Raw genomic sequence first — 144179 nt, forward strand, 5'->3', positions numbered from 1 at the left:
TACCTCCAACAAACCCACACTGCACATGACTGAAAGGTATTTAAGTGATGGTTAGTTGTAAGGTGGGTTTGTGCAGGCCTGCAGCCAACCACCCTTAAATGAGGTTGAAGGCCATGCACAACTGGTAGAAATCTGCATTATCATAGAGGCATTATCATTCACCAACACGACCGCACACCCAACACATGTACCTCACGAACACCAGTAAAATATGGGATATGACTCATGAAAATTGTTCTTTTTAAGAGAAATATATCTCAAATTCAAAGAGAAAGCACATTTAAACATAAGCTACGGTTCTTGAAGGGCAAACACTTTTACTTTTCCATCAGAAATGCAATGCAACAAAAACACAAATTAAAGTGACGTTATGGTTGCATTGCAAAGCCTAGTAAAAACCATTGGCTACACAAACCACAAATCACTCCCCGTCACCCACTTCTCCTGATTTCATATGGCATCAGTCACAGCTCTTTAAATTACATCACTCATGACATCTCAAATGACAATTTAGGACATCACTAACATCACACATCACATTACCAATGAAACGGCTGTTAATGTCACTGTCCTGCTCATTGCTGGGTGAAAACTGACATCTTTAATTAAGGCATACAATTTGCAACAACACAATGCTGTAGCTTAGCTGTCAACTTTAACTTTTATCTGATTTGGAAGTATGAAATCGGATTCATTCTTCAATATTGGGTCGCATAAAAGTGTAAAACCGTATATACTTGCATTAATGTGTTACCGTAACATGCGCCAGCCATGGTTTTTTTTTATGCTCCAGTGTCTGACACTCAGGCTATATTTACAAGAAGCTTGTGCCGCTGGTGCCTCCCTTTTTTTGATGCACCAACAATGCAGGCTGCAGGTCCATATCTACAAGGCCACTCAAAGCCACTTTGTGTGCGTCAAAAGCCTACATCTTCCCAGGAGAAGCGTAAGGGAGGCGCAACAAGGAGAAATACCTTTATTTCTCCTTGTTTTTTCCCTTTTTTATGTGTGCTGCCTTTTGCATCCCACATAAAAAGAGGAAGAGCCTCTCCTGATTGTTTTTGTGTAGAAAAGTGTCCCTTCCTGCACAAAAGCAATCATCCATGCTGCAAGGGAGCCTGCATTGGCGCAAGTCAGTGGGCACCAACGCAGGGGAAAATGACCTTGTAGATAGGGGTCATTCCTGCCCTTTTCTTTTTCAACAGGGTAGCACAGCAAGAAGGCTTGCAGCGCTGCCCTGCATCAAAAGATTGTAAATATGCCCCTAAGTTGTTCCTATCTCTTGAGACTGAGGCATGAAAACGATGATTAACTTGCTTAATTGAAAATATTAAGATATTTGTTACTATTCAAAGGAAATTTCACCTGCACTCGTGAGCTCAGTGTAGACCCCTACATTTTTTTAAAGAATCAATCATGTGTCCCTGTTCAAAACTTACGTTTCTTAGTGTATATATCTGCATGCTGTCATTGCTTAGGGAGCTTACTCCAGTTAACCAGTGCTGAGGAAAAGCTTGCCTGTTAATAGTGCGTTTCTTTATTGCTAGTGGGAGGAAACTTAGAGGGCGGGAAGTCCAGAGACAAGGACGCAGGTGGGGGAGGAATTTTAAAAAGTGTTACTATGCAGCCAGTGCTGGCTGTGTCGTAGGGCTTTTTGAGAGTCAAACCTGTGAGTGCATGGTGCTTGCAAGACTCTGTTGTTTACAGTAAAGGGCTTGGAGTACGCCGGTTGCTTACCATTTGTTGGTTTGCGTGGCACTCTTCCTTACAGCCTTGTAATTTGTTACTGCAGACCTGGCATAATTTCCATTCCTCTCTGTGGAGCATGGACCAAGCACTGATTGACTCAGCTTAATCAATGCCCGTCTGCTTCTCCCAACGTGATTGAGGTACTATTTTTTCTTTTTTACTTCTAATGCCCTACAAACAGACGGTGTGTGACTGGCAAACATGTACCCAGAAGGACAAACAAAATTGCAAAGCTTTATTTTTTATACCTAACTTTCTTTTATTTCGCCAAGTTGTCTTTTCTCAATTTGCACTCTTTTTTTTTTTTTTTTTTTTTTTGCTTGTGGGAGCTCCTCTCAAAAGATGATGATTGTCTTGTGTAGGAAGCTGGCTCTGTATATACTATATCAAAATGAGATATAGTGTGCACAGAGTCCAGGGGTTCCCTGGAAGCTCAACAGAGGCTAAAGTAGATAAGACTAATGCTCTCTTTTATGGTAGTGTGGTCGAGAAGTTAGGCTTATCAGAGGGTAGTGCAAAGCATTTTTATGTACACACACAGGCAATAAGGAAGCACAAACTCAATGACTATCTTCAGGCCAAATGTTTTTATAAAGCAAAAATTTACTTTGTTACTTTATTTCAAGAACCACAAGATTCAGTTTCCAGGTAAGTACATGTGTATGTAAGTATCGTACACATGTATCAACACCACTTTGTTTCAATATGGCAAGTTAACGGTTTCCAAGATAATAGCAAATATCTGTTTTAAAAGTTCTGGAGTCCTTTGCTGGAGTTTCTTTCTGGATAGTGCCGCTGCCCACAGGAGAGCTTGGTCCTTTTGAGGCTTTTAAGAGGTCTCTGGTCCTGCAGGATGTGTCACCTTTTTGTAGCAGGACTTCATAAGCTGGAGACAGCCTGTAGGGCTGGGGGCCAAATCCGTTGGTGGTCTTCAATCATCTCTGCTGGAGGTCACCTTAGCAGTCCTTCTTTCTTTCTTCTTGTCAACTTCTTGAGGTCACTAGGAATCTGGTGAGCTAGGTTCAGGAGTGCCTCTAAATACTAGATTTAGGGGTGTTACAGGGGTCAGAGGGCAGTATACAATGGCTACTGTCCCTGAGGGTGGCTACACCCTTCCTGTGGCCACTTCCTTTGGGTAGTGGGGGCAAATTCCTAACCCTATTGGTCCCTGTCCACCAAACCAAGATGGATGATTCTGCAGGGAGAGGGTCACTTCAGCTCTGGACACCGTAGTGGCGGTGCTGGCTGGAGTCATCACTCCTCCCTGTTTTACCTAATTTTCCCACCAGACTTGCTGCCAAAAGTGACGCTATGTCAGGGGCTGGCATGCCCACTAGCTGGAGTGCCCTGGGGCACTGTAACAGGAGGCCTGAGCCTTTGAGGCTCACCACCAAGTGTTACAGATCCTGCAGTGAGGAGGTATGAAGCACCTCCACCCAGAGCATGCTTTGTTTCTGACCACAGAGAGCACACAGGCCCTCACCCTATGGGGTCCGAAACTTATCTGATAGTGGCAGGCAGGCACAGACCAGTCAGCCCTACACTAGAGGGTTGGGTAAAATACAGGGGGTATCTCTATCACCTTCTCTGTGTGCATTTTGCAATAAATCCAGCACTGGCATCGGTGTGGGTTTATTGTGCTGAGACGTTTGATACCAAGCTTCCCAGACCTAAGTGTAGCCATCATGGAGCTGTGGAGTTCGTGATGAAAAACTCTCACCCCATGTATTTAATGTGGCCACCCTGTACTTACAATGTCTAAGAATAGACTTAGACACTGTAGGGTCATACTGCTCATGAAGCTATGCCCTCACCTGTTGGATAGTGCACCTTGCCTTAAGGCTGTAAGGCCTGCTAGGGGGGTGACTTACCTATACCACAGGCAGTGGTTTGTGGGTATGGCACCCTGAGGGGGATGCCTTGTCAACTTTACCTTTTTCTCGCCACTAGCACATAAAAGCTGCATTGGCAGTGTGCATGTGTTTGGTGGAGGGTCCCTTAGGGTGGCACAATATATGCTGCAGCCCTTAGGGACCCTCCCTGGTCACAGGCCCTGGGTTCCACTGGTACCATTTGCCAGGGGACTTACCTGTGAACCAGTGGTGTACCAATGGCGGAACAATGGTAAAGTGTTAGGGAAAGAACACAGGTACTGGCCCCTGGTTAGCAGGATCCCAGCACAAACTCAGTCAAGTTAGCATCAGATATCAGGCAAAATGTGGTGGTTACTGCAAACAAGGGGCCAGTTTTCTACATCTTGTTCTAAATATTGCAAAGCAACATTGTTTCTTTATTATGTGTAATTTCTGAAATGGTGCTTTAACACATAGGGGGTCATTCTGACTCCCGCCGGCTGCGGTAACTGGGGTGCCGGCGGGAGCCGGCAGAATACCGCTGCGCGGTCAGAAGACCGCCGCGGTTATTCTGTGTTTCCCGCTGGGCGGGCGGGCGACTGCCAGAAGGCCGCCCTCCCGCCCAGCGGGAAACCCCTTTCCACGAGGATGCCGGCTCCGAATGGAGCCGGCGGAGTGGAAAGGGTGCTACGGGTGCAGTTGCACCCGTCGCAAATTTCAGTGTCTGCTATGCAGACACTGAAATTCTCAGTGGGGCCCTGTTACGGGGGCCCCACGACACCCCATACCGCCATCCTGTTCCTGGCGGTCAAAACCGCCAGGAACAGGATGGCGGTATGGGGGTCGGAATCCCCATGGCGGCGCAGCAAGCTGCGCCGCCATGGAGGATTCCCCTGGGCAGCTGAAAACCGGCGGTCAGAATGCCCAAGGGAGCACCGCCAGCCTGTTGGCGGTGCTCCCGCGGACCCCGGCCCGGGCGGTCAAGGACCGCCAGGGTCGGAATCACCCCCATAATCATGAAGTGCATCCCAATCCTAGAATTCCAGAATCTGCGGAAAAGCCCTGGAATGGATCCACCCCTTCCTCGCCGGGAAGACACAGAGGGTCAGACTCCCACCCTACACCTCCAGACCCACAGGAGTCAACTGCAGAGTCCCCCAAGGATCCTCACAGAGTCCCACACTGTTCAACCTAAACATGGCCCCTCTTGCTGCCATCGTCAGAAGCCACAATATGAACATTGTTTCATATGCCGATGACACACAACTCATCATTTCCCTCACCGAAGACCCGGACACGGCCAAAAGGAACTTTCATGCTGGAATGGAAGCCGTCGCCACCTGGATGAGAGAAAGCTGCCTCAAGCTCAACTCCCACAAGACAGACCTTATCATCTTTGGAAACGCCACCTCAGCTTGGGACGATTCATGGTGGCCCACATCCCTCAGCGCCCCCCTCTGTGCCGACTGAGCATGCCCGCATCTTAGGAATAATCCTCGACTCCTCCTTATCCATGACCTGCCAGGTAAACTCTGTCACCTCCTCCTGCTGGCACAGACTCTGCAAACTCCGGAAGATCTTCAGATGGATCCCAGCAGACTGTCGCAGGACAGTCACCCACGCCTTGGTCACGAGCAAGCTCCACTACGGCAATGCTCTCCACAACGACACCTTAGCTAGGAACATCAAAAAACTTCAACTCATCCAGAATGCCGCCACCAGACTCTGAGGACCCTCCACTGGCTATCGGTCGAGAAGCGAATCACCTTCAAACTTCTCATCCACACGTACAAGGCCATACACAACTCAGAACCAGCCTACCTGAACCATTGCGTCTCCTTCCACACCCCGCCAGATCCTTCCGTTCTGCCCAGATGGCCCTGCCGCCGTCCCTCGCATCCACAAAACCACAGCCGAAGAACAGTCTTTTACCTACACTGCAGCGAAGAGCTGGAACAACCTCCCTCTGCACCTCAGACAAAGCCCATTGCTCACCATCTTCACATCAATCTGCCCCACTACAATTCACCTCACCTCTGCCCACACCAATCCACCACACCTCAATCCAATCCACTCTAACCCACCCCACTCCAATCCTCCCAAACCACCACAATCTAATCTGCCCTATTCCACTTTGCCCCACTCCAAACCAAAACAATCTGCCCCACTCCCGTCCAAAACAGTCTAAAACAATCTTCCCACTCCAATCCAAAACAATATGTCCCACTCCCATCTATCCCATTCCATTCTGCATCACTCCAGACCAAAACAATCTGGCCCACCCCAGTCCAGATCAATCTATCCCACTCCACTATGGCTGCATTGTAGCACTTTTTTATTTTTCCACCGAGACAACACAGAGGGAGGGAGGAAACAGGAATGGAGGGAGCAAGGAGGGCTTGAAGTAGGCAAAATGGATGAAGGGAGGCAAGGACACGGGTGGGGAGCACACACAAAATGGATGGAGTGTGTGAGGAGCTTGGGCTTGGCAGACAATGGATGGTGGTCAGCCAAAGCTGAGGGCTAGCACACATACAACAGAGGGTAGTCGGGAGGGGCTATGTACAAACAGACAGATAAGGGTGGGTGGGAGGGGCAGGTGAATAGCAGGCAGAAAATGTAGGTTCGACAGGTGGGAAGGACTGAGGAGGAACACAGAGAGGACAGATGTAAACCAGGGAGACAGCTGAAAACCATGCACTTGCAGAGTGCTTAAACAAGCATTAAAAAGTAGTGCCTGAGTGTAAGGAAATGCCTCCTTGGCATGGTTACCCCCTGACTTTTTGCCTTTGCTGATGCCAAGTTATGATTTGAAAGTGTGCTGAGGCCTGCTAATCAGGCCCCAGCACCAGTGTTCATTCCCTAACCTGAACTTTTGTTTCCACAATTGGCACACCCTGGCATCCAGGCAAGTCCCTTGTAACTGGTAACCTCTGGTACCAAGGGCCCTCATGCCAGGGAAGGTCTCTAAGGGCTGCAGTATGTCTTATGCTACCCTGGGGACCCCACACTGAGCACAGACACACTGCTTGCCAGCTTGTGTGTGCTAGTGGGGATAAAAAGACTAAGTCGACATGGCACTCCCCTCAGGGTGCCATGCCAACCTCATACTGCCTATAGGTATAGGTAAGTCACCCCTCTAGCAGGCCTTACAGACCTAAGGCAGGGTGCATTGTACCATAGTTGAGGGCATAAGTGCATGAGCACTATGCCCCTACAGTGTCTAAGCAAAACCTTAGACATTGTAAGTGCAGGGTAGCCATAAGAGTATATGGTCTGGGAGTCAGTCATGCACGAACTCCACAGCACCATAATGGCTACACTGAAAACTGTAAAGTTTGGTATCAAACTTCTCAGCACAATAAATGCACACTGATGCCAGTGTACATTTTATTGTAACATACACCCCATAGGGCACCTTAGAGGTGCCCCCTGAAACCTTAACCGACTACCCGTGTAGGCTGACTGGTTTTAGCAGCCTGCCACACACCAGACATGTTGCTGGCCACATGGGGAGAGTGCCTTTGTCACTCTGTGGCTAGTAACAAAGCCTGTACTGGGTGGAGGTGCCTCTCACCTCTCCCTGCAGGAACTGTAACACCTGGCGGTGAGCCTCAAAGGATCACCCCCTTTGTTACAGCACCCCAGGGCACTCCAGCTAGTGGAGTTCCCTGCCACCTCGGGCCCCCTCATTGTTTAATGAGAAAAACAAGGAGGAGTCACTGGCCAGTCAGGACAGCCCATAAGGTGTCCTGAGCTGAGGTGACTCTGACTTTTAGAAATCCTCCATCTTGCAGATGGAGGATTCCCCCAATAGGGATAGGAATGTGCCCCCCTCCCCTCAGGGAGGAGGCACAAAGAGGGTGTAGCCACCCTCAGGGCTAGTAGCCATTGGCTACTAACCACCAGACCTAAACACCCCCCTAAATTCAGTATTTAGCGGCTCCCCAGAATCAAGGAACTCAGATGCCTGCAACCTAAGAAGAAGAGGACTGCTGAACTGAAAAACCTGCAGAGAAGACGGAGACACCAACTGCTTTGGCCCCAGCTCTACCGGCCTGTCTCCCCACTTCTAAAGACACTGCTCCAGTGACGCGTTCCCAGGGTCCAGCAACCTCTGAAGCCTCAGAGGGCTACCCTGCATCTAGAAGGACCAAGAACTCCCGAGGACAGCGGCTCTGTTCCCCAAAGACTGCAACTTTGCAACAAAGAAGCAACTTTGAAACAACACACGTTTCCCGCCAGAAGCGTGAGACTTTGCACTCTGTACCCGACGCCCCCGGCTTGACTTGTGGAGAACAAACACCACAGGGAGGACTCCCCGGCGACTACGAGACCGTGAGTAGCCAGAGTTGACCCCCCTGAGCCCTCACAGCGACGCCTGCAGAGGGAATCCCGAGGCTCCACCTGGCCGCGACTGCCTGCTTCAAAGACCCGACGCCTGGTAAAGACTCTGCACCCGCAGCCCCCAGGACCTGAAGGATCCAACCTCCAGTGCAGGAGCGACCCCCAGGTGGCCCTCTCCCTTGCCCAGGCGGTAGCTACCCCGAGGAGCCCCCTCCTTGCCTGCCTGCATCGCTGAAGAGACCCCTTGGTCTCCCATTGATTCCTATTGCGAACCCGACGCTTGTTTTCACACTGCACCCGGCCGCCCCGTGCCGCTGAGGATGTACTTTCTGTGCTGACTTGTGTTTCCCCCGGTGACCTACAAAACCCCCCTGGTCTGCCCTCCGAAGACGCGGGTACTTACCTGCTGGCAGACTGGAACCGGGGTACCCCCTCCTCCATTGAAGCCTATGTGTTTTGGGCACCACTTTGACCTCTGCACCTGACCGGCCCTGAGCTGCTGGTGTGGTAACTTTGGGGTTGCTCTGAACCCCCAACGGTGGGCTACCTTGGACCCAAACTTGAACCCCGTAGGTGGTTTACTTACCCTCAAAAACTAACAAACACTTACCTCCCCCAGGAACTGTTGAAAATTGCAGTGTCTAGTTTTAAAATAGCTATATGTCATTTATGTGAAAACTGTATATGCTATTTTGCTAATTCATAGTTCCTAAAGTTCCTACATGAAATACCTTTCATTTGAAGTATTACTTGTAAATCTTGAACCTGTGTTTCTTAAAATAAACTAAGAAAATATATTTTTCTATACAAAAACCTATTGGCCTGGAATTGTTTCTGAGTGTGTGTTCCTCATTTATTGCCTGTGTGTGTACAACAAATGCTTAACACTACTCCTCTGATAAGTCTACTGCTCGACCACACTACCACAAAATAGAGCATTAGAATTATCTCTTTTTGCCACTATCTTACCTCTAAGGGGAACCCTTGGACTCTGTGCATACTATTCCTTACCTTGAAATAGTGCATACAGAGCCAACTTCCTACATTGGTGGAGGTGGATCAGCGGTGGGATAAAATACTTTGCATTTGCTGGACTACTCAGCCAATACCTGATCACACGACTAAATTCCCAAAATTGTCATTAGAAACAGATTTTTGAAATTGTAGCTATTTTTCTAAATTTTTACAATTCCTGCTAGGGCCTTGTGTTAGTCCCTGTTAGCATTCTTTTGGAGTTTAAAAGTTTTGTAAAAGTTTGAATTAAGTTCTAGAGATAGTTTTAGATTCTTAAAAAGTTTTGGAAACATAGGGGGTCATTACAACCCTGGCGGACGGTGTTGAAGGTGCGGTAATACCGCAAACAGGCCGGCGGACAAAAAAAGGGAATCATGACCCTGGCGGAAGCCGCCAACAAAGACAGCCACTTTAACACACTGCCCGCCATGGCGGTACAGACAAGCAGTGCGGCGGTCACCGCCAACAGACAGGCGGAAGACAATGTACCACCCATAGTATCACAACCTACCAATCCGCCACCTTTTCAGGGGCGGATTCACCGTGGATAAAAACACAGCGGAAACAGTTTCTGCAATGGGAAAACGCTCACCTGAACAAATCCCACGAGGAAGGAGGACTCCATGGAGACGGAATTACAAATCCTACCGGCCCTTGTATTCCTACTCATCTACGAAGAGCAACGCCGGTGCCGGCGAAGACAACGGTGAGTACTGCACCTATGACATAGGGGAGGGGGGAGGCAAAAGTTAGGGGGACACACACGAAACACCCCACCCCCACCCTGGCATATTACAACACACACACCAATGCATTCACAAAAATCACAGTAACAACCCACAACCCCCCGGAAGAATGCAAAGACAAAACGAAATCAGTTCAAACATTGTAATGTATCAATATACATGTCTCAAAAATATACAGATATATCATAAAATAATTCAAAAGTATATACATTACGACAAGCGCACCACTAGTCCAAAAATGCATGGGCGAGGCCCACAAAAGATACCTGTCCACAAACGGAGAGAACACTGCCGGGGCATCAGATCGAAATACTACAGGCACCTCAGGGGTAAGGGGGGTAACCTCAGCCGGATGAGTGCAAAGCCAGATCCACGACGGGGCTCCATGCCCATTGATGTATCCTGGGGAGTGCAAAGCCACAGTCTCTCAAGTCTCTACAGTGAGTGGGTTGTCCACTGTACCATCCTGGGGAGTGCAAAGCCACAGTCTCTCAAGTCTCTACAGTGGGTGGGTTGCCCACTGTACCATCCTAGGGAGTGCAAAGCCACAGTCTCTCAAGTCTCTACAGTGGGTGGTTTGCCCACTGTACCATCCTGGGGAGTGCAAAGCCACAGTCTCTCAAGTCTCTACTGTGGGTGGGTTGCCCACTGTACCATCCTGGGGAGTGCAAAGCCACAGTTTCGCAAGTAGATAACAGCCTCCACTGGTTCTGGAGGGGGACTGGTGCCCAGACTGGATTAGTTTCCCCGTGAAAGTTCCTGTCCCGTCACTGTCCCAGCTGCACATGGGATAACGATGCTTGATGTGGAGGTCTTTTCATTCTTCCCTTGTGCATTCCCTGTTCAGCGGTGCTTTGCCATGGCGGGCTCTGGACTGTTCAGCTGTGCTTTGCCATGGCGGTTCTGGACTGTTCAGCAGTGCTTTGCCATGGCGGTCTTGGACTGTTCTTTGCCATGGCGGTCTTGGACTGTTCAGAGGTTCTTTGCCATGGCGGTTCTGGACTGTTCAGCGGTGCTTTGCCATGGCGGTTCTGGACTGGGCATTGGTGTGTGGCATGATGTTCTCTGGACTGGGCATTGGTGTGTGGCATGACGTTCTCTGGACTGGGCACTGGTGTGTGGCATGACATTCCCTCATTGCCCAGTGGGGATGTGGCAGCCGGGGCCCTCCTGGGCACTGACTCCGGCGGTGGTCTCCTGACCAGTGACGATACTTGGGCCCTCCTGGGCACTGACCCCGGCGGGGGTCTCCTGACCAGTGACGATACTTGGGCCCTCCTGGGCACTGACTCCGGCGGTGGTCTCCTGACCAGTGACGATACTTGGGCCCTCCTGGGCAAAGACTCCGGTGGTGGTCTCCTGACCAGTGACAATACTTGGGCCCTCTTGGGCACTGACTCCGGCGGTGGTCTCCTGACCAGTGACGATACTTGGGCCCTTCTGGGCACTGACTCTGGCGGTGGTCTCCTGACCAGTGACGATACTTGGGCCCTCCTGGGCAATGACTCTGGTGGTGGTCTCCTGACCAGTGACAATACTTGGGCCCTCCTGGGCACTGACTCCAGCGGTGGTCTCCTGACCAGTGACGATACTTGGGCCCTCCTGGGCACTGACTCCGGCGGTGGCGGTGGTCTCCTGACAAGTGACGATACTTGGGCCCTCCTGGGCAATGACTCTGGCGGTGGTCTCCGGACCAGTGACGACGTTGCTGGCAGTGGCGTCCCGACCGCCAGGAAGGATGCTGCCCTTCTCCACCGTGATGCTTACACCAGGCTGTGCAGACTTCCTCTGGCCCTTCCCCACCTATGGAGGAGTCACAGCTGACTCTGCAGTCCCCCTGGGACCCCTGTGAGTTGTTTTGCCTCCAGGAGTCTTCACAGGGTCCCGTCGGCCACTTTCCAATTTCAGAGCCTTTACAGGGGGTGGGCTGCCAGTGCCTTGGCTCCGGGTCACACTGCCTGCCCTGGTGGCCGGTGCACTCCCCACACCTTGAACAGGCACCACTGGTATTGGAGGCTTTGTGGCTGAGGCGCTACGACGGGACTGATGAATTGGAGGGGGGGTGGGGGCAAAAAGGTCAACTTTACAGAGGGACAGTTTCTGACGAACACTGGGATGGGTAGTTGGAGGGGGTCTGGGAGTGGAGGAAGAGGAGGTGGTCGTAGGAGGTGTCACTTTAGGTGTTTTGGGTGCAGGTGCAGGTACTGGAGGCTGTCGTGAGGTGGATGGATGTTGGGTGTGTGGGTGCCCGCGTTTGTGTACTTTGGGAGGGGGCGTCACAGACACACTGGGAGAGGACACAGGGGATGTGTAAATGGGAGTGGAGGTGTTGATTGCAGGTGAGCGGGGTGTGGTGCTGGGTGTTCTGGTGCGACTCCTGGTGCCTGTAGATGTAGTGCATGCAGGTGAGAGTGTAGACGAGACTGGGAGGGAGGAGGGAGACGACGAGGAGGGGGACACAGTGGAGGCAGTGGATGTTGCTGTGTCTGCATGTGGGTGATGCTTGTGTGTGTGCCTGTGGGTTGTGTGGTGCCTATGTTTGCCTGAGCTTCCCTTGTGTGTTGACGTGTGTGCATGCTGGTCTGTAGGTGTGCTTGGGATGGGCTGGAGTACAGGGGATTGGGTCTGGGTGGAGGAGGTTGGAGGGGGGAGGCTAGACACAGGGACAATGGCTGCCATCAGTGCTGAGGCCAGAGATTGCAGGGTTCGCTGAAGGACAGCCTGACCAGAATGAATGCCCTCCAGGAGTGCATTACCGTGTTGCAACTCCCTTTCTACACCGTGGATGGCATTCACAATGGTAGACTGCCCAACAGTGAGTGACCTGAGGAGGTCAATGGCCTCCTCACTGAGGGCAACAGGGGTGACTGGGGCAGGTCCTGAGGTGCCTGGGGCGAAGGTGATGCCCACCCTCCTGGGTGAGCGGGCACGCGGCGAACGCTGAGGGGCTGCTGGGAGGGCGGTGCTGGTAGGGGAGGTGGCGGCTGTACCTGTAGAAGTGGGGCGCACAGATGGTGCCGCCACCACAAGGGAGCTCCCATCGGCAGACGAGTCTGTGTTGCTGCTTGGTGATCCGGTGGCCGACGTGAAGCTCCCCTCGCCCTCCGTCCCACTGGTGCATTCTCAGTCCGTGGTGTGGCCCTCCATGGCCACGTGGGATGCAGCTCCCTCGTGCTCCGGTGCCACTGTACCTCCGCCTGATGATGCTGATGCACAAAAGAACAGGGAGAGCACAAAAAGGGGGGGGGAGACAGAAGAAAGACAGGTTGAGTGCATGGCATACCGCTACCGTTGGCGGACAATACAGACACAGCAGCCCCCTGCACTATGCCGTGGTCCTGGCCTCTGCAGATGCAATTTCTGGGATCTGGCCTACATGGCTATGGTGGACATCTGCACACATGGATGCCACAGGGGCATCGATACCTGTACTTGGCACTCTACCGCGGTGGGGTAGAGTGCCACATGGCCTGCATTACGGAGGGGCCTAGTCTACGTATTTCTGCCTGGCCTAGGTACACCCACAGGCCTCCTCCCCCACCCACACCCCTCCACTGCGCGCAAAGTCCGCAGAATGAGAGAGTACTCACCCCCTTGTGTCTGCTGTGATGCCCTGAAGCGCCCATCCAACTCAGGGTAGGCCACCGCCAGGATCCTGATCATCAGGGGGGTCATGGGGCGACGGGCACCCCTCCCACGTTGGGAGGCCATCCCCAGCTGAGCCTCCGCCGTCTTCTTGCTCCAGCGGCGAATGTCCTCCCATCTTTTCCGGCAGTGGGTGCCCCGCCTCTGGTGGACCCCAAGGGTCCGGACGTCCTTGGCGATGGCACGCCAAATGTCCTTCTTCTGGTGGGCGCTGACCTACATGACATGCACAAGGGAAGAAGCGAAGTCATTAACAACTGCACCGTTGATGTGAGTGGCCCCTCTCCCTACCCTAGCCATGTGGCACATTCATTCACATGCATTCATGTTCCCTGAACTCTGCCCCATTCCCTCTTACAACCAGCCCTCTCCACCCAGGCCTAGCCCATACAACGTGCTACCTGTGTACTAACCTGTTGGTCTGGAGGACCATGGAGTAGCGTGTACTGGGGGAGGACGCCGTCTACCAGTTTCTCCAACTCCTGAGCAGTGAAGGCAGGGGCCCTTTCCCCAGACGCAGCAGCCATCGTCGCTTCCAGACCGAGGTCACAGCAGCACTTGCAGTGTAGGTCCTCTCCTGTCAAAGATCAGGTATCTAGTGATTGAACAGATAGAAAATGGAGGTGACGTCCGCGGCGGTGCGTATCATCACCGCCAGCACACTTGTTCATTGGCTCCTGGGAACCAATGCAGCATTGAGCCACGGTCTACGACCGCGTACCGCGACGGTGATCAACGGCAACGCAGTTACCCCACAATCCCATTGTCCCAGGTTAGAGGTCAGGCAGACGCCATTTCAGGGGCCCACATGGCTTCATGTACTTCTGTGTCACACATAGCTAGGCCTACACTCAACACACATACAGGAAGGATTTTGTGTTTGGTGTCGTCTTCTGTGTAACTGTGGGTACATACCTGGAAAAAAATTGACTCGATCGTCGCTGTTGTCCTTCCTAGGCGCCGTCAGCTGGGACATTTGAGAAGATGGCGGAATCCGCCGGTGTACCGACCGCTGGTGGACCTGTTGACAATGGAGGAGCGACATTTAATCGTCACCTACAGGTTTGACCGTGCCACAATCCAGGAACTATGTACCCAGTTGGAGCCAGACCTGATGTCACCAATCCGCCATCCAACTGGAATCCCCCCTGACGTGCAGGTGCTGTCAGTGCTCCATTTCCTTGCAAGTGGGTCTTTTCAGACAACAGTGGCCATGGCATCAGGGATGTCCCAGCCTATGTTTTCCAACGTCCTGTCCAGAGTGTTGTCTGCCCTGCTGAAACACGTAAGAAGATACATCATTTTCCCTGAGGTGGAAGATTTGGCTACAGTGAAAGGTGACTTCTATGCCCTTGGACATATCCCCAACATCATAGGTGCTATTGATGGGACCCATGTAGCTCTGGTCACCCCCCACAGGAGTGAACAGGTGTACAGGAACAGGAAGAGTTATCATTCGATTAATGTACAGATGGTATGTTTGGCAGACCAGTACATCTCCCAGGTTAATGCTATGTTCCCTGGCTCAGTGCATGACGCCTACATCCTGCGAAATAGCAGCATCCCTGATATGATGGGTCAACTCCAGAGGCACCGTGTGTGGCTATTAGGGGACTCTGTTTACCCCAACCTGTCCTGGCTATTGACCCCAGTGAGGAATCCCAGGACCAGGGCAGAGGAATGGTACTATGAGGCCCATGGGCGGACTAGGAGGGTGATCGAATGCACCTTCGGCCTCCTTAAGGCCAGGTTCAGGTGCCTCCATATGACAGGTGGTTCACTATTCTACTCACCGAAGAAGGTGTGCCAGATCATCATCGCCTGCTCCATGCTTCACAATCTTGCTTTGCGACGGCAGGTGCCTTTTCTGCAGGAGGATGGTCCAGATGACGGTGTTGTGGCAGCTGTGGAGCCTGTGGAGCCTGTGGACAGTGATGAGGAGGAAGCTGAGAAAGAAGACAACAACAGGGTGTCAGTCATACATCAATATTTCCAGTGACACACAGGTGAGAACATCTTCATTTTTACCATTAAATTCACTGTCACACGTCTTCCTCTATCCTGTGTGTAATTTCATGGGATTATTTGTTAACTGAGTTGTTTCTTTCCATTACGGTTTCACAGGTGTGGTTACCAACGTGTGTCATCTGCATGCATCCTTCAAGGACTTGTGATGTGTGACATTGGTATGTTGCCTTTACAACTAAAAACGCATTTTGACACTGTCATTGATAATACATTTTACCAAATCATAGACTGACTCCAGATTGTTTTGTGGTTCAAGGGTGTTTATTTAAGTGCTCAGAAATGGAGGGGGGTTGTAAAATGATGATGGGTGATGGTGGAGGAAATTCCATGGCAGAGTCCAGTCTATTAGTCTCACAGGTGCACTGCCCATATGGGCATAGGAAGTGGAGCTGGGGCAGTTTAAGTATGGACAGGGTAACAAAGTGGGACAGTGGGGGGACAATCAGGGTGGTCTCATTTCCTGGCGGGGGTCTTGCCATCTTGCTCTGTCCTGTTCCTGGATCTCAGGGACTGCTTGCATTGTGGTTGTCCGTCTGCAGGGGGTGGGGTGCTGGTGTGGTGGTCCTGTGGCGGGGCGTCCTGTCCACTAGTGCCGGCGGAGGTGGTGGGCAGTTCATTGTCCATGCTAGTGTCAGGGGCCCCTTGGAGTGCCACGGTGTCCCTCATGGTCTGCTGTATGTCCTTCAGCACCCCTACGATGGTGCCCAAGGCGGAGCTGATGGTCCGGAGCTCCTCCCTGAACCGCAAATACGTTCCTCCTGCAGGTGCTGGCTCTCCTGAAACTTGACCAGGACCGTCACCATCGTCTCCTGGGAGTGGTGGTATGCTCCCATGATGGAGGAGAGGGCCTCGTGGAGAGTGGGTTCCCTTGGCCTGTCCGCCCACTGTCGCACAGCAGCCCTCCCAGTTCCCCTGTGTTCCTGTGCCTCCGTCCCCTGGACCGTGTGCCCACTACCGCTGCCCCCAGGTCCCTGTTGTTGTTGGGGTGGTGGGTTATCCTGGGTTCCCTGTAGTGGTGGACACACAGCTGATTGACCTGTCCTGGGTACGGAGGTTTGGGCCCGCTGGGTGAGTGCTGTACTGGTGTTACCAGAGGGTGGAAGGTCAGTGTTGGGCTGTGCCTGTGCAAGGGGAACCGACTGGCCCGAGGCCCACGATGGTCCGGGCTGGTCATCAGGCTCCAGTAGGACAGAGCTGCTATTGTCACTGTGGGCCTCTTCTGTGGGTGGAGTGGAGATGTCTGGACCCTCCGGTATGGTGACGGTCCTTTGTGATCCTGCAGGGGCATAAGAGCATGATTATTGCATGTGTGTGTGTGATGGTGTGCAATGGGTGGGTGTGCGTGTACCCCAGTGCAAGCATTCCTGTGTGGGGGCTTGTGTGATGATGGTTAGGGGGTTGTTATGGGTATGTGCAGTGGGCATGCTTTCGTCATGGGTGTCCATGCTTAGTTGTGTCATGCAGGGCTTGGTGTTGGGATGTGTGGTTTGTGTTATTAGTACATTAGTGAGGTGTTGGAGTGATAGGTGAGGGTGGGGGTGTGTGATAACATGCAGGTAGGGTGGAGGATATGATAGTTAAGATTTGACTTACCAGTGTCCATTCCTCCACCGACTCCTCCGAGGCCCTCAGGATGCATGATGGTCAAGACTTGCTCCTCCCATGTTGTTAGTTGTGGGGGAGGAGGTGGGGGTCCGCCGCCAGTCCGCTGAACCGCGATGTTGTGCCTGGAGACCGTTGAACGCACCTTCCCCCGTAGGTCGTTCCACCTCTTCCTGATGTCCTCCCGATTTCTTGGGTGCTGTCCCACAGCGTTGACCCTGTCCACTATTCTGCGCCATAGCTCCATCTTCCTGGCTATGGATGTGTGCTGCACCTGTGAGCCAAATAGCTGTGGCTCTACCCGGACGATTTTTCCACCATGACCCTGAGCTCCTCCTCGGAAAAGCGGGAGTGTCTTTGGCGTGCCATGTGGTGGTGTGTGTGGGGCGGGGTGGTGTTTTGTGCGTGGATGTTGTGTGGGTGATGATGTTGTGTGCCTCTGTGTGGTGGGATTGTCTAATCAGTAATGTCTCTCTGGCCTTCGTGACTAATTTTTGGTCGTAGGGGTTTGTGGGTGATGTGGGTGCGTGTTTTATATTGTAACGGGTGTGTGGGAGTGTTGTTTGTATGTGTATTTGGAATTGTCCAATGTGGTGGTGTTTTGGAGATGTGTGTGTATTTTGAGTGCAGCGGTGTGCACCGCCAATGGAATACCGCGGTTGAAAGACCGCCACGTGGATTCGTGGGTCGTAATAGCATGGGCGTGTTTCTGTTGGCGTGGAGGTGGAGGATTTGTTTTCGCCAGTTTAACACTGACCTTTGGTGTGGCGGGGTTGTGTGGGTGTCTGAATTTCTGCGGATTCCGAAATGTGTGTCATAATAGCTGTGGCGAAATTCCGCGGCCGCGGCGGTGTATTGGCGGTCTTCTGCACGGCGGTAAGCGGCTTTTACCACCAATGTTGTAATGACCCCCATAATGTCTAATGCAGAAGAGAATGTGATGGAACTCGACATCACCCCTTACCTGAATCTTAGGATGAAAGAGTTAAGGTCTCTCTGCAAAACAAAAAAGATTAGAACTGGTTCAAACCCTACCAAAATACAGCTCCAGGAGCTTTTGGCAGAGTTTGCCAAGAACAACCCCTCTGAGGATGACCTCACAGAGGTGGAAGCTAGTGATGTGGAGGAAGTCCCACCTCCAGTCCTAGTTAGGGAAGTCAGGGCTCCTCAAACCCTGACTCCAACTGTGATAGTCAGAGATGCTGCTTCTCTCACAGGAGAGTCCAGCACCTGTGGAATCACTGAGGACAGCCTCAGTGAATATGACCTACTGTTAGCCAGGATGGTCAAAAGATTGGCTTTAGAAAGACAGCTCCTAGCCATAGAAAGTGAAAGACAAGAGATGGGTTTTGGTCCCATCCATGGTGGCAGCAACATAAATAGGGTCAGAGATTCTCCTGACATGGTGAAAATCCCTAAAGGGATTGTAACTAAATATGAAGATGGTGATGACATCACCAAATGGTTCACAGCTTTTGAGAGGGCTTGTGCAACCAGAAAAGTAAACAGATCTCACTGGGGTGCTCTCCTTTGGGAAATGTTCACTGGAAAGTGTAGGGATAGACTCCTCACACTCTCTGGAAAAGATGCAGAATCCTATGACCTCATGAAGGCTACCCTGATTGAGGGTTTTGGATTCTCCACTGAGGAGTATAGACTTAGGTTCAGGGGGGCTCAAAAGTCCTCGAGCCAGACCTGGGTTGATTTTGTTGACTACTCAGTGAAAATACTGGATGGTTGGATTCAAGGCAGTGGTGTAAATGAATATGATGGGCTGTACAAATTTATTTGCGAAAGAACACCTGTTAAGTAATTGTTTCAATGATAAACTGCATCAGCATCTGGTAGACCTAGGACCAATTTCTCCCCAAGAATTGGGAAAGAAGGCGGACCGTTGGGTCAAGACTAGGGTGACCAAGACTTCCACAGGGGGTGACCAAAAGAAAGGGGTCACAAAGCCTCCCCAGGGGAAGAGTGTTGAGACATCCAAAGGGAAAAATAGTAAAGAGTCTTCTATAGGGCCCAAAAAACCTGCTCGGGGGGAGGGCCCAGAGCCTCTTCACAATCCAATTTTGGGTACAAGGGTAAAATCTTTGATCCTAAAAAGGCCCGGTGTCGTAGCTGTAATCAGCCAGGACACCAAACTGGAGCCAAGGCCTGTCCCAAGAAAGGTTCCACTTCTAACTCTACTCCAGCTAACACTGGAATGGCCAGTCTCCAAGTGGGATCAACAGTGTGCCCAGAGCAAATCAGGGTTCACACTGAAGCTACATTAGTCTCGGAGGGTGGGGTGGGTTTAGCCACACTGGCTGCCTGGCCCCCTAACATTGAAAAATACAGGCAGCAGCTCTTAATTAACGGGACAAGTGTAGAAGGCCTGAGGGACACAGGTGCCAGTGTCACCATGGTGACAGAGAGACTGGTTTCCCCTGGTCAATACCTGGCTGGACAAACTTATCCAGTTACCAACGCTGACAATCAGACTAAAGTACATCCCATGGCTATAGTAACTTTAGAGTGGGGAGGGGTCAATGGCCTGAAACAGGTGGTGTTCTCCTCAAATATCCCTGTAGACTGTTTGCTTGGAAATGACCTGGAGTCCTCAGCATGGGCTGAGGTAGAACTAAAGACCCATGCAGCCATGCAGGGTATCCCTGAACTGGTGTGTGTCAAGACAAGGGCACAGTGCAAGGCTCAGGGTGAAAAAGTGGTGTTGGAGCCTGGAAAAAGGGCCCAACCCACCAAGAGAAAAGGAAAGAAGACTGGGGAACCAGCTTCCACACAACAAGAAAAAGAGAACCTCTTTTCCCAGGAAGAAGTTCTGCCCTCTGAGGGAACTGAGCCCCTGGAGTTAGAACCTTATCAGGTTGAGCTCCTAGGCCCAGGGGGACCCTCAAGGGAGCAGTTGTGTAAGGGGCAAGAAACCTGCGCCTCTCTTGAAGGCCTTAGGCAGCAAGCTGCTGAAGAGTCCAAATGAAAAATAACAGGAACACATAGAGGCCCTCATTCTGACCCTGGCGGTCTTTGACCGCCAGGGCGGAGGACCGCGGGAGCACCGCCGACAAGCCGGCGGTGCTCCAATGGGGATTCCGACCGCGGCGGTAAAGCCGCGGTCGGACCGGCACCACTGGCGGGGTCCCGCCAGTGTACCGCGGCCCCATTGAATCCTCCGCGGCGGCGCAGCTTGCTGCACCGCCGCGGGGATTCTGACCCCCCCTACCGCCATCCAGATCCCGGCGGTCGGACCGCCGAGATCCGGATGGCGGTAGGGGGGGTCGTGGGGCCCCTGGGGGCCCCTGCAGTGCCCATGCCACTGGCATGGGCATTGCAGGGGCCCCCGTAAGAGGGCCCCTACATGTATTTCACTGTCTGCTGCGCAGACAGTGAAATACGCGACGGGTGCAACTGCACCCGTCGCACAGCTTCCACTCCGCCGGCTCGATTCCGAGCCGGCTTCATCGTGGAAGCCTCTTTCCCGCTGGGCTGGCTGGCGGTCTGAAGGAGACCGCCCGCCAGCCCAGCGGGAAAGTCAGAATTACCGCCGCGGTCTTTCGACCGCGGAACGGTAACCTGACGGCGGGACTTTGGCGGGCGGCCTCCGCCGCCCGCCAAGGTCAGAATGAGGGCCAGAGTCTATTGGGAAGATGGACTCCTTTACACTGAGGCAAGAGACCCCAAACCTGGTGCCACTAGGAGAGTGGTAGTGCCTCAGGAGTTTAGGGAGTTCATTCTGACCTTAGCTCATGATATTCCTCTTGCTGGGCATTTGGGACAGACCAAGACGTGGGAGAGACTAGTCAACCATTTCTATTGGCCAACATGTCCCAGAAGGTCAAGGAGTTTTGTATCTCCTGTGCCACCTGTCAAGCCAGTGGTAAGACAGGTAGACACCCAAGGGCCCCCCTCATTCCACTTCCAGTGGTGGGGGTCCGCTTTGAAAGAGTGGGTGTGGACATAGTGGGTCCACTTGAACCTCCCACAGCCTCAGGGAACCAATACATACTAGTAGTAGTGGATCATGCTACTAGATACCCTGAAGCAATTCCCCTTAGGTCGACTACTGTCCCTGCAGTAGCCAAAGCACTCATCAGTATTTTTACGAGAGTGGGATTTCCTAAGGAGGTGCTGTCTGACAGAGGTACCAACTTTATGTCAGCATACATAAAACACATGTGGAATGAGTGTGGGGTGACTTACAAATTCACCAGACCATACCATCCACAAACCAATGGTCTTGTTGAAAGGTTTAACAAGACATTGAAAGGCATGATCATGGGGCTCCCTGAAAAACTCAAAAGGAAATGGGATGTCCTCTCGCCATGTCTGCTTTTCGCCTACAGAGAGGTGCCTCGGAAGTGAGTAGGGTTTTCCCCCTTTGAACTTCTGTTTGGCCATCCTGTAAGGGGACGACTAGCTCTTGTGAAAGAAGGCTGGGAGAGACTTCTTCATGAGCCTAAGCAAGATATAGTGGACTATGTACTAGGCCTACGTTCAAGGATGGCAGAGTATATGGAAAAGGCAAGTAAAAACCTTGAGGCCAGCCAACAGCTCCAGAAGTTTTGGTATGACCAAAAGGCTGCTATGGTTGAATTTCAGCCAGGGCAGAAAGTCTGGGTTCTGGAGCCTGTGGCTCCCAGGGCACTTCAGGACAGATGGAGTGGCCCTTACCCAGTGCTAGAAAAGAAGAGTCAGGTCACCTACCTGGTGGACCTAGGCACTAGCATGACCCCCAAGAGGGTGATCCATGTGAACCGCCTCAAACTCTTCCATGACAGGGCAGATGTGAATCTGTTGATGGTAACAGATAAGGACCAGGAAGCTGAGAGTGAACCTCTCCCTGATCTCCTCTCCACAGACCCTAAAGATGGCTCAGTTGATGGAGTGATCTACTCAGACACCCTCTCTGGTCAAAAGCAATCTGACTGTAGGAAGGTCCTGCAACAGTTTGCTGAGCTCTTTTCCCTAACCCCTGGTCAGACATACCTGTGTACCCATGATGTGGACACAGGGGACAGCATGCCTGTCAAAAACAAAATATTCAGACAGTCTGACCAAGTTAAGGAAAGCATCAAGGTGGAAGTCCACAAGATGCTGGAATTGGGAGTCATTGGGCACTCTGACAGACCCTGGGCTAGCCCAGTGGTCTTAGTCCCCAAACCTCACACCAAAGATGGAAAGAGAGAGATGAGGTTTTGTGTGGATTACTGAGGACTTAATTATGTCACCAAGACAGATGCCCATCCCATTCCAAGGGCAGATAAAGTGATAGACAAACTAGGTGCTGCCAGATACTTAAGTACCTTTGACTTGACAGCAGGGTACTGGCAAATTAAAATGGCACCAGGAGCAAAAGAAAAGACAGCATTCACCACACCTGATGGGCATTATCAGTTTACTGTTATGCCCTTTGGTTTAAAGAATGCCCCTGCCACCTTCCAAAGGTTGGTGAATCAAGTCCTTGCTGGCTTGGAGTCCTTTGGTGCAGCTTATCTCGACGATATTGTTGTCTTTAGCTCCAGCTGGCAGGATCACCTGGTCCACCTGAAGAAGGTTTTGAAGGCTCTGCAAGCAGCAGGGCTCTCTATCAAGGCATCCAAATGCCAGATAGGGCAGGGAACTGTGGTTTACTTGGGACACCTTGTAGGTGGAGGCCAAGTTCAGCCACTCCAGCCTCAGACCCAGACTATTCTGGACTGGGCAGCTCCAAAAACCCAGACCCAAGTCAGGGCATTCCTTGGCTTGACTGGGTACTACAGGAGGTTTGTGAAGGGATATGGATCTATAGTGACAGCCCTCACAGACCTTACCTCTAAGAAAATGCCCAAGAAGGTAAACTGGACTGTAGAATGTCAACAGGCCTTTGACACCCTGAAACAAGCCATGTGCACAGCACCAGTTCTCAAAGCTCCAGATTACTCCAAGCAGTTCATTGTGCAGACTGATGCCTCTGAACATGGGATAGGGGCAGTTTTGTCCCAAACAAATGATGATGGCCTTGACCAGCCTGTTGCTTTCATTAGCAGGAGGTTACTCCCCAGGGAGAAGCGTTGGAGTGCCATTAAGAGGGAGGCCTTTGCTGTGGTTTGGTCCGTGAAGAAGCTGAGACCATACCTCTTTGGTACTCACTTTGTAGTTCAGACTGACCACAGACCTCTCAGATGGCTGATGCAAATGAAAGGTGAAAATCCATAACTGTTGAGGTGGTCCATCTCCCTACAGGGAATGGACTTTATAGTGGAACACAAATCTGGGACTGCCCATGCCAATGCAGATGGCCTTTCCAGGTTCTTCCACTTAGAAAATGAAGACTCTCTTGGGAAAGGTTAGTCTCATCCTCTTTAGTTTGGGGGTGGGGGGGTTGTGTAAGGAAATGCCTCCTTGGCATGGTTACCCCCTGACTTCTTGCCTTTGTTGATGCCAAGTTATGATTTGAAAGTGTGCTGAGGCCTGCTAATCAGGCCCCGGCACCAGTGTTCTTTCCCTAACCTGTACTTTTGTTTCCACAAGTGGCACACCCTGACATCCAGGTAAGTCCCTTGTAACTGGTACCTCTGGTACCAAGGGCCCTGATGCCAGGGAAGGTCTCTAAGGGCTGCAGCATGTCTTATGCCACCCTGGGGACCCCTCACTCAGCACAGACACACTGCTTGCCAGCTTGTGTCTGCTAGTGGGGATAAGAAGACTAAGTCAACATGGCACTCCCTTCAGGGTGCCATGCCAACCTCACACTGCCTTATAGGTATAGGTAAGTCACCCCTCTAGCAGGCCTTTCAGCCCTAAGGCAATGTGCACTATACCATAGGTGAGGGCATAAGTGCATGAGCACTATGCCCCTACAGTGTCTAAGCAAAACCTTAGACATTGTAAGTGCAGGGTAGCCATAAGAGTATATGGTCTGGGAGTCTGTTATGCACGAACTCCACAGCACCATAATGGCTACACTGAAAACTGTAAAGTTTGGTTTCAAACTTCTCAGCACAATAAATGCACACTGATGCCAGTGTACATTTTATTGTAACATACACCCCAGAGGGCACCATAGAGGTGCCCCCTGAAACCTTAACCGACTACCCATGTAGGCTGACTGGTTTTAGCAGCCTGCCACACACCAGACATGTTGCTGGCCACATGGAGAGAGTGCCTTTGTCACTCTGTGGCTAGTAACAAAGCCTGTACTGGGTGGAGGTGCCTCTCACCTCCCCCTGCAGGAACTGTAACACCTGGCGGTGAGCCTCAAAGGATCACCCCCTTTGTTACAGCACCCCAGGGCACTCCAGCTAGTGGAGTTGCCCGCCCCCTCCGGCCACGGCCCCGCTTTTGGCGGCAAGGCCGGAGGAGATAATGAGAAAAACAAGGAGGAGTCACTGGCCTGTCAGGACAGCCCCTAAGGTGCCCTGAGCTGAGGTGACTCTGACTTTTAGAAATCCTCCATCTTGCAGATGGAGGATTCCCCCAATAGGGATAGGAATGTGCTCCATCTTGCAGATGGAGGATTCCCCCAATAGGGATAGGAATGTGCCCCCCTCCCATCAGGGAGGAGGCACAAAGAGGGTGTAGCCACCCTCAGGGCTAGAAGCCATTGGCTACTAACCCCCCAGACCTAAACACACCCCTAAATTCAGTATTTAGGGGCTCCCCAGAACCAAGAAACTCAGATTCCTGCAACCTAAGAAGAAGAGGACTGCTGAACTGAAAAACCTGCAGAGAAGACGGAGACACCAACTGCTTTGGCCCCAGCTCTACCGGCCTGTCTCTCCACTTCTAAAGAAACTGCTCCAGCGATGCGTTCCCAGGGTCCAGCAACCTCTGAAGCCTCAGAGGGCTACCCTGCATCTAGAAGGACCAAGAACTCCCAAGGACAGCGGCTCTGTTCCCAAAAGACTGCAACTCTGCAACAAAGAAGCAACTTTGAAACAACACACGTTTCCCGCTGGAAGCGTGAGACTTTGCACTCTGCACCCGACGCCCCCAGCTCGACTTGTAGAGAACAAACACCACAGGGAGGACTCCCCGGCGACTATGAGACCATGAGTAGCCAGAGTTGACCCCCCTGAGCCCTCACAGCGACACCTGCAGAGGGAATCCCGAGGCTCCCACTGACTGCGACTGCCTGCTTCAAAGACCCGATGCCTGGTAAAGACTCTGCACCCGCAGCCCCCAGGACCTGAAGGATCCGACCTCCAGTGCAGGAGTGACCCCCAGGTGGCCCTCTCCCTTGCCCAGGCGGTGGCTACCCCGAGGAGCCCCCCCCTTGCCTGCCTGCATCGCTGAAGAGACCCCTTGGTCTCCCATTGATTCCTATTGCGAACCCGACGCTTGTTTTCACACTGCACCCGGCCGCCCCCGTGCCGCTGAGGGTGTACTTTCTGTGCTGACTTGTGTCCCCCCTGGTGCCCTACAAAACCCCCCTGGTCTGCCCTCCGAAGACGTGGGTACTTACCTGCTGGCAAACTGGAACCGGGGCACCCCCTTCACCATTGAAGCCTATGTGTTTTGGGCACCACTTTGACCTCTGCACCTGACCCGCCCTGAGCTGCTGGTGTTGTAACTTTGGGGTTGCTCTGAACCCCCAACGGTGGGCTACCTTGGACCCAAACTTGAACCCCGTGGGTGGTTTACTTACCTGCAAAAACTAACAAACACTTACCTCCCCCTGTTGAAAATTGCACTGTCTAGTTTTAAAATAGCTATATGTCATTTATGTGAAAACTGTATATGCTATTTTGCTAATTCAAAGTTCCTAGAGTTCCTACATGAAATACCTTTCATTTGAAGTATTACTTGTAAATCTTGAACCTGTGGTTCTTAAAATAAACTAAGAAAAGATATTTTTCTATACAAAAACCTATTGGCCTGGAATTGTCTCTGAGTGTGTTTTCCTCATTTATTGCCTGTGTGTGTACAACAAATGCTTAACACTACTCCTCTGATAAGCCTACTGCTCGACCACACTACCACAAAATAGAGCATTAGAATTATCTATTTTTGCCACTATCTTACCTCTAAGGGGAACCCTTGGACTCTGTGCATACTATTCCTTACTTTGAAATAGTGCATACAGAGCCAACTTCCTACACTGAGGGAATGTGCAGAGGAAGGACACAGGTAATGTGTCAATGCTGTATGGGAGGAACAAACACACAAAGATGAAGGAAGCCATCAGAAGTTGACCAAAAAGAATCAAGCAAATGAGAGTGACAATGAAGCCAACTAATGGCAAAGCAGTGGGTGGCCTTTAAACTCCCTGGCGATACCAAAATATCCCTCTAGAGACAGCCCTTGCATGGTCTTAGGCGAGACCTAAAAATTGAGTGGGTTCCTTTATTACCTTTACTATCTTACTGATTTACTTCATGTAAACCAATACCATTTGCCCTAAAAGAGCATTTAATATTTTGGCAACATATGCATACCAGAACAAAATCAATATCAACATCAGTTACTAGAAAAGCCAGATACTAAAATTGAAAAAAGAAACTTTACAGTAAAATGATTCACCAAAAAGGTACGCTTGTCTGTAGTGACACATACCTAGAGATTCTATTCAACAAGAACTCAAAGTAGCTTACAATAATGAAGACAAAAAAGGGTTCTCCTGGCTCAGTGACTGCTACTTTGCTGTTGCCTTCCTGCAGATTTGGCAGCCAAACACAGAGGCCAATAATTAAAGATTACCGTAGCCAGGCCAGACCCATCTTAACTAATAGCCATGGGTAAGCCAATTAAGATTTTGGAAGATTCCATGAGGCTAAGAGCAATGGGGTTAACGAAAAACAGCCCTTCAAACTGACTAAATCAGTGATTCCCAAACTGTAGTCTGGGCATTCCTAGGGGTTCGCAAAGCCTACTCAGGGGTTCTGCATTTACTTAGTAAATGAAATAATATTAACTGATTAATAAAATGTAGATAAATAAGGAAGTTAATTGTACAATTTCAAAGTTTAAAATGTTCCGTAAATGTGAAGAAATTTGAGATCGGATGCAAAAAGTTAATATCCTCAGATTCATTTGTTAAGGCAGTGCAAGTCCAATATACAGAATAGAGCATGGGTGATGAGTGGCCTCAATTAAAATTAGAAATGCTCCAACCCTCCTATTAAAATTACAGTTTTGATTTTTGTTATAGCTGATTGTGAATTTAAAAAAAATCATCATTTGTGTATTTGTTTGATGAAAGCTTGTTTGTGTATTGTTTGTGTATTGTTTAGCTATTCAAATCATTGAAAATGCTTATGCCAGGTTCTCCGACTTCCAGTAATAACACAGTAGGGACCCCAATTCCAATAATAATTCAGTGGGGTTCCCCAGTTTACAGTAATGATTAAGCATAGGTCCTCAGAAATCAAAAGGTTAAGAAACACTAGACTAGGAAGTTTTCAGGATTGTTCGCCAGTGGGGCACAAACCTGAAAGTCATATTAAGTTGGTAATTTTTCATTACCAGACCATTGCCAACACCATTTAAATTGGATCACAGTGGAGATAATAATGATCAGAAAACGGAAATGTGCAAATTATGATTATTTAATCCTGAAAATGGGCTGATCAGTTTATAGTTAAAACAAATCAATTGAAGTGCTTGAAGATGGATAAAGATATATGTAGAGACCTGTGGAAATTAAGCTGATTTCTTGTCAGTGTGTGCTCAAAGAACTGATTAGTAAAACTGATTTTGTTGCAAATTACACCATAGTTTATAAACTTACGACTAAATATGTTGACAGTGTCTACACTGAATATTTACAATATGACTTGCACACACTATACAAGTACAAGTTCTTGTAACAATCTTAGTTCAATCTTTTATATAATTTTCCTATTTAATTTTGTCAGCACGGTATTACTAATAAATTCAGAATATGTTTAAGGTTGTGTTATAACCTTCAAATAAACTTCACTTGAACTAAAAATTAAATTTTTAAAAACTCTGCTGCTCTTGTTTGCAACTAGTCACTACATAAAGTGCATCTACCTGATAGTGATATGTTATTTCTGGAGGCAATAGAAGAAAAGAAAATGTATATAACCATAAAAGTGTCTTAGCTTAGACTTCCCTGTACTCACACACATGGTATCAGCTCATCCTTCATACTGATTTGTAATAAAATTTCAAAGGCCCACGTCTTTGCTATGCTTAATCAATGAAGACCGTATTAGACCTAATATCCATAAGATGACCTCAAGTTGACACAATCAGAAGCTGCCCACAAATGTTTGCCTCTTAATAAAAGCTAGTGGTGGGGGTCAGGCAGCAGAACAAGAGTTACATTGGGGATAATATGAGCTTACAGGAGGTTAAGTCTCAGCTCAATTGCAGGATACCACAAATATTTATTTCAGTATCAAGAAGCATATTTTGGGGCAGTAGGCTAAGACAGAGTGGGACATTTGAACAAACCAATGAACAAACTCATAATTATAAAACAAGAACACATTTCTCAAATACATAGGGCCTGATTCTAACTTTGGAGGACGGTGTTAAACCGTCCCAAAAGTGGCGGATATACCACCTACCGTATTACGAGTTCCATAGGATATAATGGACTCGTAATACGGTATGTGGTATATCCGCCACTTTTGGGACGGTTTAACACCGTCCTCCAAAGTTAGAATCAGGCCCATAGTGCTTAAAGGTTTCTCCAAAGTTAATATTGTACCTGCAGATGTTCAATAAACTTACCATGAATTCAAACCACACTAGAAAAATGTTACTATATGTACTATGTGTATTACACTACTGAATATATAAGATGCCACTTAAGCAATAAATAACTTATCAGGTGCAAGAACAAGTTACTTACTTTCAGTAACAAGTTTTCTGGTGAATACTTTTTCTAACCGCAGATCCCTTTTCTCAGGAATATTCTCCAGGCATCATACTGGATCTGGAATCTTTAAAGGAGTACCCTATACATGCCAGTACAGCTCTGTGTCAAAGTTCTGTTCTGGCAGTGACAGGTGGACCTGCATATAAGTGCCACCCATGCACACTGACATCAGTTGCTTTCTAGGGTGTTCACTCTGTCAGACGGAGTCTATCAGCAGATTGGCATGATCAGTGTGCATATCTCTAGATTTGGGGCTGTTTAGGTGTATATATATATATATGGAGTCCCGTTCACAGAACCGGGAGGTGGGAGGGTTGGTGAAGAATCTGCAGTTAGAGAGAGTATCCACCAGAAAGATGGTTAGCAAAAGTAAGTAACTTTCTGATAACTTTCTGATGGATAACTGTAGATTCCTCACCTTGTGCATAGATAGCATAACAGTGACTAATAAAGTGATGGGTCCATGAGCTGACTCGGACCAAGCAGTCCTGCAGGACAGAGCAGTGAGAACGCCCCTTTTGATGGATCTCACTCTTGAGGCACTACTGCTTTGTCAATGTGTGTACCCCCACCCAAGTAGCCGCCTGACAAAAGGACAGGCACTGCTCATGTTAATGCAGTTGTAGCAGCCTTGGCCCTGGTGGAATGAGTTGACTGCCTTCTGGAGGCTACTCCTTGCCATTTCTTAGCAAATCTTTATGCAGAGAACAAACCATAGAGAGATGGTCAGTTTCTGTGTTGCCTTGCTCTTCTTTGGGACAGAAACCCTACAAAAAGCTGATTGACAACTCAATGCTTCTTGGTACTTCCAGTATAAGAGCTTAGTGCCCTCTTAGTGTCCAAATAATGGAGTCTCTCTTCCTCCTTAGAGGGATGAGGTGGAGCAAAAAAATGCTAGAAGGGTCATAGTCTTCCTAACATGAAAAGAGAGACAACTGTCTTTAGAAAGGAAACTCAGGTCTTCAAGAACTTATCTGGGAAGAAAGAGGCATAAGGTGGTTGACACAAGGAGCCTGCTGGTCGGTCACACATCTAGTTGATGCTATGTTGATTAGAAAGACTGTCTTCAACATCAGAAGTCTCAAACGACAACTGTGCAAAGTTTTAAAAGGGGTGTACATCAAAAAAATTGAGAACTAAGATGAAGCCCCACTGAAGCATCACAAAGAGTTTTGGAAGAAATTATTTGTGCAAACATTTCAAAAATCTCATTACATGATTTAAACAAGAAATACTGATCTGACAACCACAACCACTTCAGACAACCTTGCTTCTAATGGATCAACTGGCAGCATGCGCACCAATCCACAAATGTTTCCCAGTGACTGGCATACACTGTTTTTGTGGAGGGATGCCTCACTGCCAACATGACATCAACGACTCAGAGGAAGTTTGAATGAGGTCAGCTTCTGCCCCTCAGTCTCCAAGCATGGAGATGCATATAGTACAGGCCCGGGACAGCATTCTGCCCTGCTGCTGTAACAGAAGATCCTCCTGAAGCAGCAGCTTGAGCGGAAGGACAGATGATCATGCCCATGAGTTCTGGGTACCACTCTCTCCAAGTTCAACCAAGTTCCACTAGGATAACCTGGGCCTTCTTGATCTTCTTCAGAATTTGGAACAGGAGATGCAGCAGGTGGAAGGAATAAAGGAGTCCCAAGATTCAATCAAGAAGGAAGGCGTCTCCAAGAAAGAGCTGCTTTGGAAAATCCAACATGTAAAAGTGCTGACATTGCTCATTCTCTGTGGTTGCAAAAAGATCAAGCTCATTGCTCGAGGATGCCCTGTGCCACCTCCAAGTCAATTCACATTCATTATTCACTAAGCGCCTGTTGTTAAGTTCATCTGCACTAACTTTTAAAGATCCTGCCAAGTCATTTAGAACCAGAGAAATTAATTGGCTGCCCAGTCACTTGTAGAGACATAGAGCCTCCTGATACAGAGTCCAAGACCCTACCCATCTCTGCTTGTTGCAGTACCACATGGCAGTGGGGTTGTCCATAAGCATCGGTATAATGGTAGGAAGGAAGGACTTCAACATAGAGTGAATAGCTCTTAACTCCAACAGATTGGTGTGGAGTTGAGTCTCCAGCAGAGACAAGAGGCATTTGATATCCACCTCTCCCAGATGGCCTCCCCAACCTAGTGGTGATGCATCTGTGACAACTGTCCGCTCTGGGTGGAGTAAGGAGAAGTGCCTGCCAATAACCCACTCAGGGTCCAGTAGCCACCATTGCAGTTCTCTTGCAGTCTCCTCCAGAATTTGGATATAATCGGTCCGATTACTGTGATGCTGTGCCCACTGGGATTTAAGGTCCCACTGCTGAGCCAGCATGTACCACCTGGTACGTTTGGCCAGCAGAATGCAGGATGCCAACAACCCAGAAGCCTTAGAGTCATCTGCAATAAGGTCCAGGACCGAGGCTAAAACATGGAGCCTGAATGTCTTGGACTCTCTGTTCCAGGGGGAAAGCTCAAAACCATACCATACCCAGAATAGCTCAGATGAATGGAAAGTCGAATTAAGTGAGACTTTGCACAGTGATAATGAACCCAAACGATGTCAGGAGGTTCACAGTTGTCTTTAGGTGCTTGATGAATGCCTGGGGCAAGCCTGCCTTTAACAGCCAGTTGCCGAGATAGGGGAAGATTGGTACTAACAATCTCCAATGGTGTGCTGCAACCACTGCCATCACTGTTATGAACTCCTGAGGGGCACTAGTGGAGCCAAGAGGGAGCACTGCAAACTGAAAATGCTCTTGGCCCACTGTGAGCCACAAGCAGTGCCCGTGGACCTGCAGGACATCCACATAAAAATGACTGTTCTGGAAGTCCAACACCACCCTCCAGTTTCCGGTGTCTAGGGAAGATAGGACCTGGTCTATCGTGATCATCTTGAATTTGTCCTTCCAGAGGAAGGCATTGAGAGGGAGAAGATCTAAAAGAGGCAAACTTTCTTCAGCCAAATAAGTGACCATTGGTACCCACCTCCCCACCCCCACTGCTGGGATTTCTTTCACCCCATAACTGGAAAACTCTTACATTTTGAAGACAGACACTGTTCTTCAGCAATCGCGGTGTTACAACTCAATACAATATTAGGGTCTAATAATCATTTACATGCGTGGAGAAACAGTCTCAAATACCTGCTGCTGTTCCAAACTTACAGTCCTCAAAAATGGGAAATCGCATTTCTTTAATTCTCCTGAGACTGCTTGACAGTGGTTGGATGATTTGGAGAGGCCCCAAAAAGAGTCCTGACTCCTGGTACATGTTTGGTGGGTATTCTCAGGAGCGATTGGAGATGGAGCTAGGACATATAGTGATGCCAGTACTCAAGTCAGTCTGCACACCTGTTTACGGTGAACTAAGTTGGAAAACTGACTACTGTTGCCCTCTTAACAGTGAGATTAGAAGTGGCTGTGCAGGAGATAAGGATGTGTATTGTGTTGGGTACCAGTGATTGTAGTTTTATTGTCAAGTAATAGGAGTTTGTCGTGGCCTGGTACTTCTGATTTGAAGGGGAGTTGCTGTTTGAGGGCAGAGTTCACAAGGCTGCAAGATGTCAGGATGGAAGGCCACCTCTTTGATTTGCCCCCTGCCACTTTATTTGCTCTTTTTGAACTATGCCAGTGGCAACAATTCTAGACTTGCACCCCTTTCCAGAAGGCAGTGATAGGGGGGCTGACTAAGCTCATTGTTTGTTGCACACTGCCATTAAAGGGTTCCACTGTAGTGATACTTGCTTTGTACACATTAGTTTGGGAGGTCGTTTGAGCGGGTGAGCTGTTGGCCCGTGATGGGGTCACAACATGCAATTTAGGAACCAATTAAGAATTTCTGTACTCTGTATAAGTGTTTTAGAGTTTGCTGTTGTTGCCTGGGGTGGTTCTGTTAAATAAGTTACTTACCTTTGGCAATGTTGTTTATGGTGGATAGTCTAACTGCAGATTCCTCACAGGCATGCCGTCTGCACTTTAAAGAGGCATCACATGTTCCCCTCGGACTGGTGCAGTGAGTGATTGCACCTGCCAGCAGGGGCGATGTCTGGGTGGTCCATAGGACACTCTTCCCCCCTCCAAATGACGAAAGGGAGAGTCAAATATAAAAATAAAAAACAATATTCCTAGCGATCTTGGTAATACTAGCTCCAGAGGTTCCTTCAGACTCACTCACAAATATTTATGATGAAGGATCTATTAACGAACGACCAAGATCATATGCACCACATAAAAGGAACATTATATGCAAACATGATGGAACACGTCAAGCATTTGTAAAGCCAAGTCAAAAAACACTCATATAGCCGTTTAAATTCAACACTCACCATGCAAGGGGTGCTTCAAAGAAATATCCGAGGGTGCAGGGCTTTTGTTCTGTGAGCAAGAATGGAAAGCTACGAAATAAACAAAACAAAGAATACCTTGTTTTTGTTGTGGATGAATAAATACCATAGGTTATAACTACAGAACTCGCCGATTTAATCAGAACAAGAAAGTTAGCCCGAAACGTCAATTGAGTGAACATTTAGACCCCAAAAGAACAAAATAAGAAGGGTCTTTATACATTTAGGAACAGCACCCTATGTCAGCAGGGCCAAAAACAAATGAATCCCATAAAAAAACAAGAAGCCAATGACCTTTTGAGTCCTGTACCTGCAGAGAAGCGGGACATCTAGCAAATGTACTCCCAATTGTAGCACCTCTTGAAAGATGGTCGTTGAATTTATATAGCAATATAGATGGTTTTGACTTGACTTTATTTACTGGTATCGTCATCCATTACGAGGAGAGTGGGACAGGGCCCACTGTGTGTCAGGTCAGTAATGCCTGCTTAGACTCAAACAGTTCAATCCCCGTCACAGGTCGCGTCACAGCTTTACTGCTGCATAGGCTTCATTGGACCCATGCAGACATGCCTCAGACGTGAAGAGAGGCAGCAGGGTGTCCACGTGGAAGCGAAAGTGCCTGCTGAGTGTAACCAAGTGGGAAACTGTAGAGCGTCAACGGGTCAGTGACAGGACCGGTTATTTAAAGCAAACTAAAGCGTATACAAGGTCACATCCACTGCCACCAAGAAGGAATATTCCGGATAGATTTGTTGCCTAGAAGTCCTAGGCAGTACAGCACCATATTGGCTCCATATAAATACGTTTGTGACATAAAGATGCGCTTTGTGGCTGAAATGCTACACTTGCCTAAACCCCAAACTGCAGAAGCGCTCAATGTATGGCATATGTTTACCAATGTTCTATTATTTCACTCTTACACCCAAACACCGTAATCACTGTTCCCCCAGCTTTGAACATATTTAACGTGTTGTGTTTTGGAGTCCATGGACGTCAATTCACCGAAGTGCCAGGGGTAGTAGAAGTGTCATCACATGGCCTTTCTTCTCCACTTTCACTCACACACACATATTTACACACACATACAAATTCACACACACACACTCTCACATAAACACACTCTCACCCGCAAGCACGCACACAACATACACTTAAAAGTATGTGTTTTACTTACCTTAGCTGCTATTGAAGGGCAAATTTCAGCTAATTGTATCTCACCTTTATTACACTAATAGTGAATAATAACATATTGTTCGCTATTAGCGGAATACAAAATTGACAGAAAATTAAGAGACTGGAGCCCCAGCCGACGTCCACAAGTATAACCTGCTCCTGCGTTCCTTCCACTGAATTTCCCACCTTTGAAGACAGGCGTCGCAAAGAGCAAGCCACCGACCCCTAAATAACGCGCATGAGGCCTAGGAGTAGAGCCGGGGTTGGTAGCCGTGTAAAACCTAAGTTTATGGTCTCAGCTGTGAACCGTGCTGTCTCCCCGTCAACGTGGGATGCTCTAACTTCTTGCTGACCTATTGCACGGTCGTTCTGGTATAATTGCCAATGAAAAAGAAAAACTCAGATCAAGACCCAGGCTCATTAACCCTTCTTTCTAGGTCAAAATAAAGGAGCTTAGAATACAAATCTGCTCTGCCTTCTTTTAATGGATTTTCTCCGTATCTCCATTTTATTTTCAGGAAAAGCATGTATGTTTACTTGACAGAGAGGTGTGGGCAGAACACGTAAAGATGAGGAAGAATGGAAAACAATACCCCTTATATGCAATGTTAGGGACCCAATAGTCGAAGTTTTTTTTCTATAAATCCACTTATTTATATGTTTACATCGCTCCCTCACCTTGAGGGGTTAACAAAATTGTATAAAAACTCGTAATACAAAAGCCCACTTACATGAGTCATTGAAAAAAATATCTTGCCAATGGAGTCTAGTGCCATGAAAATGTGTCAAGGGAGGCCCAAACTAGCAGGAGTTCAGAGAAAAAAAGATGCCGAATAAAAGCCAGTACAAATAAACGCATATTTCAGAACTCGCAGACTGGGAGAGGATTGTGGGCAACAGCGATCACTCAACGCGAGTGAGAAACCACTTCAAAGTGCTGCAGTCTGCAAAGAAAACACCGAAAACATGGGCAAAGCGCTGGAAAAAGGTGAAACGCAGCCTGTGGAGAACGTAGTAGTGCAGCAGGATGTAAAAACACAGGCACTGAACATGGGAGGAAGGGGAGACAACAGGAGGTGGCTAAGGAGGGTTTCAGTGCTATTCTCCAAAGGTATTCCTGGTGATAATTAGCGAAACATCTGTTTAATAGTTGGAGATTGAGCATCTCTCAATTAATGTTTGAACTAGACAAGTTTCATGCAGTGCTTAATTTGTGCCGGTGGCACCGGCACTTATTTTTCTGCCTCAAGCATTTAATCATTTAATGCGAGCAAAAGACATATGAAAGGCGGAGGAAGAGAAAAACGAAAAACCGTCACAATGGGACAAAGCAGAAAGCAGCAAGAGCGAGCTGAAGAGGCAGGGAGGGGTTGTAAATTGATTGAAGAAGCCCAAGATCGCTTCAGGATTACTCTGCCTAAGTATTCCGTGTTCGCACATTTAATGGCAGCAGCCACGTGTTTAAGAGGAGGGCTCTGGGCACCGGCACGTTTTTATTTACAAATTAGGCATTGGTCTCATGTCGACTGGAAGCGACTTCCAGGTGGAGGTGTGACCTCCAAAGCTGGTTTGCTGGGCTCTAGGAATACACACGAGAGGTTTATTTGTGGATTAAAGGTCCCTGTGGATTAAAGGTCCCTGGTTGGGAGGGTTGATCTTGGCAGCCTTGATGTGAAGTGGGTCAGAGACTTGATAAGTCCTCTAATAGATGAACAGCGCTTAGAAAATAATCATCTTAGTGATGGAAAGCATCTGCTGGAGCTGCATGGCATGCTCTCAATATAGAGATGGCAAGGACTTTTTGATTTTTAACTGCTTGTACTTTTGTACGTGGTTTTGGAAAGCAGTGTAGACAGGCGATGAGAAAATACTGCCTACATACTTACGACCCTTTCTTTGTTAAACTAGGAGGGATTTTGAGACTTCATTGGCTCCTGCCTGTGCTCCTGGTGGGGGCTTCTATTCAAAAAGCAAAAAAGGCCTTCCGATCTTGGAGGTGTATTGGTGTGTAAGTTTTACAAACCATATCCTTACCTTCTGCGGCTGTCCCTTGAATCTGTTAGGGGCCACTGAGCTGAAGCTGTCGGTGCCCCATGTTCTAGAGTTGTGAAGATCTTGAGAAGCGGTATTGTTTACTAGGCCCGATTGAGAAAAAGGCACATATTCCAACATGTGCTTGTGATGGAGGCTTGAAGAGGCTGACTCCTGGTGGAAGCAAGAGATGATATGTGCCCCAGGACAACAGGGAAAGGAAAGGTGACAGATGTACAAATACAAGATCTCTGATCCTTTCTGCAGCATTGCAGAAAATATCAGAAAATATATTCATGCTTAAACAAACTGAGTGTGTTGCCAGTCCCTAAGAAGCAATGAAAGAGCTGCTAACATCCAGACTGGGACACCTGCTATATCTCTCTGAATATATATCCTCCACCTGCACTCTCTGGCTCATCCCAAACTCCTTTCTACTAGTATCATCTCCCTAAGATCCTTTCTTGACTTGTACCTCCTCTATGCCTCCTTGACTCACCCCAAACCTCAGTTTTACCATTATGATTTCCAAAAAAACACATCCTAGACTCTTCCCTCTTGTATCCCTCCTTTGACTCTACCCAAACCTCATTTTAATAGTATGATCTCCTTAATAACCCTTCCTAGACTCTTCCCTCCTCTGTCCCTCCTTTTACGTATCCCAAACCTCATCTAACTAATCTGAACTCCCAAAATAACACTATCTAGACCCTTCTCACCTCTGTCCCTACTTTATCCTATTCAAACATATTCACATGACCACCGCTCAAATTAACAATTTATTTTTCCCTCTAATAATCCACCTCTAATCCTTTGGGTTCTGGAGTAGCATGCTACTCATGCCTCGTCAGGGGTAGTGAGTGCTATATAAATCCAATTACAATTGCACACACCACAAAGATCTGAGGCAAGCCAGATTCTCAGAGCAGAACATCCACAGGATAGTTAGCCCGATGCCAAACTCACTGCCCAACACAGGACTGTGAATCAGTTAAGTGCTCCATGCACACAGAAGCATCTGGCAACACATATTCTAGTGGGACAATACAAAGTAAGGCCTCCTAAGTACTCAGAACCCTAGGCTTCCCTAAAGGTCGTTCGCCTCTAAGTCCCCTGACAACCCCTACTCATTAAGATTAAGCAGAGCATTCAATCAAGATTTATGCTGGATAACAAGATCAAAAAGTAAGTGGAAGAGTGACAACTCTTAAGGTAGTGACAGACTCCACAGAAATAATAATTGCAGACTTAGGGCACCAACGAGAAGATGAGAGCTGCCATGAGATGAGTGAAAAAAGGAGCTTACCTACAAAAAAGAAAACACTTACATACAGAGCCGAAATGCTGCCAATTAAAGAGAGGGAAAATCAAATTTGGTGTTGCTGGTGCATTCACCAGAGGAGAGGGTGAGGATACACTAGGCAAGAAATACATTGTTCTTGCATTTTTAGAAGGAAAAAGCATTAATGACGTGAGCTCCTACAGAGGAATTATAAGTGAAGGGTTCCCCATGTGCACCATGCAAATGGTTTATGATGGGATTAAGTTCTGTTTAATCACAGGGACGAAGACTCTGTATCACAGAGCCATGGACTTAGTGGTAAAATTATGGAGGTGGCACTAAAATGTGACAATTGAAATGCACCATGAAAAGAGGTTGCAGGAACCTGTACTTGGCCTGTGAATGAATGGCCACAGAGGATTTAAGAACCAAAAGGCTTTACTTGGGAAGGATACCACAGTGCCATAATGCTTTCAGAGTTTTAAATCACTGCTTGGATGAGCTGGACTGCTCTTAAATAGCACTGTCTGAAGTGGAAGTCTACTGCTGAAAGTGCAAGAAAAAAGACAAACAATGAAAAAGTAGTTGCAATGAAAGAGGTGTGAGACAATTAAACGGTAAATAAGTATAGAAATCGGAATTGCTATTGATGGGGATTCCAGTATCCTTGGTCAATGATCTCAATAACATTCATCTTTGTCTACCTCAACAATGTGGCAGCCTTCTACGCTTGTGTTACAAATATGCCCTTCAGAGGCGGCTCAATCTTTGAAGCCTGCTTTTTGGGGCTAACACCCAAGTCGCTTCCTGAAGGAGGGGCGTGACACTTCCCGGGCCCCCGATCCCTCATTGTTCTCCTTCCTGAGAGCCAATGGCACATCTGTCTAGGTGGCCGTTCCTCCTTTAGGGCGGAGGAGCAGCGCCCGCCTGCTCCAGTGCAGTAGTAAACTAACAACGAACAAATTAATAAAACGGTCTCATTACCATTTTTATGTTATGTGTGCCACCGGCGAGTGTTAGGGGGTGGGGGGGCAGCTGTGATTCTTACTGAGTGATTGCCAGCAGCAGGGATGACACGAAAAGTACGGAGTGCGCATGTTGGATTGGCTGGTTGTCTTGCAACGGCCAGCCCTTCATGTGTACTTCTGTGCACACCAATCCAGAAGCTGTGTTAACTGCTGGGGTGATTGCAGACATAGGCCCCCATTTGCAAAATGAGCACTGGGTTAGCCTGATCCATCCAATCCTGACAATGCACTCATGCTTAAAACAGCATGACAGCAGCTGAGGATTGGTTAGATTTGCGTTGGCAACAGCAGGGCACGGGTTCTTGGCAGAGGGGGAGACAGATGATCATGACCAGTTGGCTGCAGACTTTGCCTCGTGCATGGTTGAAATTTGGGGTCTGTGTCAATGTGTTTGCGCGCTGTGTTGAGTGGTCTGCATTAGTACGTGTGAGCACAGTGTTGACTTGTGAGTATGTGTTGTGTTATCCTTTCCAGCATGTGTCTGCTGTGTTGGTCTGCATCGGTGTGTGTACACAAGGAGTCTGTTTGTTGGCTGGAAGTTAAGGGGTGTTTCTTCCAAGAGGGGGTTGACTGCTTAAACACCTCTCACATCCAATGCATCTGACGTCAGTGGCAGCCGCGCTACGGCTGCTGTGCGGATGCATTGCAGTGATAAAGAGGGCGCACAGACGCAGGTTAGCTGCCGGCAGGAGACCTTTATGAATAGACCAGGAGGCAGAGCACACTGTGCAGAAACCGAGGGGCAGCATTTGAAAGCTGTCAGGGAAACCACTTTGTGCCATTAGTGGCAAAACAGCTTCAGATGCACAACTACCAGAAACAGTCATATTGACCTTAGATTCCCACCTGGATTCGAACACACCCTTCTCCTAATCCAACATAGAATGAATAAGTATTTTATGTTCCATCGCTATGCAGTACTTTATAATCATTTTAAAAGTGAACAATTCAATTGGTTAATATTCGTGTCTTTTGGTAGCTGTTGGTAGCGCCTGTTACCGCAATCCTACAAAACCTAATATAGGAGATGCTGGTTTACAAAGAAAACAAGATATTGATAGTTCATCCATGAGTTTTCTTTGTATCAGGCATATAAGGTAGGTCACTGTGACATTTAATGGGTCTTGCGTTGCTTGTCTGATCTCTTCGTAGTTGGGCTTGCTCACTTCACTTGCTCCCTATGTAAAACTCAGTCCCAACTTTTATACCCCACCGCTTTGAAATGCCACCAGCCGCCACTGCAGAAAGCTAACTCATGGAGCAGGGTCCATGTGTGCCTGGGAAAGCACAGGAGTTTTAAAGGCAACAAAATGTCAGCTTTGCTAAAGCTGCACACTGCAGAAAGTTACATTAATTTCAACTTGAGGTGCAAGTTAGGCTTAATGTACTGAGTTGTTTGATATCTTGGAGTGCCTACTTTGGTCAGGAGTTAGCATAGCTGAGGGGTCAGCATGTAACCAAGTACTGGCCACTTAGGTAACCAAGGATTTCCACCGTAAAAATGGCATTTTTGCATGTTTTACTGTCATGCAAAGTACATCCTGCCTGTGTCATATGTTGCACCCTGCCTTTAGGGCTGAGTAGACCTGCCAGGGGGATGACTTATACACATGTCCAGGGTAAGTGGGGGCTTTGCCATTGCTTTCTGCTCTGCCAGTCTGCAGTGGCAGACAAAAGGACTTGCTTTACTTGGGGACCTCCAGGGTGGCACAATCTGAGCTGCAAGCCCTGGGATACCCTTCTAACAGTCCTAGGTACCAGGATACCATTTACCAGTGACTTACAGGTAAATAAGCCATTTATAATTGAGCACAGACACTTTGGACATACACTTTAGGGTCAGTGCATTGGCATTGAGGTCTGGTTAGCTGTCCTCAGTGCATTCTCATGGTTGAAAAACCAGCAGCATCAGTCGAAAAATTAGGGAATGACCATACAAAAAGAGGCATTTCCTTACAGAGGGGGTGGTTGGACAGAGGTGGTTTCACATTTAGCTATAGAAACTTGGCGGAGTAGGATGTTTTGGACCTTTCCGCACTACTGATACGGAGCTAGTGGGAAGGTGTTCAACGGCGTGGGTACCATGACGTTGTTGGGAGGTACAATGGTGGCCAGGGGTTGAACACATGGGAGGAAAATGCTAGTATGGTGCATCTGTGTGGAACTATACCTTTGCATCCTCCAGGATGGCATCCCAGATACTAGCTATGGGGTCTTTATGAATGTCTCTTGTTAACTCTCAGTGTAGGGCCCTACTTTCTGCTTCTGTCCATTTGAAAAGGACGGTGCACCAGGTCACCAAAGAGGGAGAGGTCGCCACTTTCAGTAGCAGGTAAGAGTGTGCTTTGTAAGTTGGAGGGCTGGGTTAGCAAAGCAGGACACCATCTTATCATTTTTGAAGCACTTATAAATACCTAAAGCTACAATTACCCATTCACAGGGGAAAGACTTCACAGTAAGGACAAAATTAATGCAAACACTTTAGTCCAGTGTTAGAGAGGAGCATATGTTGTAAATCTGCTTGTACTTTGGAACAGCCAGGGCAGCTAGTATTAGCTAGAGGAAAGTACCTATTGATTTATGTGGGTGAGAGGTATGACCTATGCAGGATACAATACTGGATGAACTTGAGTCTTACATTACAAGATACAACATTGGGAGAGGCAAGGGCCCAGTTCAAAATAATGACAATCATGAATGATACAAAAATAAAAATAATGACACATATACAAATTTGACAAGGGGACAACCAAAGAGACTAAATTAGAGGATCTTCAAATTTCATACAAGTCCAATATACTAAATAAACAAAAAAATTAATTTCTCCAAACAGTGTAGGGGTTCAGCATCAACGGTTTCTATCCCGCTGTCATGTGGGATGCAGTGAGAACTGTTTTCTTTCACTGTCAGGTGAATATGCAGAAAGCCCCTCGTTTTTTTCATAACACATGTTATTAGTTTGGTTTATCCGATTTCAACAAAGAAAAGTAAAACAGGCTTGTGTAGTTGGTCACCCACTCCATCCTTGTGGCACAACTAGGCAACTCTAGCACAAAATATAAAGTTGCTGTGAGGAAATGGGGTGTATTATATGGTGTGGTTGTGCAACCTCACCCTATAATATACTTACAAACCCCTTCAGGACCAGTAGGTTTAGTTTGTTAAACCTTAAGCTCAACCCTGGGTAGCTCTGAGCAGTCAAGCTTACACAAAGGAACAAGTGTTAAGCATTTAAACAGCACCTAAACGATTGAAGAAGAAATTCATGAGACACTAAAGAATTCACCACCATTTTATAAAAAGAATTGGCAAAGCCAATAGGTCTCACCTATGCAAGAGCTTTTGGCTTTGTCAATGTTCTTTAGGCTGACATAAGACCGACAGCAGCACCACTGGAGTAACGAAGCAGCAGCAGCACAATGGCATACAGTTGTAGGACCACCAGCAGCACATCTGCATGAGTAACTAAGCAACAGCATCACGTGGCAACTGAGCAGCAGGACTTCAACATTAACTCAATTTTAGCACCACAGAATTACCTGCAGTTACAGCGTTACTGGCTTAATTGAGCACCAGCGTCCCTTGTATGACTAAGCAGAAAACTGGCATAACTGTGCGCTACCTTGATGTTATTAGCTTTGCCCTACATCTTGAACTTTATGTACTGGCTGGATCCTTAGATATGCTACTAGCACTCCAGTTTATAACTGCAGTAATTCAATAAGAATTCTAGTTTCAATCAAATTATTATTATTGGGATTACATTGCATGGGAACTGTGATGAGCAATATATCTCCTGGCACAGTATTTAACAGTGATATTATTTCTTCTGGGACTCGATTTGTGAAGGGATTGTTTCCAGTGAAGCATAAAATATTATTTAACATTTTTCCAAAGCAGTAAACAAGTGTCTGCTACGCATTCAGTGTTTTTACTGAACACGCATGTAGGAGGCTGGCTCAGTTTATGGTGTACACCTATGGTGTGGCAATCTATACTGAGTCCAGGCAACCCTTACTGATAGTGTTCAGGTGTACAGATAGCAAAAGCTCTCTAGAGGTAGCTGAGGCGAGCAGCTGAAGCTTATCCAGGATCAATGTAAAGCACTTGCAATACCACAGTAGTCCGGCAGTAACTCTCATACAAGAAGGAACCACACAAGTGTTGCAAAAATAAAGGATTGTTTATTACAGCACTAACTACTAGACTAGCATTGGTAGATTCCCTTTTGGAGATATCTATACACAATATATTCACCAAAGAACAAGCAGAAATAGTATAAAATGTACAGGGCCCTATTAGGGGGGGATCAGGGGGCAAACCATATACTAAGTAAGTGTAATGCGAAATAGTGAACCCAACCAAGATAAGTGTGGTAGTTACCACAGACCCCAGCGTGTTACCAGCAACCGGTTGCGTAGTGGTTACCTACCTGGTCATCCCATAGACTAACAAGGGAGGCCAGCAGAAGTTGTCAGAGCCCTCCACGAGTAACCTACAAACGATGGACACAGGGAGTCACAAGAAGGCCTCAGCAGCACAACAAAACAGAAGTCCCACGTCGCAGGAGCTGTAGAACGGAGGTTGATCTTCGAGTTGCAGAGTGCTGGAGGCTGAGGCTTCTCAGTGCTAGAATATCTCTTGGAGGAAGAGCCGACAAGCCTTGGCAAGAGCAACAGTCTGTTACAGGTGGTGTTCCAGGGGTGCTGTTCCAGTGGCTGCATTAGGGTTCCACAGTCTCCCAAGAGGATCAGAAGACAAGAGGGACCCGAAGAGGGCCACAGAACCACTATCTTTGAGCAGTGCCTTCACGTTGTCCGTGGGACAGCAGGATCCACCAGTCGTTCGTCGTTGCCATGAGGTGCCTGCAGATGCAAGGGAGTGACTCCTTCACTCCAAGGGAGATTTCTTCATGCTTCAAGGTGCAAACAGAGTCCTTGTGACCCTGGAGGATGCACAGCCTTGGATGTTGCAGAATTCTTGCAGGATCTGGAGAAACAATGTTGCAATGGGAGCCTCCCACCAGAAGCAGACTTGTTTCGGTTCCAAAGCAGACCAGCAGCAGTTCCAGAGGCCAGGAGCAGAAGATGTCTTGCAGAGAGTTCCTTGTAGAGTCTTACTCGGCGAATCTGAGGACCCACCCATGGGGGAAACTTTTTCAAGAAAAACTTGGGTAAGTATCAATTTGGTTACCATTATTTACTTTAGGTGACCAAATCCAGTAGGGGGCAGTCAGGGGGACCAGGAAGGTCCTCAGAACCAGTTACTTCGAAGGAAGAATCAGTCTCCAGGAAGTTCCAGGCACTTTTATTCCTTGGATAGAGGTGGCTATGGAAGTGGTCCTGATGCAATGAATACAGGATGCTGAAGATGCTTGAGGATGCTGTGGGTGCAAAGCAGTCCACGGGTGTCTTTCTGCGGCTACTCCTCAGTCCACAAACTTGGAGAGTGGGTCCTAGCCACAGGGATTGACATCCTTCGAAGTCCTCTTGGTCCTGATAGAAATCCAGTCACCATTGGGCTACTAGTCTCCCGGTGCAAAGGTTACTGCCAAATCCTTTCCTGGGCAATAACTCACCTTCTGGGTGACCAAGCTGCACTCGGAGAACTCTCCTGGGTCCAGCAGAATCTGATGCAACTTTGAGCGTAGCATCCCGGTCTCTGGTACTCTACAATGATGAGTGGCGGTGATGTGAAGATCTGGGCTTCCAACTTGCCCCAGCAGGCTTCTTCATCTGTTGTGTTCCCTGTGTTGCAAACAGGAGGTCGGCCAACTGATCCTTGGGGTCTCTTGCTTTGGCAGGGCTCTGTAAACAACTTCTCTACAAGCAGGACACAGAATGCAAAGTCCATTCTCCCTTGTTAGCCACCAAGTTCAGCAGGTGGTAATCAGCACCGGTGCAGCCTCTCTTTGTCAGGACAGTCTTCTTTGGTCTTCTTATCCAGTTTTTTTAGATCTGAGTTCTGGGTGCCAAAGGCACCCTTTTTATCCTCAGAAAATGGCTTCAGTGTAGGAGGAGGTTGGTGGCCAATGGGCTACTGGGTTATCTCCTTCCTGATGACCATTTCATGTGAAGTGTGGCATCTGGCTATCCCAAGATGTGCCATTCTGCCCACTTCCAACATGGCAGAACCCCTCTGCAAGCATCCAGAGCTCCCTAGCCCAACCCAGTGGTGTGGCTACCAAGAAGGCTACACAACCCTGAAAAACTGGTTTGACAACTCATTTCCTCTCTCATTCCCGAGGGTCAGCCTAACTACCTAAACACAATAGGGCAGCCCCTCTCCCAAGTGCTCTTCAAAGTCAACTTCACCTTTGAAGCTCACCTTCTGGGCTAACACTTGAATGGCATCCTACCAGGGAGAGGTAACATCCCTTTCCTGAGCAGGCTGCTATTGTTTTCTTACCTGGAAGTCGTTTGTCTCCCCACAGGGCATAAAGCTGTCTCAGGGACAGACCCAGTGTGAAACCTTGCAAGCGCATGGGGGATTTAGGGCAAAAAAGTGGCAACTTTGTAAAAGTTGCACACTACAACAATTTACGATTATTTTGATTTGGGCACCAAGCCTGGCTTAATGTAGCAAGTTGTTTGATGACTTACAATCAACTTTAGTAGTCCCAGCCAGAAATTAGCAGGGCTGCAGTGGCAGCCTGCCACTCTGCACCTGCCAACGGGGCTACTAGCCTTATCCACAGTTAAAACGTCAATTGCTGGTTTTTACTGCTGGAACATGCTAAAAACATGTTCCACTTTAATATGTAAAGCACCCTGTCTTACGGCTCGCTATGCCTGTTTTAGGTGTGACTTATGTATAATGAAAAGAGAAGACTTGACTTTGCCATGACTTTAAATGGCAATTCAAAACTGCCGTCCCAGTCTGCAGTGGAATACTGGGAGTCATGGTCTACTTCTGTTATACCCAGGGTGGCAGAATCAGAGGTGTAGCTTGGTCAGTAAGATTGGGCGGATGTGAGCTTCAGATTTTCCCAGCAATCACACTGACATATAATGTTAAAATACACTACGGGCAAGCAGGGTGCATGAGAGGTGCCTAAGGCACAGTGGAAAAGGAGAGAAATGCGAATTATAGGATTAATAAGTGAGAGAAAAACACAATATTTTGTAAAATAACAAACATATTGGAGGACTTTCAAAATAGAGAGCGAGAGAGTGTTTGTGTTATTGTCTGTGTGTATTTGAGAAGTCCTGGGGAAATCTGATTGACACCTCATAATACCTGACTGAAATCACCTGCACCCAACTATTTATCAGCAAATATATTTATTGGGAGGGGGTAACATCCTAAACACCACCACCCCCACAAAGCTACGCCCCTGGGTAGAATCAGTGCTGCAGTCCCTGAGGTGACCCTCCAACTTACAGGCCCTGAGTAGCTCAGTACTGTATACCAACTTGCAAGTAAGTTAGCTTATGCCAATTAGGTATAAACCAATCAGCCATGCACAGTTTAATGTCAGGGCACAGGCACTGAAGTCTGGTTAGCAGGCCTCAGTACATTTTCAGAGTCAAGAAACCAGCAGCATCAGTCCAAAACGTTAGGGGTGACCACACAAAAAGAGGCACTTCGTTACAGTTACACAACTATTCTGCTGCTCCCCCTTGTAATGTCCCAAGTCCTCCCATAGAAAAGAGTCAGCAGGGGTATAGAGATCAATCCCTCTATAGTTACACCAATCGTTCCAAATCTCAAAGTGTTGGTCATGTCAGGTGTTTCCAGTTCTTGGCATTATCCCGTTTAACGATGAGTAATTCCACTCACAGGAGCACCAGTTTATAGTGGTTTGCGTCTGTTTCAATTGTTATATGTTGTAGTGCCATCCTCAGGTCCACTGGCAGTTTCCACCCCAACACACTCTCTAATGTACCATAAACCCCCTGCCTAAAGGGCCACATCATGCTACATGACCATAACATACGTAAAACATCACGTATCTAAGGCACTAGGAGAGGCTATATGCCCATATCACCAAAGTTTAAGATGCATGGGATATGTGTGGGCGCATACTGTAACTGAATTAGGTAAAACTGAGAGGTAATGACAGCTCTGCATAGGGCCATTCTGGCCTCCTGCCACTTGTTGTCAGCTAGTTCACCAACATCTCTCTATTGATCAACAAGTAGCGACATATTTGGGACATTTTGTGTTTCTTTTATCCCCCCATTTACGGATTTGGCCTCCAGTAGATCGAAATGTAGGAGTTCGATAAGCTTTGCAATTTATGGGGTCAGCACTTGTCACAATTGGAGATATTGGAAAACGTGTCTTTTGTGCAATTCATATCACTCCTGCTTATCTCGAAATGAGAACACAATTCCAGTCATTACAGTCATTACATTCCACAACTAGGAGATTTATTTTTTATCCCATCCACCAAAACCCAACCATCTGGACACTTGACCAAGCAATTTGCCCAACCATAACGGGGCCACTGTGAGCTTGCCACCCTAGTAACATTCCCCCATGGTTTCTTGCCATATCCACGACAATGTGGGTGGCCAATGGCAACAGTGAGTCCCTTTCACCACCATACAACAGGTATAGTAAGTTTGTGTCCCATAGTTCATTTTTCAGATATAAATGCCTTTGTTTATCATCTATGTATTCACAACCAACCATCAAGTGTGCTGCTTTTGAGTAAGATACAGTATGTACCAACCTTATCCCCCTGTCATAAGAGGATTTCAACAATTTGATTTGGGCTATTCTAGGGGAGCCTTGAGACCACAGGAATCCTCTCATTAGAGCATTCAGGCAACTAAAGAAATTGTGGGCTACCTCAAATGGAAACGCCTGAACAAGGTACAGAAGTCAAAGCAGGGCCACCATCTTAAGAATGGCCATGCTACCTGACAAGGACAGGGGAGCTCAAAACATCACCTCAGCTTTCAAGTCGGCCAATCATTTTTGTATGTTTTCCTGCCATGCAACGTCCTTCCTTTAGTAATGTAAACCCTAAGATAACTAAATCCATCTGTTGCAGTCATGAATCCCCGGCTCTACTGAGATCTTGACATGCAGCAAAAGAGGGTAGACCGTTGTCTTGCTCGAGTTTAATATCGGTTCACTATGTTTTCCAAAACTGCAAAGACTGCAGTGCTCAAGGGAGCCTTTTTAAAAAAAGGTGTGGGAACACAATGCCTCACATCCCAGCACTCAGTTCGCCCCAAATGCACTAGGGTCAATGTAGTGCATGCTAACACTTCAGTGACAGTCTTTAGTTTTTCGCTTGGTTGGTGCAGCCAGTGCTGTATATTTCTAGACACCCGTTTCAGGATAGTTGTCCTTCAGTTGAGACTAACACATCATTGAGAGTGCTGGAAATGCTGTCCAACGTCTTCTCAGGTCTTAGTACCACTCACTGGGCCCAAGTACATCAACCAGAGCTCTTCAGATCAAGGAAGCCTTTTCAAACAAAAAAAAGGGTGGGAGCATACTGCCTCACATCCCAGCACTCAGTTCGCACAGTGCATTATGGTAAATACAGTACATGATAACACCTACTTCAGTGACAGTCTTTCGGTTTTCACCATTGTTGGTGCAGCGAGTGCTGTGTTTCTCTAGACATGTGTTTCAGGATAGTTGACCTTCTTGAGTAGAGATTAACATATAATTTTGGGGGTGCTGGAAATCCTGCCAAAAGTCTTTTTATGAGCGCTGGTTGATGCGCCTGTGCTCAGTGAGTGATAAAGAGACGTAAGATGACTTTGAGCAGCATTTCCAGCACCCCCAAAATGATGTGTTGCTCTTTACTGATGAAGGACACCTATCCTGAAACACGTCTAGAGATACACAGAGCTGACTGCACCAACATGGATGAAAAACTAAAAACTGTGTTACCGAAGTAAGTGTTATCATGCACAGCTTTCACCATAATGCATTAGGGCTGAGTAGTGGGATGTGAGGCAGTGAGCTCCCACCCTCCTTTTGTTTGAAAAGGTTCCCTTGAGCTCATGAGCTGCCGAGCTTTGGTTGATGCACCTGCACTCAGTGAGTAGTACAGAGCCCTGAGAAGACTTTGTCGAAACTAGATTAAGCTCCCATTGGGGTATTCTGAAGGGTTTTGGCGGAAACATGTTGAAGTCCTTTCAGGAAATGAGTCACAACAGGTGACTTTAACAGAGAAGACTGACCTGGCAATTTTAAGAAAGCTGATATGATTAAAAGTTACCCTTTAACTGTGAAAAAAAGCAAAACCTGGCCATGCCAACAATACAGCAAATGACAACACTTTGGACAAAGAACCATTTTTAGTGGTAGACCTAGCCATAAACCTTTCCCAATGGCAAGCGTATACTGGCTTGGTCAGGGGATACCTTGTTGCCACAATGACATTGCAGACTTCTGAAGGGAGGTCAAAGGCTATCATTTGCTGTGGCGCAACCTTCATGCATGAAGGCGGAGCATGCACAAGTTCAGGTGCAGGACCATGCCCTAGTCTTGTGACAGGACATCCTCCCGATGGGTCAACCGGATCGGAGGACCAATGCTTATGCTAAGGGGTTTGGGATACCATACTCTCTGTGCCCAATCCAAAGCCACAAGAATTATTTGCGCCCAATCATTCCTGATCCTCTTGAGAACTCTGGGCAGGAGTGGTATTGCAGGAAGGTGTGCATGAGGCCTGATTTCCACTTGAGACAAATTGCGTCTCCGAGCGAGAGCCGCCATGGAAACTCCAATGTGCAGAAATGCTGACATTCTGCATTCTAAGTGGTGGGGAATGGATCTAATCAAGTTTCTCCTCAATCTCTGAAGGGACATTGATTCACTTGCGGTTTAAGATGCCTTTTGTGATCTGCCAGGCATCTACTGCTGAGTTTGTTCAATCTGGCATTCAGAGGGAGATGTTGTACCACAAGGAAAAGGTGCTGACATTCCAGCAATGTCTAGAGATGCAGGGCCTCTTGACAATGGGTCCACAACCCCATCCCACCCTGCTTCTTGTAATACCACAAGGAGGCAGTGTTGTCCATGAACACCTGAGCCAATATTCCCTTGACGGAAGGAAAATGACTTTCAATAGCAGGTGAATTGCTCTCAACTTCAACAGGTTGATGTGGAGCTAAGACTGCTAGAGGCCAGAGTCCTCTGATCTCCACCTCTCCCTGATCCCACCCCAACCCAGTAATGATGCATCTGTCACCACAGTCAGCTTTGGGTGGGGAAGGGAGAGGTGTATGCTGCTGACCCAATTGTGGTTTGTCAGCCACCACTTCAGATCTTTTGCAGTTCCCTCTGATATCTGGACCAGGTTGTAGACATTTCACTGAAGCTGTGTCCACTGGGATTTCAGGTTCCACTGAAGAGCCCACATAAGCCATCAGGCATGTGTTACTAGCAGAATGCAGGTGTCTATAAGTCCTAGGAGCCCTAGAGTCAGTCTCACTGAAATCCAGGATAGAGGCTGAAACACCAAAATCAAAGCCTGAATATCCTAAACTTGCCGCACCGGACGATAGGCCTGAAAGTGCACCATGTCCAGAATGGCTCAGATGAAAGGGAGCATCTGAGAGGTAGTCAGGTGTGACTTTGGCACATTGATAGTGAATGCCACTGAATGCAGGAGGTCCACCATAGTGTGGAGGTGGGAGATGAGTTCCTGGGGCGAGCCTGCCTTCAACCGCAAGTCATCAAGGTAGGGCAAGACTAGAACCCTTACCTTTGCAGGTGGGATGCAACCACAGCCATCACCTTTGTGCACACCAGAGGGGCACTGGTAAGGTCAAAGGGGAGCACAGCGAATTGAAAGTGCTTGTGACCCACTGTGAACTGCAGGTAACACCTGCGGGCTGGCAGGAAGGGTGTTTAAAAATAGGTGTCATACAGGTCCAATGTTACCATTCAGCTTCCAGGGTCCAGTGAAGACAGGCCCTGAGTCAACATGAGCATTTTGAATTTCTCCTTCTTCAGGAACAAGTTGACAGGGTGCAGATCTAGTATTTGTGGAGGTCTCCGTCCTTTTCGGCATCAGAAAGTCTACAGAATACCAACCACGACCTACTTCTGATCTTGGCACACTCTTGATGGCTCATTTGGTCCATAAAAAGCTCAACCTTCCTGAGGCAGCTGGGAGAGATCGTCGTCCATGAGCCATTCCGAAAATGGATGCATGGACAGTGGGCTTTCTGTGAATGGGAGAGAGTAACCCCAATGGCCAATTTGGATCACCTATTTGCCAGACGTTATGGACTGCCACTGGGAGAGGTGGTGGCGGATCCTGCCTGACCGGTTGCCTGTGATGGTAAAAAGGTTGGGAGGCTGCAGCTGCCAGGGGTGGTGGACTGGGCAGGTCTCTAGCCTGGACTGCCATGGCAACTGTGGAAACTGTGCCTGCGTCTACGAATAGACTGGGGACCCTGTTGGCCTTGGTGGTGGAGCAAGCCAGGATGCAGTTGGTATTCCCTACTGTAGCCGCGGAAGGGGCAAAAGGCAGAGTGGGGCTGGCACGAGGCCCTGGAGAGTCCTAGAGACTGGGCGGTGACCCTTCAGTCCTTTAAGCACTCAAGTGTCAATTCTGCCTTATCACCAAAAAGGTGAGTGTCATCAAAGGGCATGTTCATAAGTGATGCCTGGACATGCAGGTTATCCCAACCAGGTGTGGAAATGGGGGCCACTAACAAAGCAATTGCTCTGCCGAGTGAATCAGTCATATCCAGCCTGCAGTGTATCGTGAACTTTGATGTCTCCCTGCCATGCAATAGCCTTGGACAGAATGGCTCAGGCCTTCCCTGAGACCATGAGCAGCATTTGAGCAACTGAGTCCCAAACTGTGTGGGAATAGCGGCCCATGACGCAAGCAGTGTTCACAGACCACAGCAGTGCAAGGCTGGTGGAAAAGACCATTCTCTTACTGAAGGTGTCCAGCCTCTTGGGTTGCCTATCCGGTGGGGAAAACACTCAAATCACTGTTCAAGCACTGTGTTGTCTGCACTATATTCCCCTTCACACATTACACTGTATATGTATGGATTTATACATGTATAAGAATGATTAGCTTGTCCTGTGCTGTTGCTTTGAATTGTTTTTCTGCTCAATTAAGTTGTATCCAAATTGTGTTCTTAAGTAGATGGTGAAGTCCTCTAACTTAGAGATGAGGTCCCTCCTTTTGAATGAGTCCCACATGATGTGGCGTTCAGATACATGTGGAATTTCCCTTGTGGCATCAAGTCCAAGGGGGGGATATCATTCCAGTTTGTATGTGCCGATCCTTATCTCAAGCAGGGTTTCAAACAGGGCTCCCGAAGTTAGAAAACAACCCACTGTGACAGCTCATGACGTGTGTGCCGAGTAAGTTAGCACCCTTTCCTGGTCTCAGCATTCCATTTCTGCTCCCACAAAGGGTCATACATGGCTATCATCTCATATAGCCCAGTCTTTAAATCCCAGCCCAGGAAGCCTAGAGCACATGGATGTGTGGACGTCCACTTGGTCTCATAAGAGGCACTAAGAATCCGTTGGTAGTCACCATCAATGGTGTCCTGGGTGCGGTGGGGGAGTTCAAGGATGGTTCATCAGGCTACAAGAGGAGCATGTATCACTGCATCATACAGTCCTCCATTGTTTTGCCACTTTCTGGAGTGCACCAACACCATCAGACCAGGTGTGAGGTTAGGAATGTGTGTGTTGGCACACGCAGTCAGCTCTATATGGCCTATTGAACAGAATAAAAGAAAGGGGGAAGCCCATTGAGGAGCCTGCCCCTTCTCCACCAAAACCAATCCTAATCCCCCCTCCAAAAGTCCCCTCAATCTACCCCCTGCTATTACGCAGGTGGGTGCCATAGATGCTGGAAGCAGGGGTGTTTGGGGTGCTGCAGCATCACCAAAAATAACCAGCTTGGAGTTCTCAAGGTGATTGAGCAACAAAGATGCCTTTAGATTTTGTGCTCATCTTCTCAAATATTCTGTGCGTTCAGAGAAGGGTTAATTAAATGTCAGGGTAGGTCGTCTGACAAATTGCTGACTATTCAGAAACTGCTATTTACTTCTATTTTTCGGATTGCAAAGGGAGAGGATTTTGTAAAAATTTAACTAGGTGAAGTGAAAAGAAAGGCTGTAGGATGTCAGTTTTTGTTCTAGCACAAAAATATTTAAATACCTGTAAATGAACTACACACATGTTTCATAATACATCAGCAATCAGGAGACAACAAACGAAGCACTTTTTTGTAATCTGGAAGTGTGATAAAAAAGATTTTAATTGGATCAAAACAAATCAAGACACTTTGTAATGCACAAATAATACATATTCATTGGACCCCATTTCCACACGTTGTCGTTTGTGTGGTATATAGTTTTACTACTAAAAGGACGTCTATGCAATTGTTTAAAGCTTTATTTACGAGTTGTCGTATAACAAACAAGATACAAATATAGTTATAATAGTAACGTACATCTGCTGCAAGGGAGAGTGCACCATGAGCAAAGGTGCGTACGTAACAATAAATCAGTCGGCAAGAACATTATGTAAGTAACGAGGCGGACTGTAAGAGTCAGCATATTTGCTCCTAGATGAGTTTATACGTATGTGGGTCGGCAAAGTAGCAAGTGATAGGTATGGCGATCTGAGACAGAAATGTGCACATTAGTGGGAAGAGATGCGGGGAATTAGGCCGGTCCATGAGTCGGAAATAATTACGAAGCGGATTCCAAATGTTTTTGGAACGGAAGGGGGGTGGGGTGAAGTGTGGCATATAATTCACTTGTGTCACAGTAAATTACGCTTTCAAGCCATGCTTTTACAGTGCGGGGGTGTCGAGAGGTACAATGGAGGGCAACCTCCTGTTTTGCAAGCAGGAGGGCAATCGGCGTACTGGTTTGGGAATATACTGTATGTAGCCAAGTAGGGCAATGAGAGGATTGGAAGTGATGGTACCGCAATCATTTGGGCCAGAATATCATAAATGGATTGCCAATAAGATGTAATCGACGGGCATGTCCAGGACAGATGGGCAAAGTCGGCCATAGGAGTGGAACACTGAAGACAAAGCATAGGATCTGGATGGATCTAAGCGTGCGAGGAAACTAGGCGTGACATATATCCTGCGAAGAAACTTAAAGTGTAAAAGTTTGTGGTTGTAGTTGGAATAGATAAGACGTGTCTGGGTGCATCTGGCTGCCCATACTTTATCGTTAAGACTATGACCCAAGTCGAGCTCCCAGGTATGTCGAAGTTTGACGCCTCTAGGGGGAAGTGGGGAAATGCACATATGGTAAAGCTTGGATACTAGTCGACTCCCGCTTTCGTCAGTGATGAGTGAAGTCAATGGAAGGAACTCAGGTGGTGCTAATGGGTCCACTGGGGAAGTAGCGAGCATTGCGCTAGGGGCAGTGTGCATGATGAAAAGACCCATCCGAGTAATTGCAGGGAAACAGGCCTCATCCGTTATGTCCACTACATGACCCTCTGGGAATATGTCAGTAAAGGTGAGGAACACGTGTTTTTTGAAGGGCATGCCGAACTATCAGTTCGGTAGTTATGGGCAGCCAGAGGTTAGAAGAAAATGGGAACTGTGGGGAGTACAAGACTCCCCCCCCCCCTCCCCCCCCCCCAGCACTCGGAGCAGTTTTCTCCAGGCCCAGCTGGTGGTGGAAAGCAGTTGGATGTCTACAGGATCTAGGGAGTGCCCTGTGGGAAATATGGATGAGAGTGGGGTGGGAAATGCTAGGTTCAGTTACGGTTTCGTGTAAGGGATCCGGGCATCCGAACGAAACCAGTGAAGGGCATACTGACATTGGGCTACTAAATAGTAGAGTTGCATGTGTGGCACACCAAACCCCCAACGTTCAAAGGGTTGCACCAGTGCATCCCAACCCACCTGGGGAGGCTGACCCATCCTGGTTAGTTTTAGGAGAAGGCCACGTAGCATGATGAAGAATGCGTTGGTGAGTGGGATGGAGATATTAAGAGACAGATATAGAAAACGCGGGAGTATGACCATCTTTATAATGGCAATGAACTTGGCATTGAAAGAGGGAGTCTTAGCCAGTAGTCTATTTGGGATGTTAATTTGTCGATTATAGGGTCGTAATTAAGTCTGATCACCTGCTCCTTGTCCCTATGGAGCATGATACCAATGTACTTTACCAGAACCGTCTACCAAGATAATGAAAACTCAATGTGAAATGGAGTTGTGGAGTCCATGAGCTGGAAAAATGCAGATTTGGACCAATAGATACATAAGCCTCACAACGCCCCGAATTGGGTGATTTCATGCAAGATCAGTGGAAGGTTGTCAGCAGGGTGACTGACAAAACGGAGGATGTCATCTTCATATAATGGAAGTAGTAGCAAGGCACTTTGGAATTGTTTACCACAATGCCTTTGCCTCTCCTGAAAGTGGTGAGCCAAAGGGTACAGCGCGATTATAAAAAGGAGGGGGGAGAGTGGCAGCCCTGTCGGATGCCTCTCATGATTTGAAAAGGTCCAGATAGTGAGCTGTTTATACGGATGCAGGTAGTGGGCTGAGAACACAATAATTTGACCACTGAAATAAAATTTGAGAGCATGCCCCATTTGGCAATGGTGGCATGTAAGAATGGCCATTCCAAAGAATCAAACGCTTTCTCATGGTCTAATAACGCAACTGCCGCTTGTGTATCAGGGGAAACACGGTTGAGGACCAAGAAAATGGCATGCAGGTTCAGGGACGAAACCTGACTGTACTGGTGAGATGAGCTGTTCCGTAAACAGGGAAAGTCAGCTTTTAAGCAACTTGGCAAAGATTTTGTTGTCAAAGTTTAAAAGCGATAATGGACGATAGGAACCACAGTTGTGAGGATCTTTCCCAGGTTTAAGTAGCAGGGTGACAAAAGCTTCGCACAACATTGGGGGCAGAGAGCCTGTTGTCAGCACCTCCTTGTACATGGCTAGAGGTGAGGGGCAAGGATGTGTTTTAATTGTTTATAAAAGACGCAGTGAAACCGACCAGGCCAGGAGCCTTGGAGCCATCTTGTGAGTCAATGGCTAGACAATCTTATTCTTATCGCAGGAGATGGACTCAGCCAGGTATTGTTGGTGGGTCCTAGTGGTCCATACCATGACCATTTCCTCAAGATATGAGGACAATGAAGCAGTTTCACCTGAGAATCTGGTGGTGTGTAAATCTGAGTAGTAAACTAAATGGCTGGCCATTATGTCCTTGTTATCCGTGACACGCGTGCCATCCAGTTGCAGCAATTCAGGAATACATAAGGAGCCCCTGGGGAGGTCGCAAGAGTCTGGCCAGTGTGCATTCTGAGTGCTCACGCTCCCCATAACGGCTGGCCCTCGCCTATTTTCCCAGGAAGAGGGCCTTGCGTTCCACTAGGTTGCAATACTCTACCAGGAGGGAAACGTGCTGTGTGGACCAGTGGCGTCTGCCATTGAATGGGGTTGGTGTGGGTGGGGAGGGTTAAAAATATAAATACATTAGAAAAACACTTACCTGCTCCTTTGGGAGACACATTTGTCTCTCCTCCGTCCTCGTCTTCTTCCCGGCAGCGCACAGGCTCCCAGCCAATCACAACGCTGCGTGGGGAAAGGCAAAGTGCGCATGTCTGTTTGGCCGGCCCAACACGGCTGGCCAAGTACACATGCGCACTTATGGTGCCCATGTCACTCCTCCTCCAGCCTTCCTCTGGCCGCGCCCTAACTTGGCTCCTAGGAAAAATGAAATGATAATTACATTGACCCTCATTATGACATTGGCAGTAAATCCCGCTTACCGCCATGCCAACTGCCGCCAACTTAACGCGGCGGCGGCAGATAACTGCCAAGCATATTATGACACACACAAACCAATCCGTCACTATACAGCCACACACACAAGTCCGCCGGCCCAAAGGTCAGTGATAAACTGGCGGTAGCAAAACCCACACCGTTAGACAACAAAACTAGGCCCACAGCATTAAGACCCACGAATCACTGAGGTGGACATTCAATGGTGGTAAACCATTGGCGGTACATACCGCTGCGCTCAAAATACACATGCAAACAAAACTACACCACATTGGACAATTCAAACTACACACACCTGACACACATACACACACCACACCCACACCACTATAAAACACCCACCCACACTACCCACAACCCTTTACGACTACAAACCATTGCCACCAGAGAGAGATACAGCAAGGGCACCCACGCAGCCAGAGCCACATAACATCATCACCTATACACCATCCAGGCACCTTACATCACACACCCCAACACATCACCACACACCCTCATCCACACCACTCACACTACACCCATGGCACCAAAAAGACACCCCGATTCTCTGAGGAGGAGCTAAGGGTCATGGTGGAGGAAATCATCCAGGTAGAGACACAGCTATATGGATTACAGGTGCAGCAGATATCCATTGTTAGGAAGATGGAGCTATGGCAGAGAATCGTGGACACGGTCAAAGCCGTGTGACAGCACCCAAGAACAAGGGACCACATCAGGAAGAGCTGGAACGACCTACGGGGGAAGGTGTGTTCCACAGCAGCAAGACACAAACTAGCTGTACAGAGACTGGCCGTGGACCCCCACCTCCTCTCCCACAACTAACAACATGGGAGGAGCAAGTCTTGGCAATCATGCCTCCTGAGGGCCTGGCAGGAGTAGGAGGAGGACTGGACTCTGGTAAGTCAAATCTCTATTACTATCATCCCCCTACCTGCATGCCATCACAAACCCCCACCCTCACTCCCATCACTTCACCACCTCCCACATACCCCACCATCGCAACCCACTCATCCCAATACCAAGCCCTGCATGTAACACCAATGCATGGACACCCCTCTCAGACCTGCATGGACACCTATCACCACTGCATGCAAACTGGAGAGAATCACCTAGCCCACCAAATAGCAACTCACACAAAGGCAATTCTGCCAGTGCAACAGCAACCATAGAGGGCAAAACACCCATGCACATGATGTCACATGCAGAAACAATAACACTACATTTACATCCCCACAGGTCGCCCAGTCAATGTCACCTGAGAAGAGGTGCCAGCAACATCCAGTCCCCCCCAGAAGAGGCCCACAGTGATGACAGCAGCTCTGCTCGTCTGGATCTGGATGACCAACCTGGCCTATCAGGGATCTCCGGACAGTCGGTTACCCAGGCACAGTCACACACCACCATAGAGCCTCCTCCCTCAGGAAACACCACCACAGCACCCTCCCAGTGGGCCCATACCTCTGTCCCCAGGACACGTCAATCAGCAGTGTGTCCACCACTACAGGGACCCCGTGCCACCCCACAAACACAGGACGATCAGGGACTTGGGGTCAGTGGCAGTGGGCACACAGTTCAGGGGTCAGAGGCACAGGACAACAGGGAAGCTGGGAGGACTGCTGTGCGTCAGGGTTGGACAGGCCCAGGGAACCGACTCTCCACGAGGCACTCACCGCGATCCTGGGAGCATGCCAACATTCTCAGGATATGCTGGGGCAGATACTGGACAAGTTGCAGGAGAACATGCGGCTGCAGGAGGGACAGTACCTAGGGATCAGGGAGGACTTGAAGGACATCAATACCACCCTGGTATCCATTGCAGGGATGCTGGCAGACATAGCCAACACTATGAGTGAGGCAGTGGCACCCCACCGGGCCTCTGCCACTAGCCAAACAGATGAACAGCCCACCACCTCTGCTGCCGCTGGTGGAAAGGAGGCCACGCCACAGGACCAACAGCCCACCAGACCCATCCCCCTGCAGAAGGAGAACCACCCGCAAACGTTCCCTGCAATCCAGGCAGAAGCCAGAGGCTATTGCCAAGAACCCCACCAGGAAATAAGACTCTCCCGATTGTCACCCTTGTGTCCCACTCTGTCAACTTGTCCACCTTGAACTGCCATTGCTCCCCTTTCTATGCCCCCTTGGACAATGCACCTGTCATACAAATAGACTGGACTCTACCCTGGCCTTTCCTCCACCATCACCCCAGCCCATTGCACACACCCCTCTACTTGTTAGCACTTAATTAAACAGCATTTGAAAAAATACAAGTATGGAGTATGTCAAATAATTTAAGTATGTATTCGTTAAACAAGGTTTAAACATTGAAAATCAACTGTACAGTAATGTATACATAGAAATGACCTGTAGTTGGCTGCAGTCAACACACCAGGAGCAATAGTGGGGCACAAATATCTGCAAATAGAGATGCCAAAGGGTACAGTGAGTGGCCATAGAAGTGGGAAAATCAGCCTCCCAGTGACAATGTCAAACACAAAACAGTGATTTAAATGTGAAGTTACACTGTCTTACCTGTGTGTCATTGGAAGTATTGCTGAATTATTGCACTTCTGTTGTCCTTCTCCTCACCCTCTGCCTCCTCATCTTTACTCTCCACAGGGTCCACTGCTGCCACACGGCCATCTCCAGCCTCATCCTCCTGCAGAAAAGGCACCTGGCGACGTAAGGCAAAGTTGTGCAACATAAAGCATGCCACGATGATCTGGCAGACCTTCTTGGGTCAGTAGTACAGGATCCACTTGTTAGATGGAGGCACCGAAAGCTGTCTTTCAGGAGGCCAAATGTCCTCTCTATAATTCTTCTTGTTTGCCCAGGTGTCTCATTGTAACGTTCCTCTGCCCTTCTCCTGGGATTCCTCACAGGGGTCGGTAGCCATGAGAGGCTGGGGTAACCAGAGTGACCTGCAAATATCGAGGGAAAACTGTTAGCCACACACCAATCCTTAGGGCCCACACCATACATCAACATATCCTGGGTGGGAACCAGGGCTCACCTATTAGCCACACCCTATGCCTCTGGAGTTGAGCCATCACATTTGGGATGCTGATATTCCTCAGGATAAAGACATCATGCACAGACCCAGGATATTTTGACTGTCCGCCAGGCACACCATCTGCACATTGATGGAGTGAAAGCACTTTCGATTTCTGAACACCTGTTCATTTCGCCGGGGGGGGGAACAAAAGTAATGTGTGTACCATCAATTGTCCCAATAATGTTAGGGATATGTCACATTGCATAGAAATCTACTTTCACTGTGGCCAAATCCTCCACCTGTGGGAAAACGATGTAGCTGCACAAGTGTTTAATCAGTGCAGACAACACTCTGGTCAGCACTATTGAGAACATTGGCTGAGACATTCCTGCTGCTAAGCCCACTGCACAAGAGGGGGGATCCCGGTGGGGTGACGGATAGCAGAGATTAGGTCATGCTCCAATTGGGCACACAGCTCTGTGATTGTGGCCCTGTCTAGTCTGTAGGTGAGGATAATGTGCCTGTCCTCCATTGTTGCTGAGTCCACCAGGGGTCTGTACATGGGGGAATGTCTCCATCTCCTATTAATCCGCAGCGGTTGCAATTTATGGGGCAAAATGGTGAACAGCTGGTCAGTATCTCTTATTTCCAACCACTACACTTCAATGCATGTTGTGATTGTAACAGTATTTTGTTGGAGAGGTCCAAATGGTGCATATGTGTACTGTGACGCAGTTAGGAGCCATGGCCTGCACCCCCCATGAATTGGTGTCCGCCCGTCCTGTTTGGAGGGACAGGTGGAAATGAGGTAATTCCACTGACGTTGTGCGCCGTTACAGGAGGCAGTCGAAAACCGCTGTGCAACTCCTCATTGTTTAACATTGGGCAATATGGGGTACAGTGGCCAATGGTGATGTACGCCAGTAGTGAGGGTATGCACCGCTGTGGACGTCACCGCCATTTTCTATCTGTTCACTCACTTGCTACCTGACCTTCAACAGGAGAGGACCTTCATTGCTGTGACCTGTGTCTGTAACTGACCATGGCTCGTGTCACTGGGGAAAGGGCTCGTGCCTTCACCTCAGCGGAGTTGCATAGAATGGTGGATGGGGTCCTACCCCAGTACCGAATGCTGTATGGGCCTCCAGACCAACAGGTGAGTACACCGTGAGTACGATGCAAGTGGCGTGAATGCATGGAGTGCTGTGTGTGAAGGCCTCATGTAGGGGGTGTGTGGTGGATGGGCCCTGGGCAGCGTGCAGCATGTATGGTGGGCCATGTCTGTGCTAATGAGGATGGGAAGGGGCATTGTGGGCCATGAGTGTAACAGGCAGGACGGTCAGACTAATACCTTTCCCAGTGTCCATTTCCCTGCAGGTCAGCGCCCATCAGAAAAAGGGGATATGGTGTGCCATCACCAAGGACGTATGGACCCTGGGGTCTATGGCAGGCGGAGCATCCACTGTTGAAAACAGTGGGAGGACCTGAGACGCTGGGCACGGAAGACGGCGGAGGCACAGCTGCGGATGGCCTCCCAACAAGGAATGGGTGCCTGTCGAACCCTGACCCCCCCCGATGGCCTGCATACTGGCGGTGGCCTATCCGGAGCTAGATGGGTGCTTGGGGGCATCACAGCAGCCACAAGGGGGTGAGTACAGTGGCCCAATATACAACTTGCACTTGGTGGGGTGGTATCTGGGTGGGGGATGTGGGCCTGTGAGTGCTTCTAGGCCAGGCCTGACATTGCAGAGTAGGTCCCATGTTGGGCAGGGTTCTGATGTAAAATACCTCTAACCAAGCTAGTAGGCATCCACTACTGGCAGGGGTCAGTGGGTCTCAGGTATGCTGCAATTGGCCTTAGGTGTCCCTATCCATGACCTGGTGACTAGCTTTGTGTCTGGTAGTGCATTGCCCAGTGCGTAGTGCTGTTCCCTGTGTGTGTGTGTGTGTGTGTGTGTGTGTGTCGTGTTCGCCAACAGTGGTGTTGTTGGTGCCATTGACCTAGTCTATCCTTTGTCTCCCCCCCTTTTTGTTTTGTCACCCTGTCCTTATGTGCATTAGCATCATCTGGTGGGGGAGCAGAGGCACTGGCGACGGAGGGAGCTGCATCCCACAGAACCCATGAGCCGAATCCACCAACGGTGAGGACACCACTGGGATGGAGGGCGAGGGGAGCACCACGGCGGAGACAGGAGGGTACGGTTTGGACACGGATTCCTCCTCCAATGGAAGCTCCCTGGTGGTGGCGGACACCTATGTGCCCACCCTAGCTGTAGGTACAGTCGCCTCCCACCATACCAGCACCGTCCTCCCAGCAGCCACTCAGCGAGTTTCCCGTGCCCGCTCACCCAGGAGGGTGGGCATCTCCTTCGCCCCAGGCACCTCAGGCCCTGTCCAAGTTAGGCCTGCTGCCCTGAGTGAGGAGGCTATTGAACTCCTGCAATCCGTCTCTGTTGGGCAGTCAGCCATTGTGAATGCCGTCCAGGGGCTCGCAGCCCAAACGCAACAGACACATGCATTCTTGGAGGGCATTCACACTGGCTTTGTGGCCCAACAGAGATCAATCCAGGCTCTGGCCTCCTCTCTGATGGCAGCCATTGTCCCTGTTTCCACCCTCCCCCCTCCAACGTCCTCTTCCCAATCCCATTCCCCCCAACCCCTGCCTATCCCAAGCACACAGGAAGACGAGTATGCACCCAGGACAACACACAAGAGTGGACATGGCAAACACAAGCACCACACTTCATCACACAGGCACTCACACAAACACCATCCAGATGAAAACATACCAACATTCACTGACTCCACTGTGGCCCCCTCCTCCTCGTCCTCCACCGCCCTCCCAGTTGCATCTCCACTCACACCTGCATGCACTACATCCTCATCCACTACCCCATCACCAGCACACCTAACAGCACACGCCCCTCACTGGCAGTCACCAGCCCCACTTCCATGCACACGTCCCCTGTGTCCTCTCCCACTGTGTCTGTGCCCCCTCCTCCCAAAGTACACAAACACAAGCACTCAGACACCCAACAGCCATCCACCTCACAAAAGTATCCATCCCATGCACCTGTACCCAAATACAGAAGACTGACACCTCCTACAACCACTCCCTCTTCCTCCACTCCCAAACCATCTCCCTCTTCCCGCCCCAATGTCCCTAAGAAGCTTTTCCTCACCAACACTGTCCTCTTCCCTAGCCCTCCCCTGTCCCTCACGTCAAGCCAGGGTGGTCAAAACCCAGGCAAGCACCTCAGCCACCCACTCCAGGGGCACAGTAGTGTCCCCAGCTACACCAGGTGGGAGAGGATCCCGGGGAGCAGGCAGCCACACTGATAGGGTGCCTGCACCAAGTGCTGCAAGGAAGGGCAAGGAGGCACCCCCAGCTGCTGCAGGGAAGGGCAAGGAGCCACCCCCAGCTGCAAAAAGGAAGGGCAAGGAGGCACCCCAGCTGGTAAAAGGAAGGGCAAGGAGCAATCCCCGGATTGGAGCAAGGAGCAATCCCCGGCTGCTCAGAGGAAGGGCAAGGAGCAGTCCCCAGCTGCTGCCAAAAGGAGCAAGGAGCCATCCCCAGCTGCTGGCAGAAAAGGCCAGGGGTCTGCACCAGCAGGGAAAAAGGACAAGAGGCGTGGTGCTGGGACCCAGTCGGAGCCCCCACCACCAACTATTGTGGTTCAGCTGTCCGAGGCTGCAGGGGAAGGCCTGCAGCCTACCGCCACCACTGCCAGCCACCAGCACCGCTACCAGCACCACTGCCAGCAGCAGCAGCCCCAGAGGGCAGCTGTCCGAGGCTGCAGGGGATGGGCTGGAGCCTCTCCCCACCACTGCTAGCTCCACCACCAGCACTGCCACCAGCACCACTGCCAGCAGCCCCAGCCCCAGTGGCCAGCCGACTGGGGCTGCAGGGGAAGGGCTGGAGCCTCCCCCCACCACTGCTGGCACCGCCACCAGCACTGCCAGCAGCACCATTGCCAGCAGCACCATTGCCAGCAGCAGCAGCAGCCCCGGTGGGCAGACATCTCAGACTGCAGGGGAAGGGCTGGAGCCTCCCCGCACCACTGCCAGCACTGCCACCAGCACCGCCACTGCCACCATTGAGTAGCCATCACCGCAGGCGGACAGTGTGTAGTCCTGCATCCATGGGCTGTAGTGCAGCCTGGCCCCAGCAAATCCTGTGGGTCAGACACCCAGGTGAGAGACTGTGATCTTGCACTCCCCAAGATCTGCATCACAGGTCATGTTGCCCCCTCCAGAACCAGTGAAGAAGCTATCCACTCACCCCATCCTTCCTAGGATGAAGCTCACTGGGCACAATGCCCCCTCCAGAACCAACGGAGAAGCCATCCACTCACCCCATCCTTCCCAGGATGAAGCTCACTGGGCACAATGCCCCCTCCAGAACCAGTGGAAGAAGCCATCTACTCACTCCATACTCCACAGGATGAAGCTCACTGGGCACAATGCCCCCTCCAGAACCAGTAGGCAAATCACCCACTTGAGAGACTGTGGCCTTGCACTCCACAGGACCAAGCAGTGGGCAAATCACCCACTTGAGAGACTGTGGCGTTGCACTCCCCAGGACCAAGCAATGGGCAAATCACCCACTTGAGAGACTGTGGCCTTGCACTCCCCAGGACAGAGTGATGGGCATGTTGCCCCCTCCAGGACCAGTGGCGTTGTACTATCTTCTGGTTGAGGTGCACCCCCATTCCCCGTCCCCCTGAGGTGCCTGGCTATTTTCGACCTGATGCCCCTGCAGTGTTCTCTCCGTGTTGTTGCAGGAGTGAGGTTGGGCCTTGGACTTTGTGATGTGGCCCTGTTTCCCACAGACAATGAGGACTGGGCAGTGTCCCTTGCATTGTAAATATGTATATACTTTTTGATTTGGATGCACGTATTTCACCTAAATTTATTTTATTACAGCCTTTTTACACTATAGTATTTGTCCTTCCATTGTTCCTGAGGGGTACGGGGTTTATGTGTTATGTTACTGCATCTAATTGTTTGTGTGGTGTTGGGGGTGGGGGTGTTGCATGTGTGTGTGTCACTCTCTTTTTCCTCCCCCCCACCCATGTGTGCTAAGTGGCAGTACTCACCGTGGTCGTCTTCGCCGGCTTTGGTGTTCGTAATGGAGCAGAAGGTAGAAGAGCATGGGGAAGACATGCAGCTCGAGCTCCAAGCTCCATGGAGGCGTGGTTCTTCCCTGAGTCTCCAGAGGTGAGTTGTTTCCCTTTTCTGTTCTGTTTTTGCCAGGCGTTTGATTTTGTTGGTACCGCCCTAAAAAAGGTGGCAGATAGGAGTGTCATAGTACTGTGAGCGGTACATTGTCTTCTGCCTGGCTGTTGGCGGTTGCCGTCATGGTGCCTGTTGGTTTCACCCTGGCGGTCAATGTGTTAAAGTGGCTGTCTGTCTGAGCGGTTTCCGCCGTGGTCATAATTTCATATTTATTACCGACGGCCTGTTGGCTTTATTACCACCGCTTTATCACTGAACACCAGGGTTGTAATGAGGGCCATAGTGTTATTAGCATTTTATTTTTTCCTTTTACTGAATACAGTAGGGCAACACTCCTCCGCCTTATCTGAAGAGCCCCTGCTGGTATATATAGTGATGCGTCTCAAGGCAAGGCAGCAGATTTTTCTAATGACATCAATTGTGACTCCACCCGTGCCCACTGGGACCAGAGATTGCGCTTTGAGATACAGACACCACGAATATACATCTTGATTTCTTCCCGCAAGGTGGCGTGGGTAGGTATGGAGTTAGCATTCAGTTCAAAGTAATCGATAATCACAGATTTAGGTTCTAAATGGAAAACATCATCAGTCAGGGCCATTCCGGGAAACCACCAGTGTCGTTCAATGCTGCTGGTGTATGGCAGTTGGATGGATAAAGTCACCGGGGCATAATCTGATAATGTGCGTGCCAAGTGGGTGACATCCCTCAGCCACTGGGAGAGCGTGGAGCACAGTAACCAGTAGTCTAGATGAGACCATTTGTCGTGTGATGTGTGTAAGCTGGGGGTATCAGAATAAAGCAGACGCCAAGGGTCTCGGAGTAAAAAGGTGCAGCAGATTTAAAAGACTTTCTGCACTGATTTGGGTTTGTGTGCAAGAATGGTGGAGGTGGATTCCGATTGGGGGTCTAGAAGAAGGTGGAATCACCCACTATTATGTTGAGGCCAAAGTGCGCCATGAGGGTACGAAAGAAATTAGGAGTGTCAATATTGGGAGCAGATATTATGGCTAAGAGAATCCAGTGCCCCAACAAAGTTCCTGTTATCAGAATGTATCTGCTGACCTTATATATGAGGGTTAACAGTAAGTGAAAGGGAATGCTTTTGTGTATAAGGATACTGACCCCTCAATAGTAGGAACTGTAGCAGAAGAAATAGTGGTTGGTTCCTGACGTGGCTGTAAAGGAGTGGGGTTTATCCAAGGAAAGGTGGGTCTCTTGAAGAAACGCCACCTTGACATTATGTCTGGTGAGATAGTTGAGTACCTGCTTACCCCTGCAGTGATTATTGAGGCTGCTTATATTCCAAGAAAGGAGTTGTGGTCATGCTGCATGGACATGGGTAGACTGATAGAGAACGGAAGGGTATGAGGAGTGCACCACAAGGAATAAGGTATGCATCAGCAGATAAAAGGTAACTAGAAATATGAAAAACCCAAAATCCCAAACCCTCCCACCCTCTTCCACACCAGGCAAAGAACAGCCTAGAATCCCCCAAACATACAATACCCCAACACAAAATTAAAACAAAAACAGTCCAAGAGAGTGTGTATCACAGGGGTGTGGCAAAGCCAGGGCGGATTGGGTCCATATGCAGATCAATAATGGAAAGACATGTATGGACCTACCTGAAACAGTCCTGTGTGAGATTTGCGAAGTTTGTAGAGTACAAATCACATCCAGGGCGTAATGTGTCTTATGGCCCCAGGATCGATGTGCACTTTCAACCACAAAGGTGGGGGTGAAGCTCTTACGATCGAACAGATCAGTGAGTAGACGTTCCACAAGGGTATCGAGGCACCCCGTATCTGTGGATTCAGCCACCCCAATTATGAAGATATTATTTCAGCATCCACATGCCTCTAAGTCTTTGTTTTTCATATCCATTGTTTTAAGGAGTTTCTAAAGCTTTTCAATTCTTTTAAGTGCAAAAGATGAGCTGTCCTCCATACTTGAAAAGCGCTCCTCCACTGCATCCAGTCTGGTCTGGTGTCTGTCCAATCTCTCCCCCATGCTGTTGAGGCGGCTGTCCAAGGTGTCAAATCTGTCATGTATGGCACAGAACCCTGCCTGCAGCTCCGCCATGGTAGCATCAAACCCAGTAAGCGGTGGTCCCCCGCAGAGGGTCTCAAACCATCACAGTGGTGGCAGATGGTGCATCCGTGACCCTGGTTGTGGTAAATGGGAGCTTGCACTGCCTGTTGTCTCCACAATCCGTAGCTGTAAGGTGAGGGGGCCCGGGCTCCCCCTGGTTAGGGTGAACACCTGGTATTAAGGCGAATTCTGGATAGGACTGTAAAAAATTCAGAACAACGGGTCAAAATTCAGGACAGAAATTCAAGAACAAACATCAGTTTTTACAGTCACACCCAAGAGGGGCCATGCCTCACTCTGTTATTTGCGCATTTATTTACTCTTTTTTAACATAGCAATATTTATTCACTTTACGTCCTTGTTCAGTAGTAAATTAATGCCCTTAAGCACTGTCAAGACCATCACCCCTACCCAAATCTACCCAATTTTTCTTGAAGAGAGAGTAACAGCAACATTTTGATTATGTTTCTGAACATTTTAAAACCCCTAGCAAACAGTTTGGGAAACATTAAGGTAATTAACCTTATGCTAGGTTAAACAAATTGAAAAAAAACATCTGGCTCACCCCGACCGCCCATGGAATTTCAACCTAAAAATAAAAAAATAATGAGGCAGGGCAGATGGTGTGGGCGGCAGTCTCACACCTAATGTCAGTATGTGAAGTACCCACAACTTGTCTGTAGTCTCACAGCACTATAGTGTATGTCTGGGACTCTACATGTATCTCAGAACTGGGAGCCCGGACTACCCATCAAAGTTAATAAAAGAGGAGGATGAAATTGAGATAAAATGGGAGATCCATGGCAACTGATTCAAAGGGTTGTTGAACTGGATAAATAGGGTAGAGAAGAACCAGGTGGGACAGTTCCTAAAATCAGACAAGATGGGTCCACCATGACTACCGGAAAGTATTGGGTACCTAGGGAGTTGTCTCTGCAGACAGGAAAGACACAGAAGGGGCACTGTAAAGTAGTTGAACAAGCAGCACCCATCCACCTTGACAAACTCTTCTGGTGCAATGGTCCGCTGTTTGTGCTTGTGAAGGGTGAGTAGAGTCCAGACCCCTTGCAAGGTTGTCATTAGCAAAACAAAATGATGATGGACGGAGTGCTGACAATGCAAACACTCACCCCCAGTCACAGATCTGGGTTTAATCCATCGTTTTTTTGCTGCCCATGCCATTCCAGTTTGGACCCAGCCATATGCAAATCAGTCTTGACCCTGTTCCCTATGGGAACAGTCCAGCCCGAACTGCCAGGCCAGGTCTTCCCTGGATTGGAAACAAGCATCCTGGGACCGGTTTCGGGGTTTCACCCCTCATCAGCCAGGCTAGCTTGAATCCAGTGGCATGGGAAGCACGGGACCCACGTCTGGGCATACCCTTCCCACTTAGGGCGACATTAGCAAAACAAAATGATGATGGACGGAGTGCTGACAATGCAAACACTCACCCCCAGTCACAGATCTGGGTTTAATCCATCGTTTTTTTGCTGCCCATGCCATTCCAGTTTGGACCCAGCCATATGCAAATCAGTCTTGACCCTGTTCCCTATGGGAACAGTCCAGCCCGAACTGCCAGGCCAGGTCTTCCCTGGACTGGAAACAAGCATCCTGGGACCGGTTTCGGGGTTTCACCCCTCATCAGCCAGGCTAGCTTGAATCCAGTGGCATGGGAAGCACGGGACCCACGTCTGGGCATACCCTTCCCACTTAGGGCGACATTAGCAAAACAAAATGATGATGGACGGAGTGCTGACAATGCAAACACTCACCCCCAGTCACAGATCTGGGTTTAATCCATCGTTTTTTTGCTGCCCATGCCATTCCAGTTTGGACCCAGCCATATGCAAATCAGTCTTGACCCTGTTCCCTATGGGAACAGTCCAGCCCGAACTGCCAGGCCAGGTCTTCCCTGGACTGGAAACAAGCATCCTGGGACCGGTTTCGGGGTTTCACCCCTCATCAGCCAGGCTAGCTTGAATCCAGTGGCATGGTCAGCACGGGACCCACATCTGGGCATACCCTTCCCACTTAGGGCGACATTAGCAAAACAAAATGATGATGGACGGAGTGCTGACAATGCAAACACTCACCCCCAGTCACAGATCTGGGTTTAATCCATCGTTTTTTTGCTGCCCATGCCATTCCAGTTTGGACCCAGCCATATGCAAATCAGTCTTGACCCTGTTCCCTATGGGAACAGTCCAGCCCGAACTGCCAGGCCAGGTCTTCCCTGGACTGGAAACAAGCATCCTGGGACCGGTTTCGGGGTTTCACCCCTCATCAGCCAGGCTAGCTTGAATCCAGTGGCATGGGAAGCACGGGACCCACGTCTGGGCATACCCTTCCCACTTAGGGCGACATTAGCAAAACAAAATGATGATGGACGGAGTGCTGACAATGCAAACACTCACCCCCAGTCACAGATCTGGGTTTAATCCATCGTTTTTTTGCTGCCCATGCCATTCCAGTTTGGACCCAGCCATATGCAAATCAGTCTTGACCCTGTTCCCTATGGGAACAGTCCAGCCCGAACTGCCAGGCCAGGTCTTCCCTGGACTGGAAACAAGCATCCTGGGACCGGTTTCGGGGTTTCACCCCTCATCAGCCAGGCTAGCTTGAATCCAGTGGCATGGGAAGCACGGGACCCACGTCTGGGCATACCCTTCCCACTTAGGGCGACATTAGCAAAACAAAATGATGATGGACGGAGTGCTGACAATGCAAACACTCACCCCCAGTCACAGATCTGGGTTTAATCCATCGTTTTTTTGCTGCCCATGCCATTCCAGTTTGGACCCAGCCATATGCAAATCAGTCTTGACCCTGTTCCCTATGGGAACAGTCCAGCCCGAACTGCCAGGCCAGGTCTTCCCTGGACTGGAAACAAGCATCCTGGGACCGGTTTCGGGGTTTCACCCCTCATCAGCCAGGCTAGCTTGAATCCAGTGGCATGGGAAGCACGGGACCCACGTCTGGGCATACCCTTCCCACTTAGGGCGACATTAGCAAAACAAAATGATGATGGACGGAGTGCTGACAATGCAAACACTCACCCCCAGTCACAGATCTGGGTTTAATCCATCGTTTTTTTGCTGCCCATGCCATTCCAGTTTGGACCCAGCCATATGCAAATCAGTCTTGACCCTGTTCCCTATGGGAACAGTCCAGCCCGAACTGCCAGGCCAGGTCTTCCCTGGACTGGAAACAAGCATCCTGGGACCGGTTTCGGGGTTTCACCCCTCATCAGCCAGGCTAGCTTGAATCCAGTGGCATGGGAAGCACGGGACCCACGTCTGGGCATACCCTTCCCACTTAGGGCGACATTAGCAAAACAAAATGATGATGGACGGAGTGCTGACAATGCAAACACTCACCCCCAGTCACAGATCTGGGTTTAATCCATCGTTTTTTTGCTGCCCATGCCATTCCAGTTTGGACCCAGCCATATGCAAATCAGTCTTGACCCTGTTCCCTATGGGAACAGTCCAGCCCGAACTGCCAGGCCAGGTCTTCCCTGGACTGGAAACAAGCATCCTGGGACCGGTTTCGGGGTTTCACCCCTCATCAGCCAGGCTAGCTTGAATCCAGTGGCATGGGAAGCACGGGACCCACGTCTGGGCATACCCTTCCCACTTAGGGCGACATTAGCAAAACAAAATGATGATGGACGGAGTGCTGACAATGCAAACACTCACCCCCAGTCACAGATCTGGGTTTAATCCATCGTTTTTTTGCTGCCCATGCCATTCCAGTTTGGACCCAGCCATATGCAAATCAGTCTTGACCCTGTTCCCTATGGGAACAGTCCAGCCCGAACTGCCAGGCCAGGTCTTCCCTGGACTGGAAACAAGCATCCTGGGGCCGGTTTCGGGGTTTCACCCCTCATCAGCCAGGCTAGCTTGAATCCAGTGGCATGGGAAGCACGGGACCCACGTCTGGGCATACCCTTCCCACTTAGGGCGACATTAGCAAAACAAAATGATGATGGACGGAGTGCTGACAATGCAAACACTCACCCCCAGTCACAGATCTGGGTTTAATCCATCGTTTTTTTGCTGCCCATGCCATTCCAGTTTGGACCCAGCCATATGCAAATCAGTCTTGACCCTGTTCCCTATGGGAACAGTCCAGCCCGAACTGCCAGGCCAGGTCTTCCCTGGACTGGAAACAAGCTTGTGCAAGTCAATTGTCCACTTTGTCCATGTCTTAAAATTGTTTTGAAGTTGAGCAAAAGCCAAACCAGTGATCTGGGTTATCCCTAAGTGTCAAATACACAGAATCTTCAAAATATTTGGGATGTAAATTGCACAAACAAAATGTAAAAAAATAAAAATGTAGTTAGTGTTTATTTAACATATGGCACTATTTTCCCCTTAGACCTCAGATTGAACTGGGAACCAGTTACCTTTCTATCCCTAGTGATTAATATCTACTATTCTCCCACTAATTTGCAGGATGGAAATCTCGGCAGAGCGTCACAGTCCCTCCGAGCCCAGTTTGCTTTTTGGTCTTCTCTTCTGCTCTCTGTAGTGGGCCACGTGGCACTAGTGAAGATGGTGTGCTACTCCGATGGTAGTATTATTTTGCAAACCTTCCCCTGCTCGTCCTTCATTCCTTCATCAGACATGCCACCCACCTGAATTGGTGGCTGGTGCGCTGTCTGGCAGCTCTTTCCACTATAAAGCTACCTGTGAGTGCAAGTGGATTAGGCCTTCTGGACTTAGAACGTTATTAGTCAGCTGCACAGGTCCAATGGGTGGCTCACTGGCTTTCTGCCAGCATCCCTGCATGAGATGGGGTTTATCCATGAAGACTTTTAAGGAGGGCTTACTGCACTGCTCATCGTTTCCTACTGACCATTCTACATGTCACTACCCAGGGGTAATCATGCACAGCTTTCTCTTGCCTTGCTAGAACCTGGAAACTCACTGAAACAAAGAAACCCTGTGCTCCTGCACTACCTAAGCCTTCCCACTCGCACAAGATGGCAGTGCTCGGGGCAACTCTATCACTGCACGCTGCAGGTGTCTTAAAATTGGGGGATATGTTTCCGGACGGCGAGCTACTAAATTTCCAAACCCTTGTGGCAGACTACCATATTCACCCCAGTCAACTCCTTACTTATAACCACCTTAAATCATTAAATGCCTTATTTCATGTCTGCCACCTAGCACTAACCCTACATGAGGTGTGCTAGAAGCTCTACACTATATGGATTGGTGGCAAACTGATAGAATGGATGTACAGACCTTTCCTGCAACATGGAGGCCACTCCAGGTCTTCTCGCCATACTACATGAGTGATTGATGTGGCCAAACCTCTGTAAGATATGGACTGGACTAAAATACTGGACTTTCCCCACAAAGTATCCCATGGCTGTCACTATAAGTACATTCATAGTGCTTCCTTGGGAATGCATTCTGCCTTTTGCTTACCATTGGCTTTGTGGTTTGTAACTCACATTTTGTTGCTTTCAATTTGCTGGCTTTATTTGTTTTAAGCTATGCAGCTTGAGTTTGTCCCTTCTCTTGCCCAAACCTTATTTACAGTGTCCTTCTGAGTGCTCCCTTTCTGTAACCAGGCCTGTAACTCTTGTTCTTATCCCATCACATTTGCAGTGCATTCAAAGAACAAGGTCCAATGTAAGGCTCTGTCTTCCGTGGGAACTTAGGCCCATATTTATACTCCCTTTGCGCCGGACAGCGTAATTTGTTTTATGCTAATCTGGCACAAACTTAACACCATATTTATATTTTGATGCTAGACCCATCTAGCGTCAAAATATCAGAGTGTGCGTCATTTTCTGGATGCGTGAAACCGCCTTGCGTCAATGAGATGCAAGGTAGACGTTCCTGTCCAAAAAATTACTCAAATGACCCGTGCTGCGCCATATTTATCCAACCAGGCAAAAATGACGCACGGATGGGAGGCGGAGCCGGAAAATGACACAAATCCCGATTTGCGTCAAATTTTAATGCTTGGGTCAGGGCAGGCGTTAAAATGGGGCAAACACACCACTACTTAAGGAACACTCACACAAGCAACATCATTGCTCAAGAAGGACGACATGGAGGTGCTACTCATGCAGCATGCCAGAAGACGCAGATCACAGGACCAACAGCAGCAGCTACCACCACGCCAACGTGGACCCCAAAGGCAACACAGAAGGCAGGAGAGGCTATTCAGGACCAGGACAACCCTCCTAGGACTCAGGGAACATGATATCATCCAGAGGTACACGCTCAACTGGCAAGCCATACAGCAGCTGCTGCGCCAAATTGAGCCACAGTTAGCAGCCAGCTTGCAGACACCCCACATTATTCCACCAGGGACCAAGCTGCTAGCTGTCCTGCACATGTTGGCAAGTGGCTCATTTCAAACTACTGGTGCCCTGGTTTCTGGGGTCTCACAGCCCTCATGTTCTGACTTCCTTCCCAAGGTACTTTATGCCATCATCTCCCTCACACCACACCACATCAGCTTCCCCAACACACAGCAGAAGCAGCAGGAGACCAAACAGGGGTTTTATCAAATTAATGGCTTCCCACACGTGCTTGGTGCCATTGACTGCACACATGTCCGGATTGTGCCACCTGCTGCAACCTAGCACCTATACCGCAACAGAAAGCACACACACTCCATCAATGTGCAGGCCATTGTTGATCACCAGGGATTGTTCACCAACATCATGGCAAAGTATCCTGGGAGTGTACATGATTCCTTCATCTTCCGCCACAGCACCATCAATCGGCACTTCCAGGATGGACGATATGGCAATGGCCCTCTTGTCGGTAAGTCCAGAAACCTAGTAATTTACACTCAGCACAGCAACCCTGTAGGACACACAAGGCATATACCACTACATTGACATGTGGCCAAGAAGACACTGAGGTGTGACACTGGTAGTCATGTTTGATATCCTCACCCATTGGGATCCACACCTATGGACAAATGACAGCTGCAAATAACAATAGATGCCACTCTAGAGCCACAAAGGACCAATTTAAAACCACACAGTGACAATGACATGGCCTTAACTGGCAGTACAACGTGGAAGATGAACCATTCAATATCACATAAGGCCATATAGTCAATCCCAAACCCTTCCAAACAAAATGTACTGTGAAAGGGGTGTGCAATGTGTGTTGCTGCAGATCAAACACCATGAGACACATATCATGATGACGCTGACTCAAATGTAGGTGACATGGAAATACTGAGGCAGTACCAACATTTCACATCACTCCTGGGGTGATATTGCCAGCTAACAATAAGGAAGTGGACTGTGCAATGGAAAAATGTTGTTGTGACACTAATGCAAAGTGCACACTGCTACACATACTGAATGAGACAATTCCCTATAGACATAGCAGATATACAGGGAGATGGACCTTCCTACACTAAAACCTTCACCCCCACAACCAAGTTAGGCAGTTAAAAACAGGTTTGCATAGAACTAGTCACACATGGGATGATTGTGCATTGTCAATACTGAACACTTCAGTGCTGGCAACTTATGGAGATGTGTTGTGCATTGTCATCTAGGCAAATCAAAGGGCCTCACTGTTGCATTTCACCTGCAATTACATATGTCTAATTGGATGGGATGTCCAGGCCATGTAGTGCAACCATGTTACCATCACAGTGGAATCTATTGTGTGTGTGGAAGTATCATGTCACCTCCAGTGAATGCACACGGAAACATCTTTCTTACTACATAATGCATAGGAGATACACACTGAACTGCAAGTTTCTAAATATACCAGAGATATCAGGTCAATTAGCCACACACCAGTTTTGCTAGTCAAAAAACCCAATGCAGAAAGAACCTCTCAGAAGCCTAGGATCCCACACAATACCACAAACACATATGAATCACAGACGACACAAGATGACATTCCTGGTGAAACCAACAACAAAATACCTACCCCCATTTTCTCTTTCAGCTGATCAGGGTTACGGGATCCAGCCATGGATCATGACCCCATTTGCCAACCCAAGCACAGCAGCAGAACGTGCCTATAATGAGGCACATCGTAGGACACGCACCATAGTTGAACAGACTTTTGGCATCCTGAAGTCCAGATTCAGGTGCCTGGACATCACCGGAGGCAGCCTCCTATATTCCCCAGAAATGGTCTGCAAGATCATTTTGACCTGTGCCATCCTGCACAACATTTGTGTAAGGAGGAACATTCCCCTATATGAACCAGAACAACAACTGCCTGAAGAGGAGGAGGAAAGGGATGCTGTTCGGGAAAATGAGGGGGAACATCCTAACACAGCTGCAGGAATGCGTTGCAGACAACATATAGTACACATTTCTTTTCCAACTATAGTCACTATCACCACTTTGGTATGATATGGAATTAAACACCTCACTTCATCACTCAATCGTGCTCTGGGTAATTATTTATGCATCACATGATCTCTAGGAATCATACTCAGAGTATTGCCTCATGGAGCATTGCAGAAAGACAAATTTGCATACTTCAGATGCCTGGTCACATTGGATGGGTATGAATGTACAGCAAACATCACACACAGTTTTTATGAAATACATCCTGTCTTTTTAACATTTGAAGGGCAATTTCATAGGACCACAGCTATGAGACACATCCATGTTGCCAACATGGTCCATTGCAGCATATGACACCCAACTAAAACACCATCAATCATAATGTAAAAAAGTGCATCATACATGAGGGAGTGGATGTGCTATTGCACTGGTAACAGGAATGTATGACCAGACCCTTGACAGCAGTACGTGTGACATCAGCTATCTCTGCAAGGAGCATGTGTGACAAGAAGTGCATCAAACCTGAAAATGGATAGCACAAGTGCCCCAGGTATGACAAGCATTGTTCACAAGACAAGCCCTGCGCAGTCCATCCCAGGTAATAAGTCCTGCCACTGCCATGTTTTAAGTCTCACCCACCCTTCTCTAGGGGGCGCTGTAAAAGGACTATCTGTACTCTGGGAATCATCATCTACCCTCACCCAGACTCCCATTCTGACTCCTGTGTGCTTCCCTCTTCAGTATGGCATGCCATAGTTCTAGTTAATCAGTCTGCATGGACTTCAGGTCCCATAATGCTCTGCCTGGTAGTTTCTAAGACCTGTAATCTGCTGTCCATTGATTCTCATGTGAAAGGTCCAGTTGGACCTTAATACTGGATTCTCAACTCCAGGACCTGTGAGAGACTGAAGCTGCGCACACCTGTGAGAACTCTCATGCAGCCCAGCCATTTGACTCTGCCCTGCCCTTGCTGCTGCCTGGAACTGCTTAGAAGCTGCCATTTCCTGAATCTCCTTGTTGTGCATTGCAGTACAATTCATTTGTGTACCAGAGCCCTTGTGGTATTGTGTTACAGTGCAGAGTGCACCAGAAACTGCTCTTTGTTTCCACAGTGTTGTTCCTGCTTGTTCCAGTCCGACTCTGCTCACTGTGTATTTTGCCTTGTTCATGTTTGTTCCTGACAGAGCCTGCATCGTGTTAGCCAGACTGGTTCCAGTCTTTGCGTTAACCCGAGACGTTCCCTGTGGCTACATTTGCCTCATAGTTGGTTTCCATGCCCTCCGTTTCCTCCTGGGGTATTGTGTCTGGTAGGTCTGCGATCAGTCCTCAAATGTACAGAATAGTTTAATTTTTTTTCTTATCTTAATTTGTTCTGGGGGACATTTTTACAAAGGGGTGAATCCAGCCCCCATCCCTTGTCTGGTTTGCATGTATTCATTTGTGCCAAACAGTGACAGTGTGCTATGGCTGTATGCCTGGATTTGATACTGTTCCTCCAGCCCAACAAACAAGGGCTGCTCATGTGTATGTAAGGACAATACATGTTTGTGCCCTGACAGTCCAGACACAGATTCACTTCTGCCGCCACCTTTTGATAGGGCTTGCGTGGTGACTAGCTGTGAGATTAATCAGCACAGAGGCACTGATGTTACCTGTTGCGGTGGGAATTTCAGAGCCCTACCCTGTGTACAAATGTAGTGATGAAACATGCCTGTTTTTCTATTACTGATCCTTAACGTATTTGACCACACCAAGGTTGCTCTGTCATCACCCTTCTAAAATTTCTGCTGTACCATAGCTGCCCTATCCCCTTGTATGGCGTTACCTGATCTTTGGCTTTAGGTCAAATCTGCTTCGAAGGCTACTCGGTTAATTCAAGGGTTGGCTCCACAGACTTCTGACTAGACCTACAAGTAACTGTTACACCATGGAGGCCAATACTGACACAGGGTACACATGGCCATACACTTGAACTGGACACCTTTGCGCAATGAACCACTGGAAATATGTGAACATATCCAGCATGGTCTGCTGGTCCACCACAGCCACAGGAGAAACATAGGTCATTTACATTAGTCACACTGTGGTGTACATAACAATGTTATGATTGGATTTGAGACTCTGGGCCTCATTATGACCCTGGCGGTACAGAACCGCCAGGGCCAACGGGGGCGGGAGCACCGCCGATAGGCCGGCGGTGCTCCCTTGGGCATTCCGACCGCAGCGGTAACGCCGCGGTCGGACCGGGACAACTGGCGGTCTCCCGCCAGTTTCCCGCTGCCCAAATGAATCCTCCAAGGCGGCGCAGCATGCTGCGCCGCCTTGGGGATTCTGACACCCCCTACCGCCATCCTGTTCCTGGCGGTTCGCCCGCCAGGAACAGGATGGCGGTAGGGGGTGTCGCGGGGCCCCTGGGGGCCCCTGCAGTGCCCATGCCAATGGCATGGGCACTGCAGGGGCCCCCGTAAGAGGGTCCCGCTAGTATTTCACTGTCTGCATAGCAGACAGTGAAATACGCGACGGGTGCAGTAGCACCCGTCGCACCTTCCCACTCCGCCGGCTCGATTACGAGCCGGCTTCATGGTGGGAAGGTCGTTTTCCCCTGGGCTGGCGGGCGGCCTTTCGGCGGCCGCCCGTCAGCCCCAGGGGAAAAGTCAAAATACCCGCCGCGGTCTTGCGACCGCGGTACGGTATTTTGACGGCGGGACTTTGGCGGGCGGCCTCCGCCGCCCGCCAAGGTCCGAATGAGGGCCTCTGTGTCACAAACACTGTACCTACCTAGCATGTTCAAATGCCTGACTCATGGATAGTACACACACAGGTGACCATAAAGTGGTAGCCAACATTAAATGAGATGTGAGGGGTAACATATCTGACATAGCCCTCATCAGCTGTCCTCGATCTTTCCTGTGTATAGTTAGTCATGAGAAATGTATTGTCCCCAATGTTAAGCAAGTACACACAGCATAAGAGGCAACAGATATTACAAACACATATCATGACTGATGTACCTCACTGATTGGCATCTGATGGTTATACCCATTTGTAACACATTCATACATGAACATTATGCCTAATGTTTTGCATGCCGTTCCCACAGAGGCACACAAATAATTTTAACAGACAATTCTCACACAAAACACACAGGCCATGATTCATTTTTTAGTAGCATAGCCTTGCTGTCCTCTATTGATGCAACACCTGCGCAAACTTGAAAAATCCAATTTAATTTCCAAAATTTGTGCTGCTGTTGCGTCAGTTAAGAGAGCTAATCCTGCACAACAACATGAGTATTATGGGCTGCAGTACTATGGTCTGCCATATGTGCCCAAACACTAGAACACACACTGCAGGTCATACCATCCTATCTTTGTCTAGTTATAGGCTGCATGCATGTTAAAATTTGAAAAATGCCGCAAGCACAGTTTAAGACAGAATTTTTTACGCATATGCGTCACAAAAAGGATGCATAGGCATTAAAAAATTACACTCACGCACATTATACATCAATTGGTCCCTAGCATTAATTCCACCAGCGCACTCCAGGCATGCGGACATCCATTGAAAATGTATTGATCCATGAATGCGTGGGATTTTAACGTATATGCGTAAAAAAATATTGGCGCAAACCCCGTAAGCGTAAAAAATGTACACGCAAGACAAAAAAACAGCGCAAATGAGACAGGAAGTGATGTAATAGGATATCCTGCTTGCAGAAATGGTACAGTGGGTGTACTTTCACTTTTACTTTGCAGTCTGTGATTATTCTAGACTGTGTGGCTGTGTTTTGTATTGTCTCTCTGTGGATTTTGTGATTTCGTCTCCTGTGTGCTCTATATATTGTCTTTTGGTGTTTGGTAAGTATCTTTTGTATCCTGTGTAAGTGTATTTGTGTCATTAATTGTATTTAGATTTGTCTTAGTACTGTTGGGAGTCTGTTTGTGGGTAGTATTAGTTGGTGTAGTTTTGGGCTGTCTTTGGGTTAGATAAGTTTCCTTTTTCTACCTCCTTTCCTTGTTTTTCCCTTTTTACCTTTTAATTATTGTTTTGGTGTGATGTCGGGAAAGCCACAGCTGGGGTGCATGGGTGAGGAGGAGCTAGGGGCATTTGTGTGGCTGGTGTGCCACTTCCTCCCCCGGATTTTGTAGGCTGGGGGCCGTGTGATACAGGGGTATCACACGGAGGCAAGACGGCTGACGTAGGCAAAGGTGTTGTTCCACCTGAGGCGCATTTTCAACACCCAACGTAATGATCACCAACTGGAGCATCACTGGGCTGACCTGGTGGCCCGAGACCAGGAACTGCTGGACCACCTGGGTGTGGTGATTGGTGGCCCTATTGGTGAGTACCAAATTGACTAATGTGTACAGTACAATGCTCTGGAGTGACAGTAGCAGATGTTGTGACATGCTGCATGCAATGTTTGTGGACATGTGGAATGCAAGTTGAACAAACTGTGAGTGTACCAGGAATGGGATATACTTCACATGGTAATACATGGAAACAATGTGGAACCATGTCCGAACAGTATTCAGGGCCATATTTACCAAGCTCTTCATAACCTTCACTATTATCTTAGGCCCATATTTCTACTTTGTTTGTGCTGCATTTGCATAATTTCTGGACACAAAAGTAGCGCACACTTGCTACATTCAAATTAATTTTGCTAAATTATGCAGCTGTTGCGTCAACAAATGAAGCAAATGCGACACAAAATAAATCACACATCTGGGCCTAAGTTCACTGTTTCTGTGTGTTTATGTCTGGACAAATAATCATTCACATGGCCAAACCCAAATGGGCTATTATGCTCCCAGATTGCATAATCACAAAATAGGGTCATCTTGTGGCATTTCGGAGTAGGCGTTGAAACCCTATCATTGAGTAGCAAGGCCCAACAATTTTTTTTTGCTTGGGCACAATCGCTGAGACTGAGCTATTGCAGTTACCATCTATGTCACTTTGGTGCATACCCATTTTCTAAAGTGAAAGGGTCAGCATGGGATCCCTGCTCTTTGTGAATGCATAGTCACAAACTATTTTTGAGCATGATGTTGTGCAAGGGACCACTGACTGCTTCCATGATACTATTTTAATGAAGAAATAGGTTGTTAAATTATTTTCGGTACACCCCTGCTGAAATATAGCATCATTTCTACAAATGTAAACTTCTCAGTATGAAGGCAGTCACAGACATGGTGGTCTGCTGAGCTCAGCAGGCCAGCATTCCTGTGAGTGCCGCCACTCCAAGGTGTTTTCAAATAGAGACCTACCTTATCATGATTGCAGAAGTAGGACATTTGCCACCCCATTTTTCATTAACGAACAGTGTCAGTTCGGGTGTACTACCTCTGAACACCCAACTTGCTAATTCTAAGTTGAAGAATCTGTCAATGTGTGATTCACAATACCTGATATAGGTACACATGGCCCAGAGTGACACATTTCAGGTGCAATGACTACGCCTGTGCCCATGCATTCTGTCAACGATGATCAACTAAGACACTGTCAGCATACATCATTTTGCAGTTTTGAAACAGAAAAGTGGCCAGTCCATGTTTAGCGTGACATTGTCATCAATTGACACACAGGGTCCCTGCCATCATGTTGTCATAGGAGACATATACGGCTTAGGGTACACTGCCAATGTGGCATATGTAACCTACATACAACACTGGCACACCTATTATGGACCACTGAAAGCATAATAATTCATGAAAGCAAATCAACCCACATGTCTATCACACAGTTACTCATTGTGTCAGAGTCACCAGATCCTCGGGGTCTGCGCACGTTCCCAACACGTCTACCACTAAACAGCTCCAAGACTCTGATAGATAAATCACAGAGGCTAAGAGAGTTGAAGAGGGGAAGATGGGAAGGATATTTATTCTTGATGGTGACTTTGTTCAAACCCCTATAGTCGATGCAAATTCAAAGTTCTCCATTAGCTTTTGCAACAAAAAACAAAGGCGAAGCTGCAGGAGACTTAGAGCGGCGAATGAAGCCATTCTCCAAAAATTGATCTAGGTATTTTCGTAAATGTTGATTTTCATGTTCTGACAGGGCATATACACGACAGTTGGGAAGTATCGCACCTGGGGCTAGATCAATTTGACAGTCATAAGATCTATGAGGAGGTAGAGTCTCTGCTCCTTTCTCATCAAATACATATTTGTAAGATGAATACTGTTTGGGCAGCTGAATTTCTTTCTTCGCGGCAGTAGCTATGTAAGAGTTACAAACTTTTGGTACTTGAATCTTTTGGAGACATCATAGCGCAGATGAGAACACGATTTTTCGTTCTGCCCAATTGATCTCTGGATTGTGATGAGTTAACCATAGCAAGCCGAGGATAAACCCATATTGGGGAGCATGGATCAGGTCAAGAATGATTTTCTCTTTATGTTTCTTTCTTTGATTCTCATCTTCACAAATCATCGACAAGGGGATAGTCTGAAGAGTTACTGGACCTCCAGTCAAGAGTTTTCCATCGACTGCCTGGATGATTTCTGGGGTCTTCTTTTCAATACATGGGATCCCCCATGCACGAACCGATTGGACATCAACAAAGTTCCCAATAGCCCCAGAATCGACTAGAGCTTTTTTTAAATAGATCTTTTTCTTGACCTGAACTCTTATTTCCAGTTTAAGATGTCTAGATTGTGAAGGGTCCACGGTGACACCCAAGAGCAACCCTTCTCTGCATCTTGGGTGTTTTAGTTTTCCAAACTCGACTTGTGCATTGACTGCGACCTTCTGAACTGGACCTTGCTTGTTCTTTGGTTTTATTAGACAATCTTTGGTAAAATGACCCTTCCGCCCACAATAAAGACATTGTCCATTTTTTTCTGCGTAGGTCCTTTTCATCTTTGGTCAAAGGTCTTCTGATGGTTCCAATTTCCATCGGTTCCGGCATTCTCTCTTTCGGAGTTCTTGAGTCTCTGTTATCATGAACACGCCATGAATATTTTTCAATCTTGTTGCGCGTTCCTTTACATTCTGCTAAACGATGATCAAGCCTCAAGACAAGGTTTATTAATTCTGGACAGTCTGTAGGTTGTGGGTCGATTTGCGCTAAGATATCTTTTAGTTCCTCTTTGAGTCCCTTGTAAAACAAGATCGCTTGTTTTTCTTCAGGCCAGGATGTCTCGGCAACCAGCCGGTTAAAATTGGCTTGATTCCCTTGGCGTAAATCTAATAATTCATGATCTGCTGACTGTGTTACAGTTCTACGATCAAAAACTCTCTCAAACTCACGAACAAAATTTCTCCCGTTGTACAACAAGGAACTATTTTTACGCACAAGAGGAATTGCCCAAGTAGCTGCATCCCCAGCCAAATATGATAACAAGAAAGCTACTTTGGACTGGGCATCGGGGAAAGTATGTGGTCTGCAGGTGAAGTGTAGTCCCACTTGAACCAGGAAAGATTGCACTTTCAAAGGGTCACCTGAGAAACGTTCTGGGGGAGCTAAAGGAATTGCGGAAGGAACATGTAGGGAAATGTTTGTCGGATTACTTCCAGAAGCCTGAGAAGAAGTACCTGGCCAGGACACACCTGTGGGACTTTGTTCCTTCTTCTCTACCTTATCTTGCAACTGACTCACTCTCTCAGCTAAGCTAGTTGTAAATTTTTTGGATGATACCACCTCTGCCTGGAGCTGGGTGATAGCCTTGACTAACTCGTCCAGCGTGGCCATGCTGAGAACATACACAAACCAGGAGGATAATAATTCGTGGGCTCACTATTTTGTCAGAGTCACCAGATCCTCGGGGTCTGCGCACGTTCCCAACACGTCCACCACTGAAGAGCTCCAAGACTCTGATAGATAAATCACAGAGGCTAAGAGAGTTGAAGAGGGGAAGAGGGGATTAGGAAGGGAAACAGCTGGGAAGGAGACCTGAAGTAAGGAAAAGGTTAGAACACACAATATGAAAATTATATCTCCTGAATTCAATACTAGACTATGATTATAAGCATAGTCATTCTGAAAACATGAACAATCTAAGAATTAAGTTTAAAATGACTAAGTTTCAAGATGGGCGGATACCTGTAAGGGAATCAAGATGGATTAAATGAAAACTTTCTTATTCAAGTACTTTCCTTTACATGAGAATCAGAAAAACATTCTGACTAAATTTTAAACCAGTCATATAAATCCTTTTTTGAGAATGCATACTAGGACCATACAATATTGCATCTAGAAACTCCGATCTTCTGTGTACTCTTAAAATGTTTCAACACAAATTGCGTATATTGTAGATTTATATATATATATATATATATATATATTAAACACCATAAAAAGATTGTGCACCATGAATAACACAATATGGATTCAGGAAAATAAATCACATAACTTGTCAACTCGAATATTACATGATAAATATCATAGAATAGTGGCACACAATAAACAACATAAATTAAACTTGAGGAGAGAATTGTGCATCTTGCCGATTCGAGTGTCACAATGTAAAATGCCAAGAAATGGTAGTACGCAATGAATATCAAAGTCAAATTATCATTAAACGAATCGCCCATCTTGCCGATTCGTAAACCACAATGTAAATGCCAAGAAATAACAGCTCACAATGAATAACAAGATCAAAGTACAATGAAACGAATCGCGCGTCTTTTGCTGATTCTTAAGCCACCATGTAAATGTCAAGAAATGGTAGCGCGCAATGAACAACAAAGTTAAAACACCATAAAACGAATTGCGCGTCTTCCCGATTCTTATGCCACCATGCAAAAGTCAAGAAATGGTAGAGTGCAATGAATAACAAGATTAAATTATCATGAAATGAAGCGCGCGTCTTGCTGACTCGCAAGCCACCCTGCAAATGACACAAACACTCAAGCGCATATTTCACACACGCAAAGTACTCTGTCAAATCATAAAAGAGTTAGGCCGAAGAACATGAGAGTTCTCGATAACGGCATCGGGAGGCCAGCCCAACCACCTTCTTACCGCCCAGAACAAGGATCTCCAAAGGAAGAATGAAAGTCAGATGTCTGGAAGATCAAATAGGCCACCGGGACAGGAGTTCAGGAAGTAGCTGCTGCTCTGCATGGGGACCTCTGAATAGTGAGCACTTGGAGCTGGGCTGGCTCCTTTTTACAGAGTCTTGGCCCAGCCAACAACAACACCCAGGCATGTTGCAGGGAAAGTCTCTAGAAGGCCCTGGAAAGGGACCACACCCTAACACACTCTGAAAGCCTGCAGCAATACATTGCAAATGAACAGCATTTGTAAGCACATTAAAAATAAGTCTTCAGGATTGAACTCTGCAATGCAAAAGGTTAAACAACAACATATCAGCACAATTCACAATGTTTTGAGAGTGTTGGGTTTTTGCATTCTAGTTGCCAATAGAGCGCGCACTGCCCTAGTGTTGACACATTGTTCCTTGATGCACAAGCCACAATACCTGAGTCACTGGTATTGCAGTGCACCAGGAATGTGGCATTGCATGTGTCTCCCAATTACAAAAGATGACATGGAGTACCATCTGGAATGTATCATCCACAAAATTGACGTATCAATTTTGGCACCACATGATTGTTAGGGCCAGTGCACATGTGCATATGTGTGTATATCTCTCACTGGAGTGACAGTGTCAATGCATGTTTGCAGTGGTATGTCTGTTGGGGTTTCTACATGCCTGATGTGCAGCTCTAGCATATAAAATGTCACACACAGTGATTTGTAGTTCCAACTTGTGTACAGTGAGCAGACATTGAGCACATATCACCCTTCCATGTTTTACAGGTGGACCAGCCCCTTACACCATACGTGAAGTGGCTCGATTCGAGGACCCAGACATATTCAGTAAGTGTAAAAATGTTTGTCCTGTGTTGTGTTTGCAGCTGTTGTGTGATTGACTCCTGTGTGTTGGACTCATTGCCGGAAATGATGAGCTGGCACATGATCTGATATGTGACTTGATAGGAGGTTGACATAGTGTTCCATGGAAGAGTTAGACATTCACTGGCAGAGAGTCATATATTGGGAGTCGAGTGCTGTGCAATAGGCATGGGCAGGTGAACAAGGTGATTTGTAGCCACATGTATGCCAAAAATTGATTTGGAGGTGGCCAGTGCCATAATTTAGTCAGCAAGTCATACCCTAATTCACACAAAACAGTGATGCATGAGTTTTACACACAAGCTTGCGCAACCCTGTTAAGTAATGAACATGTAGGACTGTATGGGTGACTTCCGACAGCATCTAGCTCCACATGTTGTACTCCATTTATGTGGCACTTGAGTGATATGTCATAGGCATGCATGCAGGTCAAGGCCAGATGGGTGCTCGCATCAATGTGGTTGATCCAGGAAATGTGTCAGTGAGATCTGATGTTGATGGTTGTCCACAAATAGAAACATGAATGTAGATGTGATTGTCCAATGGTTGGCTCAGTCCTAGTTGGCAGGCCTCCTTACCTGTGGTACATTGACTAAAACCATGTACAGCTGGACAAAGCTTTGTGGTTGTCCTTGATGTTTGAAAATATGTATTGCATGCCCATCCCCCCTGTGGCACAGGGTTAGGGGGAGAAAATATTTGTAGCAAGGTGTGCTGGTCACAGTGTAGATGGCAGACATGTAATTCAAGCATTCATGGTGCCAAACTACAATGCCCCCTTATGATTACCAACTGCATACCATCCTGCCAGTTCCATATACAAATCACAGGTCCTGTGTGCCTTGAATTTGATCCAGAAGATAGGGATTAGTTAGCCTGTCACATGTTGAGTACTTGCAGCATTTGTTATGTGATCAATACCACTACATATATGCACAGATCAGTTAATTAAGTACACACCTTGTTGTGCATTGCTGTGCTTTTAGATAGTTGATGGGTAGGCTGCGTTGGCATGTCATTCCTCAGGGACATTCTATCATCTGTACTGTGATTTGGACTGCATGTGCTATTGGTGAGGAAGTGTTAGATTATCATCTGTACATTTATCACACAATGATGTCACTAATGTTTGCCGATCTCTATTTTTTCAGCTGCCCACATGAATGCACAGGAAATATGTGAATTTCAGCGGCGGGCAGTGAGGTACAGACACATCTTCGATGTGGAGGCTGGGTACCGTATGATAGCTAGGCGGTATCATCATGAGAGAGCCACAGGGGCATGGAGGGCTTTTAGCCAAGGGGGGGCCAGCATTGGCCACAACAGCCGCCACCACACCAACTCCAAGCACAGGGGACACTGGGATGACAGCCACTCCAGCTGGTCCCTCGACCTCATCAGCACAAGGCCCAACAGCAGCACCAACTGCACCACCACCTCCAACCACGGCACCAGCACCTGCAAGATCAAGTGCTACTCAGACCACCACAGCTGGAGTAATGGACATGGCAGCTTTCCGCAAACTCCAACGTGACATGCAATGTATGTTGCTGCGCATGGACAGTCTACAGCAGGAGGTGGCCCGCAACAGCAGGAGACTGCGATCGATAAAAAAAATAGGAGGGCAAATCTTTGAATTGATTGTTCCTCATCCCTAATTCCATCCCCTCCCTCTTCTTTCCTCATACTGTTAGTGGGTTTAGGGGGCTTAGTGATAGGTTAGAGTAGGCTGTTTAGTTAGGATAAGTGGGTTGGGGTGGGGGGAGTTATATTATTACATGTTGGTTGGTTTGGTGGGTGGGGGTTGATGTTGGAGTTTATGTGTATTTAAAAAAATAAAATATATATATATATATATATACAAAAAATATATATTTGTTTAGGATTAGTTAGTATGTGTTTAGGTTAGTATATGTTGTTCTACATGTATCCCGTCATATACAGGGGGTGGGAGGTTGATGTTTAGAGTGTTTAGTTACATGTAGTAAGTAAGTTTAGCTTAGGGTAGTTAGGGGCAGTTGTGGGTAATGTATAGTTAGGATAGGTTAGGATAGTTTAGGTGTTTGACATAGTTTAAGTTTCCTTTCATACATATATAATAAAGTTTGATGTACTCCTTTACAGTATGTGTCATATGCTTGGGGATCAGGGCCTTTGCATGAGTGTACAGTGTCAAATTTGTGTTTGCCTGTGTGTTCCATCCTGCATCCACATCCCATTCTTGACATGGTTATTCCCACTTCCAAATGAGCTGTCAGATTGGCAGATACAACAAAGCTACTTCACTATGCATCTGCCATCCATTGGACCCACCACTCAAGGTAACTAGGGTTCCCAATGTATGTTGAAGGTTGGTGTGATTTTAAATCTGTCATTGTTTGAGTACTGTGTTGGAATCTTGGACACTGTGGGACGTCTGCCTGCAGCCTGATGTTTATGTGAGCTCTGATAAACTAAGTGGTGTCCTAATCATATGAAGTACATTATACATAAATCACACCTATGATTAATTACATTGTACTCCCACGTAACATTATTGTCCAAACACTCGTACACATCCATTCCGGCTGTATGGTGTGGGATTAAAGCTTAGGGTCATATGTCACATACATAATGATTGTCTTGTAGGGGATGTGGGCAGCATTGAGTTTCATCTAGTAGATACTTTGGGCCTGACATATGCGTTTCTACACAGCATTATACTGTTTGTGATGCTTTAACTTCAGAAATAAGCCAAAGGCAGCACAGATGATGATAACATCCAGACCCTTGTGTATAGATATTAGATCACATTCTTTCTACACTATTAGATTGACATTCTGTGGCTATTGACATGTTACATGCATCACAAAACTCCTGTACAGTTGATGTGTCACATTACACAGAGCCAAAGTGGTTGTGTAGGTGCTGTTTATTTTAAAGTGCTGTGGTGCAATATTTACATAGTACAGGGTGTACGTCCATTAGTGTGACACCTTCTATTGTGACGCAACACAAGTGCAATGGTGAGGGACATGTCAATGGACATGCTGTGATGGAGTGTCGTTCAGTGCAGAGGAACATGAATTGTCAATTAGGTAGTGAGAGAAAATTGCAGTCCATAGTGGTAAGGTAAACAGTATGTTGGAGAACAGTGCATGTTACCAACTGTAGCAAAACTGGCATGTTATCAAGCACAGGACATAGGAAAATCACTGCCCATGTAGCATGGACTGGTACTACCGGGTACTCCTATGGCTGAAGGTGATCTGTTCCACGTCTTCATCTTCTGATGTGTGTGTAGTCTCCTCTGCCCTTGGAGGTGGTGGGTTTGAGGGGGCAACACACACATCAGTGTTTGAAGAAGTGGACTCTGAATTCCCAGTAGCTGCCAACTGTGGGGCTATTAAGGGCATAACTGCAGCAAGGAGGAGCAGCTGGTTATTGAGTATAGCAGCTACATCGCTGTGGTAGGCAGCCAGGTCAGCCCTGAGGGGGTCATGATTGCAGTCATGCACGCAGTGAAATGTTTGGGATGTCAGGTGTTGTGGCAACTCTCTAACTGCTGTGGTGAAGTCCCTCACACACTGTTGTAGTCCTTGCAGTAGGGATTGTTGGACTTGCATGGCTGCTGACTGTTCTGCGGATGTCATCATGCACATGCGCATCCCCTCAAGGCTGGCTGCCATATTTTGCATCCCCACCCACACCTCCTTGGCCAGCTCCCGCTCTACTCCCACTACTGTCCTCTCAAAGGTGGTACAAGTGTCATTAGAGACCTCAGCTGTGTTTGAGCTGGCAGGTTGTACTATTGGGGTGGTGGGTGGGTCCTCTGCGATGGCTGCTACATCTGTGTTCCTCCTTGCAATTGAAGGTGGGGTCTGGAGGGTTCCCAGGACATCTTGGAGGGTTTCCTGGCTAAGGGTAGTCATCTCATCATCCATGTCATCAATCAATCAATCAATCACTGCATTTGTAAAGCGCTCTACATACCCACAAGGGTCTCAAGGCGCTGGGGAGGGGGCGTGCTACTGGTCGAAGAGCCAGGTCTTGAGGAGTCTTCTGAAGGCCAGCAGGTCCTGGGTCTGTCGTAGGATGGTGGGGAGAGTGTTCCAGGTCTTGGCGGCGAGGTAGGAGAAGGATCTGCCGCCGGCGGTGGTTTTTCGGATGCGTGGGACTGTGGCGAGGGCGAGGTTGGCTGAGCGGAGGCTTTGGGTGGGGGTGTGGAAGCTGAGTCAGTTGTTGAGGTAGGTGGGTCCGGTGTTGTGCAGTGCTTTGTGTGCGTGGATCAGGAGCTTGAAGGTGATCCTTTTGTTGACGGGGAGCCAGTGCAGGCCTCTCAGGTGGAGTGTGATGTGGCTGCGGCGGGGGACATCGAGGATGAGTCGGGCCGAGGCGTTCTGGATGCATTGGAGTCGTCTCAGGAGCTTGTTTGTAATTCCTGAGTAGAGGGCGTTCCCGTAGTCGAGTCTGTTGGTGATGAGGGCCTGGGTAATGGTTTTTCTCGTGTCGAGGGGGATCCATTTGAAGATCCTGCGGAGCATATGGAGGGTGTTGAAGCAGGACGCGGAGACGGCGTTGACTTGCCTGGTCATGGAGAGAGTGGAGTCGAGGATGACCCCCAGGTTGCGTGCGTGGTCCGTGGGTTCCGGGGCTGTGCCTAGTGATTTGGGCCGCCAAGAGTCGTCCCAGGCTGATGGGGTGGGTCCGAGAATGAGGAACTCCGTCTTGTCTGAGTTCAGCTTCAGTCTGCTGTCCTTCATCCAGTCGGCTACGGCCTTCATTCCTCGGTAGAGGTTAGCTTTGGCAGTGTGGGGATCTTCGGTGAGGGATATGATCAGCTGTGTGTCGTCGGCATAGGAGATGATGTTGAGGTTGTGTTGTCGTGCGACGTGGGCGAGGTGGGCCATGTAGATATTGAACAGTGTCAGGCTGAGGGAGGATCCCTGTGGGACGCCGCAGATGATCTCAGTGGTTTTGGAGCGGAAGGGTGGGAGGCGGACGCTCTGGGTTCTGCCGGAGAGGAAGGATGTGGTCCAGGCCAGGGCCTTCTCTTGGATACCGGCGTCATGGAGGCGTGCTGATAGGGTGCGGTGGCAGACCGTGTCAAAGGCTGCTGATAGGTCCAGGAGGATGAGGGCGGCTGTTTCTCCTTTGTCCATCAGGGTCCGGATGTCGTCAGTGGCGGCGATGAGGGCGGTCTCGGTGCTGTGGTTACTGCGAAAACCAGATTGGGAAGGGTCCAGGATGTTGTTGACTTCGAGGTAGCGGGTCAGCTGTTTGTTGACAATCTTCTCGGTCACTTTTGCCGGGAAAGGGAGTAGGGAGATGGGCCGGAAGTTCTTGAGGTCCTTGGGGTCCGCCTTGGGCTTCTTCAGAAGGGCGTGGATCTCGGCGTGCTTCCAGCTTTCTGGGAAGGTTGCTGTCTCGAAGGAACAGTTGATTGTTTTCCGGAGGTGGGGCGCGATGGCTGCGCTGGCTTTGTTGAAGACGTGGTGAGGGCAGGGGTCCGATGGGGATCCGGAGTGGATGGAGTTCATGGTTTTGATGGTGTCTTTGTCGCTGACGCTGGACCAGACGGTCAGGCGACTGGTGCGAGTGGTAGTCGCAGGGGTGGTGGACTTGGTGGTGGGTGCAGGGGGGTCGGGGTTGAAGCTGTCGTGGATGTCGGTGATCTTACGGTGGAAGAAGGTGGCCAGGGAGTCGCACAGGTCTTGAGATGGCAGGATGTCGTTGGTGATGGAGCTGGGGTTGGAGAGTTCTTTCACGATGCTGAAGAGCTCTTTGGTGTTGTGTGCGTTGTTGTCTAGGCGGTCCTTGAAGGCGGTCTTCTTGGCGGTCCTGATGAGTTGGTGATGTCTGCAGGCGGCGCTCTTGAGGGCTGTGTGGTTGTCTGGTGTTCGGTCAGGGTAGTCCAGGACAGGCATATCCACAGGAGAGCCATCGTCCTCTGCATTGGGATATTATACAATTAGTGTGTATGTGTTGTGCCAGTTTTAATGTGACTTCACGAACTTCCTATTAGTGGAACATTGTAATCTTGGTTCCTGTTCATTGTTCCTGTCATTAATATTGGCATTCTCACAGGCCTATGCCCCACCTGCATGTCACATGTAATGTGGTCAGTTTGGGGAATTGTCTGCGTCACATCCTCTAGGTATAGGTTCTGTCCAAATTGTGTCTTCCCACCTTCTTGTCCTACTCACCTCTCCCTCTACTTCCATTAGCATGGTGGGGCCTTGCAATGACTGTGGGTGTTCTGATGCCACTTGCGCCACACATAACATTATGGGACTGACCCAGTCTATGATATTTCACATACACCTATACGTTGCTGAGACCTAGCACATACCATGTATTGCATTGGCATGACACAATACAGGTGTCAGCATTGGTAGTGTGTCATGTTGATGTTTGCCAATGTGTGCTACATTGGATTGCACTGATGGGCCTGGAAGTGTTCCATTTCCTCTTATGACTGTGTGTTTCACTAGCTGGAAACATATGTCCTCTCCCTCAATGTTGTTGTCTTAGCAGTATGACAGTTGAGATGCTGCAAGGTGTCATTGCAGCTATTGTAACACAGGCACAGGGTAGACCCTGAAATGGCCAGCATCGGTATGACATTACTGCTGTGTACTTCATTATGTAAGTAACAATACATGATGTGCATTGAGCCTGTAGACATGAGCATTTGACAGGATTTACACTTTGTTAGGAATTGGAGGAGATTGATCACATCGTCATCCTGAACCCTCTATTTTGGTTGTGTTTGTTCCATGGGCACCTTACTGCCATTACCTACTTGACCAGCACACACAGCACAGGTGGTAGTGGCAACTGTTGTCAATGGAAAATGCTGCTTGAGTAAATGGCCTGAGACTGGGCAGGGTCCCCTAGTTCACGTTCTGGCAATACCAGCTGTCCTGTGACAGCAGCCCAGTTTTACGTTCTACCCTACCCTCCTGGACTGGCTTTGCCTTTCCAGCAGCCCTGGCATGCCGGAGTACCCTCATGCAAAGATTGTTGGTGTTGTGTTGTGTTGTGGTGTGCCCATGGATTCCCCTGCACAGCCCATGCACCCATGCCATGCCCCTTTGCCCTTTCCACTGCATGATTTCCATGGCTGACATGCATTGTGTAGTAGGCATGCACTTCCCCCTGCTTGCAGTTAACATTTAGGCATTTTTGTCCCCCATTCAACTTACCCTGCATATGTGTTGTTTCCTGGTAGTCCACGCTGTCCTCTCCTACGATTCCTGTGACGATCTCCTCTGGGATGACGACTGCCACCATCTCCTCCATCTCGTCCAGGGCCTCCTGTGGTGCTGGACTCCCACCTCCAGTCTGCAGTGCTGCCTTCCTGTTCCTTGCCGTTTTTTCCTTCGTCCTGCGCTTGCAGTCATGCCAGCGTTTCTTGCACTCCGTGACAGTTCTCCATACCTCTGCCACACTGTTAATCTTGTCCACAATTTGTTGCGAAATTGCTTCTCTCTTCCCAATTGGCAATTTTGAGGTGATGAAAAGTTGATGCTGGTGCTCCGTCACCTCTCTGACCAGTATTTCATGCTCCTCTGCACTGAAACAACACTTCCTTTTCTTCTTGTCTCTCCCCTGGGTCTTCTCTGTGTCCTCCTGGCTGATTCCTGGTAGATTGGAGTCTCCCTGCGGTCTCTCCTGGCTTCCATTTTGGGACTCCTTAGCACTGTTTGCTGCATTTGCGCCACTTTTTTACGCTAAAGTGTTGGAAAATGGCGCATATCCTGCTTGCGAAGTTGCAAACCGGATTAGAGTCATTTTCCCCCTGTTAACGTCGTTTTGCTTTACGACGTGGCGCAATGGTTAGAGTAAAAAAAAAAAAAGACTCTGACCTGTGCTTTACGCCACCGTGCGTCAAAGTATAAATTTGACGCACGAGTGGTGCTAAGAAATGGCGTTAGCCCACGTTAACTTTTTTGAAGCAAAACTGCGTTCACATAGTTCAAAAAGTATAAATATTGGCCTTAGTGTTGACTTGTCTTTCCCTGACGTCAAAGTGAAAGGACAATCTTGCTGGATACTGGGGTTAGGAAAGAGGCTTTCCTATCACATGACAACATTTAAATAAACTTCAGAATATATCAGAATTAGGAGTACAAATGAAGCCCATTTTTGTTAATTTTGAACTGTGCTGGAAACAAATACCTTTATATGATTAAAACAAATTATTGCATTAGGTGATGCAATTTCGCCACATCATCGCCTGTGCACTGTATAGTTTTATTTCAAAATCTGTATGTCTGTACAAATGTAATGGTCATTTCAATCAAAAACGTGTTGTTTGTAATGGCAGTTTGTTACCACACCATGCATACTGCACTCCACTCTGCTCTGCACCACTCCACACCATTGCACCCTACTCTGCATCACTCCACTTTACATCACTCCATGCCACTCCACTGCAGGCCACTGCACTCTTATCCACTCTGAACCACTCTACTCTATATCACTGCACTCCATGCTACTTCACACTACAACTCTCTACTCTACTCTGTACCACTCTACTCTATGCCAATGCACTTTACACCTCTTTACACCACTGCGCTCTGCACGCTTTACCACTCCAGTCTAGGCAACACCAACTAGTCTGCACAACTCCGCTCTATGTCACTCTGCAACACTGCACTGTACGCCACTGCACCATTTGCTAATACACTCTATGCATGTGCACTTTACACTGTAACACTCAACTCTGTGTCCCTGCACTCTACATCAATACTTTGTACATCACTCTAATCTACTCTGCACCACTGCATACTATGCCAAAGCACTCTACACCACTTTACTCCATGCCATCAACCTCAACGCCAATCTACGCAACTCCACTCTACCCTGCACCTCTCCACTCTATGCCACTTCACTCTACTATGAAACAAGCTACTTTATGCCACTTAATTCTATGCCACTGCACTTTACCCTGCACCGTTGCACTCTATGCCACTGCACTCTACTCGGAAACAATCTACTCTACGCCACAGCACTCTACACCACTCTACCCCACTGCACTGTACTTCAATGCACTCTACGCCAATGCACTCTAAACAACTGCACTATATGCCACTACTCTACAACATTGCACTGGCCACCACTATACTCTACACAACTCTACTCTGTACTACTGCATTCTGTACCAATACACTCTATTCCACTGCACTCCATAACACTCTACTCTGTGTAACTCCACTGTACACCACTGAACTTTACAGCACTATACTCTGCACCACGCTACACTACTCCAGTCTGCACCACTCTACAACCACTGCACTCTATGCCACTGCACCACTCTACACTACTGCACTCTCTGCCACTCTATTGTATGCCACTCTACTCCACTGCACTCCATGCCACTCTACTCTGCCCCACGCCACTCCATGCCACTGCACTCTAAACCACTGCACTCTATGCCAATGCACTCTAAACAACTGCATTGTACCCCACTGCACTGTTTTTTGCAACATTGTGCTCTATGCCACTGTTCCCATGCCACTCTACTCTACTCTACTCAACGCCACTATCCTTTAGCCATGCTGAACAGCAGCCACTCTGGTGCAAAACGTGGCTAAAACACATTGGCAAAGCCGATAACTCTTGCGTAGACAAGGCCTATTGGATTTGCCAATGTTTGTTAGTACTATAAGGTACAATGGACCCTGAAAGAACCCGTAAATGTGTAAGTCCTTATTTTAAACATGCATTACACACATTAAAATATAGGCTGCTACAAAATGCGAAAATACATTTCAGTTAAATAAAAATAAGTCCTTCTAAAATACAGATTTGAATAATATACGGTTTATACCTTGTACTAAAATGTTTTATAACTGTCCATTAACCCATTGGGTGCCTTGGACGAGCTGGTCTCACCCTTGGCCACGGGGCTCACGTGCCGAGGACGAGACCAGCTCGTTCTGCACCAGGCCCACATCAGGGATGGAAGGGGAATCGCTTCCCCTTCCACCCCCGACCCCCCGGGCAATCGGATGACATCAGCACGCTCACAGTACGCGGATGTCATCAAATGCTGCCGGGGACGCGCTGGAAGCCATTTTCCTACCAGCGCGTGGAGAGGGAGGACGCAGAAAAGGTAAGTCCTTCTCTTTGGGGGTTTTTTGGGGGAAAAACAGACATAGGGGAAAAGGAAAGAGTTTCTCCTTTCCCACTGTGCCTGTTTTCAATTGATTCCTGTTCCACGATCGAGGGCGAGGCCTGCGATCATGGAGCAGGAATCCACCACTAGGCACCAGGGATGTTAATTTTAGTTTATTTTGGGGAGCGACCCCTTAGGCAAGTGTCGTTCCCATGGGGGCATACTTATATCCGTGTTTCGGCCCCCCAGACTTTTTTTGGCCGATCTGACCCCAGGGGGGTCTAAACCCACTAGACACCAGGGATTATGTGCAAGGTAATGTTTTAGGGTAGCGACCCGTTAGGCAAGGGTCGCTGCCCTGGGGGCAATATTGTTTTAGATGTTTTGCCCCCGCTGGACTAGATCAGTCATGTTTTCGGCCGATCTTGCCCCCGGGGGGGGTCAAAACCCGCTAGGCCCCAGGGATTCTGTTGCATTTGTGTATGTTTGTGTGTTTTTTGTGTCTTGGGGGGCACCCATCATTAAGTGTTGCCCCCCAAAAGGGGCACATTAGTGATGGCCATTTCTGCCTTCCATGAGGACAGATCAGCCTAGTTTTGGGGGGCTATCTGCCCCAAGGGGGGCAGAAGCCACCAAGACTCCAGGGATTTTTTTCCCCTTTGTTATTTTTGTGTTGGGGCGCTTCCTTTAGCAACGGTCATCCCCCAAAGGGAGCACAGAACTGTTGGCCATTTCTGCCCCCCTTGGGAGCAGATCGGCCTAATTTTTTTAGGCTCATCTGCCCCCAGGAGGGGCAGAATCCACTTGGGCACCAGGGAGCTTGTGTGTGTGTCTGTGTGTTTTGTAGGGGGGGTGGCCCCTTTGGTATGGGTCTCCCCCCAAAAGAGGCACATTAGTGATGGCCATTTCTGCCCCCTTCCCCCCCCCCCCCCCGGGGGGCAGTTCGGCCTATTTTTTTTTTTTTTTAGGCCTCTCTGCCCCCAAGACGCTAGGGATTTTTCTTTTTTTTCTTTTTTTTGTGTTGGGGGGTCGTCCCCCTAAAGGGAGCACAGAACTGTTGGCCATTTCTGCCCCCCTTGGGAGCAGATCAGACTATTTTTTTAGGCCCATCAGAATCCACTTAGGCACCAGGGAGCTTGTGTGTGTGTGTTTTGTGTGGGGTGGCGGGCACTTTGGTAAGGGTTGCCCCCCCCAAAGGGAGTGCATTACTTATGGCCATTTCTGCCCCCCCCCCCCCTTGGGGGCAGATCAGCCTACTTTTTGTAGGCCCATGTGTCCCCAGGAGGGCAGAATCCACTTAGGCACCATGGAAATTTTCAAAGTTTTGCTGGCGGGTGTTTGTCAACCGGAGAAGGTTTTGCATTTGTGATTATAATAGTTGATTTTTACTTTTTGTTCTAGTTCAAAGCTTTTGCTTCCTTTGCTGTGGCTCCTTTCAGTTTTGGCAGTGGTTGACCCGCGGTTTGCGTAGTTGCGTGTTTTAGGTAAGTACAAACAATTTACTCCAAAGGAGTGATGTTGCTATGCATGAATGACTTGTTTGTAGGTGGTGTACTAAATGCAGGATTGTGTATGAAATTGTCCTTAGATTTGTGCACAATGATATTGTATTGTCTTCTGTCTAATTTTCTTTTCTTTTTTCTTTTTAGTGGGATATCATTGGTGATTGGTGTGTCTGTGCAGAGTAGTTGTTGGTGAGTTTAGCTTTTTTAGGCAAGTGACTGGTACAGTTTTAGAGTACATAACACTTTTGATAAAAGAACACTTTGTTTACTATTTATTTTAGACAGTGCTGGTTTTTGTTGGCACATTTGTCAAGTTACACTTCTTAGAAAGGATCTTGACTATCCGAAGAGTGAGCGCTCAGCAGGTTGTTGGCATGCTTTTTGAATCATCTTCTGACCATGATTATGAGACGGACTCTGCATCTGAGTCAGAGGAGGAAGAAAGAGATTCTGGCAGTGAGTTTTCTGTCCGAGAGGAGTCTTCTGATGAGGAAGCCACGTTGAGTGCAGATGAAGGGCCTGTTTTAGAGGAGGGCACTGATGTGCCAGTAGTACAGCAGCTTGGGGCTGAAAGATTTCCCATTAGAAGACCTGACACCTGGGTTGCCCCAAACATGAGCAGCCACAGTTGCCTGGCTTTACTGGTCTCCCAGGGTATAGAGTAAATACGGAAAACTTTTTACCTGTCAATTTCTTTGATTTGCTTATGGGTGACGTATTTTTGGAAGAGATTGTTGAGCAGATTAATTTGTATGAGGAGCAGTATTTGACGGGCAACGCTGCCAGACTTAGGCCTCAGTTTAGAGCTACCAAGTGCATTCCCATAAATCTGGGAGAGATGAAAAGGTTCTTGGGTTTGACTTTCTGGCTTCTTATTGGTCTACTAATTCCTTGAAGGCAACAGCTATATTTCCTGCAACCATGACCCGCAATTTGTATTTGCTTCTTCGGATGCTACATTTTGTTGACAAAGCTTCAGCCTTGCCACGAGATCACCCTGATTCTGACCGTCTTTTTAAGATTAGGCCTGTCCTTGATCATTTTGTAGATCGGTTTTCAGAGGTTTATGTTCCAGGCAAAGAAATAAGTGTGGACGAGTCTTTGGTCCTGTCCAAGGGTCGTTTGGTTATTAGGTAGTACATTCCTTGAAAGAGGGCACGGTATGGAATTACATTTTATATGCTGTCTGAAAGTAATACAGGATATGTTTATAATTTCCGGGTCTACACTGGTAGGGATTCCAGTATTGACACCCCTGGGTGTCCACCCACTTTTGGAGTTAGTGAGAAAAACGTGTGGGAACTTCGAAGACAACTGTTTAACAAAGGTCACCATTTGTATGTAGATAACTTCTACACAGGAGCTCAGTTGTTCAAGGAATTGTTCAGAGTGGACACTGTTGCTTGTGGCACAATCCGCTCTAACTGGAAAGGCTATCCAAGGGAGCTTGTCAGTAAAAAACATGAGAGGGGACAGTGCAGTGCCTTGCGGAACGATGAGCTGCTAGCTCTGAAATTTGCAGACAGGAGGGATTTGTACATCCTAACTACCATCCATGATGAGAGTGTTTCCCCTGTGACTGTTTGGGGTCAGGTTGCGGAAGTGCGCAAACCTGCGTGCATTTTAGACTACAATAAGCACATGGGTGGTGTTGATAGAGTAGATCAGAGGTTGGAACCTTACACTGTTCTTCGTAAGTCTTACGTGTGGTATAAAAAGTTGGCCATCCATTTGCTTCATTTGGCAACTTTTAATGCTTTTATTGTGTTCAAGGATTCTTCCCCTGAGTCAAGGATGACATTTTTTACATTTCAGGAGTCAGTGATAGAGAGCCTTATTGTGGTGGAACAGGCAAGAGTTCCTAGAGTAGCAGTGGTGGACGATGTGGCTAGATTGAAACATTGCCACTTTCCTGATCACATTCCTCCCACTCCCAAAAAAGACTTGCCCACTAAGAAATGTAGAGCCTGTGCCCAAAGAGGTATCTGGAGGGAGAGCCAGATGTACTGCCCGGACTGTCCTTCAAACCTGGACTTTGTGTGGCTGGCTGTTTCAGGAGTTACCATACACAGAAGATTTACTGGGAACTACTGTGAGAGTAAACTGCTGTTTTATATTTTCATATGTTCAGTTTCACGGTTGGCATTACTGTCATGTATTCAGTTAGAGCTTTTGTGTTTGTAGTTTTGTACTTATTTATAGTTAGTGGTTTCGTAGTTTAAAAACAAAAAAAAGTGATGGCAGTGGGCATGGAGTGGCACTTGGCTGGCGGTGTGTGTGGAGTGCCGCTTGGCTAGTGGTGTGCGTGGAGTGGCGCTTGGCTGGCGGTGTACGTGGTGTGGCGCTTGGCTGCCGGTGTACGTGGTGTGGCGCTTGGCTGGCGGTGTGCGTGGAGTGGCGCTTGGCTGGCGGTGTGCATGGAGTGGCGTTTGGCTGGCGGTGTGTGTGGAGTGGCGCTTGGCTGCCGGTGTGGTTGGAATGTCAATTGGCTGGCGATGCCAGCCAAATGGCAGTCCACACACTCCCATAAGCTGATGTGATTGCAGTATCAGGCATATGGGCGTATGAAAGTGATGGACCCTTGAGTGGCGCTGTCTGTCGATGCGAGTGTTGTAATGTGCTGGGCCCATGTCTGGCAGCGTAAATGGTCTTGTGCATGTCATGTATGAAAGGTGTGTGAATGGACTGTAAAGCAGTTGGTGCCTTGTCGCAGCTTTACAGCTCACGAGCTGTGAATCATTGGTTCAGTTTTTTGGCCTTTCGGTAATTAACAGTGCATTTCATTTTTGGGAAATCTATTGTTAAAAAAATTTGATCTACTGAACCATCACGCTCCCTTGTGACAAATCCAACCAGTATGTGTAGTAAAAATGTCAAAATCTGCTCCGCTGTAATCATGCGTCGCAGCACACCTGTGTCACGCTAGGTGTCTCGGTTGGGTCCCCAATGATGAAGCATGCCACCAACTTGGGTGATGGGTCTTTTTAACATAACCTAAGTGTGTTTCTTTTCACAATTTTAGTGTTTGGAACATCACAGAAGTACATGGACACATCAAAATGATCTATTACAAAAATTGCCTGTGTTTGGGGGGAAGGGGCACCTACGTTTTTGGTACCGGGTGAGGCCTTCATCTAGGGAAACCCACCAGACCCAGACATTGTTCTAAAACCAGACACCCCAAGGAGTCCAGGGAGGTGTGGCTTGTGTGGATCCCCCAACATTTTCTTACCCAGGCTCCTCTGCAAACCTAAAAATTTGCTTGAAAAAGCATATTTTCCTCACTTTTCTTTGTAGGATCACCGCTCCGGCACAAATTTCCAACCACCCAGCATCCCCCTCAGTCTCCCAAGTAAAATGATACCTCACTTGTGTGGGTCCCCAAAGCAGAGTCAGCCTAAAGATGTATAAAAGAAAAATATGTGCTTATCAACTCGCTGTGCTATCCCCTCAATCTCTACATGTTTTGGCCTTTTTCTGTTGCAGGCACCTGGGCCACCCATGTGAGGTATCATTTTTATTGGGAGACTTGGGGAAACGCTGGGTGGAAGGAAATTTGTGGCTCCTCTCAGACTGCAGAACATTCTGTCACCGAAATGTGAGGAAACAGTGTTTTTTGGCCAGATTTTGATGTTTGCAACGGGTTCTGGGTAACAGAACCTTGTGAGAGCCTCACAAGACACCCCATCTTAGATTCCCCAAGGTGTCTAGTTTTAAAAACATGCACAGGTTTGGTAGGTTTCCCTAGGTGTCGGCTGAGCTAGAGGCCAAAATCCACTGCTTGGCACTTTGCAAAAAACAGCTCTGTTTTCTTTACGGAAAATGTGATGTGTCCACATTGTGTTTTGGGGCATTTCCTGTCACAGGCGCTAGGCCTACCCACACAAGTGAGGTACCATTTGTATTGGGAGACTTGGGGGAATGCTGGGTGTAAGGAAATTTGAGACTCCTCTCAGATTCAAGAACTTTCTGTCACCAAAATGTGAGGAAAACGTGTTTTTTAGCCAAATGTTGAGGTTTGCAAAGGATTCTGGCTAACAGAACCTGATGAGAGCCCCACAAGTTACCCCATCCTGGATTCCCCTAGGTGTTTAGTTTTAAAAAATGCACAGGTTTGGTAGGTTTCCCTGGTGCCGGCTGAGCTAGAGGCCCAAATCTACAGCTAAGCACTTTGCAAAAAACACGTTTGATTTCAATGTAAACATGTGATGTGTCCATGTTGCGTTTCCTGTCGCGAGCATTAGGCCTACCCACGCAAGTACCATTTTTATCAGGAGACTTGGGGGAACACAGAATAGCAAAACAAGTGTTATTGCCCCTGGTCTTTCTCTACATTTTTTCCTTCCAAATGTAAGACAGTGTGTAAAAACGACGCCTATTTGAGAAATGGCCTGTAATCCCCATGCTAGTATGGGCACCCCGGAATTCAGAGATGTGCGAATAACCACTATTTCTCAACACCTTATCTTGTCCCCATTTTGGAAATACAAAGGTTTTCTTGATACCTATTTTTCACTCTCGATATTTCAGCAAATTAATTGCTGTATACCCGGTATAAAATGAAAACCTACTGCAAGGTGCAGCTCATTTATTTGCTCTGGGTACCTAGGGTTCTTGATGAACCTACAAGCCCTATATATCCCCGCAACCAGAGTCCAGCAGACGTAACTCTATATTGCTTCGAAGGAAATAAATACAAAGTAAAACATGGAAAAAAATGGCTGTTTTTTTCACCTAAGTTCCAATATTTTTTTGATTTCGCTGTTATTTTCTGTCGGAAAACCTTGTAGGATCTACATAAATGACCCCTTGCTGAATTCAGAATTCTGTCTACTTTTCAGTACAGCACATCTCTAAAAGAAAATATCTTTGCCATCAGAAAGCTTCAAGTGACCCCTTTGATTAAAGTCAATGCAGGTTTTCAAGCCCCTTTACATTTGCAGATTTACCAGTTGTGCATATTTGCATTTATTTAGGGAAGGAGACACCCAAGCAAGAAGGGCTTTTCTTATCTGTCTGCTCCTCCATCCCTCAGAGTACAGGAGACTCTCTGCTTTTCAATCAAGGTGGGGAAACTGATCTGTCCCAATAACATTTTGTCCTCTAGGTGAAAGGAACAAATTATGTACAAATGCTGTCCGTTAAGTCTTCCATCACGGACAATGGATGGCAAGGTGAAATTATGGGCAGTTTGTGAAAATTAGGGATGGGTGGTCACCCTACCCCTAGTTCGCCCCAGGCCAGGGCACACCAAAGAGGGTAAGCGGTGCAGAACACAGCAGTAGGGCTCAAGAAGAAGATCGCATTGAGATTGTTAATGGCAGTCGGTACCCAGCGTGCAATAGAACCACCACAGGAAAGCAAAGCCTGGCAACAGTGAATGTCGGCGGGTGGAAGGGCTGCATGTAGTCCGTAGGGTGGCACAGCAAAGCAGACCATTGCAGCTTAGTAAGGGTGATGAGTGTATTGTTGGTAGCCGCAACCTTTCTGGCAACTATTCTGGCTGTTGAAGTAGGATACTTGGTCATGGAGCCAGGGAGAACTACAGAGTGACTTATTCCATATTCATAGAGCCAGGCCTAGGTGGGACGTGCCAGCAGTAGTCCACGCAGTCAGTACAGCAGCACAAGAGGTGCTCCAAGTGCAGCAGATGTGGCGTGCTTCTTGGCCTTTTTGCTAAGATCAAGTGTAGTATCTGTTCTTATCAGAGTGAAACCGCTGTCCAGTAGGAATAATTTTGATATTTACTGGATCTGTGACTTTGACTTGGAAGTGAAGTAAATGTGCATTCTATATGCAAATTTATGCAAATGAACTGGACAAGGCCCACTTGTCTATAAGGACAGAGAGGAAAGACACCAGCGTGCTGGTGTCAGTTTGCCCATTAGGGGCGCAAAATAGAACCCCCAAGGACCACGTGGTCAGCTCTTAGAGCTCTGTAACATTTGCGCTCCCTACTACCTCTTTCTTTCCTGGCCTTTGGGTGGACTAATGCTGGAGGCTTAAAACCTCTCCTAACATCCTTCACAGGCCTGTCAGCGCTCAGATCTCTGGAGAGGGGATCCATGCTTATGTGGTAACACCTATAACCCTCACCTTAGCTCTTGGGAGTGACTGTGCAGTGTTTCTTGCACTACAGGCAGTTACTGTCTGTTTTGTCGGTACAGGACAGGTAAAATCCAGAGGCACACCGGAACCTGAGGTGACCCAGAGAGACCGGTAGCAGACAGATAGAACCTATGGCATCCATGTTCAAGGATATGGATACTGGTGCCCCAGGTCCCATAAAGGATGGCATCCCCCCAGTGGACGCCCTGACACCCAACCCCAACCCCCTAGGGGCAGGCAAGCAAGGCGGCAAGTAAGGAAGACCCCCTCATAACAGGCACCAGCACTGGGAAGGCTGATGAGCAGAAGGCTTCAGGGCCAAAACAGGCGAACTCTGAAAACCCCACAGCTGCCAAACCAGGTGGTAAAGGGAAAGGTGAGGAGGGGACCAGACAAGGCTCAGCCCAGAGACCTTTAATGGGTATAACCTCACCCGTAGGCACGCCCAAGTCATGCGGTGGGAGGTGAAAGATAAGGCGGGATCCAAGCTAGATAGAGACCTCTTCTGAGATAAGGTCATCAAGCCAGCAGGGATCCCAGGGGAGGAGGTGCTGAGCTGCCAAGCTTAAGCATCTGGCTGGGTATTTCTCTTGAGCTTCAGCCCTCACACCCTATACAGGAAGTATTGGGAGTTCTTCCAAGGAAAGAAGGAGGAGAAACCATACAACTCCTTCAATGTGATGGCAGGATGGAAGCCAGCATCAAAAGAGAAGAGGATCACTGTGGAGATAACCAACCCCCCACATCCCAGACCAGGAAATAGCATCGCTCCTCCAAAGATATGGCACCATCACAAAAGGACCCACCAAGGTCAGAGACAAACGAGGCATATGGAACACGACTTGGCAGGCCATCATCAACCTCCACAAGGACACATCAGGAAAATACGGACTGAGACACCCCCAGCAAGCTTCTACTTGGGAGCAGACGAGGGCAGGATCAGCTACCCAGGCCAAGTTTTTACCTGAAGGAAGTATCAAGCCGTGGGACATAAAGAAATAGACTGCCCCAAGAAGTACCCTAGGATCTGCAGACAGACCAGCCATGAGGCGAGCGGATGCACAGGAAAGATGGCGTGCAACTTCTGTGAAGTAGGAGGCTACACCTACTACCAGTGCCCAAAGTCAGACAGACCCAGAACCTACGCAGCGGCAGCTGCAGGAACCCCAGCCCCAAAGACCACCAGACCAACTCTGGACCCTACTTCCAATGCCAAGGTGAACGCCCTCCTGAAGGCTTCTAGGGAAGAAGCCCCAGAAGAAACCAGAGCCAACCTGGAGTAGCAACCCGAAGGGACTGGCCCCGCAGGACCAGAAATCCCCAGGACCTAACTGAGAGGAGAAAACACGTGATCCCACAGTGGAACTTACCATAGTGGCAGACCCGGCACCCCCACCATAGGCTGCAGCCTCAGTGAACTCACCCACCCCGAAGGAACCCCCGAGAAGGGAACGCTAACTGACGCACCACCACCGGAGGCCCAAGGGGAACTGGAACAGACGCCAATGACAGGGGCAAAGGAAGGAAAGGAGTCCATGGCTACCACCGGGACCTCAACCCAAGCCCCAGTCAAAGCAAAGAAAAAGAGCAAACACCCCAACAAGAAGGTGGGCAGCTGCAGGAAGGAGAAAGAGGATAAGGAGGAAAGGAGCGGGCCGGGACCAAAGGGAAACATGAACCGTCACAAGAAGAGCCTCAGCCCGAGCTCCTGAAAGACGAGGAGATGGAGGGGGATGAGGAAGTGAACCAAACACCCCGAAAAACCAGGAAGAAAGAGACAACAGCAAAGGAAGGAGAACTTCTCCACCACGAAGAAGAAGCACCTCACTCCCCAAGCCGAGGACCAAAACGACAGCTACACCACCATCAACTCAGACGAGGAGACCATAGAAGACATGGGAGGCACCCTAAAAGTCAGGAGCATGAAGGACCAGGTTAGGCGTGTTGGCACATTGTCGTTCCTGGCCACCCAGAACCATGATGTCTGCTTTCTGCAGGAATGTGGGATTCCGTACACCCAGACATAGCCAGCTTGAATGGCAGTGGACGCACAGGCCATCATTTTGGTCTGGAGGAAACAACTACAAATCATCTGGAGTTGCCATTCTGATCAAAGGGAGGGATTTCACCACCAACAGGGTTACCGAGCAGGTCATAGGCAGAGTGCTGGTTGTGGATGGCTCTTGGTCCGGTGAACCCGTTAGGCTCATCAATGGCTATTCCCCCCCCCCCAAGAGAAGAATGAACGACTTGAGATGTTTAGGGTGCTCAGGATGCAGCTTGAGACCTCCAGAACCGTCCTGACGTGTGGGGTTTCAACTGCACAGTACAGTTGAATGGATGCATTGGGTCAAACTCTGTGGGGATGGACGTGACGTCCAGGTTGTTGGTGGAGATGGCAGGTGAGGCATCCCTGTGGGATGTCATCGGAAGTATGGGGACGAAAGCCAGGAATTATTGCTGGAGTAAGCCGAACGGGTCCCTGAGTTCACGGAACGACTTCCTCTTTATCCCCCTATTGGTAAAGCCTGGGCGGAGCTCCATGGTCGCAGTGCACTTCTCAGACCACAGAGCAGTCAGTTTCAAGGGGGAACTTACAGGGAAGTTCCCCGCTGGCCCCAGATCGTGGAAACTGAACTGCTGGAAAACGAGAAATCCGTGGCGAACCTCAGAGTCGCATATGTAGAGTAGAGGGACATGAGGAACCTCTTTTACTCTGCCAGCGAATGGAGGGTTCCGAAGCTTCTTCCGGGATGCAAGCAGAGCTGCTGCAAGTAAAAAGAAGAGTGAATTCAGGCAGCTGCAAAGCAAACTGCAGCGCCTGTTTGAACTTGAGCTCCGGGGATGAGACATGGTTGACGAACTGGAGGAAACCCAAAAAGGGCTTGCAGAGCACTTCAGGGAGGAATCCAGAAAAATCATCTTCCGGGCCAGAACTGAGAACCTCGAGAAGGACGAGAAATGCAACTCATTCTTCTTCAAGAAACTTCACTCTGCCCACACCCCGCTGGTAGAGCTTCGGGACTAGGAGGAGCAACCTCCAGAGTGGGAAAGAGCACGTCAGGAGAGTTGTTACCAACTTTTATGGCAAGCTTTACTCACCGAAGTCATCAGAGAGATCCCAGGCAAAAAGTTTCCTAAAGGGCATCTCAAAGACACTGAGCCCGGAAGAGAGAGAGGGCCTGAACGCGCCCTTCACCCTGGAAGAGCTGCACTTGTCCGCCATGACCTCCAAAAGAGGCAAGACCCCTGGAATGGATGGACTCTCAGTGGAACTTTATGTCGAATTGTGGGACCTGATCCGGCCAGTCTAGTAAAATTTCAATAGTTTGCCTCTTGTACCTTAAATCCTTACTCCTTATTTTAGGACCAACAGTGCATCCTATTCAAAACATAGAAAAATAAGGCTTTCAATGGCTTACAGTAGCTTTTAAATATAGTTGAGTGTTCCAACAACATACTCCCCTTAGTTTCCCCTCATTAAAGTTACCGTACAACAAACATACTGCTGTGATTTATTTGGTTGCAGTTTCTACATTCCTTGAGCTATTATACTGGTCAGTATAATGAACTGTAGTTCTTGTAAGTCATCTGTATAGTTCTTACTTGACATCCTTGTCTATATAGAGTGACTGCATTTATTAATTAAGTGGTACATACCTTCCCTTTTCTCCCCACTCTTCCCTCTACTACATTAGAATGTTCTGAAGGCTGTGATAGAAGGGTGGTACAGAGGAACAGAGGAGTGAGGAGGTGACTTGAGGAGTTGTGAGCTACTGCATAAAGTTCTGAGATCCCTACTTAAATTTGAGAGATTATTTCACATACATATATGCAAAAGTTCTTTTTTTTTTAAAGTGTGTTTCACCGAAAAAATGACAGTGCTCAACCTTCTTCAAAGTGCTTTTATATACAGTGCTAGTCCAAACATCATAAACAATACAGATTCCAGGCCCAACATTTCAATTTCCTACTATTTTGGGACATGTGATTAACTCTTGCATGATGTCAGGCTACCTTCTGTCTAATCTTCCACATTTTTTCTTCCCACTTATCCACTCTTGGGGCGACTGAAGATATCTAATGGGAGGTGATCAGAGAGCAAGCACCTAACAATGCTATACATAAAGTGCAAGGTCATGGTTTTCTGGTCTCTCGATCTCCACTAATCCCATAAGAGCCATCTTTGGCAAGGGAGATATATCCAACTCAATAGTCATTCCTACTACCTGAAACACTCTTCTCCAAAATATATCTAGATGGTAGCAGGATCAAAACATATGAAACCATCCCCCTTCCTGATCATCTTTTGGGCAATTTCTAGATAATATAGGGAATACCTAATTTTAGAATCGTGATGTAAGATACAACATCCAGCCATTGAAAAAGGCCAATAGATGAAAGTTATCCCCTCTGAGACTAAAATAACTAAAATCAAAATATTGTTCCCATTGTTTTACATTTAGCTTTATCCCAGTGTGCCTTTCCCATTTCACACCTACCTCTCCAAAAATCTCCTCAGAGCAGCTATGCAGCTTTTTATACTAATAACTCAAAGTTATATTTACTTAATCAACCCTAAACACCTGTCTAACTAGATTCCGAGAGGAGTCAATATCCAAATTATGGAAGGCAGCTCTTATTGTGGTATACAAAAAGAATCTGAGATAGTACTGCATACAAATTGGTACAAAGGACATACGGGAGAACAATTATGTTGGGAGACAACGTAGGCTTCGTTGCAGGGGACATAAGTGCATGAGTAGATTTGCTACCACATATTGCAGTGATAGCACCAGTTTCCAACATCATTCCCTTTGCTCTTTATAGGTTGAGCCTAAGCGTACGGCCTCTTGTATACTTTTAAGTATACTTATGTGGGCTTCCAGCTATTTCATTTGTTAGTTTCCGTGTAATTTAAAAATCCTTCCTTGCTAGTGGTCAGTCATGACTCTTTGTCCCTCCTTCTTCTGTGTGGAAGCAAGGACCAACTACTGTATAATTACACTTTGTCCTGTTTGTCAGGTCTGTATGGGGACTTTTTAGTTTTACTTTGTTTCCTGCTCCTGTCCAGGGAAGCTTCCCTTTTCATTTGTAGAGCATTCTTGCTCTGTGCTTAGCTGTAAACAAGGCTATAAAGCAGACTGATATCTTGGTTACATTTGGTCTTTGTGGGCTCTCTGCAACCTCGTTCAGCTGCCTGGCTCCTGCCCTTTCTTGGCTTGGATTTTCTTTACAAAGTGTGCCTGCCTGGGTGCTGAGAGCAAGGGTGGAGGATTACTTGTAGCCTAGGCACCCAGCTCTACCAGGGCTCCAATCCTTCGAGACACTGCCCACTTCTGCTCCATACTAGGATCCCACTCTCAGCTCCAGCAGTGCACCTCAGTTCACAAACTCCAAGCCCTCAGGCGTGCCAGTGCCAGGAACCCCACACACGCTGTCTGCCAGAGCTCCTTAGTTCTTCAAGTCAGTAAACCCTGCTGCTCCAGTACTAGGACCTCGGTGCAGCTCCATCAGTGCACTTCAGTTCACACACTCCAAGCCCTAAGCCATGCCAGTGCCAAGGACCCCACACACGCTGTCTGCCAGAGCACCTTAGTTCTTGCAGTCAGTACACTCTGCTGCTCCAGCATTGGGACCTCGGGTGCAGCTCCATCAGTGCACTGCAGTTCACACAGTCCAAGCCCTCATGCGTGCCAGTGCCAGGAACCCCACCCTCGCTGTCTGCCAGAGCTTCTCAGTTCTTGCAGTCAGTAAACTCTACTGCTCCAGTACTAGGACCTCGGGTGCAGCTCTATCAGTGCACCTCAGTTCACACACTCCAAGCCCTAAGCCATGCCAGTGCCAGCAACCCCACACACACTTTCTGCCAGACCACCTCAGTTCTTGCAGTCATTACACTCTGCTGCTCCAGGACTGGGACCTCGGGCACAGCTCCATCAGTGCACTGCAGTTCACACACTCCAAGCCCTCAGCCGTGCCAGTGCCAGGAACCCCACACATGCCTTCTGCCAGAGCACCTCAATTCTTGCAGTCAGTACACCCTACTGATGCAGTACTGGGACCTCGGGCACAGCTCCATAAGTGCACTGCAGTTCACACTCTTCAAGCCCTTAGCCATGCCAGTCAGTCAGTGTCAGGAACCCCACACACACACTGTCTGCCAGAGCACCACAGTTCTTCCAGTCAGTACACTCTGCTGTTCCAGTACTGGGACCTTGGACTCAGCGCCATCAGTGCACAGCAGTCCACACACTCCAAGCCCTCAGCCGTGCCAGAGCCAGGAACCCCACACAAGCTGTCTGCTAGAGCACCTCAGTTCTTGCAATCAGTAAACTCTGCTGCTCCAGTACTGGGACCTCGGGCGCAGCTCCATCAGTGCACCTCAGTTCACACACTCCAAGCCCTCAACCATGCCAGTGCCAGGAACCCCACACAAGCTGTCTGGAAGAGTACCTCAGTTTGTGCAGTCAGTATACTCTGTTGCTCCAGCATTGGGACCTCGGGTGCAGCTCCAGCAGTGCACCGCAGTTCACACACTCCAAGCCCTCAGCTGTGCCAGTGCCAGCAGCCCCACACACACTGTCTGCCAGAGCACCTCAGTTCTTGCAGTCAGTACACTCTACTGCTCCAGTACTGGGACCTTGGGTGCAGCTTCATCAGCACACTGCAGTTCACACACTCCAAGCCCTCAGCCATGCCAGTAAAGCCACACACACTTTCTGCCAGAGCACCTCAGTTCTTGCAGTCAGTACACTCTGCTGCTCCAGGACTGGGACCTCAGGTGCAACTCCATCAGTGCACCACAGTTCACACACTCCAAGCCCTCAGCCGTGCCAGTGCCAGAAACCCCACACATGCCGTCTGCCAGAGCACCTCAATTCTTGCAGTCAGTACACTCTACTGCTGCAGTACTGGGACTTCGGGCACAGCTCCATAAGTGCACTGCAGTTCACACACTTCAAGCCCTTAGCCGTACCAGTCAGTCAGTGTCAGGAACCCCCCACACACTGTCTGCCAGAGCACCTCAGTTCTTGCACTCAGTACACTCTACTGTTCCAGTACTGGGACCTTGGACGCAGCTCCATTAGTGCACAGCAGTTCACACACTCCAAGCCCCCAGCTGTGCCAGTGCCAGGAACCCTACACAAGCAGTCTGCCAGAGCACCTCAGTTCTTGCAGTCAGTACACGCTGCTGCTCCAGTACTGGGACCTCAGGTGTGCTCAATCAGTGCACCGCAGTTCACACACTCCAAGCCCTCAGCCATGCCAGTGCCAGGAACCCCACACAGGCTGTCTGCCAGAGTACCTCAGTTCTTGCAGTCAGTATACTCTGTTCCTCCAGCATTGGGACCTTGGGTGCAACTCCATCAGTGCACCGTAGTTCACACACTCCAAGCCCTCAGCTGTGCCAGTGCCAAGGACCCCACACATGCTGTCTGCCAGAGCACCTCAGTTCTTGCAGTCAGTACACTCTGCTGCTCCAGTATTGGGAACTCGGGTGCAGCTCCGTTGGTGCACCGCAGTTCACACACACCAAGCCCACAGCCGTGACAGGAACACTACACACAATGTCTGCCAGAGCACCTCAGTTCTTGCAGTCAGTACACTCTGCTGCTCCAGTACTAGGACCTTAGTGCACATCTCCGTCAGTGCACCTCACTTCACACATTCCAAGCTCTCAGCCGTGCCAGTGCCAGAAACCACACACACGTTGTCTGCCAGATCACCTCAGTTTCTGAGCTTAGCTGTAAACAAGGCTATAAATCAGGCTGTTATCTTGGTCACATTTGGTCCGTCTGTCTGTGGTCCCTGGTGCTGAGAGCAAGGGAGGATGGCTTGCAATTGCTTATAGCCTAGCCACCCAGGGCTTCTTACATCAGGGTCTGCAACAAAATTAGCCGTGTTATCTGCACACCACAAAATTGTTTTCATGAGCTTTGGAATAAATTGCGACTGCTTGATATTTCCTGCTTTCTAGTCAGATGTGCCTGACCTTTCCTAAATAAGTATTTCAGTGGCATTGTAAATTAACCTGTCACCTCCACTTTTGTCCCAACAAGCATACAGGAATGTTCCCCAATCCAGAGGCCCCGCCCCCAGGTGTAACCTGATGTCCTCTAGGAAACCTTTGTATGGCGTCCCTGCTCTTTCAGCTCTGCCACCCACATGCAGCTCAGCAAAAAGCACATCCTTCCAAGCACTCAGTGCCCACTGCTGTTCCATTGCAGGGACCCCTCACCCAGCTCTACCAGGGCTTTGCAAAATTTTGTGATAGTGCCCACTTCTGCTCCATACTGGGATCCCACTTGCAGCTTTATCACTGCACCTCAGTTCACACACTCCAAGCCCTCAGCTGTGCCCGTGCCAGAACCCCACACATGCTGTCTGCCAGAGCACCTCAGTTCTTACAGTCAGTACACTCTGCTGTGTCCAGTACTAGGACCTCGGATGCAGCTCCATCAGTGTAACTCAGTTCTACCCCGGCGTGGTCACTTCCTTTCCCATACTGGGGCCCCATTCACATATAGTTCCATTACAGAAGCTCAGTTCTAATGTTCAGTCCCATCGCCAAGCCAATAATGGACCTAAAAGAGCAAAACACAGCTCAGCCAGAGCACCACAAGTTTAACATCCAACGCCACTGTTGATGGGAACCACCACAGCTGTGCCAGAATCCGTCAATTCTAAAATTCAGTGCACATTTCTTCTCAGTGCTAAGGCTCACACACAGGCCCTGCAGGACTCCTTGATTCTGTGGTTCAGAGGCAATGACGTTCCCATACTGGGCCCCACTCGCAGCTTCACCAGGGCACCTCCAGGCTAATGCTCGGCAACACTGGCATGCCAATACTAGGTTCCACACATAGCTTCATTACCATACCTGACTTCTGACCTTGTGTGCCCGTTTCTATTCCAGTACTGCAGCCCACATGCAACTGTGTCAGTGTTCCTCAACCATAACCTGCAGCGTACCATTATTCCAATACCAGGAATTACAAGGTGCTCCATTTCTCATTCCTCACCCACTGCCTTTCTGTTATCTCAGCAATGGGCCGGGACACATATCTGTCTATACCCAGAATCCTGATCTGAAGCACTCCAATATTGCTGTATTAGGGTTCACATATAACTCTGCTGATGTACCTCCTGATGGTCTGGAGTGGCCCCTGCTGTTCCACACTTTGACTTCTGTTTGAGGAGGTGGGGGAGCCAATCAAATCTATTCTTAGCTGCTATCCTTATTTGGGAGAGTCTGTTTCACCAATCTCACTCCATTCTTTCCTTTACTCTGCTTACTCTCAATGTTTTATTTCTCCCCCCACTTTTCTCTTTCCAGCTCTTAATATCCACACGTCAACAGAATCGCTCTTTCTTTCAACTGTTTATTTCTACTCCTCTCCCTTTTTTTATTTCCCTCTTCTATCTTGCTACCTCCTCTTTCAAACTTGCAAAACCTTGGTTATTGCTTTCCTTGTTTTGTTCCTCTCTCTTTTGTTCATCTGTTGTTCATTCTTGCACTATGTTTTTCTCTTCCCTTCATTCTTTCTTTGTCTTTTTATTTGCCCTTTCCTTTGACTCGGTATGCGTCCTTTCACTTTTGTTTATTATAGATTTTTCTTCCTTCCTTTCTCTGGTGTTTTTCTTATTTGTATCTGTCAATTCACGTTTTACTATGAATCCCACTTTTTCCCGTCTGTATGTGGAAGCCACAAGTTACTTGTTGGGACCCGAAGTGACAAAGTTGTTTTCCCTTTCTGTGTCTGTGGGAAATGTGTCAGTACATACATGCCCTTGTTCGTTCACTGCTTACTTCTATCACCATCTCTCTTTTTTCTCTAATGTTCATGTTTCTCCTTCATTTCACACTCCTTTCATTATTTTTACCTCTTTATATTTCCTTCAGTAGCGCCCTTCCCTTTTTTCTTTTGTCTCACAAATTTGCTCTGTTTCTTCTCTTAGTTGTGTTTTCATTTTCTCGTTCTTTCTTTCCCTTCTTTCTTTTATTTCTTTGCAACCCCTTCTCTTGCTTCCTTTTGTATGTTGTAATCCTTTCACTTCTCTTTTTCTGCCCCATCTGTTTTCTCTCCTGAGGCCTAGTTATCAATGGAGCAACAGGTGCAGTGGCACTGGGCCCCAGAGACCTGTGGACCTCACTCAACTCTAATTACTGCAGTGTTTTCCTACAGAAATTGCAGTCAACCATTTGCCTTTCTTACTCCAGGGCCCATGACACCTTTACTACGCCACTTGCCCTCTCCATCTTTTCTCCGGACTTCCTCTTTCCTTTCACCCTCCAATCCATCCCAAATTATATTTTTGATATATTGTATTGAGCATTACACTCTAATGCCAAAGGTTTATTTCTGATAATGGTTTATATGATGATTGTATATGTTTTAAGATAGAGGGCGAAGGTAAATGGAAGTGCTTTAGTTAAATGCTGGGCCACTAGAATTATATGGCAGGGAAAGATGAAATTATGCGGCAGGGTTGACCAATTTATATGGCGAGAAAAGTCCAGTTATGGATTTACAAAGCCAATAGCTCTAACTCAAGAAAATGTGAGACCTATTACATTGCAAATGCTTGTTTTAAACATGGCAGGCACTTTAGGATTTGACTCTGCAGCCCTCGTGGTTCAGGATTCAAAATGGCCAGCCTCACCCTCTTTAATTCAATGGTCTATATCTTACAGCATGTTGTTCCTTCCATCAGTTATTCTGGGAGAGACAGTCCCCTTAGTGGGTTTCTTCATTTTCTTAACATTAGGTTTAGTTAAATCTAATGCCTTCTGTTTGTCCATGATTAATCACCCTGATTTTACCAAATCTCTTCTGAACTTGGGTCACAATGGGAGCCAAAAACCAGACTCGCAGTTCCTTAATCATGGCTGCAGCAGAAGGCAAGATGACATATGCAAGAGAGGGGGCCCAGCCTCTTCCAGGCGATGACGGGCTAAGACGGGCCCGGGCACATTCCTTGCCACGATCCTGGTAAGGCGCTTTGAAGCACCTGCAGTCTCCTCCTTCTTTACGGAGCCTGCTGGGGTACGTAGTACCACCTCAGCAGGAGGTAGGTGGCAATGTCAATGCAGGGAGAGGCAGAGCAAACGGAGTCCCAGGACTCGGGCACGTCTGGGACATTATTTCCACTAAGCAAGCGATTAAAAAGTACAGCCATAGGGGCACTAAGAATGGAAGCAAAAGTCTTGTAAAATTTTCAGCAATCCCTATCTTTCCCTCAGACTTTGCCATAAGACAGCTGCATTATGGTATCTTCAACCTCCTTTTCCGATATAGGCTCTATAAGACAGAGTCTGCTTCTTCATTCAGTTGTCAAAGACTACAATGCCCTTATAGGGAAACAAAAATTATTTACACATTCAATAACATAGGTGAACATACAAAAAATCTACTTTATTCATTTACATAAAAATATTAAAGCCATATCTCTATCTCTTTTCCCTAGAAAGACAGAAGGACAAACCAAAAGAGAAGAAAAAGTGTGCGTGATAGATAGTAACCAAAGAAAGAATAACCAATATCCTAATCATCCAAAATTTGCATAGGAATAATAAAAGCCGTCGATTGGTTATCCTTTTACTGCATTGAGTCAATTTCAAATCATCAAGGAATATAAATCTCCTTCTTATGTCCTTCTTTGGTATTGTATGCAGAAACCAATCCCGACTGGAATATATACGCCGACGTTTCGACCCCTCTCTATCCTGGGCCAAATCACTGCTCCATAATGGGTCTTCTTCAGGACTAACTGATGGGAGTCCCCTCTACTTATCTTTTAACCCCTTCACTTATTCAGTATTCCTACTTATCAGGCAATTGAATCTGTTTATATTTGTTTCAAAATTCTTCCATAGACACCACTCCAAAACAATCCTTCAAACCAATCTCGATATAACTGTGTGTCTTCTTTTCGGAAACATATCCGATGACTGCAGAAAAAAACATTCAGCTTCTTTATTCAGAGCAGGAAACTGTAAGTCCTTCAGGAAAATATCAATTTACTGCTCCAATGCATGATTCCTAGTTTGTACCTACTTATATAAATTCAGAAAATAATCCAGTAATATTGTATAATTAGCTCTAACTTTTCTGTATATCGTCTGGATTAGGATCCCAGATTTTAACAATAAAGTTTTGATTATCCGTCTCTTTAGCTCTCCAAGCTGAAAAACAGCCTATACTCAGGCGCGGCTCCTCTGCTAAGGGGGAGGAGGGTCGCCCCAACCGGCAGCACTATGTTTATTATTGTTTGATTGTAAAAGGGGCAGGGCCACGGACTGTAACGAACACTGAGGGGGAATGCACAGCACTCCCCCTCAGTGAGCATGTATGTTTGGCCAGCCGTCTCAGTCCGGCCAAACACACATGCACACTCGGCTCTCTCCAACCCAGCAATGTGTTGCCGGGTTCGAGACAGCAAGCAGAGACTCCCACTCTGCCTTGAAGCACCCTGCCTGGGCGCTCTGACCAATCTGAATGCTGCTGGCACGCTGCCAGCAGCATGACAGCAGTGTTCAGACAGGCTGAAGGGCAGGCTGGAAGCCTGTGCCCACAGTTGCGGTGAAGGCAAGAGGAGCAGCGCGGCATTGGTGGCGGCAGTTGCGATGATTCAGGTAAGTGTTTTTTTAAATTAAATTAATTCACCCGTCACGTATCGCCCGCTCCCTAAACGCACCACAAGCAGCACCTGCCTATACATTCCCCTCCCTCATATGCCTGTCCTATTGTTAATTATTTCCCTTTGAAGACAAAAGTGCCTTATGTTCTCCTTAGCATTACACCACCTCTCTACTGATGCTTCTGTGTTATTCAAACCTAATGCATGAAGGGATCTATCTGTTTTCTCCTGTAAGGACCATGGTGGTCATTCCGACTCTGGCGGGCGGCGGTTGCCGCCCGCCAGGCGGGAACCGCCATTTGGCCACTACGCGGTCAGAAGACCGCTGCCGGCATTCTGACCTTCCCGCTGGGCCTGCGGGCGCTAACTATGTTAGCGCCCGCCGGCCCAGCGGGAAGGAGGGCTGCAACACAGAAGCCGGCTCCGAATGGAGCCGGCGGTGTTGCGGCCGTGCGACGGGTGCAGTTGCACCCGTCGCGCTTTTCACTGTCTGCTAGGCAGACAGTGAAAAGCCGTCCGGGGCCCTGTTAGGGGGCCCCTGCACTGCCCATGCCAGTGGCATGGGCAGTGCAGGGGCCCCCAGGGGCCCCAAGACACCCGTTCCCGCCAGCCTCTTCCTGGCGGTGACAACCGCCAGAAACAGGCTGGCGGGAAGGGGGTCAGAATCCCCATGGCAGCGCTGCTTGCAGCGCTGCCATGGCGGATTAGCCCAGACGGGGCAAAATCGGCGGGAAACCGCCGGCCCCGGTTTTCTGACCGCGGCTTTACCGCCGCGGTCAGAATGGGCTAGGAAGCACCGCCAGCCTGTTGGCGGTGCTTCCGTCATTCGTGGCCCTGGCGGTCTTAGACCGCCAGGGTCAGAATGACCCCCCATATTTCTTCCCTCTGTCTATTCCTCCTGAATGCTTGTATGGAGGTCTACACGCCCTGGATTGTCCATTTAAATACCCCCATTGTCCCCCACTCATTTGAGATATCTGCTGAGGTCTCACTGATAGCAAAAAAAAGCCTCACAATTTTAAAATGATTAAATCAATCACATCCTTTTCCAATATAATCCTTCTATCCAGCACCCATCTCTGGGTTTTAGATGATAAGGAAATTTCGCATCTCAAAAAGGCTGTCCGGTGGTCTGTCAGCCCACAAAATGTCCTGAATGGGAAGAGGGGATACTAAAAACAGATCAATCCTAGAATAATAAGTAGACGATTTCCTTCCTTCGTTCATTCTTTCTCCTCCAAATATTTCCCACTCTCCCACTCCTAAATGAACACAAATATGTCCAAACATTTTCTCCATTTTGCTCTTCCCTTGCTGCCTCCAAAGGTGAGAGGAATCTAGAACAATACTGGGGATAAAATTAAAATCCCACCTCTACTAAAACCTCCCTGTGTAGATTACTTAGTTCCAATCTAACCTTTCTCTTGATAAGAAGGATGTCTATATATGGGGGATAAACAAATCCTGGTGAAGACAAAGAAGGGTTCTCTTCACAAAGAGAGACCCTTGACAAACACAGCGTTCTGGCCTCAGGGTAGACATCTGTATTAAAGATTGTTGATTGTAAATGCCAGAAACCAACTATGTGGTTCTTCGACTGTAGCTGAAAACTCAATATCTTTCTCCGAACCTAGCTCAACTGACCTACAAGTTGTTTTTGAATGTATTCAAAAAGCTCTGGAAACAATTTCTCCTATTTTGGAGGACATCAATGTAGGATGAAACAAAGGTCAAAGCCAAGGGAGTAGCCAGAAAATGTAAATAGCCCCCCCACTTTGACCCAAAGCGCTGATGCCACCAAGCAAGACACGCAAGTGAACTGAACCCTCCATACAACAGTTTCCTTCTCCCTTCCATCCATGTATCTATCCATACATTGTTTCATCCCTTCATCCACCTGCTGAAACCCAGTATTTCACCTCTACATTCTGTCATCCATTCATTCTTTCGACCATCATTAAACCTTTCCAACGCATCCATCCATCTTATCTGCCATCCATCTATCCACTCTGCCATCCATTCCACTACTGTTCTACACAACGATCCATCCACTTTGCCATCTATCCACTTATCCATCCAATATACTATCAATTCATCCATCCATCCACTCTGCGATTCATTAATCTAGACAGTCTGCCACCCATCCATCCCTACACTCTGCCATCCATCCATTGTGTGACATTTAATCTATCCCCTGTGCCAACTATTCACTTAGCCATCCATCCATCTGTCCTCTCTGTAATCCATCCATCTTGACACTGCCATCCTTTCACATGTCCAACCACTATCCATCTATTCCTTTATTCTGCCATACTTTCACTTGTGTATCCACCTACCACGCCTTTGACTATGCCGTCCTTTCACCTGTCCATCCACCTATCATTCACTTATCCTTTCACCCACTCGTTAATCCGCATAATTCTTCATCCACACACCCACTTATCCATAATTCCTTCTTTTCACCCTTCCTTCCAATATTCCTTCTTTCTTTCTCTGTTCTGTTTAACCTATGTTGTTTTTCTTTGCTCCTGGTTGTTCTTCTTTAGACACTGTATTCCAGCTTTGATAATGAGTGTTTGTCTACCGAGTTGCAGACAGTAGAGGCCCATAAAGAACCCCGGTATAGATGCTAAAGTGTTGCTTGGCACATAGCTGTTAGGCTTAACTTAGAGGCACAGCGTAAAGTATTTATGCAATCAGCACACAGTAATAAAGTGATAACAGAACATAAAAAAAGTCCCACACTATTTTGTTTGAAAAAAATAAAATGTAGTAAATAATGTAAGACCAAAATGACTAACATCCAATTAGTAAAGCTGGAGTTATGTAATTTTAAAGGTTTTGAAGAAAGCAAACACTTAGTGGGCAGAACGCGCCAACAATGGTTATCTGGGTGCGGTAGACCAAGGCCAAGTCACAAGTTCAGGCCTCCTGCAATGGAGGGCGGGCCAGATGCAGTACTGAGTTCAGTCCTCTGACAAAGTACCTTGTGGTCTGGGTGCAGAAATGAGTTCAGTCCTCTGACAAAGTACCTTGTGGTCTGGGTGTAGAAATGTGAAGTCCTTGCATGGAGCTGTGTGGGGCGGCGACCAGGAGCCATTGACTAGTAGCTGCAATGCGAGGGCTGGCATCAAGAAGCGTAGATGTGGAGTTGGGAGCTTGCGAGGGGGTCCGGCGTCAAGAGGCACTGCACTGTGTCGTCTTGAAGGAAGCCACTGAAGCTGTGATGACTTGCGCTGAGATGCATTGGTGCTGTAAAATTGATGAGAAGTCATCAAAGAAGCAGCTAGGGCTGCGAGGCTTTGTGCTGCGATGCATCAAGGATAAGATGCGTTGCCCTGGGACAGTGCTGGAGTCAAGCTGTGTTGTGCTGCATCGAGATGCCTGGACCTTGAGGAAACTGTTATGTCCCTGTAGCTCACAACAAGCCAGCTAACTGACCCTCGGAGACACTCTGGAGTTTCTGGGTCAGGGCAGGTAGACTGGCCACAGCAGGGCAGTCTACAGCAGCAGAGGAGTCCTTGTGCAGTGAAGCAGGCCTTTGGCCAGCAAAGCAGTCCGTGGAAGGATGGACTTCAGAGCTGGGAATTCCTTCTGTCTGGCAGAATCCACAGGTCCAGAAGTGATCTGAGGAGTGGGTTTGAGGGTCCCCTTTTTATAACCAGTGGTCACTTTGAAGTTGGAAAAACTTCTGGAGTTTCCCTCTACAGAGGTCTCTAGAATGTCCAGCCTCTCTGCCCTGGTCCCAGTCTGTCTGGAGGTACAATTTGCTAGTGTGAAGTCCTTTGTGTGAGGGCAGGGCATAAGGCATTTAAGTGTAAGTGTGGTAAATGTCAGCTCCACTACCCTGTCCCAATCAATTAAGAGACAGTCCATGCTTCCAACACCCAGAGCCTCTATTATGATGCTGTCTGGGAGGGATACACGAAGGCCAACTTCCAACTACTCCTAGACATTTGGCCCAGAAACAGGCTGTAGACACCAAATGGCAGAACAAGAAAATGTAGACTTTCAAAAAGGGCCATTTTCAGAATTGTGACATAAAATGTGACTTTATCATTAAGGAGAATTTTAATTAGTCCTTTAAAAGTCCTCAGACACCAAACTTGAGTTCCCCACCTGCTCCCAATCAAACGTTAGCACTTAAAATAAGGTACCTCAATGTAATCCTACGGGAGAGGTAGGCCTGCATTGGAATAGTGAAAACTCAATTTGAGAGTTTTTCACTACCCAGACATGTTAAACTTTAAAATACATGTCTATGTTTTTAAATATATTGCACCATGCCCTATGGGATAAATAGGAGGTTTAGGTATGGCAAAAGGCTTATTTTGCCAGGTCGAAATGGCAGGTAGAAACTGCTAACAGGCTGTAATGCAGACCTGGGACGTGTACAAAGGCTACTTAAGAAATATAATTAATATACAGGCCCTGGGTACATGTAGTACCACTTTACTAGAGAATGACAAATCAAATAGGCCAAATGGGTGTAAGCCAATTTCACTATGAATAAAAGAAAGAGCACCAGTGCTTTAGCACTTATTAGCACTGGTAAGGTGCAGAGAAACCTAAGGCCAACAAAAACAAATTCACATAAACAGGATGGGTAAAGGCAAAATATTTGGGGAGGGATCACCCTAAGGCTGACAGGTTAACATATCCCCCCCACTAGTTGAAAGTGGGTAGAACTACCCAACCTCCTGGGAGTTCTCATCACTAAGGCTAGAAGAACCTGGATAGACCTCCAGCATTGGTGTGGTCTGAAACAGCAAGGTGTTCCACCATAAAGTCCATGTCCTGTAGATAGATGGACCACCTCAACTATTTGGGATCCTTACTCCTCATCTGCACTAGCCATGTAAGGGGCCTGTGGTCTGCCTGAACCCAGAAGTGAGTCCCACACGGTATGGTCTCGGCTTCTTCAGTGACCAGGCAACAGCAAAGGCTTCAACGTTTTTAACTGATTCTTCGAAGTCAGCTCAGGTAAGGAGGCCATGTCCTTTAAAAATCCTCCTGTAATATCCAGCAAGGCCCAGGAAGGCGATCACTTCTGTTTGGGTTTTGGGTGGTTCCCAGGACACAATAGCTTCTTTTTTTGGCCTGGAGGGGCTGCACCTTACCTCAGGCCATGAGGTGTCCCACTGCATCACAGAGCCCTTCCCCATCTGGCACTTGCTGGCCTTGATAGTCTGGCCTGCCAGTTGCAGAACCTAAAGCACTTCCTATAGTTGAAACAGGTAGTCCTCCCAGCTGCTACTGAAGACAGCTATGTCATCCAGGTAAGCAGCACTGCAGGTCTCCACCCAGCCAGGACTTGATTCACTAACAGGTGGAAGGTGGGAGGGGTATTCTCTAGCCCAAAGGGCATCACCTTAAATTGGAAGTGGCTATGAGCCAGAGAATGCTGACCTGTCTTTTGCCCTCACAGTTATGGCAGTCAGTCAATATCCTGAAATAAGGTCAAACGTACTCAGGAACTCTTCAGCCCCTAACCGATCTATGACCTCATCAGCTCGATGAATAGGGTATGCATTGGTCTTAGTGACCAAGTTGTGCCCTCTGTGGTCCACATAGAAAGAGAGTTTTGGGACAGCACCTGGTACAGGGACCTTGGGAACCAGTACCACTGGGCTGGATCGGATACTTCTGGAGTGCTGTGCTCACTCACCCCCAACTCCAGCATCTTGGAGACGTACTCCTTGATGCTGGCCCTCACTTTGTCTGACAATCTGTAGGTTTTGTTTTCAAACAGGGGGCTGTACCTAGTGTCTATGTTGTGGGTACACAGGTATGTAAGCCCAGGAATGAGGGAAAACAGAGATGTACACTGCCTAAATAACTGGCAACAGTACCTCTGCTGTTCTGGGGTCAGGGTAGGAGAGAGGATGACACCTTCCATTGACCCATCTTGCTATTTGGAAGACAGGAAGTCAGGAAGAGGTTCACTCTCCTCCTCCACACCATCATCCGTCACCAACAGCATGGTCACCTCAGACCTCTCATGATGTGGCTTGAGGTGATTGATATGGAATCCTTTTAAGGGGTTCCTGGTGGTTTTGAGGTCTACCAGGTAGGTGGACTGCCCTTTCCTCTCTTTCATTTCAAGAGGCCCTGTACAATGGTTTTGGAAGGTCTAGGCCTCTCCTGGCTTCATCACCCACACTTTCTGGCTAGGCCGAAATTCCATCAGAGTGGCCTTTTGGTCATGTCAGAGTTGCATCACCTCTTGGCTGACTTCCAAGTTCTCCGAAGCATTCTTCCAAAACTTTTGCATCTGGTTTCAGAAGGCTAGCGTGTAACTAACCACATCATGTGGGAGTTCTTGGGAGCTTCCACTCACCCATCCATAAACAGTGAGAGGACTCCAACAGGATGTACATAGAGGAGTTCAAATGGGCTAAGCTGCACTCCTATCTGTGGTACCCCTCTGAAGGAGAAGTGTAGGAATGAAAAGAGGACTTCCCACTTCCGTCTCATGGGTTTAGAAAGTCCCATAACCATGCCTTTCTGGGTCTTGTTAAATCGCTTAACAAGCTCATTGATTTGGGAATGGGAGAGAGTGGAGAACTTGTAGGTTACTCATAACCTCCCCACATGGACTTAGGCCCTCATTATGACACTGGCGGTAAATCCTGCTTACCGCCATGCCGAGTGCTGCCAACATAACGCCACAGCCGCGGATAGCCGCCAACCATATAACATCACTATACAGCCACCCACACAAGTCCGCCAGCCCAAAGGTCAGCGATAAACTGGCGGTAGCAAAACCCACACTGTTAGGCCAACAGAACTACGCCCACAGCATTATGACCCACTAATCACTGCGGTGGACATTCAATGGCGGTAAACCATTGGAGGTACATACCGCCGCGCTCAAAATACACACACACAAACAAAACAACACTACATTGGTCAATTCAAACTACACCCACCTAACACCCATACACACACCACACCCACACCATCATAAAACATACACACTACCCACAACCCTTTATGACTAGAAAGAATTGCCACCAGAGAGACAGCAAGAGCACACACAGAACCAGAGCCACATAACAACATCACCTATACACCATCCACGCACCTTACATCACACACCCCAACACATCACACCACACACCCTCACTCACACTACACCCATGGCACCACAACAACACTCCAGATTCTCTGAGGAGGATCTGAGGGTCATGGTGGAGGAAATCATCTGGGTAGAGCCACAGCTATTTGAATCACAGGTGCAGCAGACATCCATTGCTAGGAAGATGGAGCTATGGCGGAGAATCGTGGACAGGGTCAACGCCGTGGGACAGCACCCAAGAACAAGGGATGACATCAGGAAGAGGTGGAACGACCTATGGGGGAAGGTGCATTCCACAGCAGCAAGACACTAACTAGCTGTACAGAGGACTGGCGGTGGACCCCCACCTCCTCCCACACAACTAACAACATGGGAGGAGCAAGTCTTTGCAAAATGCATCCTGAGGGCCTGGCAGGAGTAGGAGGAGGATTGGACTCTGGTAAGTCAAATCTCTATTACTATCACCGCCCCAACATGCATGCCATCAAAAACCCCAACCTGTACACTCACTCCCATCACTTTACCACCTCCCACATACCCCACCATCACAATCCACACATCCCAATACCAGGCCCTGCATGTAACACCAATGCATGTACACCTCTCCCAGACCTGCATGGACACCTATCACCACTGCATGCACACTGGAGAGAATCACCTAGCCCACCAAATAGCTACTCACTCAAAGGCAAATCTGCCAGGGCAACAACAACCATAGAGGGCAACACACCCATGCACATGCTGTCACACGCAGAAACAATAACACTGTATTTACATCCCCACAGGTCCCCCAGCCAATGTCACCAGAGAAGAGGTGCCAGCAACATCGAGTCCCCCCCAAGAAGAGGCCCACAGTGATGACAGCAGCAGTTCTGCTCGCCTGGATCTTAATGGCCAACTTGGCCCATCAGGGATCTCCGGACAGTCGGTTACCCAGGCCCACTCTCACACCACCACAGAGCCTCCCCCCCTCAGGAAACACCACCACAGCACCCACCCTGCAGGCCCATACCTCTGTTCCCAGGACACGTCAATCAGCAGTGTGTCCACCACTATAGGGACCCCAGACCACCCCACAAACACAGGACGATCAGGGACCTGGAGTCAGTGGGAACACGGTTCAGGGAACAGAGGCACAGGACAACAGGGAAGCTTGGAGGACTGCTGTGCGACAGGGGAAGGACAGGTCCAGGGAACCGACTCTCTAGGAGGCACTCACCGCGATCCTGGGAGCATAACACCATTCCCAGGAGACGATGGGCCAGATACTGGACAAGTTGCAGGAGAACATGCAACTGCAGGAGGGACAGTATCTGGGGATCAGGGAGGACTTGAAGGACATCAACACCACCCTTGTCTCCATTGCAGGGGTGCTGGCAGACATGGCCAACACTATGAGGGAGGCAGTGGCACCCCACCGGGCTTTTGCCACTAGCCAAACGGATGAACAGCCCTCCGCCTCTGCTGCCGCTAGTGGACAGGAGGCCCCGCCACAGGACCAACAGGCCACCACTACCCCTCCCCCTGCAGAAGGTGAACCACCCAACAAACGTTCCCTGCGATCCAGGCAGAAGCCAGAGACTATTGCCAAGACCCCGCCAGGAAATAAGACTCTCCTGACTGTCACCCTTATGTCCCACTCTGTCACCCTGTCCCCCTTAAACTGCCATTGCTCCCCTTCCTATGCCCCCTTGGACAATGCACCTGTGATACAAATAGACTGGACTCCAACCTGGACTTTCCTCCATCATCCCCCCAGCCCATTGCACATCCCCCTCTACCTCTTAGCACTGAAATAAACACCCTTTGAAAAAATATAAGTATATCAAATGATTTAAGTATGTATTCGTTTAACAAGGTTGAAACATTGAAAATCAACTGTACAGAAATGTATACATAGGAATGACCTGTAGTTGGCTGCTGTCAAAACACCAGGAGCAATAGTGGGGCACAATTATCCGCAAATAGAGATGCCAAAGGCTACAGTGAGTGGCCATAGAAGTGGGAAAATCAGCCTCCCAGTGACAATGTCTAACACAAAACTGTCAATTAAATGTGAAGTTACACAGTCTTACCTCTGTGTCATTGGAAGTATTGACTAATTATTGCACTTCCCTTTATCCTCATCCTCTGCACCTCATCTTCACTGTCCACAGGGTCCACTGCTGCCACATGGCAATCTCCAGCCTAATCCTCCTGCAGAAAAGGCACCTGGTGACGTAAGGCAAGGTTGTGCAACATACAGCATGCCACGGCGATCTGGCAGACCTTCTTAGGTGAGTAGTACAGGGATCCACCTATTAGATGGACGCAACGAAACATGGCCTTCAGGAGGCCAAAGGTCCTCTCTATAATTCTTCTTGTTCGCCCATGTGCCTCATTGTAACATTTCTCTGCCCTTGTCCTGGGATTCCTCATAGGAGTCAGTAGCCATGAGAGGTTGGAGTAACCAGTCACCTGCAAATATCGAGGGACAACTGTTAGCCACACACCAACCCTTAGGGCCCACACCATACCCATACACCAACATCCACTGGGTGGGAACCAGGGCTCACCTATTAGCCACACCCTGTGCCTCTGGAGTTGAGCCATAACATATGGGATGCTGCTATTCCTCAGGATAAAGGCATCATGCACAGACCCAGGATATTTTGCATTGATGTGGGAGATGTACTGGTCCGCCAGGCACACCATCTGATGGGGATATATCCCATTGCATAGAAATCAGCTTTCACTGTGGTCAAATCCTCCACCTGGGGGGAAAACGATGTAGCTGCGCATGTGCTTAATCAGGGCAGACAACACTCTGGTCAGCACTATTGAGAACATTGGCTGTGACATTCCTTCTGCCAAGCCCACTGTCACTTGGAAGGAGACAGTTGCCAGGAAATGGAGCACTGATAGCACTTGCACAAGAGGGGGGATTCCGGTGGGGTGACGGATAGCAGATATTAGATCAGGCTCCAATTGGGCACACAGCTCTGTGATTGTGGCCCTGTGCAGTCTATAGGTCAGGATAATGTGCCTGTCCTCCATTGTTGCCAAGTCCACCAGGGGTCTGTACACGGGGGATGTCTCCATCCCCTATTCATCCGCAGCGGTTGCAATCTATGGGGCAAAATGGTGAGCAACTGGTCAGTATATCTTATTTTGAACCACTACACTTCAATGCATGTCGTGATTGTAACAGTATTGTTTTGGAAAGGTCCAAATGGTGCATATGTGTATTGTGACGCAGTTAGGAGCCATGGCCTGCACCCCCCCCAAATGGCATCCGCCTGTCCTGTGTGGAGGGACAGGCGGATATGAGGTAATTCCACTGGCGTTGTGTGCCACTGCGGGAGGCGGTCGAAAACTCCTCATTGGTTAACATTGGGTCCTGTGGGATACAGTGGTCAATGGTGATGTACGCTGGTGGTGACGGTATGCACCGCCGTGGACGTCACCGCCATTTTCTATCTGTTCACTCGCTACCTGACCTTCAACAGGAGAGGACCTACACTGCAAGTGTTGCTGTGACCTGTGTCTGGAATTGACCATGGCTCATGTCATTGGGGAAAGGGCCCCTGCCTTCACCTCGGTGGAGTTGGAGCGACTGGTGGTTGTGGTCCTACCACAGTACCGAATGCTGTATTGGCCTCCAAACCAAAAGGTTGGTACACCGTGAGTACGATGCATGGGGCGTGAATGCATGGAGTGCTGTGTGTGAAGGCCTCATGTATGGGGGGGTTGGTGGATGGGCCCTGGGCAGCGTGCTGCATGTATGGTGGGCCATGTCTTTGCTAATGGGGATGGGAAGGGGCATGGTGGACCATGAGTGTAACAGGCAGGACGGTCGGACTACTACCTTTCCCTGTGTCCATTTCCCTGTAGATCAGCGCCCATCAGAAAAAGGGAATATGGTAGAGGCCTAGCTTGGGATGGCCTCCCAATGAGGAAGGGGTGCCCGTCGAACCCTGACCCCTCTGATGCCCCGCATAATGGCTGTGGCCTATTCAGAGGTGGATGGGCGCTTGGGGGCATTACAGCAGCAACATGGGGGTGAGTATAGTGCCCCAATATTGAACTTGCGCCTGGTGGGGTGGTATCCAGATGGGGGATGTGGGCCTGTGGGTGCCCCTAGGCCAGGCCTGACATTGCAGAGTAGGTCCCATGTTGGGCAGGGTTCTGATGTAAAATACTTCCAACCAAGTTAGTAGGCATCCACTACTGGGCAGGGGTCTGTGGGTCTCAGGTATGCTGCAATTGGTTTTAGGTGTCCCTATCCATGGCCTGGTGACTAGCATTGTGACTGGTAGTGCATTGCCTAGTGTGTAGGGCTGTTCCCTGTGTGTGGTGTACGCCAACAGTGGTGTTGTTGCCGCCACTGACCAAGTGTATCCTTAGTCCCCCCCTTTTTGTTTTGTCACCCTGTCCTTATGTGCATTAGCCTCATCTGGCGGAGGAGCTGAGGCAACGGCGACGGATGGAGCTGCATCCCACAGTGCCCAGGAGGCTGAATCTACCGATCGTGAGAGCACCAGTGGGATGGAGGTCGAAGAGAGCACCACGGCGGAGACAGGAGGGGACAGTTCGGACACAGATTTCTCCTCCGATTGTAGCTCCCTATTGGTGGCAGACACCTCTGTGCCCACCCTAGCTACAGGTACAGCTACCACCCCCGTACCAGCACCACTCTCTCAGCAGCCCCTCAGCGTGTTTCCCATGCCTACTCACCCAGGAGGGTGGGCATCTCCTTGGCCCCAGGCACCTCAGGCCCTGCCCCAGTGACCCCTGCTGCCCTGAGTGAGGAGGCTATTGACCTCCTGCAATCCATCTCTGTTGGGAAGTCAACTATTGTGAATGCCATCTAGGGGCTGGCTGCCCAAACGCATCAGACAAATGCATTCCTAGAGGTCATTCAAACTGGCATGGTGGCCCAACATAGATCAATCCAGGCTCTGGCCTCCTCTCTGATGGCAGCCATTGCCCCTGTTTCTAGCATCCCCCTCCAACTTTGTCTACCCAATCCCATTCCCCTCAACCCCAACCTATCCCAAGCACACAGGCAGACGAGCTGGCACCAAAGACAACACACTAGAGTGGACATGGCAGACACAAGCACCACACTTCATCCCACAGGCACCCACAGAAACACCATCCAGATGTAGACATACCAACATCCACTGCCTCCACTGTGGCCTCCTCCTCGTCATTATCCACCTCCCTCCCAGTTCCATCTACTCTCACACCTGCATGCACTACATCCTCATCCACTACCCCCATCATCAGCACACCTATCAGCACACGCCCCTCACTGGCAGTCACCACCCCCACTTCCATGCACACATCCCCTGTGTCCTCTCCCACTGTGTCTGTGCCCCCTCCTCCCAAAGTACACAAATGGAAGCACTCAGACACCCAACAGCCATCCACCTCACAACAACATCCAGCCCATGCACCTACACCCAAACACAGCAGACTGACACCTCCTACAACCACTCCCTCTACCTCCATTCCCAAACCATCTCCTTCTTCCCGCACCAATGTCCCTAAGAAGCTTTTCCTCTCCACCTCTGACCTCTTCCCTAGCCCTACCCATATCCCTCACGTCAGGCCAGGGTGGTCAGAACCCAGCCAAGCAACTTAGCCACCCAGTCCAGGGGCACAGTAGTGTCCACAGCTACACCAGGTGGGAGAGGATCCCAGGCACTAGGCAGCCACACTGATAGGGTGCCTGCACCAAGTGCTGTAAGGAAGTACAAGGAGGCACCCCCAGCTGCTGCAACGAAGGGCAAGGAGGCACCCCCAGCTGCTGCAAAGAAGGGCAAGGAGGCACCCCCAGCTGGTAAAAGGAAGGGCAAGGAGTAATCACCGGCTGCTGCCAAAAGGAGCAAGGAGCCATCCCCAGCTGCTGGCAGGAAGGGGAAGGGGCCTGCACCAGCAGGCAAAAAGGACAGGAGGTCTGGTGCTGTGACTCAGGCAGAGCCCCCACCACCAACCATGGTGGTGCACCCGTCCGAGTCTGCAGGGGATGAACTGAAGCCTCCCCACACCACTGCTAGCACAGCCACCCGCACCGCCACCAGCACCACTGCCAGCAGCAGCAGCCCCAGTGGGCAGCTGTCTGAGGCTGCAGGGGTGGGCTGCAGCCTCCCCCACCACGACTAGCACTGCCACCAGCAGCAGCAGCCCCAGTGGGCAGCCGTCCGAGGCTGCAGGGGATGAGCTGGAGCCTCCCCCCACCACTGCCAGCACCGCCACAAGCACCACTGCCAGCAGCAGCAGCCCCAGTGGGCAGCCGTCCGAGGCTGCAGGGGAAGGGCTGGAGCCTCCCCCCACCACTGCCAGCACAGACACCAGCACTACTGCCAGCAGCAACAGTCTCAGTGGGCAGCCGTCCGAGGCTGCAGGGGAAGGGCTGGAGCCTCCCCCACCACTGCCAGCACCAACACCAGCACCACCACTGCCACCACTGAGCAGCCGTCACCGCCGGCGGACAGTGTGTAGTCCTGCATCCATAGGCTGATGTGCGGCCTGGCCCCTTCAAATCCTGTGGGTCTGACAACCAGGTGAGAGACTGTGACCTTGCACTCTCCAAGATCTGCATCACAGGGCACAATGCCCCCTCCAGAACCAGTGGAAGAAGCCATCCACTCACCCCATCCACCACACAATGAAGCTCACTGGGCACAATTCCCCCTCCAGAACCAGTGGAGAAGCCATCCACTCACCCCATCCTCCACAGGATGAAGCTCACTGGGCACAATGACCCCTCCAGAACCAGAGGAAGAAGCCACCCACTCACCCCATCCTCCACAGGATGAAGTTCACTGGGCACAATGCCCCCTCCAGAACCAGTGGAAGTAGTCACCCACTAGGGAGACTGTGGCCTTGCACTCCCCAGGACAAGTCAGTGGGCAAGTCACCCACTTAAGAGACTGTGGCCTTGCACTCCCCAGGACCAAGCACAGGGCATTTTGCCCCTCCTGAGCATGTGGGCAAATCACCCACTTGAGAGAGTGCGGCCTTGCACCCCCCAGGACCAAGCACAGGGCATGTTGCCCCCTCCAGAGCATGTGGGCAAATCACCCACTAGAGAGACTGTGGCCTTGCACTCCCCATGACCAGGCACAGGGCATGTTGCCACCTCCAGAGCATGTGGGCAAATCACCCACTTGAGAGACTGTGGCCTTGCACTCCCCAGGACAGACTGCTGGGCATGTTGCCCCACCCAGGACCAGTGGTGTTCCATCTTCCGACTGAGGTGCCCCCCCCATTTCCCGTCCCCCTGAGGTGCCTGTGTATTTTCGACCTAATGCCCCTGCAGTGTTCTCTCCGTGTTGTTGCAGGAGTGAGGTTGAGCCTTGGACTTTGTGATGTGACCCTGTGGCCCATGAACATTGAGGACTGGGCAGTGTCCCTTGCATTGTAAATATGTATATACTTTTTGATTTGGATGCACCTATATTTATCTGATTACAGCCTTTTTACACTATAGTAGTTGTCCTTGCATTATTCCTGAGGGTCTCGGGGTGAATATGTGATGTTAGTGCATCTGCTTGTGTGTATGGTGTTGGGGATGTTGCATGTTGCATGTGTGTGTCCCTCTCTTTTTCCTCCCCCCCACTTCCCTGTGTGCTAGGCGGCAGTACTCACTGTGGTCGTCTTCCCCAGCGTTTGTGTTCGTAGTGGAGCAGAAGGTAGAAGAGCATGGAGAAGACATGCAACTCGGGCTCCATGGTGGCGTGGTTCTTCCTTGAGTGTCCAGAGGTGAGTCGTTTCCCTTCTGTGCAGTGGTTCCGGCAGGCTTGTGATGTCATTGGTACCGCCCGAGAAAAGGTGGCGGATTGGACTGTCATTCTACGGTGGGCAGTACATTGTCTTCCGCCTGGCTGTTGGGGGTTACCGCCATGGTGCCTGTTGGTTGCGCCCCAGCGGTCGGTGTGTTAAAGTGGCTGTCTGTCTGAGCAGTTTCCGCCGTGGTCACATTTCAGATTTATTACTGTCGGCCTGTTGGTGGTATTACCGTCGCTTTATCACTGACCGCCAGGGTTGTAATGAGGGCCCTAATGTAGGATGAAAATCCCCATCGGTGCCCTAGCCACTGCAGGTGTAGTAACAGTCCTTAGAATTATGGCTCTGGGTACCTAGTGTCATGGTCCACCCAGGGCCAGCTTTAGCACTGGTGGCGCCCTGTGTGACAAACAATTTTGGCACCCCACCCCCAGTGACCTCCTCCTAGGATTTCCGAACTAGCATCCAGCAAAAATGCCCCTCATCTCTCCATAACCCCTCTCTCACATACATTTGTTTTAAAGTGCTAGTAAAAGCCATCTTTACTAATTCAGTCAGCTATCCACATAAGATACAGATCTGTTCTTTGCAAGAGGCATATTAACCCTCTGCGCTACTTTATGGCGACTCAGACCTGCCACTGGCCAAAACTTCGATCTCTCTCTCTCTCCATCAGGAACATTAATCACAAGAGTTATCTTGACATTTTTATTGTTGCCTGACAGCTGGAGCACATGGAACTCTCCTTCAAGTTATTGCTAAACACAGCACCCTCCATCCCAGGTCAGCGCCCAGTGCGGCCGCACCGGTCACACCCTGCTAAAAGAGGTCCTGGGTCCACCAAAACCTGGATAAATATGTTGCTCAGGGTAGTTTTGGGGCCCAGGGTTCCGACAATGTTGATGTCCTCCTTTTCAAAAGGGGATGCCAACAATAGGTAAGGGATTCAGTGGAGCCTTAAGCTTTTTCTGTCTTCCCACTAGCCTGGCAAGTGGCAGACGATTGCAGAACATATCAGAGTATGTCTTCATCCGGGGCCAATAAAAGTGGGTGACAAGTCTGCCAAAGGTCTTGTCCTGCCCCAGATGTCCTGCCAGGGGTATCTTCCAGTAGGAAGGTGCTGTAGCACTGGGCGACCACCAACATGCATGTTCCCGATGCAGAGGTATCCTAGGCTCACTGTAAGCTAGGTCATTCTCCCAGTAAATGAGGAGCTCTCCAGATACGTCATCAGCTGCCTGGGCTTTAGCTTGCCCCCTACACCTTATAAGAGTGGACACTCCTTCTGTGCCTTGCGAGACTCCTCCCTGGAGGGACCACCATCACCCTGCCATCCAGCACGCTCAGGAAGATCTCCTAGGGAAGCAAGGTTCTCCCCGGTAAACTCCAGGACAGCCTCCCCTGTAACCACATCCACCTGTGGAACTTCATGGGTACTGTGGGAGTTTCAGGGGCTGGTTTCCCATGCCCCCTGCCCTTCTCTTTCTTGGTAGCTGCCTGGGCCATTCTTCCAGACTCCTGTCTCAGGCAGCCTTAGACGGTATGGTGATACAGACCCACTTAGGAAACCTCTAATATTTCCAAGTGTTACCTCAGCTCCACTTCGTTTCAGGCAGTGTGCTCTGTCGTTCCCTAACCAACAATCCACAGGCATGGCAGGGCTAACATTTGTTTGCTAATACAACCTAGAGGAGTGCATTGGGTATCACCTGCTCTGAGGACACCAGAGGACACCTTCCCCTGGTCATGCTGGCTCCTGTGTCCCTGGGAGCCTCCAACCTTTGCCCATTGATGGTTAACCACTGCCTATACTTTGAGGTATTAGAAGGCATGTGGGCTTTTGGCACCATCTCCTTCCCACCCAGGGACACTAAGATAACCTCAGACAACCCCCACCCCCCACCACACTAACCAACCTTTGGGTATTCCCACCAGTAGAGGGCTATACCCTCTTGAGGAATTTGGGATCTCTCTTGGTGTGTCGGTACTGGTAGCACTCGTAGCATTTAGGGACAAACTTACCATTGTTCTTGTCTAGAAACCCATTTGTCTTGTGACCTGATTGGTATTGGGTTTGTTTCCCCTGTGAACTACTTTGAGGGCCTTGAAAGAACCCCTTTTTGTTTTTATCTCCCTCCTCTTTCTTCTGGTGGGAACCCTGACTACCCATTTGAGAGTCCTCCCTCCCAGATAACTTCCTGTTGATCCTGATACTGATCAAGTGGTCCACCTCCTTAGCAAGCGCCCTGGGGTCAGAGAACTTACAATCAACTAGGTGTTGGTATAGTTCTGCAAAGCAAAGAATGAACATGTGCTCCCTGTGTGATGTTTTTCTAACAAAACGTGTTGTGTTATGAGTACAGGCCTGATGTGGTAATGTGCCTATGTCAGGGGTCTCCAACCTTTTCTGTAGTAAGAGCTTCTTCTGCTCAAGAAAGATCCTCCCGAGCTACTAGCAAATTTTATAACTGTAAAATAGTGACAAGACATGTCTACACTACCCTATGACGAGATTATCAGTAGAAATGCTTGGAAAAAGTTTAGCAATATTAAATGCCTCCAACTGACTAATAAAATAACATTCAAAACTTCACATGTCCTGTGGCAAAAAGGACATAACCACAGCAATATGTCTCACACCCCAGCTAGAATTATCATTCAACTATTAACTTAAAATAAGTTTTGAAATTGCAACGTTTTGTTTTTGTCAGCATATCGGTTTCTCAAACTACACGCATTTTTCTATCAAATACCACTGACCAATTCGGGCAAACACATTTTCCAGAAGAAAAGCCCTTTTTATTTAATAGAAAATGACTTTTGAATATCAGTTTTCATTTTTAGGAAATACACGGTCCCCATACATCAGACTGGCATTTTCATTGAGTACTCACATGAAAAATGCTTCACATGGACAGACTGTTTCAAATGCTCAGGTATTGTAATCATAGGCCATGGATGCTCACTCTAGCACCAAAGGTGTCTGTATTATGCCAATAATGCCAACCATTATACCAAGGCCACAATTGTGCCAAAATTGGACACCGTAAGGGCCAGGGTGGACACCATATACCAGTCATGGCCATTGTTTTCCTTGGGACGGCCAAACTAAGGCCAGTCATGCTGTAATTTAGGATGCCACAGCTGGACCAAGAATGCCCAAAGTAGTTAAAGATGGGCATCATTATGCAATTGGCACTATTATGCCATGAAGGGACATAATTGTGCCAGAAATAAAACCCATATGATGGGGGCTTGAACACACATTTGGTGGTCGTTGACACCAGGTGTAGCTTCTAGGAAGGAATAGAGTGTATTATGGACACAAACATAAATAAATGAAGAGGAGGCTTTTAATTTTCTCTGCTCTTGACAATACCCTGCTCTCTTCAGATCTTGGGCTGGTCATACATCCAACTAACATGTTTTTACTCTGGCTCCTGCAGTCCCACACTTTAGTGGGTCAGCACTCATTACTGCTCAAACAACTGCTGCCACTTTTCTTTTATGGTCCACTGCTAATGCACATGGTGTGACTGATTAAGCAGTGACTGCAACATGACTAATCTCCTTGTGAGTTAGTTAGATTGAGATTGGATACGAATGGTCATGTTGCAGACCCAATAAGCCAACACAGTGTGTTTGAGTGTTAGTATGAGGCCCTGCCATAGGTGAGGATGGCAGTCACTCTAAGGGTCTTGAGATGAGCAGTGCTACCTCCCTTTAATATGTGCAGGCTCTCTGAATAACATACTGGGTTTGATGGCAACTCTGGTCTGAGCAACACCAGTAGCTCATAAGCTACTCGTTGGAGACCCCTATTCTAAGTGTTTAAGGTTGGCTGCACACTAATAGTAGATACACTATCAGGTACAGCCTTGAGCAGAGGCTCACCGAGAAATGTTGTGTAAATGTACTAATAACAACACTTTTACTGAATAGCAGCTGATTAGAAAAATAAAACTTCCTGGCTAAAAGCAAAGCATGCTAAAATGAATAAATGGAATAAAACATGTAATAAGGTTAAAGGGCACAAGTCTAAACTAAAATAAGTGTGCCCAAGCAATGCGCTAAAATGAACCCACAACACCCTCCCCATTGTCGGGCAAGAGTGCAGGGTCCAAGACCTAAAATAAACTACACCTAAGAATTCAACATTAAAACCATGATACTAAAAGTTCACTAAAATATACAAAAATGTGATTAAAATGTTGAAGTTGACAAGAGAATCAAGCAGAAAGGCGTGCCAAATCAAAGGACTATTTAGCATTTGAATCAGGAAATGCCAAAGGTCATATTTAGCAATAGTCATGATCCTGCAGGAAATCTCTGATGTCATCAATGGAGACGGAAGCCAGTAAGGATCCTACTTCGGCAGGCGATAAGGTGACCAACTCATTAGATGTAAGATCCATGGAAAACACATGTGCAGCTGCCCCAGCCATAGGTCTGGCAGAGGAGACAGCGTTCCGTGCAGTGCCAGATGTAGAAGCACAAGGAGCCATGATATCCACAAGGGGTGGCTCATAGGATGCCTTGCGTAACTACCGCAATCTCAGTGGGCATGTCCATGCATGAACCCTCATTGAGAACATTAACAGATCTGTGTTCAACGAAGGTAGGAGCTGCACAACAAAGCACACCTTCCATGCGGATTTGAAGAAGCACCACATGCAACAGAAAAGTGTCTGAACACCAGTGAGAACCGGACTGAATGACAGTGACCAATTCAATTCAAGTTCCTCTAACAGTGATGTTCCGGAATACTGCATCATATGGTCACGACACAGTTGGGCTGGAGGGAAGTTTGCTGAGATGGGACAGCCAATGGAATTCAAACGTAGCAACAGCAGAATACTGCCAATTAGTGCCAAAGTTATTGGGAATCCACCAAAGATACTCAAAAATAGTGAGTAGATGGCTGAAGGTATAACTCTGAACACGCTCTGAAAAGTGCTAACAAACCCAGAACCAACAGCCTTAAAAGAGTGCACAATCCCAGCAGTATTAGATGCACTAGAATCCTTCTCACCAACTCTCCAAAATGTTTGGGGGAGTGGTTATTTAGTAGGGGCTGTATCTCTGCAGATGCCCTTGCTACTTGGAGGTCTTAGGTCTCTTGGGCTGATGTAAGAGCCACATGTTTTTGAAACAAAAGAGCCTTCAGTCTGCTCAGCTTGTCAGAATTTACATTTGAAGTTGCCACCTGAAGACACAATTCTGCTAATTTTATCTCACTCATGGGGGAGGGAATAACACATTGCCGCAGAAAGGGGCAGGTTTCATACCACAGCAGCCTTTATCACTCTGCATAAAATATCTTCCATTCGAAAGTGAATCAAAGAAACATGAGTACCCTTCGGCTAACAAGCCAAGTTTGCCATGGCCACATTGCATGTGTAATGCAAGGACATCTGTTTACAAATATTAGAATGACTTACAGAAGTCTCACACTCACTTCCGCTGTTAAAGACCTCTGTCTTGCTATTCAGGCACCTCTAATCGAAGTGTAACTCCCACACCTTGTGGATGTAACTGTCTCCAAACCGCTGAAATCTGCCCACAGGAAGGTGTTTTAAACACAAAGTGAATTAGGATGTTGAAATGGGCTGTTTAATCACTCCAAGCATTAACTAAACTGATTATGGAAATTCTGCCATCATGAAAGGAATCGTTTCTAATTTTTTGATGTTAAGCATGACATAACTAGCCTTTTTCTTAGCCACTATTTGTTGCTACCATGTTAAATTAAATGCAGCAAATAACTCTTTAGAGTTAACATGCTACCAGGGCACGCTGCCACTTTTGAGAACTTCGCAATGTCCAACCCAATTGCATAATGGCCCTCAGTTGACGCTGTCCATGGTGTAAAAGTGACATGTCATTTTGAATTATGTCAATTGCAGATGACATGATGTTATTTAGTTTGTAAATGAGGTCGGACAATGTGTTCATATCATTATCGACAACGGCTAGAGCCTTCTCCATGTTTTCCTTATCAATCTGCCTTAAATGGGCTGCAGCTTCCATTTGCGAAAGCTCCCATATTTCAGTATATATTGCATATAAGAAAAGTTTTGAGCATGGCTTTCTAGTACCTAACAAAAAATCTTGTACGTTTACATCTTCTGAAAAGAGACTAAGGTGTTCTTTTACAGCTGCTAATGTGGAAGAGTGTAACCACTGTTGGCACAGTTTGCCCACACTGTATGTTGTAACAATACCTGAGTATTGTGTGGTGACATAACGAGGGTCGGGTCGGATCACTCTAAAACCCTGTGTACAGTTTACAAAACAAGCATGATAACCATGTGTGTACAGTGGCCAGAATAATCACCCATCAGGACGTGAAAGGGACAAATTAAAGGTACCCTTCCGAAATCAACTATTGAGCTGTCCTTTGGTGACATTTAAAATCTTTTGCCAATTGTCAAATTTTGCAAAGGTGAAAATACTGTGCGCATTTGGTTCTTTTATTTTTGCTAACCCAAGGCAAGTTGTTTGCTGCACAGTATCATTCAAAATATAATTTGTAAAGGAATGTCATGCTCTAATATAAAGATTCCCTACCCTGTATTTGCCAACCGAGTGTTCCTCACACATTCTTTAAATCAATAGATTATTTCCAAAACTCATAGCCCTCAGTTGCTGACTGGGAAATAAAGGAATCTCAATAAATCAATTTGAAGTCCCTTAGCAATATGTTTCTCGTTTTAGAGAGGGTGATTTGAAATAATATGACTCTGCATTCTTAGCATCATGCCCAGTAAAATATGCAAAGTTGCCAACTTATGTTTTGGCGCTTCCCACTCATGGATGTTCACACTGAGTGTAATTATAAGCTAATCTGGGGGTACAAGCTCGTTGTACAAAATTATGTCCATAATGGTGATTAAAAAAAACATTTCCCCATAATGCACAACTGTCATATAAACATCTTCACTTTCAAATATAGTAAAATATTCAAGCTCAGAAAGCATAGAATCAACTGTTTACATCCCAGTCATCATAAACAACCCCTGGTGTAATAATATAATTCATATACACTTTGAAAACAAAGGGAATTTAAATTGCTTCTAAAGGGCCAACGAAATCATACAATACTTTATCCCAAACAATCCAATTTGGGATTAAACAGCTGAAATGTTCACAAGGGAAAAGTCCCTTCTGACCTTATCTGATGATAGATAATGTGTTAAAACCTCATCAACCGGTTCAACAGCAGAGCGTTCAGGAAGATAGTGACCATGTATCAGGAGAAAGAAAAATATGACAAAATCAATCCAAAGTGGAAAGGCAAGCAGTGTCAGCAGTATCCACAGATAATATCATGGACAAACTTTTTTTTTTTTTTTTTAAACATATTTTTATTGATTTTTCAAGACGAAAGCCATACATTTTCTGGCATACATAGTCATTGATAACAAATTATCATTGGTTACAGTCTATCGTCTGACTCTCCCATATTAATGGTCAATGTATATATCAAACTGCTAAGAACTTGTGTGCACTTCCCGGTCCGCTGATTCTGCCCATCACTACCGAGGTTGCCGCCACGTAGGGCAAAGCTTTCAGTTGCAATGTGATTCTATTACCACTAGCGACAGGGGCCCACGTGACCACACGGGCGAGGTCGGGGAGCAGAGGAGACAGGGGGGGGGGGGGGACGAGGCGGAGGGTTATGGCACAGTAGGTTTTAGCGCAGGTGTCTATTAATTGATTATGCAGGCCTTTTGGTGCTGTGGCATGCTTGCATGGGGGGATGGGCTACTAAGCTGTCAGTGTTGGCGAGGCATTGATGAAGGGTATGTATGCGTCCCCAAGTGTAGTATTGCCTTTCTGCCGGGGGCAGGGCCCGCGGCCTTCCAGGTGGATACAGCTATCTGTGATTCAGGGGGGTCTTTCATCGTTTTTGGCTTCTAGCCTAGACACTAAGACGCCCCAGGTCTCGCAGCCCGCCTGCCGCAGTCCCCTACGGGTTAAGTTTGTTAATACCTGATGCTCAGCTCGAGCCCAACGTAACGTAAGAGCAAGCCAGACTTTTAAGTCCGGCGCGTTGCAAGCCTTCCAGTTCATTGCTATCAATCTTTTGTACATTACATACGCTAGATCTACAAACCTGTGCAAGTGTTTATTTCTTTTCGTCCTTGTCCTTAATCCGAGTAGACAGGATTTGGGATTCGTGTCCAGGTTGAGCCCCGTGATTTCCGCTAAGGCTGTGACCACCCCCTCCCACTCCCTCCTTAACCGCGGGCACTCCCAGACCATGTGATAGAACTGTGCTGCTGGTGTTTTACATCTGGGACAGGCTGGATCCGATCCGGGGAACATGCGTTTAATCCTGGCTGGCGCCAGGTATGTCTGATGTAGATAATTGAATTGTGTATATCGGAATCTGGGGTTTCTTGAGACCTCACGTGTGTGACACAGAGCTTTTGGCCAATCTGTCCCTGAGAGCGGATTAGGCAATACGATGTTCCACCTCTCCCTAGCTTTCTGCAAGTTATCTTCCGGGGGTCGATTCAGAAGTTTATAAAGGTTTGAGACTGCTTTTCCTTGGGGGTCCCAGTTCAGCATGTGGTGCAGGGTGACTGAGATATCAGGCTCTACGTCGCCAGATGCCCACGTTTTCCTGATTGCATGGCATATCGCGTGATATGCCAAGAATTGCCCCGGATTGATCTCTGTGAGGGCCTGTATAGCTTCGAAAGTCATTAATTTCCCTTCCTCGAAACAGTCTCCTACTGCACCAATACCCGCGTCTAACCAGGTTGTAGGTGAATATGAGCCAGCTTCCACCCGCCCGGGGAGCCTATCCAGCGGGAGGAGTGGTGAGTAGGGTAGTTTTTTAACTCCTTTTTGGATATACTTCTTCCAGTATGTGTGTGCCACTATCATCAGCGGGTTTGTGCATGTGCTTTTAGTCTGCTTATCCAACAGCCAAGCTAGTATGGGAGCGCCTTGGAGTTGGGATTGTAACCATATAGTTTCTGCCGAGCTAGGTCTGTGGAGCCAATTTAAGATCCACTGCAACTGTGCGGCTGCAGAATAGAGCTCAAAGTTTGGGGCGCCCAGTCCACCCATTGCTACCGGATGATGTAGCGTGGTAAGTGCAACTCGCCTTCTGCCCTCTCCCCAAACCAGTTGTAGCAGGATGGAGTTCAAGCCGACGAAAAAGCTTTTGGGGATAATGATTGGTAGGGCCGCAAAATAGTACAGCAGTCTGGGTAATATCAGCATGTTTGCTATAGCTACTTTACCCAGTGGGGAGAGAGGTAATTTATTCCAGAAGCGTAGTGAACTCTTAACAGAGGACGCCGCTTTCCCCAGATTCCCATCCCTTAAATCTTCCGCCCTGTGGTATACGTTGATTCCTAAGTATTTAAATGTGTTGAAGCACCATTTAAGGTGGCCTGGTGGGGCACTTTCTTGCCTCGCAGGAGCCCAGCTGGTTAGTGGGAATATGCAGGATTTCCCCCAATTAACTATTAGACCAGATACCCTTCCGAACTCAGACAGCAGCGACATCACTGGGGGCAGCGACTCCTCCACTCTACGTATGTATATCAGGGCATCATCTGCGTATAGTGATATGGAGTGGAGAGTGCCGTTCCTTGACACCCCCCATTCTTCTTTTTTGGCCCGGACGCGTGCAGCTAGTGGTTCCATCGCTAAGGCAAATAGGAGGGGGGAGAGGGGGCAGCCCTGTCTTGTTCCCCTGTTAATCGGAAAGCTTTCTGATATTTCTCCTCCCGTCTTCACCCTAGCCTGTGGGGCAGTGTACAGAATGCGTACCCAGTTTGTGAATTTTGGACCGATACCCAGTAACTGCATAGTGGCAAACAGGAAGTCCCATTCTAATGTATCAAACGCTTTTTCTATGTCGAGCGATATTACCACCTCCTCGAGTGCGGTCAGGGGAGTGTCACCCATCACACTGAGCAGCCTCCGAATATTTAGGAAGGTGTTACGTTTCGGGATGAATCCATTCTGGTCATCGTGTACCAATATATGCATGTAGGGAGCTAGTCTGTTAGCCAGGATTTTGCCAAGTATCTTGCAGTCTAGGTTCAACAATGAGAGAGGTCTGTAAGACCTGACGTCAGTGGGGTCACGCCCCTGCTTTGGAAGGACCACTATCATTGCCTCTCTCATTGAGGGAGGCAGGATACCATTGGTCCCTGCTTCTTCAAACGTTTTTAGGAGGTGTGTGTTAAGGTGCGCCGCGAAAGTGGAGTAGTATTCCGACGGCAGGCCATCTGTCCCTGGGGCTTTATTCCTGGGTAGTTGTTCAAGAGCCTTATTAAGTTCCCCTAATGTGATGGGGGCTTCCAGTGTCTCTCTATCGACATGCATTAGTTGGGGCAGGGGGGAATCTGCTAGAAAGGACTCAAGTTGTTGGATGGTACATGATGTGCTTTTGGTGTATAATTGTGTATAATATTCCCTAAACGCATCATTTATTTTTACCTGTGTAGTAGCTATTGCACCTGCGCCTGTTCCTATCGCCCCGATCGGCGAGCACCGCCGGTCCTCCCGCAGCAGCCATGCGAGCAGCCTACCAGATCTGTCGCCCTCCGATTGTAGCCTAGCCACGTGGTGTTTGTGGTCGTGAAGGCGTAATGTAGCATCAGCCTTTGCATGTTCCGCGCGCATTTCCTTCAGGGCCGTGTATGGCGTTGCATTGCGGGCAACTGCGTTTTCTAGTGCTCTTAGTTTCTTCTCCAGCTTGCTAACCTCTGCATGGAGTGTGCGCCTCACCCCCCATGTAGTGGAAATACAATGTCCACGGATCACCACTTTGTGTGCGTCCCACTCCATTGCTCTTAATTTTGTGGTGCCAGTGTTTAATACCCAATACTGTTTCAGCGCTGTTCTCAGTGAGTCTGTGAACGCAGGGTCGTGTAAGGCTTCCGCTTGTAGCCTCCACGTTGGGATAGCCTGGCGCTTCCTGCCCCAGTCCAAAACTATTTTAAGCGGTGAATGATCTGATAATGTCTTGGCTAGGTATTCTATTCTACTGGTCCCTGTGCAGATCTCCTGGGTGCCCCACATCAAGTCTATCCTGGTGTGTACCTTATGTGGTGCTGAATAAAATGAATATTCCCTGTGTCGTGGGTGTTTCATGCGCCATATGTCATGAAGGCTCATGTTACTAGCCCATATCGATAATGGGCGGCTGGGGTGTCTGATGACTATTGAATCTGTGGGGGGATTTGACCTGTCCAATGCTGGATCTGGCGTGCAATTGAAGTCACCTCCCCATATGGCGGGTGTTTCAGGGTTCGTTAGTAACGCTGGAGTGAGTGTGCTCAGGAACTCAGGCAGTGCGCTATTGGGAGCGTATACCCCTATGATTGACAATTGTCTGCCGTCCAGCTTACCCTCCACTACCACATATCTGCCCTCGTGATCTATCTTGTGTGATGTTTGGATAAAAGGGACATTCCCTGCTATCCATATAAGTACCCCCCTCGCGAAGGTTGAATAGGATGTGCCCACAATCTGACCTCCCCATTTACTGCGTAGATCCTGCAGGTCTGGGTCCTGCAGGTGAGTCTCTTGTAGTATTGCAATATGTGTGCCATGGCGTTTGAGTCGTGCATGCACCCTGGACCTTTTGCGCGGAGTCCCCAGTCCCCTGATGTTCCAAGTGACTATGTCATATTTGTATGCGCTATGGGTTGTGGATTGGGCCATATTCAATTTGTGAGTGCATGTCTTGCACCCCGGATCCCAGGAAGGCCCATTGGGTCCCCTCCGCCCCCACCGCCCCCGCGTGCGGGCCCCTTGCCTCTGAGCGTTTATCCAGTGTTGCGAGCAGACCGGTAGTGCACAAACTAATAGTTACCCTCTTTCCCTCCCCAACTGGATCCCAACCCCAACTATGAACTTGCAACAGGCTACACACCCATTTTAGGTGCGTGCCAAGGTGTATCCGTATGGATATCTGCGGGGGAGCAATAATACTATCCGGATGCGGCTCATTTTAGGGGCTCGCATCCTTCTGCAGACACGGTCCGCAATTGGCTTGGGGCACTCCCAGGGCACAGCCATCCGCCCCCCCACCCCACGCCGCCCGCCGCGCACAATATGAATAAAGGAGTTATCTCCAGGAGCAAACGTGCAAGGATACATAAGTTCAGGTGATGTGACCACCCACATCAGGAGGAGGTCGCAAAGTTCAGTTCTGTATTCAGGCTGTGGCGGTTGGTCCCCCCCGGGGGGGATAGTTCAGTAGTGTTTGTTCAGAGTGTGTCTGCGGACCTGGGGGTGAGCTCCGGGCCCCTCAATGCCTCCGTTAATGTAGAGTCCGAGCTGACCGAGTCAGAATCCGAGCCCTCCACTGGCTGGGTCCTGAGCGTCTCAAAGGAATTCTGAGTTAGTAGGGGGGTTTCTTTAAGGGCCCTGGCTCTCTCCTCTGCAGCCTGTTCTACCGTGGGTTGACCCCTGGCACGCCTTTTGGATCGTTTCCTAGGTTTCATCGTTGACCAGTTCTCGCCCGTACCGGCTGCCTCGCGGGGTTGGGCGAAGCCTTTGGCATGCATCCACGTCCAGGCATCTTCCGGTGAGGTGAACATATGAATGCGCTCATCTGTTGTTACACGTAATTTAGCGGGGAACATTAATGCGTATTTTATGTCATACTCCCGGAGGCGTTGTTTAACTTGGGTGAAGGAGTTGCGTTGCCTTTGCACTTCCTGAGTGAAATCTGGATAAGCGTAAACAGTCGAGTCCTCATACCTGCATGGACCTTTGCTGCGGAACTGTTGAAGTATCGTATCCCGGTCCCTGAAGTTTAGGAACCTAGCTATCAGTGGTCTCGGAGGTTGGCCCGGTGCCGGGGGGCGTCCGGGGATTCTATATGCTCTTTCCACTGAGAAGAATTTGGATGGGTTCCCATTCAGGACTTCTTTAATTAGCCAGTGTTCCAGCAGGAGCTCTGAGCTTTGATCCAGTGATTTTTCAGGAAAACCAAGAAAACGTATGTTGTTGCGACGGGATCTGCCCTCCGCCTCCTCTGCTCTTCTCATCAGTGACTTTACTTCTGCATCTAGACGGAGAACTTGTTTTTGGTTATCCGCTACCGAGGGGGCCAGGTCACTTAGCACCGCCTCCGCTGTCTTCACTTTATCAGATAGTTTGCCATGGTCTACTCTGAGGATGTTCAGGTCTTGCGATACCGTGTCTATCCTGGTCTCCAGTGAGGTTTTAGTGTCCATGATTGCTTGTAGTATTTTCTCAAATTGCGAGGAATGTGACATGAGCGTGGACTCCAACGACTGCAGAGAGGGCGTATGCTGCTGATCTCCGGGAGCCTGGCCTGGCATGTTCCGGTCCTGGTTTTTAGCTGATTTGAGCCTTCCGGCCATTTTGACTTATCTGTTGCGGCCTGCTTCTTCCCAGAATCTCGCGCTCACCTACTTTCTCTGGGCCCTGTAAGCGAGGAGGGCATATATGTCCCCGCGGGGCCACGCCGGTGCTGATTTCAGTTTTTGAGGTTTCGGCCCTACTGTTGGTTCTCTTAATGAGATCTCATTCAGGTGGTCTAGTGCCTCCCGACGCTGGGTCCACGTGCGTGCCCCGAGCCCCCGGTCAGCAGCCAGCTCCAGGCTCTAGGTCCAATTTCAGTGTGGAGTAAAGGAGTGATATTCCCAGGTGTGTTTACTTAGTGTGATGCGGGCTCGCACAGTTCTTTAAGCACTGTTCCTCCCTGCGGTGCAGGTCGGAGCCATTTAACAGTGGATATGGCTTAGCTTGATCCTGGTCGACCCTGCGCAAACCACGTCTATGGTAGCTTCGATATCCAGCTGCAGGTCCAGAGACGATTCCTGGGACGGGCGCTCCACGCCAACCGCTATAGGATAGGGAGGCACCCCCAGTGGCCCATAACAGGATTCGTCTCCCGTCCTTCTTCCCCCCTTGCGGGCAGGAAGGGGGTAGGCGATGCAAGGCGAAGGCAGTGACCAGTTCCCCTCGCAGCGGTCCCCGCAGACGCCGTACGTCCGTCTCGCCGTCAGGACCTCCAAATCTGGCGCAGAAC

The 144179-nt window shown here is 48.4% G+C and overlaps 1 pseudogene; it reads left to right on the forward strand.

Moving 5' to 3' along the window:
* The first annotated feature begins 102181 nt into the window (after positions 1–102181).
* LOC138262549 (U2 spliceosomal RNA) lies at positions 102182–102319 on the forward strand (annotated as a pseudogene).
* Positions 102320–144179: the final 41860 nt, after the last annotated feature.

The sequence above is a fragment of the Pleurodeles waltl genome, chromosome 10 (assembly GCF_031143425.1).
Source record: "Pleurodeles waltl isolate 20211129_DDA chromosome 10, aPleWal1.hap1.20221129, whole genome shotgun sequence".
Taxonomy (NCBI): domain Eukaryota; kingdom Metazoa; phylum Chordata; class Amphibia; order Caudata; family Salamandridae; genus Pleurodeles; species Pleurodeles waltl.